Source organism: Podarcis melisellensis (assembly GCF_964234715.1).
Source record: "Podarcis melisellensis genome assembly, chromosome: 13".
In the NCBI taxonomy this organism is placed as follows: domain Eukaryota; kingdom Metazoa; phylum Chordata; class Lepidosauria; order Squamata; family Lacertidae; genus Podarcis; species Podarcis melisellensis.
The window spans coordinates 35879799-36004169 of record NC_138545.1 but is presented as its reverse complement, the minus strand read 5'-3'; the positions used below and the strand labels follow the sequence as shown (position 1 = coordinate 36004169).

General features: G+C 48.1%; 1 protein-coding gene across 3 annotated transcripts; it reads left to right on the top strand.

Moving 5' to 3' along the window:
- Positions 1–35335: 35335 nt before the first annotated feature.
- PPP1R9B (protein phosphatase 1 regulatory subunit 9B) lies at positions 35336–118027 on the top strand. 3 transcript variants are annotated; one of them, XM_081883947.1, is made up of 11 exons: positions 35336–35422; positions 35698–37655; positions 76447–76579; positions 80555–80675; positions 88695–88799; positions 93988–94123; positions 97268–97420; positions 103130–103183; positions 107160–107389; positions 108681–108777; positions 114977–118027. In XM_081883947.1, exons 2-11 carry the CDS (start codon positions 36207–36209, stop codon positions 115028–115030), a joined length of 2532 nt encoding a protein of 843 aa, XP_081740073.1. In that variant the 5' UTR covers positions 35336–35422; positions 35698–36206; the 3' UTR covers positions 115031–118027. The 3 variants fall into 3 exon arrangements, with proteins under 3 accessions (XP_081740073.1, XP_081740072.1, XP_081740071.1); XM_081883946.1 differs by lacking the exon at positions 35336–35422 and adding an exon at positions 35479–35577; XM_081883945.1 differs by lacking the exon at positions 35336–35422 and having other exon boundaries at positions 35643–37655.
- Positions 118028–124371: the final 6344 nt, after the last annotated feature.

Genomic DNA, 124371 nt, shown 5'->3' with positions numbered 1-124371 from the left:
CGGCATTTTCGTGCGCTGCTCTGGTTCACCAGAAGCAGCTTAGTCATGCTGGCCAGATGACCCAGAAGCTGTCTGCGGACAAACGCCAGCTCCCTCGGCCAGTAAAGCGAGATGAGCGCCGCAACCCCAGAGTCGGTCACGACTGGACCTAATGGTCAGGGGTCCCTTTACCTTTACCCTAAAACACCCGACAGCTGCTGCTGGCCCGTGTTGACAATACAGATGGACCAATTATCTGAATCGTTAAGAGCACACAGCTCTTTATTGTGGGGAAAGAGCAGGTCTAATTGCTCATGCAACCTTGGCAGCTGCAAAATTATTAGGGGTGGCAAGGAATCCCTATGCAATCAAAGGCCTGGCTCGAGAGTTGAAAGGCAGGATGGAATTGCAAAAATAAATCACGCAATTTTTCACAGTGTATTATTATTATTTTGAATACTGGAAAGAAACGAAAACAAATGACCCAGGGAGCACAATCGACATGTACCTATATGCAAGACAAAGCTCATCATATTAATCCACAATTTAACAATCCAGGTGTTTAAGCTAGAAATTCATCCCTAAACCTTCATAATGCATCCCCCAAATATTCATTCACGAAACTTCCTGTCAAAGCTGAACCCAAAACAGCACACAACATTTGGAACATTTAAAGAGATTAGGGGTGTCACCTGATGCAAGAAATCTTAGGTGCTTCATCTATGTCCAATTAAATCCCTATACACTTGCGTGTGGATAATACATGCTTTTTAAAAGTATTCTTCTTTTATATCATATATGCGGAACCTGTGGCCTTACTACAATGCCCAACGTCCCTGATCACTGACCAACCTGGCAGGACAGATGAGAGTTGCAGTCTAACACCTGAAGGAGCATGTAAAAGGTAAAAGTAAAGGGACCCCTGACCATTAGGTCCAGTCGTGACCGACTCTGGGGTTGCGGTGCTCATCTCGCTTTACTGGCCGAGGGAGTCGGCATACAGCTTCTGGGTCATGTGGCCAGCATGGCTAAGCCACTTCTGGCGAACCAGAGCAGAAATGCTGTGGACCTTCCCGCTGGAGCGGTACCTATTTATCTACTTGCACTTTGACGTGCTTTCAAACTGCTAGGTGGGCAGGAGCAGGGACTGAGCAATGGGAGCTCACCCGGTTGCGGGGAATCGAACCGCCGACCTTCTGATCGGCAAGTCCTAGGCTCTGTGGTTTAACCCACAGCAGCACCAGCGTCCCTTGAAGGTGCATGTATAAAGCTACTAACCTGTACACTTTAATCCAGCAGTAATTCCCATTGAACTCACTAGGACTTACTTCTGAGCAGAAATGTATAGGGTTGAAACAGACACCATTGTAGGAGAAGTGGTTTTTTTCCACCGTGTGAGAATGAAGAGTACAGACCTCTTCTGAAATGATGGCTGTCACTATGGATGAAGGAGAAATTGAATCGGTCCTCATTTAAACCCAAATCTATCAAATTTGCACTTTATACAACAATGTGGGAACCGAAACACAGCCACCCTTCAAAATTCACATTCCTCCGAATTTTGCGATGCAGCTTTCCAACCAAACAAGGGTTACAAAAATCCGTGTGTGAGTGAAAATAATGTTAAAAATGCATTGTCTGAAGGAGAACTGCTTGCCAAACTGTGTACATTGCTCACCCAAAACTGTATTTAAAAATGTGTTTCTTAGAAGAAGTATGCACTAACGTAACACTTTGAAATGAAATCCGTCTTCCTGGCAAAGCTCAGACCCGATAAAAAGGCTAGCAAACCTTGAAGTGTCCGGGATTTTGGGAGGTACCACAGCTGTTTGTGAGAGCAGACCAGCAGATGGCAGATTGGGAAAGGTTATGGAAAACAAATTTGAAATTCACGGCATGTTGTACGCTGAAAGAAAATCATATGGAAATGATGTACCAGTGGTATTTGACTCCTAGTCAGTTAACAAAAATGTATAGAATAAGTACAAATACCTGCTGGAAATGTAGAGAAAAAGAAGGTACCTTTTATCATATGTGGTGGTCGAATAAGGTAATAAAAGCTTTCTGGGAGATGATATATAATGAAATGAAAAAAAAATGTTTAAAATAGCCTTTGTTTAAAATCCAGAAGCTTTCGTATTAGGATTTATACATACCAACATCCTGAAGGAGCAGAAAATACTTTTTATGTGCGGGACAACAGCTGCTCAGATGCTATTAGCCCAGAGATGGAAAGAAGATAAAGTCCTGACCAGAGAGGAATGGCAAACTAAACTGATGGACTACACTGAAATGGCAAAGCTGACTGGGAAGTTCAGGAACCAAGACGACAAAAACTTTAAAAAAAGAATGGGATTTTTAAAAAACTTATCTAAGAGACCACTGTAAGCAGATGAAAATATTAGCAGGATTTGAACCCCACTTGTAAAGTAACAAATACTATGGATAATATGGGTTGACATAAAATATAGAATGTGGAATAATCGTTTAGTTGTTTAGTCATGTCCGACTCTTCGTGACCCCATCGACCAGAGCACGCCAGGCACTCCTGTCTTCCACTGCCCCCCGCAGTTTGGTCAAACTCATGTTAGCAGCTTTGAGAACACTGCCCAACCATCTCGTCCTCTGTTGTCCCCTTCTTCTTGGCCCTCCATCTTTCCCAACATCAGAGTCTTTTCCAGGGAGTCTTCTCTTCTCATGAGGTAGCCAAAGTATTGGAGCCTCAGCTTCAGGATCTGTCCTTCCAGTGAGCACTCAGGGCTGATTTCCTTAAGAATGGATACTATGGACAATATGGGTTGACATAAAATATAGAATGTGGAATAATATGCAGTTGTAAATATTGACAATAGGACCTGTGGAGGAGATGGGGGGGGGGAAATCTCGAGATTCATAGTAATCTCTGTATACAGTGGTACCTGGGAGTTGCAGACACTTCAGGTTACAGACTCTGCTAACCCAGAAATAGTACCTCGGGTTAAGAACTTTGCTTCAGGATGAGAACAGAAATCGTGCTCCGCCGGTGCAGCAGCAGCAGGAGACCCCATTAGCTAAAGTGGTACCTCAGGTTAAGAATAGTTTCAGGTTAAGAATGGACCTCCGGAACGAATTAAGTTCTTAATCTGAGGCACCACTGTATTTGGATATGCATTTGGAATGTTATAAATTCCTATTTGTAAAAGAGAGTGAGAGCAGACCAGCAAATTGAGCTGAAGAAGGAAAGATTTGGAAAGCCAGGGACATTGCAAGAGGAATGACGAAGAGAGGGAGGAGCTGGAAAGATCTGTTTCAAATCTAGGCCATCCCCGACAATCAAGGACACCTGACACTGAGGGACAACCAGCTAAAAATGCCTTTCGTGTAACTGTCTCCTGATGTCTTGAGTCTCCGTGTGACAGCTTGGTATAGGCTGCAGAGAGATGCACTTCCTGGTGCTTACATGCCGAAGCACCCTGGCTGATTTCTTTTTTTTAAAGATGGGTTTGAAACCCAGGATCTTTCCAGAGGTCACCCCTCTGGTCGGGTGGGGTTTGGGGCAGCTGCCAGCTCAGTGCGCATCCTCAGAAGCACTCTGCGCATGCTGTTCTTTTCTGATCAGTCGGCATGTTTCCGAGTGGGGTCACCATGGCAGCAAAGTGATGGTTTCGTGAGTCGGGTCCAGCGGCTCCTGTGCTCAGACCATGCCATGTCACACGGCAGGGGTGTCCCCATGTCCGACTTAACAGATTGCAGTCCTCTTATTTCAAGGGCTTTCAGACGGCACTCCTCTGTTTGAAGGGGTCTGCTCTTTGAAGGGCTTTCCATCCAAGTAGGGTTTAAAGATGCAGAGCGGAGAGCAGGAGGGGACCTTGAAGTTGCCCACCGGGATGGACAGGCACACAGGAAACCCAATCGACAGTCCTCCCCCGCTGTGGTGTGATGTACTGAACTTCTATTTAAATCATAGTAATAACGTCTAAATTTGGATCTGCGCATGTAAATTAGGCTTTGCAATCCTCTTGTGCAAATCTGTGTCTGCTTATGTGGGCTTTCTTTAGTGATAAGTAACTAGCTGCTCTATCCCACATTCAAAGGTCTTCCTTAGAATCACAGAATTGTAGAGTTGGAAGGGACCCTAGGGGTCATCTAGTCCAACCCCCTGCAATGCAGGAATATGCAGCTGCCCCATACAGGGATCAAACCTGCAACCTTGGCGTTATCAGCACCACGCTCTAACCAAGTGAGCTATCCAGGCTTTAAAGCACAAAATAGGAAACGGATGACACTTTACTGGAGGATTGGACCCCAAGACCCATATGATCATATAGCTGCAACGAACCTCTAGGATCTTTTAATCCAAGCTTCTGCAATGCAAGAATATTTCACCTCGTGGGGCTCAAACCCACGATCCTGAGATTAAGAGTCTCATGCTCTTCCAAGTGAGCTGTGTTTTGCTGCTGTGCCACTCACGCAGAGGTGAATCTACTATGAAACTAACAAAGCTTAAGCTTCAGGGTCCCTGATCCCAGATGAGCCCCAGAAGTGACTTTCATTGCTTAAAAGCTTTGGGTCTAGTAGACCCAATTTGAGTCGCACGACTCAATTTGGTTCATTTTTTGTTGTCTCTATTTCAACAATCCCGAAGTTTGAGAGTCAGTAGCACAGATGTTGTAAAGGTGTGGTGATTTGTTGTGGAACAACCCCATTGGAGAAGATAACAGTGGTTTTTTAAAAAAGGTAAAGGACCGCTGGACGGTTAAGTCCAGTCAAAGGCGACTATGGGGTTGCGGCGCTCATCTCGCTTTCAGGCCGAGGGAGCCGACGTTTGCCCACAGACAGCTTTCTGGGTCATGTGGCCAGCAGGAGTAAACTGCTTCTGGTGCAACGGAACACCGTGACGAAAACCAGAGTGCACGGAAATGCCATTTAGCTTCCCACTGCAGCGATACCTGCAGTATTTATCTACTTGCACTGGCATATTTATCTACTTGCACTGGCGTGCTTTCGAACTGCTAGGTTGGCAGGAGATAGGACTGAACAACAGGAGCTTACCCTGTCACAGGGATTTGAACTGCTGACCTTCTGATCAGCAAGCCCAAGAGACTCAGTGGTTTAGACCACAGCGCCACCTGCATCCCAGACCTCATTGCTGGTTGTGAAGGGGTCCCCAAAACAGTTCAAGCTCCAGGGCTCCCAAAATGTGGGTCCACCGCTGCACTCACCTACATCTGAGCATGCACAAAGTGCTTTTCCTTCGCCGTGGGGTAACCACAGTATTTGCCCTCCAGCATGTGGGAAGGAGGGGGGAGTCCCCCAAATGGGAGAAGTGGCTTGCTCCAGGAACAACTTGAGTTCCATTGCCCTTTCTTTCATTTCTTAAAAAATTAATTCAGTCTTAACTGCAGGCCTTGACGGAACTGATCTTGCTGGTGGGATCTGAGCAGGTGCTTGCTGCTTCGGGTTTCTTTCTAGGATAGTATCTGAAAGCAGGAAAAGACCAAGAATCCGTGTGCTCAAGACATCGATTCCATAAAACATATTTTGTTGCATTGTCCAAAATATGAGCAAGCCAGGGCTGAACTGATACTACCCTTGCTGGTACCTTTCCTGGGAAAATCAGAGGCTCGCGATGTTAGGTTCCTATTGGAAGACCGGACAAATGCTAGAACATTAGCAGTGGCAAAGTTTTTCTCGGTGGTTGCAAGAACAAATGATCCCTATATTCTGAACAAAATGCTTGTTTAACCTGGAGGTAGGCTGTATGAATTGTGTATTGCTTTGTAATGATTTGTTGGGTCTCTGGACCATAATAAAGATTGATAAAAAAGACAAAGAATCAGGAATTTTTTTTATTAAAAAAAGAGCTCGAGGAGGAGATGGATTTCCATATATCCACAGAGGAGGCAGTTGCACTGGAACCAATTAGAGCATACAGCGCATGTAAAACTCATCTTGATGCCCTACTGCTTCACACCTCTCCCACCGAAGACCACAGCTCTGACCCCCCCCCCCCCCAGTCCCCAAAGCACCTTCCATTACCCGCAAGCTGTCATATTTAGGTCAGCAAGTTTCCTCTTCTCCCTTAAGGAGGAATGTCAACATGTCCCAGTGCCGGCAGGCTGCGTTCAGAGATAACGGCCGACCTTTACAGGAAGAGAGCAGTACTGGTTTCGTCCTGCTGTGTGTGAGCAAGAGAACAGATCTGCTGGGGGGGGGGGTTCGTTTTTAAGGCGAATGACAGTGATCACCACTGGCTGATCTCGCCAGTGAGGCTGTGTGCAGTTCTAAAGGCATCTGCTCTCTCTTCCGCAGATTGAGAAATGGAATGACAACAAAAATCCAGTTAGGCATAAGCGTTTGAGACAGCAGGGCCAGGGATGATGGATGTAGTCCAGCAACATCTGCTTCAAAGGTTCCCCACACCTGAAATAAATAAAGGGCACTGATGGGGACGTTCTGATCTGTAGCTGCCATCTCTCGGCCATTATGATTTACACTGTTCTATAATATATTGAGTTTACCATTGTGGTGTGATTTTATTGTTGGAATCACATTGACATTGCAAACTGCCTCCAATTAAGTGCTCAAAGCAGAGGCATGAAAATATTAAGCCATGGGTAGGCAAACTAAGGCCCAGGAGCTGGATTAGGCCCAATCGCCTTCTAAATCCAGCCTGCGGACAGTCCGGGAATCAGTGTGTTTTTACATGAGTAGAATGTGTGCTTTTATTTAAAATGCATCTCTGCGTTATTTGTGGGGAACAGGAATTTGTTCATTATTTTTTTTCAAAATATAGTCTGCCCCCCCCCAAGGTCTGAGGGACAGTGGACCGGCCCCCTGCTGAAAAAGTTTGCTGACCCCTGTATTAAATGCAGGGAGGAAGATAGTGAGATTACCGTTGTGCAAAACACAACCCAAAGCACTCTGCAAATTAAAATTTGCCTTGTATTAAGTAAGGCTAACTAAGGGTGCTTCCTGATAGGGGATTAATATCGTAACCGGGTCACTCAGATACCACAGGCAGGAAACTGGCAATGGGTTTTTTGGGTGGAATCTACTGGGTTTGCTGTGGAAAGGGTAAATCCAGATTAAATGGGGCTGGGTGGGAAATGCAGGGAAGCCGTTTGGTTGCTAGTGATGCTGCTTGGACAATGTGGGGAATGTTGCAGGGATGATCTCCCCCTCCCCACACAAGAAACCCCACCTTCAGATTAACAGCTAACCGTTCAGCTATAGAGGTTGCTATCCCTCCTCAAAACTGAGCAGGTGAGTGCTATGCGCTAGCCTTAGTTTGACACCAGACAAACTATTCCAGACCCATTCCTTCCGGAAAGCTATTTTTCAACGGACCATCTGGCCCACTTGATGCGGCGGGGGGGGGGGGGGACCGAGCATCGTTAAAAAACAACATGTGTCTGTCTGCCTTTAAAACCAGGCCGGGTACTTCCATTCGTACAAAATGCAGCTGCCATGATGTTCTGGTGGGCCAAATTTTCGGATTGAATACCGTACCATTTGCTTGGGTTACCTATTTGTTTCAGGAATCGGTCGAAATCGCTGACTTTGAGCAAATGGTGCTGTCAGAGCCACCCGTCTGGTCCCAGCTCACAAGAGACCCAAATCCGATCCAGTTTATTTACAAAAAGTCTTTATTGAAGATCATTGCTCCATTTACATTCCATCTTTGTGACTCTACGTCTGTAACGTTAGACCGCTGAAGTACCCTCTGAATCCGTACCGCCTCTACACCAATTTAAGAGGCTTGTGCTGGACCACCTCTTCCTCTCCTTCCTTTTCCGCAGGGTCTTTCTGCCCCCCTGGGTTCCCCCTCGCCGGGACTCGCCCGAGGCTGAATCCTCTGACGCCTCTGCCCCCCTCCTTCTCGCTTTGGGGCCGGGCTCCTCCCCAGGGCTCTCCTCACTTCCGCGCGCCTCTACATTTGAACTTGGTGCGCGTACGTTGCTCCTGACCTTTCTCTCGACCGCTACACTGCTCCCGGTGCTACTCTCTGCCCCTTCCGGCTGAGCGTCCTGCTCCGATCTCCTTCCCCTGTCTCCTTCTTGCTCTGCTCCCTCTGACACACTGGTAACTCCACCCCCTTCACTCCGTTCCGGCTGAGAAGCCGGCTCCGGTGCCCAACTCCCACTGGGGCTTCTCCCTTCGCTCCCCTGCTCCTCACTGTTTCCCCCTTGGCCTCCCTTTGGTCTGACCAGGGGGGCCCCCTTCTGGGAGTCCTCTGACTCACTGGACAGACTCAGGGACGACCTTTGGTCATCGTCATCCTCCTCCTCATCTCTCTGGGATTCTTCCCCCTCGCTCTCTGTTTCCTCCCCCATCTGCTCTTCTCTCCCTGAAACCCTGACATCCATCCCCCCCCTCGAAGCCCCCCCTTCCCCCCTCCCGCTCGGCGGGTGCCGGTTGTGGAAACTGCGGCTCTTCGGGGGTAGGCTCAGGATACAGGTCGTCTACGTCAATGTTCTCTGCTGGCAGTTCTGTGTATGTGTGTTCGAACTCGGGTTCTTCACCCAAAGCCATCTCAGTCTCTTCTTCCATTGCTACTTCCTCTGGTGCTGCCCGCCAAGGCCCCATCATCCACCTCTTATGCCATTCCTCCTCTGGTTGCTCCTCCCACCAATCCGAAGGTAGTGTGTCCACTCCCGAACACGATCCCCTGGGCGGGCTCGATTCTGCTGTTCTTTCCTCGGAGGAAGAGAAACCCCTGAACGTGCTATCTGACAATGTGGGTGTGAAAAGCCAGTCATCAAAGTACTCAGCTGGCATGGGTCTATGTGGGAAAAGTGCATGGAACTCTTCTTTCAAAAGGGGTTCGTCTAACGCGTAGCCCGGCACCCAACTATTGGCAGTGGCTGGGGTGCCCTCTCTGGCGAGAAAGTATTCAACCCCCTCTGCCCCCCATCTCGAGTCCAGTATCTCTGTGACCTCGTTGAGGGGTTCGGCCCTAGGCGACCCCCCCCCTCTTGGGTGACTCTTTGCGTGGGTCTGGTACTGTTTCTGACTCTTGAAACCTATGCGGGGCCTTGTAGGGAGTGAGCACCGACCTATGAAAGACCGGGTGTACTCTGGAGCCTTCTGGAAGGGCCAGGCGAAATGCTACAGGATTGATCCTAGCCTCAACTTGGTATGGTCCTAGCTGCCTGTGTCCTAGCTTCTTCTTGGCTAACGATTTGGCTGGCATCGCTTGGGCCGCTAACCATACCCAGTCCCCCACCTGGATGTCTTCTCCCGCCCTTCTGTGTTTGTCCGCCTGCACCTTATAGGCTTGTTTGGCCAGCTCCAAATGTCTCCTCAGCTCCTCGTGCACCTCTTGCAACTCTGCTGCAAACTGGTCGGCCTCTTGCGGCACTCCCTCTCCTGGTGCTATAAGCCTCGGAAAGGTTCTGGGATGACGGCCATTGTTCGCGAAGAACGGCATCACCCCCGTCGATGCGTGCTTCGTGTTGTTGTAGGCAAACTCAGCCATCGGCAGGTAGTCCACCCACGCTGCGGGTCGCTGATTGGCGTAACACCTCAGGTACTGCTGCATGATCGCGTTGACCCTCTCTGCTTGGCCGTTGGTCTGTGGATGTCTCGCCGACGCTAGGTCGATCTTGACGTGCAGGATACCCAGGAGCTTCTGCCAGAAGTTGGAAACAAATTGGCGCCCCCTGTCGGACAGGACGGACTGCGGTAGTCCATGCACTCTGAACACGTGGTCGATGAAGAGTTTGGCGGTCTGTTCTGCCGTTGCCACCTTGGCACAAGGAATGAAGTGCGCCATCTTGGTGAACAAGTCCACAACCACCAGTACCGCCGTCTTGCCCCTGGAGCTGGGCAGATCAGTAACAAAATCCAGGGCTACCCTCTCCCACGGCTGCTGCGGCGTCTCCAGCGGTTCCAGCAATCCCGCTGGCTTCTGGTGTACTGGTTTGGACCTCTGACAGGTGTCACATCTGGCGACGTAATCCGCCACCTCTCCCCGCATCTGGGGCCACCAAAAGTCCCTGGCCACTAATTCTATTGTCTTCTCCTTGCCGAAGTGGCCCGCACTGGGGGCGTCGTGCAATTGCTGCAGAACCTTTGCGCGAAGCTCGTCGTTTGGCACGTAGAGGGCACCCTTGCGAGTCAAGAGCCCGTCTCGCAACTGGAACTCATCGTCTCTCTGCGACCCGCTGCGCAGCTCCTCCATCTTGGATTGTGTAAATTGATCCGCTTGCAACGCGCGTCGCACCGCGTCCAGATCGACTGCGATGGCTGCGCACGCCCACGCCTGCGGTGCGAAAATGTGCTTCGCTGCTATTGGTGCCGTCTCCTCAAGGTATTGCGGTTTCCTGGAGAGTGCGTCAGCTATAACATTGGAGTCCCCCGGGATGTATTCTATTTTGAAGTCGAAATCCGCAAAGAATTCTGCCCAGCGCATGTGTCTTTGGGTCTGCAGCTTCGCCGTTCGCCAATACTCTAAGTTCTTGTGATCCGTGCGCACCTGCACTGTGTGCTTGGCTCCTATGAGGAAGTGTCGCCACGCTTTGAAAGCTGCATGAATGGCCAACAGCTCCCTGTCCCATATGGTGTAGTTCTGCTCCGTCTTGCTGAGCTTCCGGGAGTAGAAGGCGCCCGGCCTCCAATTGCCTTGCGGATCCTCCTGCAGAAGGACGGCTCCAACCGCTCTGTCTGACGCGTCGGTTTCTACCCGCATGGGCCTGCCGGGATTCACGTGCAGTAGCTGTTCCTCGGAGGCGAAGAGGCTTTTAAGCTTCCGAAAAGAGCGCTCTGCCTGTTCCGTCCAAGCGGACTTCTTCTTCTTGGAACTGAGGGTGTCCGTGATTGCTGCCGTCTCCTTTGCAAAACCTTTGATGAATTTGCGATAAAAATTGGCAAATCCGATGAATCTCTGGACTTCCTTCCGATTGCGTGGGCTCTTCCAGTCCAACACCGCTTGGACCTTGACTCTGTCCATGGCCAGCCCCTCGTCGGACAGCTTGTAGCCAAGGAAATCCACCTCCGTCACATCAAACTGGCATTTCTCCAACTTGGCGTACAGCCTGTGCTCCTGCAACCTCTGTAGGACCTCCTTTACATCCTTCTCGTGAGCTTCCGGCGATTCCGAGAAAATCAGGATGTCGTCGAGAAAACATACACACTTCTTGTAGAGGAGTCCCGCCAGCACGTGATGCATAAATGCTTGGAAAACGTGGCTGCCATTTTGGAGACCAAACGGCATAACTCTGTATTCATACGTGCCCAGAGGCGTGAACATGGCAGTCTTCCACTCATCGCCCTTCCGAATGCGGATGAGGTTGTACGCTCCACGCAAATCCAACTTGGTGAAGATCTTACCCTTCCTAACGGTCGCTAGGAGGTCGTCAATCTTGGGCATAGGGAAGGCCTTGGGCTTAGTCAGTCTGTTTATGAACCGGTAGTCCACAATGAGTCTTTTTTGGGGCGTGTCTTTCTTCTTCACAAAGAAAACAGGACTGCCTCCCACTGCTTTGGATTCCCGGATGAACCCGCGCTTCAGATTATGCTCTATGAACTCTCTGAGCTCTTGCATCTCGTCCTCAGACATGGAATACAGCTTTGCAGTTGGCAGTTGCGCCCCCGGCACCAGGTCGATCGCACAGTCGTAAGGCCTGTGAGGTGGCAACTTGTCAGCTTCTTTCTCGCAGAAAACCTCCAAGAATCCTTCGTACTTGTGAGGCACTGCCTGCACCATGCCCAGTTGCAGCTGCTGCTCAGCCCCCTCCTCCTGATTGGTTTGGATGCAATGCTGAGCACAATACGACGAGCAGAAGGTGATTTGCCGCTGGTACCACGCTACAGCGGGACTATGCCTCTCCAGCCAACTCATGCCCAACACAATGGGCGTGTCTGACAGGTGGGTGACATTGAAGCTAATGACTTCTCGATGATTTCCAATCTGCATCACCATGGGAGGCGTCTGCTGCACAACTTGCCCTCCCAGCAATTTCCTGCCGTCCACCGTGACCACGTTCAGAGGCGTCGTTGCAGGCAGGAGCGCTATGCTATGCTGCTTGACAAATTGTATTCCCACAAAATCCGCATTGCTCCCTGAATCAATCGTGATGGGAACTTCCAGGGAGTGTCCATTCGGCAGCTGAAGGGTTGCAGTGAGTTGCACTGCTGGCTTGGGTGGTAAAGGGTCTGTGCGTTGCAAGGGTGCTGGGGACTGTTCTACAGATCCGCCTGGCTGAGCCCCAGTAGCTCCGCTTCCAGCCAGGCACTGTCGTTTCCCTGAGGCTGCTCTCTTTGCACCACTTCCGCTGCCACCGTTGCTAGAGCTGCAGTGTGTTTTTGGAGCCTCTGGGGGCACTCTTTCGCCATATGGTGTGCACTGTCACAGATGTAACATTTCCTGGTCCCTCTAGGAGGCTTCGCCTTCACTGCACCGGAAACAGGGGCTCTGGATGGTGTCTGAGCCCTAGCACCACCAATTTCCATCGGCTCTTCTCCCTGCCTCCCCAAGGGCGAGGGGTGCGTCTGGCTGAAGTCCCTGGGGACAAAAGGGGGGGTTCTCGCTGGTGCACGCGCCTGGGGTCCCTCCCCCTCGTGCCACGGGCGTCCCTCATGTCGTATTCCGATTGCCAAAGCCCTCTGCACTACGTCTTCTAGGGTCTGGGGTCTATCTCCTCTGGCGATCTCATCCTTGACAGGGGGGCTAAGACCTTCCCAGAACAGATCTCTTACTGGTTTACTATCCTTCTCCCAGCCCAACGCAGTTAGTAACGCAAAGAATCTGGAATGATATTGACGTACAGTGGCTTTGCCTTGCCGCAGTCCGTGCATCTGCCTACGAGCAATATCCACATCCACAGATGACTGGAAACAAGCATCCATCGCTTTAATAAATTCATCAGAATTGCGGCGGGCAGGGCCATCTTCGCGCCACAAATTGCGCAACCAAGCTCTGGCCTCCCCATGCAAATGCGAAATTATGAACCCCACTTTTTCCTCCTCATCCTTAAAATCATGACGAAGCAAATGCAGTGCATACACGACATCTGCTCTGAAGTTAGGGTAGTTTTGCAGGTTGCCATCAAAGTGCGTAACTAGGGCGCCCCCCCCCCCCGCCTTCCAAGTGCAACTCTCTCCGATCTGGAACCCGGGACCCCTGCCCCTCTTGCATGCTCCCACCTTGTTCGCAGGTCCTGGCAAGCCTTCTCCAGTTCGTCATTCTTCTTCTGAGATGCAATGACTGCAGCTGTGAGGTCGGTAACCTGCTTCCTCAGCGTAAGCAGCTGTTCCTCCGTGCTCATGGCTGCTCCCGTTGGTGAGCTTTGCAAAAAAAAAAATTTGCGTTCTTGTGAGGGTACTTACTGTCAGAGCCACCCGTCTGGTCCCAGCTCACAAGAGACCCAAATCCGATCCAGTTTATTTACAAAAAGTCTTTATTGAAGATCATTGCTCCATTTACATTCCATCTTTGTGACTCTACGTCTGTAACGCTGAAGTACCCTCTGAATCCGTACCGCCTCTACACCAATTTAAGAGGCTTGTGCTGGACCACCTCTTCCTCTCCTTCCTTTTCCGCAGGGTCTTTCTGCCCCCCTGGGTTCCCCCTCGCCGGGACTCGGCCGAGGCTGAATCCTCTGACGCCTCTGCCCCCCTCCTTCTCGCTTTGGGGCCGGGCTCCTCCCCAGGGCTCTCCTCACTTCCGCGCGCCTCTACATTTGAACTTGGCGCGCGTACGTTGCTCCTGACCTTTCTCTCGACCGCTACACTGCTCCCGGTGCTACTCTCTGCCCCTTCCGGCTGAGCGTCCTGCTCCGATCTCCTTCCCCTGTCTCCTTCTTGCTCTGCTCCCTCTGACACACTGGTAACTCCACCCCCTTCACTCCGTTCCGGCTGAGAAGCCGGCTCCGGTGCCCAACTCCCACTGGGGCTTCTCCCTTCGCTCCCCTGCTCCTCACTGTTTCCCCCTTGGCCTCCCTTTGGTCTGACCAGGGGGGGCCCCTTTTGGGAGTCCTCTGACTCACTGGACAGACTCAGGGACGACCTTTGGTCATCGTCATCCTCCTCCTCATCTCTCTGGGATTCTTCCCCCTCGCTCTCTGTTTCCTCCCCCATCTGCTCTTCTCTCCCTGAAACCCTGACAGGTGCTCTAAACCAGGGGCGTGGAAACTCTGGCCTGAATGTGGCCCTCCAAATCTCTTCAGCTGGCCCTTGGGACTTTCACCATGCCACAAATCCATCCTCTGCCACCTCCCTCAGCTACTTTGCTTTGCACCTGTCTCGAGTGCTCTTGTCTGCTACAGTTGCAAAAGGTTTACACTGGGACCTCAGGTTACAGACACTTCAGGTTACAGACGCTTCAGGTTACAGACTCCGCTAACCCGGAAATAGTACCTCAGGTTAAGAACTTTACCTCAGGATGAGAACAGAAATCGCGCGGCGGCAGTGGGAGGCCCCATTAGCTAAAGTGGTACCTCAGGTTAAGAACAGTTTCAGGTTAAGAACGGACCTCCGGAATGAATTAAGTACTTAACCCAAGGTACCACTGTATTATCGAAATTTACAGGCTTTCAGCTGTTTGCAATGAGCAAATCAAACAAATGCAATTGAAGTAGCTCAACACAACAGATGCTTCCAGCGGTTTCCCCCCAAATTCAGCTGAAAAATGCAACTGTATCTCTCTTGCTTATCATGGGATGTCTCCCTATCTTTCACCTCCACTTCCCTCTGTCATAGTGTTCCCAAACACCTGCCCCTGATATAACAGAACAACATCATCCCTCCCAACCCAGATTTTGGGGTAGAATAATAAATTCATGTGGCAGAAGGTTGCCTAGCATTGTCCAGAGAAAGACGAGGCTTGTTCTGGTTTGCACATGGACAAGGCTTGTTTTTGATCTTTGTTTTTAATTTAAGGTTACATCTTATGAAGTGAATGTGCTTGAGGGCTTTGTTTTGCCGTCCCTCTTCTCCCCATGCCCATTCTCTATTTCGGCCAAATCAGGAAATGAAGAATTCCAGAGGCTATTGCTTCTTCTGGAGGAATTCAAGAAACTACAGACTTGATCTTTTAGTCCTTGCAAACCACAATTGAGGATATATCTGGGCTGTACCATTTTGTTTTGTTTTTTCCGTTGCATTTTACCAAATTTTCAAAAAGAATCACATATACCGTACATTCCAACACATAATAAATTTTTCATTTGTTTTGTTGACCTCTGACCCTATTTTTCATGGCGTTTTTTTAAATTTCTCCTCCTTGCTGCACATCTCTCTCATATACCATAACAATAATACAATAATCCCTAATTCCTTCTGTTGCTCCTGGTTCGAGTCCTGCTCGCAAATTCATCATACTATAATATTTCTTTTGCTAGTCTGAAAAGGGCTTCAATTCCACTACAAAACAATCATTAGGTTCTCTTATTTTAGCTGTTAACTTTGCAAATTCCACATAGTCCATCTTATCCTTTGTTCTTTGGTGGGAACTTCTTCCTGGACCATGCCACTTTGAACTGCAGGTTAGATGGGTGGGGTATAAATAATAATAATAATAATAATAATAATAATAATAATAATAATAGTAATTGATATCCCTACTTTCATCAAAGAAAACTGAGGCAGATATCTCTGGACATGTGTCTGAAGATGCAACAAAATGTAGACACTCAGCATAAATAAGTGTTGCATTTATGTATGCAACAACTGAGCCCCGTGTTTCGTTAGCCTCAAAATGGAAACAAGCTAGGTCCCAACCAAAGAAGAATGGCAACTTAAGTTGACAGAATATGCACAACTTGCAGACTAAACATATAGAATAAGAGAACAAGAAGAACATACGTTTAAAGAAGATTGGAAAACGTTTATTGAATATATGGGAAATAATTGTGTACAGCTGAAAACGCCGGCAGCATGAAGATAAATTCAACAGTGTAAATAAGTTTTGATGGATGCAATAATGGAATACTGAATGGTTTAGTTTTTGTAAAATATGCAGGGATTTATGAAGGTCCTGTGTGAGTGCCTGGAGGTGGTTGAAGGATAGATGGCAGCTAACAGATTGAGGTTGAATCCTGACAAGACAGAAGTACTGTTTCTGGGGGACATGGGGTGGGCAGGTGTGGAGGACTCCCTGGTCCTGAATGGGGTAACTGTGCCCTTGAAGGACCAGGTGTGCAGCCTGGGAGTCATTTTGGGCTCACAGCTGTCCATGGAGGTGCAGGTCCATTCTGTGTCCAGGGCAGCTGTTTACCAGCTCCATCTGGGACGCAGTCTGAGACCCTATCTGCCCGCAAACTGTCTCGCCAGAGTGGTGCATGCTCTGGTTATCTCCCGCTTGGACTACTGCAAGGCACTCTACCTGCGGCTACCTTTGAAGGTGAGCCGGAAACTACAACTAACCCAGAATGCGGGAGCTAGACTGGTGACTGGGAGTGGCCACCAAGACCATTTAACACCGATCCTGAAAGACCTACATTAGCTCCCAGTATGCTTCCGAGCACAATTCAAAGTGTTGGTACTGACCTCTAAATCCCTAAATGGCCCAGTATACCAGAAAGAGCATCTCCACCTCCACACTGAGGTCCAGCTCCAAGGGCCTTCTGGTGGTTCACTCACCGTGAGAAGTGAGGTTACAGGGAACCAGGCAGAGGGCCTTCTTGGTAGTGGCGCCTGCCCTGTGGAATGCCCTCCCATCAGATGTCAAGGAAATAAACAACTATCTGACTTTTAGAAGACATCTGAAGGCAGCCCTGTTTAGGGTTTATTGTGTTTTTAATATTCTGTTGGGAGCTGCCCAGAGTGACTGGGAAAACCCAGTCAGATGGGCGAAGTATAAATAATAAGTTGTTGTTGTTGTTGTTGTTGTTGTTAATGATATGTAAAATGAAGCATGGAAAGGGAAGAAGGGAGGTCATTGATATTTTAAGGATGTAAAATTGAGTATTTTAAATTGCAAAACATATAAATAAATAAGTGTGTGTGTGGACACTTTGTGTTTTTATATGCATATGGGTACCCTTGCGCATCTGCGTAGCAGGAATTTTACAACCCCCATGTCTGAAAAGGGTTGGGTGTGCAGCAGCCTTCAGAGACAACACACCAATCTCTCTCTCTCTCTCTCTCTCTCTCTCTCTCTCTCTCTCTCTCTCTCTCTCTCTCTCTGCTTAGCACACTTGCTGTGTTGCCTAAAGGGGAAACCGCTTAGGTAGCATGCTTCAAAAATGGGTATTAGAATTACAGCAGAGGGAGGGGGGGTGACTCTGTGTGCGCGGCGAAGCAGAGATTTTCATTGATGAGTGGGCATGAAACGTTGGCAGCCGCAAGCGAAAAAGGCAAAGAAAGAGGATGGAAGGGGGGGGGCTGTTTCCTGTATTCTGCCACTGTGAGACACCATTACAAGCTCCCAGGCAGAGGAAGACTAAAAGGGAGCTTGAACTCCTTCTTTTTTGGGGGGGGGGGGCTGTCTCCTCACAGTCTCCCACCCCCTGGTAGCCATTGCAGTCCCTCTGTGCGCCCAACCCAAAATTTGATGAATGCGACTAAATTCAAGCCCCCTGAATGATTGCAAGCACTCAATAAGTGTTTTGTTCTCAGAGTTGCAAGAGTTTCTAAATCACGCTTTCTTTTGCCCTTTGAATTGTTGCAAGCAGCTCTGCGTGATCTCCGAGACAATGAGAATTCTGTGCCAGCGGAACACCAGATCCTGCAAGCTGGATACATTTTGTAAGTCAAGCCAGTTTCCATCAAAAGCTAGATAGGATTTCAGACAGGAGCAAGCTTGGAAAGGACCTTCACTTCCCACCATCAGAAGCCATGCCCAATCTTGGCTGCATCACTCAAAATTTGATGTTGGTACATAATCACGTGGTTGTTTTTTGTCCCTGTACCAAAATAGCACCTAAAAACCAGAGGTGTTGATTCAGTTCCAACACCACCCCAAACCATGGTTTGCACTAACTATACTTTACAAACCACATGATAACTTGAACTTCAGAACATACAGAACATACTGTTGTTTCAAGCTACAGGCATGCCCTGAATTGCACAGGGGTTACATTCCATGTCATCATGTGTGATGGTTATGCACACACACACACACACACACACACACACACGTTACTCTCCCTTTTCGGGCCACTCCCAGGTCGCTGTGATGTGTGCATACATGGTCATGTGCCAATTGGACATTCATCAATTGGTCGTTGTCTGTATCTAGGTAAAGGTAAAGGGACCCCTGAGCATTAGGTCCAGTTGTGACTGACTCTGGGGTTGCAGTGCTCATCTCGCTTTATTGGCCGAGGGAGCCGGCGTACAGCTTCCGGGTCATGTGGCCAGCATGACTATTCCGCTTCTGGTGAACCAGAGCAGCGCATGGAAACACTGTTTACCTTCCCGCCGGGGCGGTACCTATTTATCTACTTGCACTTTGATGTGCTTTCGAACTGCTAGGATGGCAGGAGCAGGGACCGAGCAATGGGAGCTCACTCCATTGCGGGGATTTGAACCGCCGACCTTCTGATCAGCAAGCCCTAGGCTCAGTGGTTTAAGCCACAGCGCCACTGCCTTCAAATCCTATCAGTCCAGCTCTCCAAACTTTTTTACTTCATTCCTGGAACCTTTAAAAGTTGTAGGTATGGCTTGTCCGTTCAAACATCTCACCAAACAATAGTTAGCAAAAACCATTTCAAACCAGAGTTTCTGATTGTTGCAGGAATTTATGTATAGGTTGGGGAGATGGTTACCCCTCCAGCAGATATCATGCACATGCAGCCCACTGCCAAAATCAGCACAATCACTTTTGTGACTTTTGTGATTTGTCCCCACGAAACACTTCATCACAGTTTCTTCCTATCTATTCAAAGGGCCTTTGCTGCACGATACCAAATGTAACAATTCACTGATAAATGTATCTATGTACTGGCTCACAGGGAAAACTTCAGAAATTCGTATAGACATGTGAGCTCAGCTACTCAGCAGCCCCTCTGCCTGAGTGATAATTCCTGGCATCCTGATACCTGAGTGCCAGACAGGTAGCCATTCCAGAAATAACAAACCCAGATGAAGACAAAATGGTGTGATTAACTTGGCTGGGAAACAGGAAAATGTAAATATATTTCGTTACACTTGATGGGTGTTTGGTTGAGGGCAAGGAGAACCATGGGGCTTCCGGGTCATGTGGCCAGCATGACTAAGCCGCTTCTGGCGAACCAGAGCAGTGCACGGAAACGGCGTTTACCTTCCCGCTGGAGCAGTACCTATTTATCTACTTGCACTTTGACGTGCTTTCGAACTGCTAGGTTGGCAGGAGCAGGGACCGAGCAATGGGAGCTCACCCCGTCGTGGGGATTCGAACCTCTGACCTTCTGATCAGCAAGTCCTAGGCTCTGTGGTTTAACCCACAGCTAATAAAAGTTGGGTGGCTCTTTTCTTCAGAGCTTCCATCTTGTTCCACCTTGTGGCAGGTGGGAGTCCTGTTGCGACAGTCTTCAATAAAGACCAAGCCTACTGGCTGCTGTTTTGTTCCAATTTTCCTGGTTGGTGTCCTTGCTTTTTGTCCAAGGGAGCCCTCGGATTTCTCCATTAACATGATTATGCCTTGATTACAAGCTATAGTCAGGTGTGATGTCAGAACTGAGCCACTGACCTCTGTAACTTCGATTCTGATGTCTAGCAACATGCCCTTTACTAAAAACAACCTCTGGAGATGTTGCAAGCTAGTGGCTCAGCTGCTTGGGTTTTTGTTTTTGTTCAGCATTCATTACAGTACGAGATGTAGTTTTGCCTCCCAGCATCCCATCACACCTCACTGGTCCAGCAGCCTCTAGCCAAGCAGCCCATACAGGAGATCTACAAAGTAGGAACCTGATTTCGTATGCATTTGCTAGATGTTGCAGAAAAAAGCCTTGGTTCGGGTCTCTCAGAGCCAAATCAATTCACAGCTTGGGATGTTCTAATCTCGGCGCTGTGGATGCAATTGTTCCCTGGTTACAATTAACAAAGCTCAAATAATCTACATGCGCTTTTCACACCTCAGAACGCTCACAAGTATCAGTATCACAGAGTTCCTTCTTCCACAGCCTTGCTGGGTTAGGAGCAGAATGAGTTTGATTTGGGGAGGGGTTCGGTTATTTGAACAGAAGCTTCTCTGTCTCCCTGGGGGTGGGATCGCCCTGGCAAAGGAACTATCACGGCTATTAATAACTTGATGAATAATTAATTGCGGGCCGCCGCCATTTATCTTGGCCCTTTCATCTCTACATCCTCCCCGCCCCGCCCCCGACTGTCTCAATACACTGAGGTTTTTTGTGGGGGTTTTTTTTTTGCATCTGATGGATGTGCAGTCTCGTTTTCTTGTTTGTTTTTCACTGATGCATGGCTTCCCCCAAATCTTGCAGGAGTCTTCCTGGCTAGTCTTGGTTTGCAGAAGAAGAGAAAGCAGTCTGGGAAGTGGGGAAGTGAGGTGACAGATTAACCAGAAATTTGTTTGGGATAGGCTGTCCTGGTTTGCCATTAGTTTGGGGGGTTTTTTTGCTTTGTTTTGTTTTTGCTTGCATTGGTATGTGAAAATAAGTTGGCGGGTTTCTCGCAAGAAAATCTGCACAAAGGGTTATTGTCTATCTGGAGAAAACACCCCTGCCTTAGCCTTACCCAAGTGTATTCCATGATTCCTGCGGAGGGATGCGGGTGGTGCTGTGGTCTAAACCACTGAGCCTCTTGGGCTTGCCAATCAGAAAGTTGGCAGTTTGAATCCGTGTGATGGGGTGAGCTCCCATTGCTCTGTCCCAAGTCCTGCCAACCTAGCAGTTCGGAAACAAACCAGTGCAAGTAGATAAATAGGTACCACTGCGGTGGGAAAGTAAACGGTGTTTCTGTGTGCTCTGGTTTCCGTCACGGTGTTCTGTTGCTCCAGAAGCAGTTTAGTCATGCAGGCCACATGATCCAGAAAGCTGTCTGTGGACAAACGCTGGCTCCCTCGGCCTGAAAGCAAGATGAGCGCAGCAACCCCATAGTCGCCTTTGACTGGACTTAACCGACCAGGGGTCCTTTACCTTTACCTTCTTGCAGAAGGGCCACAGGTGCTGTGGTGGTTAGAGTACGTACTGGACTAGGACCTGGGAAGCTAGGGTTCAGATCCCCAATTGGCCATGAAGCTCACCAGCTTTCACAGGCTCTGAAGTCCTCAAGTAAGTGCAGCCTTCTGCTAGCTGCGGGAAGGACTGGCGGGCCCCGGCGGGCTGAGGAATATTGAGGGGCCCCGACCGTCACATCATTTGCCATCAGACCACATAGCAAATATATTTTCACTTGCACAAGATAGTCCATTAAATGACTGTAGCATTTGGGTGCTGAATTTGGAAATGGGTGCCAGATTGGGTTTTGCTTGGTGCACACTGTTCCTTTTAGCACAAAGTATAGACCGGTCTGGTCTATTACACTGTGAGATTGCCACAGGATAATGTGTGTTCTGTTCCTAATGTACTCAGCTGGAGACAGTAGCCTTCAGAGAATTCAGAGACTCCCGGACCAAAAGTTTCATCTGCACGATAACGTCAGAGCATCTCTGCTTTGACCACTGTTTGAAACAAGTTCAGTGAATTAATACCGCAGACAGCGGGGACTTACACCGTTTCAATTTTTCTTTCTGTCTTTTGCATGCTTTTGGAATTTCCAATTGGCAGTGAGGATGGGGAATGGGGGCAAGTATCGCTCCATTGGTGCATGTCTACTTCTGATGTTGAACTTGTTAGTGGGGCTCTGATGTCCTTTAACACTATGAATTATTTCCTAGCATCTTAGCACCTTTGAACATTTAAAGCCAACCTTTCTAGCGAACAACGTTGAACAGCGTTGAACTCAGACACCAGGTGTGACATAGGTAAAGTTCTGAAAGATGACGCTTTGTTCTGGATCTTAGGCAAGCCAATAGAAAAACCATGGGAAAAGCTCAACAATTTTGAGCTCTCCTGGTTTTTACTTTTTGAAATATGGGAACCCTACCTTAAAAAGGTAAAGGGGCCCCTGACCATTAGGTCCAGTCATGGCCGACTCTGGGGTTGCGGTGCTCATCTCGCTTTACTGGCCGAGGGAGCCAGCGTACAGCTTCCGGATCATGTGGCCAGCATGACTAACCCGCTTCTGGCGAACCAGAGCAGCGCATGGAAACGCCGTTTACCTCCCCGCTGGAGCGGTACCTATTTATCTACTTGCACTTTGACATGATTTCAAACTGCTAGGTTGGCAGGAGCAGGGACTGAGCAATGAGAGCTCACCCCGTCGTGAGGATTCGAACCACCAACCTTCTGACCGGCAAGTCCTAGGATCTGGGGTTTACCCCACAGCACCACCCGCGTCCCTCAACCCTACCTTATGTTCCTTTTAAAGATGGTGCCAGGGTGGGTGGGGGCAAGCTTCACCCTCTTCAAACACATCGTTCTTAAATTCTGCCCCTCATTGATGGTCCCTTATAGCTGATGGTCATTGATGGACCTGAAAGATGTTTTTCACATTATAAGTCAATCATAATTTGGAGATTTAAATAGGCCTCCTATCCTCTGCCTGCTTATTTGAAAATGTGGGGTTAGATGACTTTGAAAGAGGATGTGAGACAATGTTGATGGAGAACAAGAGACTATTGGAAATGATGGCTGTCCTCTGCCTCCAGACTTAAAGGCCCTCACTGCTGTCCTGCTTGTAGGATTCCCAGAGGCAAAAAAGGCAAAGGTAAAAGACCCCTGGATGGTTAAGTCCATTCAAAGGCAACTCTGGGATTGCGGCGCTCATCTCGCTTTCAGGCCGAGGGAGCCGGCATTTATCCACAGACAGCTTTCCGGGTCATGTGGCCAGGATGACTAAACTGCTTCCGGTGCAGTGAGACACCATGGCGGAACCCAGAGTGCACAGAAATGCTGTTTACCTTCCTGCTGCAGTGGTACCTATTTATCTACTTGCACTGGCATGCTTTCAAACTCCTAGATTGGCAGGAGCTGGGACAGAGCAACGGGTGCTCAGTCCGCCACAGGGATTCAAACCGCCAACCTTCCAATCAGCAAGCCCAAGAATCTCAGTGGTTTAGACCACAGCGCCACCCATGGGAAACAGGATGTGGGACTGAATAGGTCTTCAGTCTGGTGCAGCAGCAGGGATCCACCCTCTTATGTAAGTTACCTCCAACAAAATTTAAAATGTGGGATATTCTGCTTCTTCTGTACTTCTCCACAATGTTTTCCGGGGGGGGGGGGGCGGCATTGTTTCAATGTTTAGAAATTCTTCTTTCTCTCCCCACACACATTGCTAGATCCTTACGACTTGCTTAACATATGCTGATGACAATTAATGTACAGATACGAATTCAGGACACATTTCACAGGATCCTCTTTGCAAATTTCCAGATCTTTCTCTCTAGCTATCGGTATAGATGTAGGCAGGGCTGGCCCAAGATATTTTGGCACCTGAAGCGAGCCACAAAATGGTTCTTCCCTCCCAACCAGGGGAGAAGAGGTAAGTGAAGATTTACATCAGGAACAAGGGCGAGGGGATAAAAATCTACATCGGGGTCTGCTGCCTTTGTGGATCCTGCTGTCCGAGGCGGCTGCCTCATCTTGCCTCATGGGTGGGCCGGCACTAAGTAGAGAAATATAAAGGGAGAACATTTTAAAAGAAATGTGGAAGGGCAGAAGGGGCAGGCAAAAACACCTGGTGCTTGGGCCGCTGTAGCCAGGGGATGTTTTGTTGTGCCCGGGTTCCTTCACAACAGGGAGATCTCAGTTGCCACAACGAACCTAGAAGCAACCCCGTGCCTCTTCCGCTTCTTAAAATAATTACACTACTTTACTTTGCCTGGCACAGCTTGTGCAGAAAACTCCATGGAGATTTTCTTTTTTTCATGCCTGTCCTCCGCGCAGATGGTTTGGGCGACGGATTGGGAACACTGTGTACTCTTCCTTGGAGAACCTAGATGGTGGGTGATGCTAGGAGGGCATGTTCCTCCTTTTTTTGTTGGCTGCAGATGCCAACAATGAGGACTGTGGAAGCTCCCTTCGAAGCTTGGGGTGTCGGTTTTACGTAGCAGCGTTGGGAGACCTGTTGCGCTCTGGGCGTTGCTGGACTCATCAGCCCCAACCAGCATAGCCAAGGGTCATGATTGATGGGAGCTGATGGGAGCTCTAGTCTAGCAGGGGATGCAGGTGGCGCTGTGGGTTAAACCACAGCGCCTAGGGCTTGCTGATCAGAAGGTCAGTGGTTCGAATCCCTGCAATGGGGTGAGCTCCCGTTGCTCGGTCCCTGCTTCTGCCAACCTAGCAATTCGAAAGCACATAGTGCAAGTAGATAAATAGGTACCACTCCGGCAGGAAGGTAAACGACGTTTCCATGCATTGCTCTGGTTCACCAGAAGCGGCTTAGTCATGCTGGCCACATGACCCGGAAGCTGTATGCCGGCTCCCTCGGCCAGTAAAGCGAGATGAGTGCTGCAACCCCAGATTCAGCCACGACTGGACCTAGTGGTCAGGGGTCCCTTTACCTTTACTATATTCATGCATCTTATTAAACTGGATAATTTGCTTGCACTACATTTGTTCCTATCCAAATGTATGTGGCATTTCGAATGCTTAAAAACCAACGGACCTGCCCTTAGTTTGTTAAGCCTTAGGCCTCAAGCAATTCTCTTGCAGTGTTCTGGCGTCTCGTTGACAATTATGCTACAGTTCTGTGTTTCTCAGTTTGCATTTTTTCATATTTTAAGACTGCAGTTGCTGCAAGTTGGGCTTTAGCTTCTGTAAGTCACTTTAAAGTCCTCTTTGTGGAAAAGCAGCTTATGAATGCAAATCTAACATATCAAAGAAAACATTACTGTATAGCATTTAATTTTGAAATCCAAATATCTACTATTAGTTTTTTTGTGCTCTCTCTCTGTGTGTGTGTGTGTGTATTCCCCCAAATTTCATCTGAACTCTATTTAAAAATATAAAGAAGAATTGCTAAAAAGTCAAGCAGAGACTTTAGGGGAGACTGCCTATGACAACACAGGATGAATACCCCTCCTCTTTATCAAATTGTATGGAAACCGATTGTTACGAGACAGTAATAGCCAAGAGTTTGGCATTAAACCTCACCCCCCTCCTCTTTTTCACAGCAACATATCATTGGTGGGTGGATAGATGAATCAGCACTGCTGACTCAGTGTTTTGATTCCAGCTTTTCTTCTTGCCCTGCGCTGAAGGGTATTTCCTCCTTTTTGAAAAATAATAACAATATGAATATTGCTTTTTTAATAGAGAATCTAACAAAAAGAAAGAAAAACAAGAGAGGGTTGGAGTAAGGGGGAAACAATACAGAAAGCAACACTGCTGTGGGGGTTAGCGTGTCAGACTAGGACCCGGGAGATCAGGGTTCGAATCCCCCGCTCGACCATGAAACTCACTGGGTGGTGACTGTTGAGTTGTGGGTGAACATATCAGACGACACAGCGATTCTTCAAACAGCTCTTGTTTATTCACAGGCCCAGAACAGAACTGGGCTGAAGGGTTTAGCCAAGCTGCTTATATAGAGCTCAACTACAAAGCAACATTAACAACTTTCTGTAACTATCTAATCACTGAACGTCACTTTCAATTCCTTATTTGCATATGTGGACCTGAGTGAAAACTATCTACAGTATCCCCCTGCTGGCCCAGGGTGAGAACTTCAGTACATAACAGTGACCTTGAGCCAGCCCCTCAGCCGAACCTACCCTACCTGGTTGTTGTGAGCAGTGCTTTTTTCTAGAGGGGGACGCAGGGGTACACATACCCCTAAACATTTTGTTAAACTTTGTACTTTTGTCCATTTACTGTATTTATTTTCCCCGATTTGAACTATAAAATGGCGATTTTCTTGAGACAAAATGAGAGTACAGTGGTACCTCGGGTTACAAACACTTTGGGTTACAGACTCCACTGACCCAGAAATAGTACCTCAGGTTAAGAACTTTACCACAGGATGAGAAGAGAAATCGCGCCGCGGCGGTGTGGTGGCAGTGGGAGGCCCCATTAGCTAAAATGGCACCTCAGGTTAAGAACGGTTTCAGGTTCAGAATGGATATTCGGAACGAATTAAGTTCTTAACCCAAGGTACCACTGTATGGGTCAATATTTCCTCCGTAAGGCCCTGCTACAAATAGCCAGCTATCTCTGCGGCAGAGGCAGGTGTATTACAGGTAACATCCACAGGTGGGCGGGTCCCCTTCCACGCAGCACCGTTCTATTCCAGGCCTGGATTAGCACACCTAAATCCGAACGTAAGGCTATTATAGGAGCCTTGTGCCCAGGTATTTACCCTCATGACCTACAAGCCTATGCAGAGGTTGAACACAGTCGGCTGCCATGGAATCGCCCACGTTTAGCAGCAGGACGCTGTCTGCACACTGCTGCACCGCCAGAGACGTCGTTGCGTGTGAGTGCGCAAGATGCAACAGGGGACTCCAGGAAGGGTACAAATCTTTAAGAGGTGGTTCCTATCCAGCAAGCCTTTGCATTCATGGCACAGTTTGGGTGGCCTACTTTGCAGAGGACAATCCAGAAGATAGCAGACAGCTCAGATGGTCGTAGCCTTCCCTGCTAGGGAGAGATGTACAGACCCTCCAAGTGCCCCTATTTTCCAGGGATGTCTCTGATTTAGAGAAGCCATCCCGGTTTCTGATTTGATCCCGGAATGTCCCACTTTTCCTTAAAGGTAAAGGGACCCCTGACCATTAGGTCCAGTCGCAGACGACTCTGGGGTTGCGGCGCTCATCTTGCTTTATTGGCCAAGGAAGCCGGCGTCCAGCTTCCGGGTCATGTGGCCAGCATGACTAAGCCACTTCTGGAGAACCAGAGAAGCGCACCTTCCCGCCAGAGCGGTACCTATTTATCTACTTGCACTTTGATGTGCTTTCGAACTGCTAGGCTGGCAGGAGCAGGGACCGAGCAACGGGAGCTCACCCCGTCGTGGGGATTCGAACCACTGACCTTCTGATCGGCAAGCCCTAGGCTCTGTGGTTTAATCCACAGTGCCACCTGCGTCCCACTTTTCCTTAGTATGTCCCTATTTTCATTGGAGAAATGTTGGAAGGCATGGAGTTATCTGACACTCCCCCTCAAGCCATCTGAAGACAATCCTGTATGGGGAAGGTTGTTTAATATCTTATTGTGTTTTTATATATGCAGTGGTACCTCAGGTTACATATGCTTCAGGTTACATGCACTTCAGGTTACAGACTCTGCTAACCCAGAAATATTACCTTGGGTTAAGAACTTTGCTTCAGGATGAGAACAGAAATCGTGCAGCGGCCCCATTAGCTAAAGTGGTACCTCAGGTTAAGAACAGTTTCAGGTTTCAGGCAGTTGGGGGGTATGCGTGGTATATTGTTTGCATATCTATTAAAATGGTTGTGATGGTTTCTAAATTTGCACATATATATTACTCAGATTTCATGCCCGCCTGTGTCCTCAGTCATGTCTGATCCACTAGGTTCTATTTATGCTCCTAGTCCTCAGTGAGGTGGAAATTGGGAAGGCACCAGCCGTAGCTTTGAGAAATGGCAGTTTCTCCCTCTGCCACATGGAGTCTTTCCCCGTCATGTGTGTCTGCTGTGGCTTTGGGTCTTCAAGAAGTGGCAGAGGGAGGAAGTGCCAGTGAAAGCATCTGTGGTTTGCATTTCCTCTTTCACATTTCCTGTGCAATGTGTGCAGCAGGGGCTTGCGATACATGAGTTCCACCCACCTGGGGATTTTTTTGCATGGCAATCACATTGTCACTCTCTTGGGGTTTTTTTGCAGAATTTTGAGCAGACCTTTATGTAAGAAGAGAAACATACAGTACAGTGGTACCTTGGGTTACATACGCTTCAGGTTACGGATTCCGCTAACCCAGAAATAATACCTCGGGTTAAGAACTTTGCTTCAGGATGACAACAGAAATCGCGCGGCAGTGGCATGGCAGCAGCAGGAGGCCCCATTAGCTAAAGTGGTGCTTCAGGTTAAGAACAGTTTCAGGTTAAGAACGGACCTCTGGAACTAATTAAGTATGTAACCTAAGGTACCACTGTAGTGGGAAATGGCAGAAAGAAGAGAGGGGCCAGCCAGTGGAAAGGGATGTGAGGCACACCAGGGGAATATACGGTGGTACCTCGGTTTAAGAACAGCCCTGTTTATGAACAAATCGGTTTACGAACTCCGCAAAACCGGAAGTAGTGTCCCGGTTTGCGAACTTTACCTCGGTCTAAGAACAGAATCCGAACGGTGGAAGGGCACCAGCGGCGGGAGGCCTCATTAGGGAAAGCGCGCCTCAGTTTAAGAACGGTTTCAGTTTAAGAACAGACTTCTGGAATGGATTAAGTTCGTAAACCAAGGTACTACTGTAATCAGAGGCCATATGGCAGAGAGGGAGAAATCACGCAAGTGGCCAAACCTACAGGTTCTGTGCCTTTCCCATTTCCACATCACTCTCGTCCCCAATCTCAAGGCACCCAGTACTTATGAAACAGTAATATAGAAGTGAGTGCCTCTGAGCATGTGCGGAGTGCCTTCCACTTCACCACAGAGAAACCCCACTTCCAAAAGCATCCTGGAAAAGGAGGGAGGTGAACATTCAGGCCCCTCTGAGCTTTGAGAGCTATAGAAGAAGGAGCCCTAACCACCTCCCCAATCAAGCAGAGCCTTTCCCTCAAAGAATTCTGGGAACTGTGGTTTACCCTTCACGGGGTTACTATTCCCAGCGACCCTTAGCAAACTACAGCGCCCAGAATTCTTTCGGGGTGGGGGGAGTTGGAGGAATGTGCTTTGTGCTTTAAAGGTGTAGGCAGCCAAAATAACTGGTTCCAGCTCGTGTGTATGGAGAAAATGGATGCGTCCTCCTCCACTCTCGTTGGAGAATCTGCAGCAGCTGATAAGACTGACGGCAAAAGAGGAAAAGAGGAAACGCACATGCCAAAAAACGGGGAAAAGATGCAGGAAACCGCGTAGCCTGGGAGGGAAGCTTTGCTAAGGAATTTCCCGCAGGGTCCTTGCGCCCTCACCATCTCTGCATAGCCTCGGGGGTGATGGGCGCTTCTGTGGCACCGGGGGCTCGCTCGCTTGCTTGCTTGTTTGCTTGCTTGCTTTGGCCACGTCGCACAATCCCCGTGCTATTGGGGATCGATATTTTCCCAACAAGAAGCAACGACCCAGATCCCCCAGAGCTTGCTGGACGAGCTGAAGGGAAGCTGCTGCATGCATCAGTTTTCTTCAGCTCGTGGGGAAACAGTGCAAACTTGGGTTGCGCTGTGATCCTTAGGAGCAAACCATTAATAACCCTTCCCCTCTCTTCATAAACAGGCTCTTGCACACTGGGGGTTGCGTACACACCATATATTTAAAGCCTCCTTCCAAAGAAGTATGGGAACTATAGTTTCAGGGTGTTGGGAATTGTAGTTCTGTGAGGATAAACTAAAGTTCCCAGGATTCTTCGCAGGGGGTTGTGTAGGTTGATTTAAATGTATGGAGTATACTTGCTCTGCTTGTGACGGCAGCCTGCTTCCACACATGGCTGGCTTTCACTTGAGGATCACAGCTTTTCCCAAACCTCCAGTTGTTTGGGACTACCCAGGTTGGGAAAAGACTGGGCAATGGGTATAAACTACAGAAAAGTCGACAGGTTCAACACTTGGGAGGTGGGGTCACTAAAATCAGTGCAGTCATAGGAGAAGCTGCCAAGAGAAGTTGCAGTGTTGTTGTTGTTGTTGTTGTTGTTGTTTAGTCGTGTCTGACTCTTCGTGACTCCCTGGACCAGAGCACGCCAGGCACTTCTGTCTTCCACTGCCTCCTGCAGTTTAGTCAAACTCATGCTGGTAGCTTTGAGAATACTGTCCAACCATCTCGTCTTCTATCGTCCCCTTCTCCTTGTGCCCTCAATCTTTCCCAACATCAGGGTCTTTTCCAGGAAGTCTTCTCTTCTCATGAGGTGGCCAAAGTATTGGAGCCTCAGCTTCAGGATCTGTCCTTCCAGTGAGCACTCAGGGCTGATTTCCTTCAGAATGGATAGGTTTGATCTGCTTGCAGTCCATGGGACTCTCCAGAGTCTCCTCCAGCACCAGAATTCAAAAGCATCAATTCTTCGGCGATCAGCCTTCTTTATGGTCCAGCTCTCACTTCCATACATCACTACTGGGAAAACCATAGCTTTAACTATACGGACTTTTGTTGGCAAGGTGATGTCTCTGCTTTTTAAGAAGTTGCAGTACAGAACAACAAACCCCTGTGTTGCAACAAACCCCTGTGAGCACTGGTTACATATCCACATGACCACTGCTCCCTGTGCATTTTTCTAATCTATGGGTTGTGCTGAAGAAGATTCCAGCGAAACAGTCAGATTATCCGGCATTACTGTCTGTTGTTATTCACCTACTACTTCGGCACCATGAACTCCTAAAAAAAGTTTTACCGCTTAGCCCACAGCATAGCATCTATTACTTTGTTTCAACCATAGACTTATTATACTTCTGCGGACTTTCAAAGATTGACAGACGTGTGTTCAATTGTTTTCAAATATATTAGAGAATTTACAAGTGCACACATTTTGTTTTTGTTACTAAATCATGTATATTAATCAATAAGAATTACAGTGCTATCTAGTATACTGGTCTGCATGTTGCTTGTATTGTTTGTTGTGTTAAGAGAAGTTGCAGAACAGCTGCCCTTGGAAGTTCCTAAAGGGGGAACTGGTTGCAACATACATTTACAAATTTACTTGTTGGTGAACCGCAGCCTAATGAATGTATCTACCTTCAGTGGGAAACTTGGCTCTGCTGCTCCTTAATATGTGAAAAGGCAGTGAAATGGAAAGGTTGCCCGATTGGTTGTATCCAATGATACTCAGAGGAGACCCATTGAAATGAATGGACCTAACAAATGTAGGTCCGTTAATTTAAATAGGTCTTCTCTAAGCAGAACATAGGTACAGCCTATGGCCGCTGGCGAGGATCCTCTAGCTGCATATTCTCCCAGACATTTGACAGATAATGCTGATTTTGCTATTGATGGATTGCATGTTTTTCTTGCTGTTTTCCTGGGTCATTGGATTTTTCAAAAATCATGACGTATTGCTCCTTTGTTATGCTTTATGCCAGGCATAGGCAAACTCCAGATTTTTGGGACTACAACACCCATCATCCCTAGCTAACAGTGGTCAGGGATGATGGGAGTTGTAGTCCCAAAACTTCTGGAGGGCCGAGTTTGCCTATGCCTGCTTTATGCTCTTAAATTTGTGTAAGTTGCTCAGAAGCGCCGTAAGTGGCAAGTGACTAATAAACTGAAAAATAAAATAAACAGAGCAGGCGCTCAATTTAAAAGTGCTGCCCTCCCCATTCTCTCCTGCATTGTGATCCATAAAGGACACACTTCAGATTAAAATAGAGGCTTTCAGCATCACATGTAGGGAAGCAAGGCCGTAGCTAGGAGGTGGCGAACTGGGGCCCCGCCAGGGGCATAGGCAAGGAAGGGGCACAAAATTGGCTTGAAATATGTTCAGAAATATGTCTATAAATAAAAAATGATATTTTAAAACAGAGGGTGAATTGAATGGGTGGAGGGTGGGGGTTGGAGGAGAGGCGGAAAGAAGAGCTGATTTGTCTGTGGCTAGGGGGCGCAATCCCCTTCATGGATCACTGCCTTGTTGTGGCGAAGGGGCTTGAATAACTCAGAGAAGCTATGAGCTATGCCGTGCAGGGCCACCCAAGATGGACAGGTCATAGTGGAGAGTTTTGACCAAACGTGATCCACCTGGAGCAGGAACTGGAAAGTCATTCCAGTATCCCTGCCAAGAAAACTCCATGGACAAAGACAACACAATGGCAAACCTAGACAGCATGTTAAAAAGCAGAGACATCACCTTGCCAACAAAGGTCCGTATAGTTAAAGCTATGGTTTTCCCAGTAGTGATGTATGGAAGTGAGAGCTGGACCATAAAGAAGGCTGATCGCCGAAGAATTGATGCTTTTGAATTCTGGTGCTGGAGGAGACTCTTGAGAGTCCCATGGACTGCAAGAAGATCAAACCTCTCCATTCTGAAGGAAATCAGCCCTGAGTGCTCACTGGAAGGACAGATCCTGAAGCTGAGACTCCAATACTTTGGCCACCTCATGAGAAGAGAAGACTCCCTGGAAAAGACCCTGATGTTGGGAAAAATGGAGGGCACAAAGAGAAGGGGATGATAGAGGACAAGATGGTTGGACAGTGTTCTCGAAGCTACCAGCATGAGTCTGACCAAACTGCAGAAAGCAGTGGAAGACAGGAGTGCCTGGCATGCTCTGGGCCATGGGGTCACAAAGAGTCGGACACGACTAAACAACTAAACAACAAAACGGGGTGCAATCTGGACGGTTCTGCCAGGGGTGCAAGATCACCCAGCTGTGGCTCTGTAGGGGTCATAGCTCAGCGGTTGAGCATCCGATTTGCACGCAGAAGATCTCAGGTTCAACTCCTGGCATCTCCAGGTAGCGCTACCTGAAACCCTGGAGAGCTCTACCAGCCACTACTCAGCTAGATGGACCAACATTCTGACTCAGAATAAGTCATCTTCAAATGCTGCCATCGGTTCGTTGGAGCTGTGTTTAGTGTGGAAGCATGTATGCCAGCACAGAAGATCAGACTTCAGCAGGGAAGACAGAGCATAGAAATCCAAACCTAGTTGCTGCTGGATCTGCCAGTGCTTCTGAGAAAGTCAGCCCAGGCTGGGACAATTCTCTAGGAGCTGAAGAGATGTCCCTGACCAAAATATTGAGGCAGCGATGCAATATGGGTTAAAGCACAGAGCCTAGGGCGGTCGGTGGTTCGAATCCCCACGACGGAGTGAGCTCACGTTGCTTGGTCCCTGCTCCTGCTAACCTAGCAGTTCGAAATCATGTCAAAGTGCAAGTAGATAAATAGGTACCGCTCCAGCGGGAAGGTAAGCGGCGTTTCAGTGCGGTGCTCTGGTTTGCCAGAAGCGGCTTAGTCATGCTGGCCACATGACCAGGAAGCTGTACTCCGGCTCCCTCAGCCAGTAAAGCGAGATGAGTGCCGCAACCCCCGAGTCGGCCACGACTGAACCTAATGCTCAGGGGTCCATTTACGTTTACCTTACGCACAGCTGCCCTTGTTGCAAAGCAGTCTGGGATAGCTGCCACAACACTTGCACACGGCGTGAGTGGTTTGCACCCAGGCAAGCGGGAATTGCTCAAGGTAACTGGAACACACTGTGTGAGCACTAGAGATCTTATATTACGTGACCACATGCAGTGCCAGATTTACGTATAAGCTAAACAAGCTGTAGCTTAGGGCCCTACTCTCTTGGCCCCCACCCACCCCCAAAAAAGAGAAAAAAAGCACTGGATGTACATTTCTAAAATATAAGATAAAAAACAAATCAAATAAAACCTACATACAGCGACAGTGTTTTGTGTTGTGTAGGCTCCTATGATGTAAGTCATGGGCCCCGCCTGCTAGCCTGCTCTCTAAAATATCACTGGTTTGCTCCTTTCTATATATAGGGTGCCTACATTCTGCATGGACTGGTTGCATGACAACATGTGCAAATGGCTTTAGATACCTATGAGGTCCGTATATTACCATAGAGCATATATCCAACACAAAAAACAGCAACAATTTGTTGTCAACAAAGGGCAGCTGGACATATAAAGGGCCCCATTACCTTCAGTAGCTTAGGACCTCATCAAACCTCAATCCAGCCCAGACCACATGCATACAATAATGGGGTTTGCTTTTTGTTTGTTTGTTTTTCTGAAAAAGGTAATTGTCTATGAGGTAACTAGAGGCTATTTCAAAAGAAACTCTCGCCATATAGAGGCCACTTGAAACTGCCTTCATGGCACCATGCTGTGAACAATTTCAGATTTATCAGTCAATGCTCAACGTATTTATTTATATTTTTAAAAAAATATTTCTTTGCTGCAATTGCATAAAAACATTTATTACCAAAGCATTGGACAAAAATTATATATATACACATTAAAAACTACACAAAAGCCAAAATCACAGTGGCAGAAACAATTTTCCATTGTGTGTGGGGTTTTTTTGGTGGTTTGTTTTTTGGTTTTTTGCCATTTTGCAGGGGATAGTAGTCCCTTAATAAAACCCACAAACTGTACTGCCAAGCCCCCTTGCTGCCCTAAGCTGCCCACAGCCTACCCCATAGGGGGGTTGTGAGAATGAACAAGCAAATGGCTGAGAAACAGTGAGCTGTCAATCAGCATTGCTATTCTAAGCTCTTGATAATGGATTGTCCATGATAAACATACAGCAGTTAAAAACTGGGATCAGCTCAGTTTGCCACTGTCCAAACAAGCTAGCTACATTGGCCTATTTTGGAGTAGGACAATACATTGCAAACTGTGTTAGAGGAGGTGGTGATTTCAGCAGTGTTAGAAACTGAGATATGAAAGCTAGGAGCTAAATGGCTCCTTAAGCCTAGGGTTATGGGCGCAACAATGGAATGTCTAGGCACACTTTTTTTTATACGTATATAAGAACACAAAGCTGGAAAATGAATGAACTGCAGCTAAAATGTTATGTTCATTTTTCATATGGTCTGGTCCTTCCCCTGCCCACCCCCCTAATATTCTTAAGAGGGTCTCTTCTCTAGTTTTCAGAGAGTAGCTGGAAGTGGGGAGGCAGAAAAAGCTCCTCTTTTCCTTCCACTCTGCAGTTTTCATCTGAAATCTTAGGCGTGGTACTAAGTCCAGTGCTCAGAAACTGCTCGCACTAATGAAATTCCCTGTCGCAAAATGCGCCTAGAAAAACGGGAGTTTCCAAAACTGGACTTCAGGTCCTTTCAAGACGTTGTATAGAATCTAAGTTTTCATTTAGAATAGCTGTCTTATGAATGGAGGTCCTCAGTACAAACAATATTTTCTCACTAGTTGAGGCACATTATATATTTATATTTTTGTTTGCTTTTTAAAGCACCTAGTTAAGCAGTTGCATCTTTGAAATCCTTTGCAATAATGGGGAGAAGAGTTGGCCCATGAGAATTAACCCCCCCCCCATGGTGAAGCACTACCGTTATATTAGGGCCAGCTAAAAATTCACCAAACAATAGCGAGCCAGCTTCCTCCTAATTTTGTGACATTTCCAGTTCGGCCTCGTAAAGGTCCCCTTTCAGTTCCTGCGGCTTTTGCAACACCGCCAAAGATCCCGGGGCGTTCTCCTCTCCGATGGATCTGCCCTCCCCCTCCCAAACAATCTGCAGCCGGATCCCGGGGTTACACGTCCCCAACTGCGCGCTAGGGATCAGGGTGGCAAATCTCCCCGGCCGCGCTTGATCCTATTTCGGAGCAAGTGCAGGGCGCGCGTTGCTTTACGCATTTTAGCGCAAAAACGCGCGGAAGAAGGGGTTGGATTGCATCGCTTGCTGTTATTTCTTTTAATAATCCGTCGGCCGGGGAGGGGGCGGGGAAGGGATAGGACGGCCGTGCCCGCCTCCCTCCCTGTTGCAACGGGGTGGATGAGTTCAGTGGGTTTTTCTCTCTTTCAATGGCGAGGGGGGCGGAGGGCGGCGCGGACGCGCAGTGGGAGGAGGAAGAGCGCGTCGCCGGCTGCCGTTTAGCTTCCTTTCCTGCCACAGCAGAAAAAAAGGGGGGTGGACAAGGCGCGCGAGAGAGGGGTGAGAAGCTGATCTCTTTAAGACCCAGCGGGAATTTTCTCTCGGGTTTGCCCCCCCCCTTCCTTCTCTCTCTTCCCCCCAACCTTATCATTATTATATTTTTAATTATTATTTTTTTAGGAGCGACAGGCTGCGCCGTTCGCAGAAGCGCCGGGTCTCCACCACCATCGGGCTGCAAAGACTGAGAGAGCGACCAGAAACAAGAGGAGGAGGAAGAAGACGAAGAAGAAGAAGAGAGGGAGGCAAAGGGATGAAGGGGAGGCGTAACGCATCCGAGCAGCCGGCGACAGTGGGCCTGAGCTGATCCGATCCTGAAGGGTCGCGCTTCCCTGTAACCATCGGTAAGGAAAAGAAGCCTCTCTTCTTTTTGGAAACGTTCTCTCCTCCGCCCCCGCTGACCACATTTCCCTGACACAATGAACGCCGTGTTGTAGGAGGAAGAAGGAGAAGCGTGCATTAGCTCCCCCCCCTTCCCCTCCATCCCTTGTTTCTCGCGATGTGAATCCGCTGCCGCAGCTCGTCTGGGAAGAGGCAGCTCGGAGGGGGAATCGAAGGAAGGGTGGGCGCGTGGAAAGAGGACCTAACGTGGGGCTATGTGGTGTCCAGGACACCCGAAGATTCGCTGAACCATGATGAAGACTGAGCCCCAGAATAGTCCTGGTGGCAGTAGCAGCAGCAGTGGCAGCGGTGGCGGCAGCGGCAACAACGGAGGAGGGAGCCTACGGAGTGCCTCGCCTCACCGGAACGCCTACGAAGCTGGCATCCAGGCCTTGAAAGCCACCAAGGATGCCCTTGGCAACGCCGAGAGCGAGGAGGCCAAGAAAGCCCGGAACAAGAAGTATGGCTCCAACGTCCACCGGATCAAGAACATGTTCCTGCAGATGGGGACAGCGGGCCCTGCCGGGGAGGGCGCCATGGACCTGGCCAAGATGAAGGAGAAGCCCGTGCGGCTGTCCTTGCCCCGGGCCAGCAGCCTGAATGAAAACGTGGACCACAGCGCCCTTCTCAAGCTGGGCACCAGCGTGTCCGAGAGGGTGAGCCGCTTCGACTCCAAGACGGACAAACCGCTCTCCAAGCTGCAGGAGACGAGGAAGATCTTTGAGAGGAGCCTGCAGGAGAAGGAGACCAGCAACAAGCTTCTGCTGAGGAAGGAGAGGCCCGGGTTCCAGGACAGGAAGCTGGACGTGGTGGTGAGGTTCAACGGCAGCACCGAGTCCTTGGACAAGTTGGACACTGAGGCTGTGTCGCCCACCGTAAGCCAGCTCAGCGCCGTCTTTGAGAAGGCCGACTTGAGGAACAACCTCCACAAGGCCCCTGGGAAAGTTGGGCCCCTCAACTCCAAGATCGTCCCCAAGAGGCCCAGGGTTTTCCTTCAGGCCCCAGACGGGGCCAAAGCAGAAGGGAGAAGTAGTAGTAGTAGTAGCGACGGACCTACTGCTCTCCAGGCGAGAGGCAGGCTGCCCGAGGCTGACAAGAGCCAGGCCAAACTTCCCGCTGGCGGAGGGGCAGCGGTGAAGCCGGGGGATGGCAATGCAGGAGGCCTGCGTCCCCAGAAGGTGCAGGAGGTGCGCAAGATCAAGCCCGTGGAAGTGGAGGAGAGTGGGGACTCGGAGCAGGAGTTTGAGGCGGCCGAGGTGGCAGTGGCGGCGGCAATTGCTGAAGAACGCAGCAAGGCCGCTTCCAAGGGGCTTGGTGAGGCGAACCGGGCAGAGGTGATCCAGGCCGAGGTCACGGTGCACGCCGCCTTGGAGAACGGCCGGCCGGGTGGCGAGAGGCACCTGGAGACGCCAGACCCTCTGGCGGACGCTTTCGGCGAGGAAGGGGCCAAGGCGGAAGGGCCGGAGGAGAATGACTTGTGCGACGAGTCGAAGAGAGAGGACTTCTCCGAGGCCGACCTGGTGGACATCAGTGCCTACAGCGGGCTGGGGGAGGATTCGGGAGGGAGCGGGCTGGACGAAGACGAAGACGCTGACGGACTGTACGCACCGGAATCCAGCTGCATGGAGATCGCTGGGCTGTCGGAAGAGGAGGAGGCCGCCCCCAACCGCAAGATCCATTTCAGCACTGCTCCCATCCAGGTAGGCCAAGGCATGAGATGTTCTGAGCAGGTAGGACGTACTACTGGGCTTGGCAAGGCTCAGGTGTTCCTGGGTCTGGGAAGTCCGTCAGCTGCTGGGGGTCACTGTCAGTGAGTTTTCTGAGCTAGAATCCTCAAATCATTTTAGAGTTGGAAGGAACCAAGGGAATGATCTCGTCCAATGCCCTGCAGTGCAGGAATATTTTGCCCAATGTGGGGCTCAAACCCACGACCCTGAGATTAAGGGTCTCACGCTCTACCAACTGAGCTACCCCTCAGTTTGGCCTATCCGGGTATGGCCTAGTTCTCACATGTAGCTTATGAGGTGGGGAAGGGCCACAGCTCAGGTATAGTGTATCTACTTTGCATGCAAGAGGTCTCAGGTACAGCCCGTGACTTTGACAGGTGGGAGAGACCCCTGCCTGAAATCCTGGGGGGCTGCTGCCAGTCAGTGTAGACAATACTGAGGAAGATGATCAGAGGTCTCACCCAGTGTAAGGTGGCTTTCTGAGTCCCTGTATCTCGATTGTACCTCCACAAAGGCTGCAAGCTGAGTTTGCTTGATCAGGTGGCTCCTCCATCCAAAAATTAACTTGTGTGCAATAAGTATGTTCCCTGTACATGCCATGCCAAGGAGAAGGCATGAAGCTCCACCTTCTTCCTGATCAGCTAGATTTCTACATGAAAGGAAAGGCGTGTAAATAGACATGCACTTGTTTGTGTGGAGCTGCATAAACCTGCCATCTGGATTGGCCTAGTTGTGGCACAGGCTCCCACAACCCACTGGCCTGTTGGGGAGGACCGTGCCTAAAAATAGGCTTTCTCCCCACACCTCAGGAAGATTTCCAATGAGAAGACCTCGATATCGAAAACCCTTAGCAAACGTTTACTTGAGGACTACAGACCGACAGGAAAGGGGTTGTGTGTGCCCCTTTTGCATATATGTATTTTTATTTTGAACTTTGGGAGCTCTGGAAACACCGGAGGGAAGGTTCTCTTCAAGAACAGCAAAGCAAAACTCTCATCCTAAGGGCTAGGGGCAGAAAAAAAGGGGCCTGGTTGCTGCTTTTAACAGGGCTGGCCTCTCTCTGAGGCAGATCTACAGGACTCGAGACTATCTGTGCAAAGGTGGTTTTAGGACCAATAGGCCAGACAGTATCATGGCAGAGAGTGACAGTGTTTAGGAGTGCCCCCGCCCCTACTCTCACTCAATCCCCCCCTTTTTTCCTTTCCATTGTAGAATCCCAGGGAGAGAGAGAGTATTTGTGTAGGGTGGAAAATCAGGGAATGGGTGGGGTTGAAGGAGACGGTTCCCTAGCCTGAGATTTCGGCAGACAGGGAGATGCTGCTGAGGTGACTTGATATTGCAAAGCAGTCTGGGGGTGGAAGAGGGAGAAACCATTCTCCATCCCTCCCCCTCTTTTTTTTTGCAAAACCACTGCTTTTATGAAACGCTCAGGGCGAGGGAGGGATTATTAATGAACCCGTTTCTGTCTGGCTGCTGGTAGTAAAGGGGATAACACATTGGATGTGAAATCTCCGTTTCTCACACTCCATCCCACCTCTGCTGGGGGCTGCATGTTTCTGGAAGAAGGAGGGAGAGGGGAGGGGTGGGCTGGGGAGAGAGATGTCACCGACACAAATTCAGGGAGATGGCTCATCGCCATCTGTTCCTTTCCAGCCCTCCTGCTGCCCCAATGCCCCTTATTCCCTCTCAGAGTTGCTATCGATTGGCTACCTTTCCGCTCTTCAACACCTTGCAAGGATCAAAGGCGTACTGACCATCATTCCCAAACAGTTAGCTCGGTTTTGTCCCCTGCAAAAGGCCAGCTTTGCCAGGGGTGACTTTGCCAGGCAGGAAGACTCTCTAGTCTTCCCCAGATGAGGGAAATGAATGGCAGCTCTCCTGTTCTGCTGGGGACTGGGGCCCACAGGGAGAGGGGCAATCAATAACCAGAGCCTGGTCCAGGGTTGTGGTAAGGCGAGGCAAATCAGGACCACGGACAGCTCCGACTAGGCCCTGCGTGCTGAGCTTGGGGAGATGTTGTCTCAGCAGAAGGCTTAGGGTCATCTGAAGCCTTTGAATGGCCAGCAGGGTTTGACTTTTCAGTAGTTCTGCCCTCCTGCCCCGACCCCAGAGAGCTACTGGCAATATTTAAAGGGCCTGTAGCCTGTTCTTCAGTCACAGGAGATTTTGCATGGGGATCATCCTCATATGCAAGAGCCACATCTTCAGGCCTGGTCAGTGTAGAAGGGGCTGTTGCTGAAGGGTCTCCCCTCCAGTGGGTTGACAGGTTTGTCATCCGAATCAGATCCATGTTCAGGCCAGCACTGGGAACCTGAGACAGGGGGACATGACAGCCCTCTGGCGGGTGCCCATGGGGTCACAGGCCTGGATAGAAGGAGATGGTCAATCAGGCCAACGTTTTCAGGTTGTGAGATAGGATTCAACATGGATCATTAACTCAGGTTGCAGATATCTCCACTTAATGGTTGGTGTGTTGTAGCGGTTAGTGGGTTGCAGCCGGGCCAGCAAGACCCTGGTTGAAATCCCTGTTCGGCTGCAAAGCTTCCTGGGTCTGTCCCCCATCTCTCTGCCTAACCCACCTCGCTAGGTTGTCATGAAGATAAAGGGGGAGAAACACAGGTCGTTTTGGGTTCTTTGGGTAGTTGGGACAAAAAGGGAATATGTCTGGAGAGAGATTAGAACGTGGGAACATGGGTGAACGTCCCACGAGCAGATGGCAGGGGCAAAGAAGCAGTGTTCAAAATTTACCAAATGCCAGGTGTGAGTCCGGTTGTGACTATGTGGAGTTTTCTGGGTGCCAGGCTAGCAACCACAGTTTAGGAAACCTCTGCCTTGGTCCACAGTTAATACCAATTCCGTTCCCCCTGTGTGTGATTCTCCTTCTTGCATTCTGGGACAAGTGAACCGTTGCCAGAGTAAGCTACAGCCCATTAATGTTGTCGAGATCATAGCATCGTGGAATTGTAGCATTGGAAGGGAACCCAAGGGCCATCTAGCCAAGCCCCAGACATTCCATTGTGGTGATCGTAATCTACGTAGGTTTAAGATGCCATGAGGTGCCTAGCTTATATATATCCTGAGTTTCTAACGCTGCGAAGAAGGTGCCCTGCTCCAATAAGTTAACAGGAACGGGAGAGCGATGTTGCAACTGTGCTCTTTCCATAGGAATCTAGTTGGTTGCCATGGGGTCAGGATGCTGGCCTAGATAGACCTTTGATGTGATGCAGCAAAGCTCTTAGCTTCTCACAGTGCATCGTTACTCTGTGGAACTCACTCCCTCAGGAGGGATTCAAATTCACCAATTTGTGTGAATTTAAAAGAATGGACAAATTCATGGAGGAGAGAGGGCTGTCAGTGGCTACTCGCCACAATGACTCTGCCCTGCCCTTGATGCTTGGAGGCAGTAATACTTCTGAATACTGTGGATGCTTGGGTTGCGAACATGATCCGTGCAGGCGGCACATTCGCAACCAGCAGCATTCGCAACCTGCAGCGCTGCATCTGTACACACTGCGTCTGTTGCAATTCAGTGCTTCTGCGCATGCGCGAAATGCAATTTAGTGCTTCTGCGCATGCGCAAGCGCTGAAACCTAGAAGTAACCTGTTCCAGTACTTCCAGGTTTTGGTGGGTCCATAACCCGAAAAAACGCAACCTTAAGCGTCTGTAACCTGAGGTATGACTGTACCAATTGCTGGAAACTACAGGAGGGGAGAGTGATCTTCTGCTCAGGCCTCGCGAGTTTCCCCATAGGCATCTGGGTGGCTACTGTGAGAACAGGATGCTGGCGTGGACCTGATCCATTAGGCTTTTCTTATGTTCTTTGGCCTTCTGGCATTGTTCTGTCTTAGCCAATATCCTGGCATCAGGTCATGGCATATGGGACTGCTCCCTGGCAGAAGAGGAAGCATTGCTCCAGTCAGGCTGGCATAAGAGAGCTCAGGTCTCTGGGAGCTGACAGAGTGCGTTAGCTTATAGGCTCAAGGGTCAAATTTTAAGACCCTGGGGTTTTAAGATCCGTGATCACCAACTCCAAACTAGGGGCCACCACAATTTACATGTGAACAGAGCCATATTGCTTTATGTGTTTTACCCATGGATGGGAGCTGAGTGTTAGTAAAGGTAAAGGGACCCCTGACCATTAGGTTCAGTCATGACCGACTTTGGGGTTGCGGCACTCATCTTGCTTTATTGGCCGAGGGAGCTGGCGTACAGCTTCTGGGTCATGTGGCCAGCATGACTAAGCCGCTTCTGGCGAACCAGAGCAGTGCACGGAAACGCCGTTTACCTTGGTTAGACCCCTGCAAATAACAATTAAATGGTTAGACCCCTGCAAATAACAATTAAATCTGCCAAATGCCAACACAACAAGAAAACAACAAAGTTCCTCAGGGAGATAAAGCAGGTAACCTAGATCTAGTCTAGGACATTGGCAAGGCCGGCTCTGTCATTGGGCAGCCTGAATCAGATGCCTCGGGCATGGTTACTTCTGTGGCATTTTTTGCTCCGTAGGAGAGGTGCTTGTGGGATGTTCTGTCTCAGATAGCAAAATATAAACCTGGCCAGCCTTTGGGGGACGGTGCACTTTGTCCTTCTCTGGAGTTGAGGGCAGCGATTGTTGTTGCTCCCTGGGCAGCGAGGCGTCTTAGGCAGCGAGGACTTCCATGGAAAGCGGCAGGATGCCTGGCAGGTCTTTTGTGCTCGTGAAATTCCTTTTAGGGAGACTCCATGGGCGAACCTTGTGCCGAACAGAAGGCACGACATTTGCCGCATGTGTGGCTGGGAAGGAAACCTCCCCCGTTGCCGGTGACCCTGAAGGGTGGGTCTTCTTTGGTCTTTTTCCTGTTTCTCCTGCTTGGTGGGCTTGGCCTGGATTCGCCTCTCGTCCCCTTTGGGTCTGTGCAGATAGGTTAGTGCAGGGGGGAAGGAACTATTCTTAGCTCAAGGGCCACATTTCCAGCTTTCCGGGGGCTGTGGGCCAGTGGCGGGTGGGAACAGAGGTGCAGTTCAATTCTGTATCCAGGGCAGCCGCCTACCAGCTCCATCTGGTACGCAGGCTGAGACCCTACCTGTCCGCAGACTGTCTTGCCAGAGTGGGGCATGCTCTGGTTATCTCCCACTTGGACTACTGCAGTGCACTCTGCGTGGGGCTACCTTTGAAGGTGACCCAGAAACTACAACTAATCCAGAATGCGGCAGCTAGACTGGTGACTGGGAGCGGCCGCCGAGACCACATAACACTGGTCCTGAAAGACTTACGTTGGCTCCCAGTATGTTTCCGAGCACAATTCAAAGTGTTGGTGCTGACCTTTAAAGCCCTAAACGGCCTCGGCCAGTATACCTGAAGGAGCGTCTCCACCTCCACTGAGGTCCAGCTTCAAGGGCCTTTTGGTGGTTCCCTCACTGCGAGAAGTGAAGTTACAGGGAACCAGGCAGAGGGCCTTCTCAGTAGTGGTGCCCTCCCTGTGGAACACCCTCCCATCAGATGTGAAGGAAATAAGCAACTATCTGAAGACCCCTGAAGGCAGCCCTGTTTAGGGAAGTTTTTAATGTTTGATGTTTTGTTGTGTTTTTAACATTCTGTTGGAAGCCATCTAGAGTGGTTGGGGAAGCCCGGCCAGATGGGCGGGGTATAAGTAATAAATCATCATCATCATCATTAAACTGGTGGGGCAATGAATGCAAATTTAACCTTTGTTCAGTAGCCTAGTTTCTGCACACACTCACATGCTCCTCTATAACCTCCGAGCAGACCAGCAAAAGGCACAATCAGCACTCAAGGACACATCCCAGCCAGGCAAAAACACTTGCACTATGAAGCAGGGCCAGCGAGGGGTGAGGCCTGGAGAGAGTTTTGAGAGTCAGAAAGAGATGGGAAGGATGCCTTTGGCCCTTGGGGCCGAGGTTCCCTATGCCTGTGTTAGTGGATGAAGAGATTTGGTTAACGGTGAATCCTACCTTGAAAGGAAATGCCGCTGGTCCCAGCCTTTATTTTGGTGAGAAATCTGTTCCTGTCTTCTTTTATTCAAGCTAGTTCTGCAGATCAACTGTGGTCTGTAGGAAGAGCAGCTTATCATATTCCTGCTCCAGTCTGTGCCCTCCCAGCAGTTGACTGTATATTAGTTTGGAGAGCTTCATTGCCAATGGTTGAGATGCAGGTTTATTACATCGCTCACTGGGGCAAGGTGGTTTGAGCATATTACACTGATCCTGGCCCAGTTGCACTGGCTGCCAATTAGTTTTTTGGGACCAGTTCAAAGTGCTGGTTTTGACCTATCAAGCTTTAAATGGCTCAGGACCACCATACCTCAAGGACCCCCTTTCTCCATATGAACCAACCCAGATCCTGCAATCATCATCTGAGGCCCCTCTTCACATGCCTCCTCTGCCCAGGTGGGAACACAAGAACTGGGCCTTTTCTGTGTTGGTTCCCCATTTGTGGCATGCCCAGGTGGGAACACAAGAACTGGGCCTTTTCTGTGTTGGCTCCCCATTTGTGGCATGCCCAGGTGGGAACACAAGAACTGGGCCTTTTCTGTGTTGGCTCCCCATTTGTGGCATGCTCTCTCCAGGGAGACTCGGCTGGTGCCGTCATTATACACAATTAGGCACCAGGAGAAAATGTTCCTCTTCAAGCAGGCCTTGGGCTGATTGCCATCCGATGCCCTTTTAAATGTGTTGTGGGATGGGGGTGGGTGGGTTATTGGTCTGTTTTTGTTTTCATTGTGTATGCTGTGTGTTTTCGTATTGTGATTTCATGTTGTGAACCGCCCTGAGAGCTATGGATGAAGGGCAAATTTAAATAATAACAACAATAATGTATTGCTTCCCGCTAAAAAATATTCTAAAGTCATTTATAGCCAAGTAAAAAACAATCACCAATGATAAAATCAGATAGGATATTAAAAACAGATCTAACACTACAGCAGCATTTGTGCTTCCCAAGTGCCTGGGAAAATAAAAATGTTATTTTCATGGCACTGAAACAATGACAAGGTTGGCAACAGGCAGGCATTCCGGGGGAGAGCATTCCAGAAACAGGGGGCCACTACAGAGAAGGCCCAGTCTCTCCTCACCACCTTCTCAAGTTCCCTGGGATGTGGTGTTCACAGAAGAGCCTCAGGTGATGTTCTCAGCATCTAGGCAGGTTCATAATGGGGAAAGGCAGCTCTTTAGGTGTAGCCCCAAACAACAGCAACAAAAACAATGGGGGGAGGGGAGATGGCATGGTGCATGTTGCCCGACATGGTCACACAATGCTTTGCTACCCTTGCCAGTCAAATGTGCCACCCAGGAGGAAGGAGACAGTCTTTCAGGGAGTGTATTCCCAGCAGTGGCACTACACCAAGGAAGGTCGCAATGGCAGGGAGCAAATCACACCTGTGAAAAACAGCTTAATTTAATAAACTAGATCCCGATCTTGTGGTTAGGAGGGAATGTTCCTGCTTTGTTTCATACTATCAGCCGCATACCCGGCTTTGCTCAGGAATACTAAGCAACAAAAACAGTGCAGTTTTGAAATCGGTGTTTCAAACCAGCTTTGGAAGGTTCCGTCCGCCATCTTGATTCAAAATGGCGCCCGTTTGTATCCAAACATTGCCAAAAAAACCAACAACCCTGCTCCTTGGTCCCTGGAACTTTCATGCAAAATTTGGTTGTGATATCATAAGAGGCACCCAAGCGGATGGCGAAACAACTTTCCGAAACATATAATCAATCATAGAATTGAAGAGTTTGAAGGCACCCCAAGGTTCATCTAGTCTAACCCCTGGCAATGAAGTAATCTTTTGCCTGATGTTAGGCTCGAACCCATGACCCTGAGATTAAGAGTCTCATCTTTAAGATTTTATTTTTCCTCACATGTGGGGACGCAGTGTTTTCTCATCTGGCATACAAGAGCCAAAGCAGGTTTCAAAGCTGAGACAAGTATACGAGATGAGTTAGCACCGAAGGCGGGGATTGTTTGCTAGTGGGAAACGCAGCACCATGAAAGGGAAGCTTCCTGCTTCTTTTAAGGTCCAAACTGAAAGGGAAAGCCATCTTTAAATATGTTTTGCGACTTCTGCAGAAGGGGGAAAGAGGAAGCTAGCCTGCCTGTGGGCATATGAGATCTACTCAGTGGTATGTCCTTTAGTCAACCCCGGTGTCAGGGGCGGGGTGGTGCGTTTTAGTCTCTGATGAAAGCTTCAGTGGAAAAAGGATGCAATTAAACATTACAGCCTCTCGTGCTAACATATCATCAGACCTTACCATGAAGTTTCTGACTGATGCTCCTGCTTGCTTCAGAAGGTTGGGGGGTTTTTTTGCAACTACAGTGGTACCTTGGGTTACAGACACCTCAGGTTACAGACACTTCAGGTTACAGACTCCGCTAACCCGGAAGTAGTACCTTGGGTTAAGAACTTTACCTCAGGATGAGACCAGAAATCGTGCCATGGCGGTAGCGGGAGGCCCCAGTAGCTAAAGTGGTACCTCAGGCTAAGAACGGTTTCAGGTTAAGAACGGACCTCCAGAACGAATTAAGTTCTTAACCAGAGGTACCACTGTAGTTGAGCTCTTGTCGCTGATTCAGATTCTGAAGCAGAGTCTTGGCTCAAATGAGGACCTGGTCAAAAATGAATCCATTACTCTTACTTGTTCACGAGCAGCTTCCATAGTCACCTTCCCCTTTCTCCTCACAACAACCCTGTGGGGCAGGCGAGGAGAAAGAGAGAGAGAATGGGCAAGGTCATAGCTGAGCAGGGATTTGATTCAAGCCTCCCTGTCCGGGTGTGATCACGACATCACACTTTGTCTCTCTTCAGGGACGGGCAGTTTGATTTTAAATTCTGCTTTCAGCAGTTGTGCCAAATTCTGCACCTTTTCCAGCTTCTCTTCCTTTGTCAACACCCTTTCTTCTCCCAACTGCTCGCAGCCCCAACAATTCCCAGATGCTGTGTAACATTTCCTCACTAGCCGGGCCTATCTTTTCATTTTCCTGACAGGAGCCTGCACTGATGGATAATATTCCATTGCTGTCAGCTTCCCCACGATCAGTTAGAACATTTGTGAACATGTCATAATTACACACTTGCTCAGCGACTGATGTGTGGGGAAGCAAAGACTTTCCAGTTTCAGAGAGTTTTCTGCACGTTATATTCCTATACAAAACTCCATATTTTATAGGGGGGAAACTGAGGTTGAAAAACTGCAGTAATTCCAAGGCCCCAAGGTAGATCTGGGGAATAAATACAGATTTCACAGTCCCTGTTTGGAATACATCAATGAACTCTACTTGGGGCTACCTTTGAAGGTGACTCAGAAACTACAACTAATCCAGAATGCGGCAGGTAGACTGGTGTCTGGGAGTGGCTGCCAGGACCATATAGCACAGGTCCTAAAGGATCTACATCGGCTCTCAGTACATTTCCAAACACAATTCAAAGTTTAAATGCTGAAATTAAAGCCCTAAATGGCTTCGGCTCTGTAAACCTGAAGGAGTGTCTCCACCCCCATCGTTCACTGAGGTCCAGCTCCAAGAGCCTTCTGGAGGCTCCCTCACTGCGAGGTTACAGGGAACTAGGCAGAAGACCTTCTTGATAGTGGTGCCCGCCCTGCGCAAGGCCCTCCCATCAGATGTCAAGGAAATAAACAACTATCCGACTTTTAGAAGACATCTGAAGGAAGCCCTGTTTAGGGAAGTTTTTAATGTGTGATGTTTTACTGTGGTTTTATAATTGGTTGGAAGCTACACAGAGTGGCTGAGGCCACTCAGTCAGATGGGCGGTGTATTATTATTATTATTATTATTATTATTATTATTATTATTATTATTATTACAGCGGTCCATCCCTCCCACTCCATGAAACCAGAAATCTCAGATTCCCTTCATGTTATGAGCATAAGAGCCTTGCTCAATCAGACCAAAGGTCTACCTAGTCCAATGCCCCAAAAGATGCTTATGGGCTGTCTACTAGCAGAACATGAGTCTCATAGTGGAGCAAATATTGTCGTCATAGCTAGTAGCCAATGATAGCGCTAGCCTGCGTGAATCTGTCCAACTTGTTTTCAAAGCCATCCAAGTTGGTTGTAGTGCCCAGAACCCTTTGATGTAAAGGATAAGGAGGCAGCCCATTTTGTGGAATATTTAAAATGGCACATCACCAATCCTAGATGTGTGTGGTTGGGTCATGTCACGCTTCCAGGGTCATGGCAGCTGCCCAAGGGTGCTGGGTGCTTATTCTGAGTCTGGTAACGGGGGCCAGGGTTCCTTGGAAGGTAAACCAAAGTAGAAAGCCTTTGCCGAAGACAGTTCAGCATCCGCCTTCATATACCAGCTATCAGCAGGGTGAGATGCTAAATACCGCTGCACGTCAACAACAGATCACTGTCAAATATCAACCTGCAAGATACCAAAACAATGAAATCAGATAGGGTGGGGTGTTGACGACAGCTGGCAAACATGCAGCCGTTTACAGGCTGGGCAGAATTAGCAAATGAGAATTGCGAGCGATAGCGGACAGCCAGGTGGGGAGAAGGCGCTTACCTGTTCTGGCAGGCAGATCGATACGATACGATATCTTTATTGTCATTGTCCCATGCAGAACAATGAAATTGAAAAATCTACCTAAAACCTCTGAAACCCCATTTTAAAATACAACATAGTTCTATAGAGATTCCTTATCCTGTGTTTAAAAACAGAATTGCATTTGGGTAGATCATGGCTGCTTATTGGGAGGGACATGGTGGCGGCAAGATGGGTGCAGTACAGACGCATCAGCAGAGCCAATCCAGAGTTCCTGCTGCCGGGACCGCACTGTGCCACCCTCCCTGCCGCCTCCTCGTTTCGGTAGGGCAGCCCCCACAAAGCCACCCACTACTGTTTTTTTTGAGGATAGTTTTCAGGAGCAAAATTGGTCCGGCCCTATCACGTTCGTGGAAGGAAATTGGAACTGAGCCGCATGTCCTGCAGCAGTGCTCTCTCACACGCTATGTTGGCCCACAAGTTTCCTTGGAGTGATGTTATTGTCTGCTGTCGTTAACCCCCTGCTGCTATAATCCTCCCACGCCCCCCACCCCAGGAGAGGATGCTGGGTTATCCTCTTCCTAGGTGGCCCCCATTTTGAGGCTGATGGGCCATCTGCTCATCCTTGCAACGTAGCATCAGGTGGACTCTTTGTGCACTGGGGATAAGCCAAACAGCGCAAATTATTAGACAATAGCCCCTTTTCCCGTTCCTGCTGGCCAGCTTTAGTTGCTCTCCACTTCCCCTCGATCTGGATGGTTAAGGGAAGGGTATATAAGTCTGGAAGGAGGAGAGACCCGTGTCCTGTGACAAACGGCCTAACAAGAATTCAAGATCAGAGGGGCTGTTGGGGAAGAGGGTGTGCTGTTCGCCTATAGAGCAGGGAACCCGACAGGTGTCCACAAGGCCTGACAGCAGGGGAATGGTACCCCTGCCCCCAAGAAGGATGGACTGTGAAGGTCCACAGTGCTTGCAAGGATGGGCTGCTAGGTCTTGGAGGACTGCTCTAGAGAAGATAGAAAACAAAGTAATCCAGGCAGAATACATAGATCGGGGGGGACAGGACGGATGGACCTTGCAGACATCCAAATGTTGTTCGACCACTGGCTGGGGCTGATGGGAGTTGGAGTTTGACAACGTCCCCAGGGCCTCAGCATCCCCACTTCCGTTTTGAAGCCATCCGAGATGTTGGCTGGCACCGTATTGTGCGGCAATGAATTCGACAAATTAATTGCATGCTGTGCAAAGAAGTGCTTCCTTTTCTCTGTCCTGAACTTCCCGTCAATCAATTTCATCGGGTAACCACAAGTCGTAGCATTATGAGAGCAGGTGGGGGGGGCTGAGGACTTCCATCTCTCTCTTTCTCTCTCTCTCCCTCTTTCTCCTTCCCTCCCTCCCTCCCCTCATTTGCTCAATACTGTGCATAATTTTTATGCACTATCTCTCCCGTTCCCCCCCTTTCACTGTCTTTCCCCTAAACTAAAAAGACCCAACCGTTATAACTTTTCCTTCTCAGGGAATTGCCCCAGCTCCCTCCCTGATCAAATTTGGTTGTCCTTTCCTTCACCTTTATCCAGCTCTTCTTCTTCTTCTTCTTCTTCTTCTTCTTCTTCTTCTTCTTCTTCTTCTTCTTCTTCTTCTTCATCATCTTCCTCGGGATGTTTCGACTTGGGACTTTGAGGTGATGTTAAGGGCAGAAGCATGAGTGAGGCAGGCTCAGTTTGACCCCATCTGCTCAGATGTCCCAAATTGTACAACCCATCAAAGATCAAGGAAGGGTCAGCTGGCAATGGGCTCCTGCTCATTTCAACCGAACTTTCACCAGAGCACTTCTCAGTGAGTTGTGCTCTGTGTAAATTAACACAGGCATACGTCGGCAGACGTGCAGCAGACAGCAGCGACCGGTGGGGTGTCAAGTGGGTGGGAGCCAGGAGCAGGCCAGTAAGAAGTCACACACAGCGTCAGTGAAGTTAAGTCTTTATTCAAAGACACAAACAGCTCTGGAGACCAGGCCTAGTCAGCACAGCAACTCACTTGTTGCTCTTGCCTCCCCAAAGCTCTTTGAGTCGCCTCCTCCCCCAGGTCCTTCCCAAGCAATCTGAGACTCCTTTGTCTTATCTCTATTTGCTCTGCCCTCTTCTTTCCTCTTCGGGTTCTGGGAAAACCAGGCGGAGGGGAGCTGGTCACAGCAGGAGGGGGAGACTCCCTGGCTTCTTCAGCAGCCGGCCAGATCTCTGCCTCTTGCCCCCCTCCTCTCCAGCCTCTGCTCCTGCCTCTGATTCTGAACTGCCCTCTGCCACAGCTCTTTCCTGCTCACAAAACCCTGTTACCTCTTCAACTTCTGACACCTCCTCCCATTCTGCTCCCTCTGAACATGGCCTTCTCGGTAGTGGCACCCTCCCTGTGGAACACCCTCTCTTCAGATGTCAAGGAAGTAAACAGCTTTCTGACTTTTAGAAGACGTCTGAAGGCAGCTCTGTAGAAGGAAGCTTTTTAATGTTTGATGTTTTAGCATGTTCTAACATGTGCTGCAAGCCACCCAGAGTGGCTGGGGAAGCCCAGCCAGATGGGCTGGGTATAAATATTGTTGTTGTTGTTGTTGTTGTCCCACCCCTACTCCTCGGGCTCTGAGCCTTCTTCCCTTGGGTGTTCCCCAGCTGGTTCCTCCCACCATTCCTTTGCACCCAGCCATGACACGGGGTGCCTTCATTCACCTGACCTCCCAGCAGCAGCCCTGCTGCAGTTTACCAAGAGGGAGAGGAACACGATAGCAGCGGGGCCAGTATGGTGCAAACACACTATACTGGAACTTTGGGTTGGCTCCACCAATGCATTTGCACCGTGCCAGCCTCACCACCGCCTTGCCCCCTCTCCCTCCCAGTAAGTCACAGTGACACCAGTGCTAGGAAGTCAGGTGAGCATTGCTATCCTACCAACAGCTACCAGCAGTAACCTTGGGTGGCATGCCGCTTGGAGTTTCTGCGTCAGGCTGCAAAATGTCACAGGGCAGCTCTGGAGATGAAAATTTCTGCAGAAGCCCTAGGCGGGGGCAACTGCTTCCTGTTTTCTGACTTGTATTTCAGTTTCAGTTCCTGTAACAAACGGCAAAGCGGCTCTCAGCACCATCAGACAAGTAGGAGCGTCAACACACACACAGCCTACCCATAGCTTTTTGAGGAGCGAATTTCATGGCGATATTTGGGATTTTTTTGTTTTGTTATTACACTGCTCAGGTGGTACAGCATGGACAGTCCATTGTCCCTCAGACCTTGTGGGGGGCCAGACTATATTTTGGAAAAAAAATATGAACAAATTCCTATGCCCCACAAATAACCCAGAGATGCATTTTAAATAAAAGGACACATTCTACTCATGTAAAAACACGCTGATTCCCGGACTGTCCGTGGGCCGGATTTAGAAGGCGATTGGGCCAGATCCGGCCCCCGAGCCTTGGTTTGCTTACCCTTCTGAAAGGCAGCGATCAGCCCAAGGTCACCCAGTGAGCTTCACAGCCAAGTGGGGATTCAAACCCTGTTCTCCCAGGTTTCCTGGTCCAACAGGCTCCCCAGTTCACCACTGCTTGCTCTCTGTCTGGACACAGTACCATGCCGGCCTTTTGTCTTCCTCAGTCGTGAAAGGAGTTAAAAAACACACACACAACACACCTTGGTTTCAGGAAGGTCAGCGGTCCAAAAGGGAGCTGGCAGCCCTCTATCCAACCCTGCGGAAAGGGACAGCGTGCCTTTGGTGATTGTGAACAGCACTGCGGTTAGGTAATTTTAGACTCTGCACTCGAATGCCCTCCCATCCCCTTTGAAGATGCCCTACCTTACAGAGGACAGTCCTCTGTTGGAAGAACTGCCCTGGAAGGACAATGAGAAGGGAGAACTGCCAGGGATCTTGGATTTTCCCATCAACAGTTAGGAGCGCAGAATGAGCAGGGATGCAGGCCATATTTGCCCTCTTCTCCACTACAGTCAGATGTATCGTATCTCAACTCTAGACACAGTCCCCATATTTGCTACTGTATATATAAATTGGTGCATTGAGTTCTTATGCAAAAAGGGGGTGATGTGTGAATGGACCCCATCTGTGCATTATTTCACTGACTTCAACATGTGCTGAGCCAGCCCTACTGTGTGGTTGTTGTTGTTTGGGTTGGGGCTCCTGCTCGTTTTGCTTCGTGGGGTTCCAGTCTTCCCCCCAAAAAATCCTGCCCTGATGCTGCCACAGACTGTGAAGGGGAGGGAAAATAGAATATGCTTTTTTTCTGAACACAGACAGCTTTGAAAGAGCTTTCAGAAAGACAAAGGGCAAGTTTTCTTTCTTTAAATAATCGTATTTCTGAGTTAGTGTTGTGGAGAAAAGATGCTGCTTTTTAGTTGCTATGCGGAGACTTAGGTCAGAATGACATTTTTGTTGCAGAGCCCCCCTTGGGAGGACATCTGAAGGCTTGGAACAGCAGATGTTTGTGGGGGTTAATCCTTTTGCTGTTTCTCCTAGGCACCTGCCAGCCACATTGCTTTTGACCACTTGATCAGTCGTCACCAAGGTGTGGAGGCACCACAGTTCAAGAGTAATAATAATAATAATATTTTTTTATTTTATACCCAGTAAACCTGGCTGGGTTTCCCCAGCCACTCTGAGCAGCTCCCAACAGAATATTAAAGACATGATAAAAGATCAAACATTAAAAACTTCCCTAAACAGGGCTGCCTTCAGATGACTTCTAAAAGTCAGAGAGTTGTTTATTTCCTTGACATCTGATGGGAGTGTTTTCCACAGAGCAGGCGCCACTACCGAGAAGGCCCTCTGTCTGGTTCCCTGCAACCTCACTTCTCACAGTGAGGGAACTGCCAGAAGGCCCTCGGAGCTGGACCTCAGTGTCTGGGTTGAATGATGGGAGTGGAGACGCTCCTTCAGGTATACTGGACCGAGGCCGTTTAGGGTTTTAAAGGTCAGCACCAACACTTTGAATTGTGCTCAGAAACATATTGAGAGCCAATGTAGGTCTTTCAGGACTGGTGTTCTATGGTCTTGGTAGCCGCTCCCACTCACCAGTCTAGCTGCCGCATTCTGGATTAGTTGTAGTTTCCAAGTCACCTTCAAAGGTAGCCCCACGTAGAGTGCATTGCAGTAGTCCAAGTAGGAGATAACCAGAGCATGCCCCACTCTGGCAAGACAGTCTTGGGGGCAGGTAGGGTCTCATCCTGTGTACCAGATGTCATGTGCCTTGTGCGCTCTGTGGTAATCTCTGGGTCACAGAAACCCAGGCAGTTGTGGCGGCAACTTGAATAGAATACTGGGTGGCTGTCCCCTGCTGCAAGTTCACCAGAAGGACGGAGGGAGCGAGGGAGGCTGGAGCCAAACGAGCACAGCCGAGTGTGAGGCTGTTCTGCCTTCCTCCCTCATCCGGGCTTCCAAGACCCAGGCAGTCAGGCTCTGGGCATGACAGTCATCGCTGTCTAGACTGGGTCTGGCGCTGAGAGGCTGAGCCAGGGGGCTTGCAAGGGGACAATGGCAGGAACAGCCCTCACACTGCACTCTCGTCTCTCTGCTTAGATGCCAGCAAGCGGCAGACAAGTCCCCTCTGTGGTGGGGGGATCACGGGGCATTAGGTCCATGCCAAGGCTGTCAGAGGATAGGAAGGAGTTCACCCCTGGAGAGAGGGAGGCGAGTGGGCAGTTGGGTGTCTTGCTTGCGCTATCACAAAGTAGTGGCAGCAGAGGAGCCTGGAATGGCTCAGCACCGTCAGTTGGGGGAGCAGATATTTTTCGGGGGGGATGCTGAAGGGGTCTGGGCCCCATAGAGTTGGCCCCTATGCCAGGAAGCTGACGATTTGGTCCATCTAACTCAGCATTGTTGATCCTGGCCGGCAGAAAGTTTCCAGGTTTCCATGCAGGAGAGTCTTTTGCAGCCAGGCTTGGAGATACTGGGGGTATAGCTGAGGACCTTTTACAAGCAAGGCATATGCTCTAGCATCTGGTCAGCTCCCTTCCCTAGTAGCTTGTGGTGTCCTTGAAATAATCTTGTTGACTGAGATCCAGGCAGCTACTTCAAGCAGAAGCCGGAGGGAGCCTTTCTTTTTAAAATAACAGACTCCCACCATATCCTAGATGCAGACTCACCTGAGTTTCAAAAGTAGTTTAGCTTGGGGAGGAAGGCACTGTTGTTTCACAAATCCAGAACCTGGCCGGAAGGATGAAACTGGTCATTCAGTCCTTTGGATGTGACCTTTCTTTATAAATCTGCGGTCTGCTCAGTTATTTGCCCAGTTCGGATTATTATATCTCGGCTTAATAAGCCAAGATGTAAACATGCCACCCCTTCCCTCCTCTCTTCTTGGTGTGCCTTGGAGCAGCCTTCAATTAACCATAGTTTCCTGTCTCGTCTGAACTGGGAAACTGTGGTTATCAGCCTCAAAACAAGCCATGATAATAACACACACACACACACACACACACACACACACACACACAGTTTGAAGATCCTTTGAGATTCTGGCTTCTTCCAAGGCTTATAACCATAAAGTCCTGGACTGGATGTAAAATGAAACTATGGTTACTTAAAGAGTTCCGGGTTTATTTCTGGTGTATTGAGAAAAGGGAGGAAGGAGTGGGTGCTACACAAAGCTAATGTAAGCCAAGATAGGATCATGTGGACTGGGTCATGATCTGTCTAGCAGCAAACACCTTGTGACCCCGTAATATGGATTTTGTTCAGGTCACTGAAATTTTGATCGGCTCCGCACATAGCAAACCAAAACTCTTCTTACAAATGTAAACCTGGAGACTGTCTTCAGCTGCCACCCTTATAAAGCAGAGAGATTCCCAGGTATGTTTGGCCTGCCAAATGGCATCTTGTTGCAAATAATTACCCATTAATCAGCTTCATTGTCCCATCCATGATGCTTAGGAAAAGAGATTTCTCCGCTGTGCTTGACTAAAGCATAGACTGATCAGCAGAATAGTGAAGGCCAAATGCAGCATTTGAAGAGCAGGGGATACAGTTTGAAAACATTTTGTGCAGTGCCAAGACCCCTTTTCTACGTCATTCACCCTTGCAGTAAAACAATGCACTGTACGTTTATAAGGGGAGGAACAGACCGCCATCAAAGCTACTTATTGGCCAGCATCTGTGACGTCACCAACTCCCTGGAGCAGTTTTACAGAGGTTGTTAACATGCTCATAATACTGTGTGTGTGAAAAGGTGAAGAATGAGTTTATACAGATACCTATGCTACTTTACACTTTTTTATTTTGTTTTAAGCAGACTTGAAGCATAGGGACAAGACCAATAGCTGAACCATTCAGGTTGCTGGTATAATTGTGACCTTGAACTTGACCCTCTCTCCGCCTTCGCCACCTTGCTCACTGCTCCCATGTCTGTGGCATTTGTTGTAGCTCAAGATGGATGAGGTGGGGGGGTGCTCAGATAGAGGGGCCCATGGAGATCAGGTGGGGAATGGGGACGTGGTACAATGGGGAGAGGGGGCTGTTGAGAGATGGACGAAGCCGTTTCTCTTTCGCCTACCAAAGCAGAGGGGGCAGGTGCTGTACGTGAAGAAGTGCCATGAAGTTCATTTTGTGCAGAGGGAAATGGCAACAATAGGAATTCTCAAGAGCAGGGAAGGCAGATAAGAAGGGGTAATGGGGTGGAGGAGGAGTGGGAGATCGCTGTGAAAGGAGAACCTTGTTTTCTGTTTCCAAACTATGCATGCTATCTGTAACGATGTGCCATGGTTTTGCTGGATGTACAAAGAGAAGGTGGTGGTGTTGGGACACACAAACACCACGAAACGTGGTACTAGTCCTTTTGACTCTCTCCCTACTTTGTGCATGGGGGTCCATTGTGATTCATACTTGCCTTATATTGAGCCACACCATAGCTTAGAATTGTCTACTGCAATGCGCTCTACGTGGGGCTACCTTTGAAGGTGACCTGGAAGCTACAAGTAATCCAGAATGCGGCAGCGAGACTGGGGACTGGGAGTGGCTGCCAAGACCATAGAACACAGGTCCTGAAAGACCTACATTGGCTCCCAGTATGTTTCCGAGCACAATTCAAAGTGTTGGTGCTGGCCTTTAAAGCCCTAAGCAGCCTCAGCCCAGTATACCTGAAGGAGCATCTCCACCCCCATCGTTCAGCCCAGAAACTGAGGTCCAGCTCTGAGGGCCTTCTGGTGGTTCCCTCACTGCGAAAAGTGTGGTTACAGGGAACCAGGCAGAGGGCCTTCTCAGTAACGGCACCCGCCCTGTGGAACACCCTCCCACCAGATGTTAAGGAAATGAACAACTACCTGACTTTTAGAAGACATCTGAAGGCAGCCTTGTTTAGGGAAGTTTTTAATGTTTGATGTTTTATCGTGTTTTTAACATTCTGCTGGAAGCCACCCAGAGTGGCTGGGGAAACCCAGCCAGGTGGGCAGGGTATAAATAATAAATTATTATTATTATTATTACTCAGATTAGCAATGGCTCTCCAGGGTTTCAGACCAAGCTCTCTCCCTGCCATACCTGGAGATGCCAGGGCTTGAACCCGCAACCTTCTGTATGCAAGGCAGTTGCTCTGCCACTGAGCTATGGTGCTGCAGGGTGGGGGCTCAGGCATCTAAAGAAAGAAGGCACATCCTCTGCACACAGTTCACTTACTCCCAGGGTGCAGAGGTGGTCTCGTGTGTGTGTGTGTGTGTGTGTGTTTGTTGAAAACAAACTCTGTCTACGCCCAGAGGCAGTCTGTTGATTGTGGCCTCCCATTTCAAAGTTCAGCCTTGGCATTTAACAACAAGTTCTCCGTTTGGGTCAAGCGACTGATTTGTCGGAAACGGGAGGTGCCCGGATCAGACTTGCCTGCAAATCACAAACCCTCACCCCCCAAGTCCATGGCACGGCAGGGGCAGACTTTGGTCTCTCAAATTTCAATGGTGCCCTGTGCAAGGGCAAAATTTGCCACCCGCCTCCTCTTGCCTTCTCTTCTGCGCATGTCATGGTTGTGACGCCCTGTGGTGCCCGCTTTGGCTTGGCACCCAGTGCGAGGGAACCGGTCATGCTGCCCTAAATCCATCTCTGTCCATGCTGTTACAGCTTGTCTGTGGATATCTACGGGGCACTCCTCTCATGCTCAGAAGCACTCTCTCCTTGATAGTTACCTCAGTTGTCCCTGGGACAACCCTAGCATTCAAAGCAGACTTAATAGTCCATAATAAGGCTAGGTGCAGCTTGATGAGCTGTGATAGTTAAGTGGATTCCTGATCAGAGCCACCAGATACAATTATAATTTTGTTATTCATATGCTGCCTATCTGACTGGGTTGCCGAGCCACTCTGGGCAGCTCCCAACAAAATATTAAAAACACAGTAAAACATCAACTGTTAAAAACTTCCCTGAACAGGGCTGCCTTCAGATGTCTTCTGAAAGTTTGATAGTTGTTTATTTGTTTGGTATCTGGTAGGAGGGCGTTCCACAGGGCGGGTGCCACTACTGAAAAGGCCTTCTGCCTGGTTCCCTGTAGCTTCATGTCTCAAAGTAAGGGAATCGCTAGAACATGGGTAGGCAAACTAAGGCCCAGGGGCCAGATCTGGCCCAATCGCCTTCTAAATCCGGCCCGCGGACGGTCCAGGAATCAGCATGTTTTTACATGAGTAGAATGTGTCCTTTTATTTAAAATACATCTCTCGGTTATTTGTGGGGCCTGTCTGGTGTTTTTACATGTGTAGAATGTGTGTTTTTATTTAAAATGCATCTCTGGGTTATTTGTGGGGCATAGGAATTCATTCTCCTCCCCCATATAATCTGCTCCCCCCCCCAAGGTCTGAGGGACAGTGAACTGGCCCCCTGCTGAAAAAGTTTGCTGACCCCTGCTCTAGAAGGTCCTCAGAGCTGGACCTCAGTATTTGGGCTGGATGGTATATTTGGTTCTCCCCATATCCAATGCAAATGGGACATTCGGGGCAATGCAACAGGGCCGCTTTTCCTGTGTAGGAGATTATGTCTGCTGTCTTTGCAAACCGCGACCATGGGAAACGGCGAAAGGATGCCTCTCTGGTGATTCGAATTGAAACTGACCGTGGCTTGTTTACAAGAGATGGTGTGCAGGGCAGCAAGTGGGGGGCAGGGTCAGGGGAATTAGCAGTATTATTGGAGCATCTACGCATGGACAGCTGGCTGAGATCGATACTCCCTCCTCCATCCTTTTGTCTAGGTTATGCACAAGTAAAATCCTGCCTCACTTTGCCCGCCCCCTCCTGTGCTGCTTCATCATTCGAGTGCACATGTCCGGTCCAGGCTCAGCTGCTTCATTTAGGGATATTGTCTCTTCCCAAAGCAAAGCTGGTGTGCAAAAGGAAACCAGGAATGGGGGTTCTGCTACTGCTGCTGGAGGATGAAGGTCCTGAAAGGTCACCCACATGGGATATAAAATAACTTTTCAACTGTCATAGTGCAAGGCCAGCAGTATTGCTGGCGTGACCTGTGAATGTTGCACCTCCCTTTTCTATTTTGTTTTCAGTATCTCACTAACCCTTGATAAGACACGCTACATCTTGCAAGGCGAAGCAATTTCCTCTGGTTCCTTGGCAGGTGCCATTCAAGGTGTTCTGCCTCTTAAAGGTAAAGGGACCCCTGACCATTAGGTCCAGTTGTGGACGATTCTGGGGTTGTGGCGCTCATCTCGCTTTATTGGCTGAGGGAGCCGTCGTACAGCTTCCGGGTCATGTGGCCAGCATGACTAAGCCGCTTCTGGTGAACCAGAGCAGCGCACGGAAACGCCGTTTACCTTCCCGCCGAAGCGGTACCTATTTATCTACTTGCACTTTGACGTGCTTTCGAACTGCTAGGTGGGCAGGAGCAGGGACAGAACAACGGGAGCTCACCCCGTCGTGGGGATTCGAACAGCTGACCTTCTGATCGGCAAGTCCTAGGTTCTGTGGTTTAACCCACAGCACCACCAGTGTCCCTTGAAGGTGCATGTATAAAGCTACTAACCTGTACACTTTAATCCAGCAGTAATTCCCATTGAACTCACTAGGACTTACTTCTGAGCAGAAATGTATAGAGTTGAAACAGACACCATTGTAGGAGAAGTGTTTTTCTTCCACCATGTGAGAATGAAGAGTACAGACCTCTTCTGAAATGATGGCTGTCACTATGGATGAAGAAGAAATTGAATTCAGTCCTCATTTAAAGCCAAATCGATCAAATTTGCACTTTATGCAACAATGTGGGAACTGAAACACAGCCACCTTTCAAAATTCACACTCATCTGAATTTTGCAATGTTTAACCCACAGCGCCACCCGCGTCCCATTCTGCCTCTTACATTGCAGGATAAGGGATGCTACAGTCACATGCAAAGTGCATGCTTGGGGATGAGGTTTGGGACGGGTGTGGGGATCTGAGTTTGCACAGGTGCGGGGACTCTGGTGGAGAAGGTGAAGAGAGAAATGTTGTTTTCTCCCTCATAACACGTGGACATCCAGTGAAGCACCAAACATTTGATGGCTGGATCATCAAAGTGTTGTTGTTGTTTGCAGTGCAGGCGGGTCATTGTGTTGACCGAGAAGCAAATGTTGAAAAAGCAGAGTAAGTTTCTAAGTAAGTAAGTAAGCAAGCAAGGAACTTCCGCCCTCACACCTGCCACTGCTTCCCGTTTTGTCTGAGTGCTGCGTTGCAAAAATGCTTATCAGCCATGAAAATGCAATGACTAAGGCTGTGCCAGGGCTTCCTGTAGCGTCTGATTATACCAAAGTTGAACAAATGGTTGCTTCAGCATCTGCGTATATGTGTGCTTTATATATATATATTCCTCTGCATGCAAAGACAGGCTCAGGCAGATTGAGCGGACGAGACCAATAGTGGGTCCAGCAGTCAAGAAGGCATCTTCTTCACAAGTTGTATGTAGGAGGAAGTGAGGGGCAGATAGAGTTTAGGAGAAGGAAAATTCTGATCCTAAACCTCTGCTGTCTAGCTGAATATCTTCCGGAGAAGAAAAGGCTAAGGCGTAAACCTAAATAATGCATACAGAAATGCATCTACTAAGTAAAAGCGTGCATAGAAATGAATCTTCTAGTAAAAATAACAAAGACGCATTGCATAGTAGGGTAAACTGCTTGCAGAAATGCATATATTAGGCAAATTTGTCTCTTAGGAGAAATTTGCAATAAAATACTGACATGTCTTCATGAGTGCAGTATTTTAGTGCAGATTTCTGTTGTTTAACAGTTGCAAACTGGTGTCAGAATGTGGAGAAGTAAAGGCAGGAAAAAGGAGAAAGTGAGATGGAAGGGTCCACCTGTTCCTCGCAGAAGGTAGATCTCCAGGTAGTTTGCAGTACGCTGGACCTCAGTGTCTGGGTAGAACGATGGGGGTGGAGGCGCTCCTTCAGGTATATTGCGTTTAGGGCATGGGTTTCTCCAGCTGTTTAACAATAGCAACAACAAGCCAACTTCCCCACTTAAATTAGGCTACTTGAAATGAAGAAAGCTTACTAAGAACAGACTTTCATGTAAAAGGGCGGAGAACTCTTTTTCAGATCTGCAAATGGATTACTCGGCTCAACAGGTGCTCAGAGGTGCCCTGTTCTTTAATTCCATGCATTTTGCACCCAGTTGCAGAGGCATCACTAATGAATGGCATTCAGGGATGCTGACTTGAGCCTCAGGTTATGGGTGTCCAATGGTGCCCATGATGTAACGTGATGTCATGACATCGCGTTATGTCGATGGCACAGCTGCGCTTCTGAGGCCTCTTAGGGTCTACCTGGACACTGGGGTCTAGCGCCGAGGGCCTTCTGGTGGTTCCCTCGCTGTGAGAAGCCAAGTTACAGGGAAACAGGCAGAGGGCCTTCTTGGTAGTGGCACCCGCCCTGTGGAACGTCCTCCCACCAGATGTCAAAGAGAACAACAACTACCAGACTTTTGGAAGACATCTGAAGGCAGCCCTGTTTAGGGAAGCTTTTAATCTTTGATGCATTACAGTATTTTAATATTTTGTTGGAAGCCGCCTAGAGTGCCTGGGGAACCCCAGCCAGATGGGCAGGGTATAAATAAATTATTATTATTATTATTATTATTATTATTATTATTATTATTATTATTATTACAGTGGTACCTCTGGATGCGAATGGGATCTGTTCCGGAGCCCCATTCGCATCCAGAAGTGAACGCTCTACGCCTCAGCACGTGCGCGGGTCGTGATTCGCAGCTTCCATGCATGCGCGTGACGTCATTTTGACCGTCTGCACATGCGTGAGCGGCGAAACCCAGAAGTAACGCGCTCCGTTACTTCCAGGTCGCCGCAGCATGCAACCCGAAAATACTTATCCCGAAGCTACTTCAACCCAAGGTATAGCTGTATTATTAAGTCTGAGGCCTTATGAGACCTCCTGAGCAACTTCCTGTTTCTACCGGAAATCGTGTTTGGAGGCCTGGCAGGACCTCTGACGTCATCTGGGAGGTCAGAGCCCTGACCCAACCTCCAGTAGAAATCGGAAGTCACATCAGAACCCCGCATTGTGGGTGCTAAGCACCCACAATTTGTGTGTATGTATGTGGGTGCCCCGGTTCTTGTTTTGCCACCTCAGTTCTGTTGGGTAGGAATCCTGGTCTGGATTCCTGAAGATGTCCTGGCCTCCGTTAGCTCGCAGGCGTGACTTCCACCATATGTGTGCCTGCTGAGTCATGGCACTGCTTGGCAGGTTGGCACACTCCTCCCCAGGGCTTGGCAGCTTGTGAGTGGGCAGAGTTTTTTGGTACAGCTCGGCTCAGTTCTTCGCTGTTCCAGGGAAAGGCGAGAGGAGTCATCTGTCAAGATGGGGGTGGAGGACAAGAGATGGAGCACGAGGCCATTCCAGACTGACCGGATGCAGCAAAGACCAGGCCTCTTCCACCCCAAGGGGGTTTGGAGAGACATCTGGCTACTTTCGCTTCCACCTTTGAGATGTCGAGATTTTCCCTGAGGCCTGTCTATTATTATTATTATTATTATTATTATTATTATTATTATTATTATTATTAGTCTTCCTTTAATACTCACAAGTATATCTTTACATCATAACTTTACATCTTGCAATTATACATATTCTTCTTTTCAAAGTAGGTTCATGATTGTTATTATCATAGATTGGCAAACATTGCTGTACACAAGGAAGAAGAAGAAAGGGGGGGAGGCAAAAAAGAAGGATTTTTAGTAGTTTCTGCGGATAACAATTCTAAAAGGAAAATTGATATATAAGAAAACATTATAAATAAAAAGACGATGAATATAGGCAGTAAGTTTATTGGTACAAAATGGAAGAGACGGGAAGTCACTTGTTTATGAAGAATATTATCAGTTTAAAATTACATCTCTCTCCCCCCCCCCCTCTTTTCCCTGAGGCCTGTCATGAGCCATGGCCACCACTTCGGATGGCTTTAAAAGAGGATCAGACAGATTCACGGAGAATTAGGCAGAAACAACAATAACAACAACAGCAACAATAATTTTATTATTTATATCCCGCCCATCTAGCTGGGTTTCCCCAGCCACTAAGGCTACTAAGGATCTCAAAGGATCTACGTTGGGTCCCAGTGCTTTTCCAAGCACAATTCAAAGTGTTGGTGCTGACCTAATTTGAAGCCCTAAGCAGCTTTGACCCTGCATACCTGAAGGAGCATCTCTAACCCCATCATTCATCCCAGACGCTGAGATCCAGACACATTCAGCCTGGACACTTCTGGTGGTTCTCTCATTGCAAGAAGCAAAGTTACAGGGAACCAGGCAGAGGGCCTTCTCGGTAGTGGCGCCCATCCAGATGTCAAGGAAATAAACAACTACAGTGGTGCCCCGCAAGACGAATGCCTCGCAAGACGAAAAACCCGCAAGACGAAAGGGTTTTTCGGGTTTTGCGACGCTTCGCTAGACGATTTTCCCTATGGGCTTGCATCGCAAGACGAAAGCCCATAGGGAAATCTCGGGGACCTTTTTTTAAATGCTGGCGGTGGGGAGCAAAGCCTTTTTCCCCCCTCCGGACTTCAGAAGAGGTCCAGGAAGGCCGGCGGGGGCGAAAGGCTTTGCTCCCCACCGCCAGCATTTTAAAAGCGGTCCGGGATAGCAGGGAAGCGCTTCCCGCTATCCCGGACGGCTTTTGAAGGCAGGCAGGGGGGGCAAAGACTTTTGCCCCCCCGCCCGCCTTGGGAAGAGGTCCTGGACCACTTCCCAAGGCGGGCGGGGGGCAAAAGTCTTTGCCCCCCCTGCCTGCCTAACCGGGGGCTTTTAAATCGCCCCGGGACTGTCCGGGGCGATTTAAAAGCCCCCGGACGGCTTTTGAAGCCTCCCCCCGCCGCCCGGCATCGGAACCATGTCCCGATGCCGGGCGACGGGGCGAGAAAGCCTCCCCCCGCCGCCCGGCTTCGGGGCATCGTCCCGATGCAGGGCGGCCGGGCAGGAACGCCTCCCCCCGCCGCCCGGCTTCGGGGCATCGTCCCGATGCCGGGCGACGGGGCGAGAAAGCCTCCCCCCGCCGCCCGGCATCGGAACCATGTCCCGATGCCGGGCGACGGGGCGGGAAAGCCTCCCCCCGCCGCCCGGCATCGGAACCATGTCCCGATGCCGGGCGACGGGGCGGGAAAGCCTCCCCCCCCCGCCCGGCATCGGAACCATGTCCCGATGCCGGGCGACGGGGCGGGAAAGCCTCCCCCCGCCGCCCGGCATCGGAACCATGTCCCGATGCCGGGCGACGGGGCGGGAAAGCCTCCCCCCGCCGCCCGGCATCGGAACCATGTCCCGATGCCGGGCGACGGGGCGGGAAAGCCTCCCCCCGCCGCCCGGCATCGGAACCATGTCCCGAAGCCGGGCGGCCGGGCGGGAAAGCCTCCCCCCGCCGCCCGGCTTCGGGGCATCGTCCCGATGCCGGGAAGTGGGGCAGGAACGCCTCCCCCAGCCGCCCGGCATCGGGACGATGCCCCGATGCCGGGTGGTGGGGCAGGAACGCCTCCCCCCGCCGCCCGGCATCGGGGCATCGTCCCGATGCCGGGCGGTGGGGCAGGAACGCCTCCCCCAGCCGCCCGGCATCGGAACGATGTCCCGAAGCCGGGCGGCCGGGCGGGAAAGCCTCCCCCCGCCGCCCGGCTTCGGGGCATCGTCCCGATGCCGGGCGGTGGGGCAGGAACGCCTCCCCCAGCCGCCCGGCTTCGGGGCATCGTCCCGATGCTGGGCGGTGGGGCAGGAACGCCTCCCCCAGCCGCCCGGCTTCGGGGCATCGTTCCGATGCCGGGCGGTGGGGCAGGAACGCCTCCCCCCACCGCCCGGCATCGGAACGATGTCCCGAAGCCGGGCGGCCGGGCGAGAAAGCCTCCCCCCGCCGCCCGGCATCGGAACGATGTCCCGAAGCCGAGCGGCGGGGCGAGAAAGCCTTTGTCCCCCCCTGCCTGCCTTCCCAGGGGCTTTTAAATCGCCCCGGACAGCGGAGAAGTCCTCCGCTGTCCCGGGCGATTTTAAAATGCCGCCCGCCAGAAGAGGTCGGGGGAAGGCGTTTTCCATAGGAACGCATTAATTGATTTTCAATGCATTCCTATGGAAAACCGTGCATCGCAAGACGAAAAACTCGCAAGACGAAGAGACTTGCGGAACGAATTAATTTCGTCTTGCGAGGCACCACTGTATCTGACTTTCAGAAGACATCTGAAGGCAGCCCTGTATAGGGACGTTTTTCATGTTTGATGTCTTATTGTGTTTTAATTTGGTGGGAGCTGTCCAGAGTGGCTAGGGTAATCCAGTTAGATGAATGGCATATAAATTATTATTATTACCAGAGTGGCTATATTCTGCCTCCACAGTTTGAGGCAGTATGCCTCTGAATGACAGTTGCTGGGAATCCCCTGCAGGGACTGTGCTGTTGCATTCAGATTCTGCTTGCAGGCTCCCCATAGGCCACCAGGAGAACAGATTGTTGGACTAGATGGGCCTTGGCCTGATCCAGCACTCTCTTCTTACGTTCATGTCTTTAGATAGCCAGAGTTGAATTGTCAGCCCATTTGTTTTTATACTTTTTGCCATTGGCTCTGCAAGCTCCTGGCCCAATTCTCTCTGTTCATAGTACAGTCGTACCTCGGAAGTCGAACGGAATCCATTCCAGAAGTCCGTTCGACTTCCAAAACGTTCGGAAACCAAGACGCAGCTTGTGGTTGGCTGCAGGAAACTCCTGCAGACAATCGGAAGCCGCAACAGACATTTGGGTTCCAAAGAACGTTCACAAACCAGAACAGTCACTTCCAGATTTGCAGCGTTCGGGAACCAAAACGTTCATCTCACAAGGCATTTGACTTCCAAGGTACGACTGCACACCATTATGGGGAATTTTGAAGGATAAAATGCAGAAGGGAGGGGCTGGTCTGTGACGGGTAAGATTTTTTCTTTCATTTATTTTTATTTAACAAGATTTGTATCCAAAACCTCTCGAGCAGGGCACGTGACATTTTAAACATCCATTAAAACGTACCAATAAAATCGAAAGTTGCACAAGATTTGAAATGTGAAACCAGGAGTTTTAAATAAAATAGACACAATAAAACGACATGTTAAAATTATGTATTAATATTATACAGTGGTACCTCGGGTTACAGACGCTTCAGGTTACAGACACTTCAGGTTACAGACTCGGCTAACCCAGAAATAGTCTCTCGGGTTAAGAACTTTGCTTCAGGATGAGAACAGAAATCGTGCGCTGGGAGCAGGAGGCCCCATTAGCTAAAGTGGCACCTCGTGTTAAGAACCATTTCAGGTTAAGAACGGACCTCCGGAACGAATTAAGTTCTTAACCCGAGGTACCACTGTATTTCTGGGTAGCCTTGCCTAAACAAATAAGTTTTTTTAGCAGGTACTGAAAACAACACAACAAAGGACACTGCCTAGTGTTAATTTGCAGGAAGTGTGCCAGAGAGGGAATGGGTGGGCGCAGCTTCTGAATCTTTGAGTCTACAATCCCAACCAGTCTGTTTCTGCAAGATTCTTGGGCTTTGGGATACCTCCTTGGCAAGGGAAGGTCCGTCATTATGGAGCAAGCCGTCTTTTTGCAGCGAGTGTGAAAATCCACCCATATCATGACTGCACAGAGCGCATAAAAGCCGAAAGTAGCTTTCTGCAGTGATGTCCAATTGCTTGGTCTGGTCTGGGTTCCTGCTATGCCAGACACTTACTTCCCCGCTATGTCTAGGGGGCTGAGCTATGCAATAAATGTTAAGAACTCAGTAATTGCCTTGTTGGATTACCACCAGATCCATCTCGCTCAGCATTCGGTTTCCAATAGCAACCAGCCTCTGGGAAGCTTCCAAGCAAGAAGCAAAGAAGGTCGCCACCTTTGAGTTGCTGCTTCTGCCCGGCACCTGGTCCTCGGAGGTAGATTACCTCTGAATACAGAGTCTCCATTTGTCCATCGGGGGCAATAGCCATTAGTGGACCTGTGCTCCCTGAATTGAACTGGTGCTGTGTGCGTTTAAGAGCTGCTTGTGTGAGCAGTCAAATCCCCGCGACGGGGTGAGCTCCCGTTGCTCTGCCCCAGCTCCTGCCAACCACCAGTTTGAAAGCACACCAGTGCAAGTAGATACAGTGGTACCTCGGGTTACAAACACTTTGGGTTACAAACACTTTGGGTTACAGACTCCACTAACCCGGACGTAGTACCTCAGGTTAAGAACATTACCTCAGGATGAGAACAGAAATTGCGCGGCAGCGGAAGGCCCCATTAGCTAAAGTGGTACCTCAGGTTAAGAATGGTTTCAGGTTAAGAACAGACCTCCGAAACGAATTAAGTTCGCAACCACTGTAAATAGGTACCGCTGTGGCGGGAAGGTAAACGGCATTTCCTTGCGCTCTGGTTTACATCACAGTGTTGCATTGCGCCAGAAGCAGTTTAGTCATGCTGGCCACATGACCCAGAAAGCTGTCTGTGGACAAACGCCGGCTCCCTCGGCCTGAAAGATAGATGAGCATCGCAACCCCATAGTCGCCTTTCACTGGACTTAACTATCCTGGGGTCCTTGACCTTTTTACCTTTACAAGGAAGGACCAGACTCAGTAAAGCAGATCACATTATGCGGCAACAGAGCAGGGGTGAGTGTTTTAGCCGGGCTGGAATGTGTCCCTGAACTCTGAGAATGCTTCTTGCTTGCTTGAATGAAGGATTGTGTTATGTTCTCACCCTGGGCCAGCAGGGGGATACTGTAGATAGTTTTCACTCAGGTCCACTTATGCAAATAAGGAATTGAAAGTGACGTTCAGTGATTGGATAGTTACAGAAAATGGTTACTGTTGCGTTGTAGTGGAGCTCTATATAAGCAGGCTGGCTGAAGCCTTCAGTTCAGTTCTGTTCTGGCCTGTGAATAAACAAGAGCTGTTTGAAGAATCGCTGTGTCGTCTGATATGTTCACCCACAACTTAACAGATTATGTGTTTGTTTGTGTGTGAAGAAATCAGCCTAACCTACAAAAGCAAAATTCACATGGCATGTGGCTCCTGGGAGGCTGCCCAGAGGGGAATGTGGCCCTTGGGCTCCTCCCATCCTGACACAGAACAAGGAAACAAGACACAGACGTGCCCTGTTCACAGAAGTGTTGGTACTGCATCATTTCTCTTTTCATCCGTTGCACAACTTCATACGAGCAGGCAGCATATATATGAGCTGACAAACGTGAATTTCAAGTGAGTGCAGAGAATGCGCAGGTAAGCCCTAAACGTAGCCATGAGCCATGGTGTTTTCCCACGATGCCCTGCACAGTGCACAAGGGCATTGTGGGCAATATATATATATACATACCAATTCCTTTCTATTGGTTTTACAAATACAAAGTACAAATAAACACCAACTAGTAAAAACATATCTGTATAAAGAGATTCTTTGACTCTCGAGACTTTCCCCCACCCCTTCCTTGGAGTCTTATTTTAAGCATCTGCAACTACATATTCATCCATACTCCAATTCTTATATCAAACCATATTACCCATAGTATTTTTTTCACCACAAGTGAGTCAAGATCCTTCTCTCCTGCTCTTGTTTCCATCTGCTTACAATGGTCTCCTAGGTAACTTATAATCCCCCCCCCATTCTTTTATAAAGTTTTTCTCCTCTTGGTTTCTGAGTTTTCCAGTCAGCTTTGCTATCTCAGCGTAGTCCATCAGCTTGGTTTGCCATTCCCCTCCGATAGGGACTTTGTCTTCTCTCCAACTCGGGCTAGTAGCATCTGGGTGGCTGTTGTTCCATACATGAAAAGTCTTTTCTGTTCCTTTGGAATGTTGGTACAGTGGTGCCTCGCAAGACGAAATTAATCCGTTCCGTGAGGCTCTTCGTATAGTGGTTTTTTCGTCTTGCGAAGCAAGCCCATTGACAGCTTAGCGGATTAGCGCTACAGCTGTCAAGCGGCTTCCAGCGATCAGCTGTTAAGCGGCTTATCAGCGGAACAGCTGATAAGCGGCTTAGCGGCTTAAGAAAAGGGCGAAAAAAGCGGAAAAAACCCGCGGGGGAATGCAAGATTTTTTTCGTCTTGCGAAGCAACCCCATAGGGGAATTCATTTTGCGAAGCGCCTCCAAAACAGAAAACCCTTTCGTCTAGCGGGTTTTTCGTCTTGCGAGGCGTTCGTCTTGCGGGGCACCACTGTACTTGTAATTCCTAATAGAAAAGCTTCTGGTTTCTTCACAAACGTTATTCTAAGCATTTTCCCATTTCATTATACAGTGGTACCTCGGGTTACATACGCTTCAGGTTACAGACTCCGCTAACTCAGAAATAGTGCTTCAGGTTAAGAACTTTGCTTCAGGATGAGAACAGAAATCGTGCTCCGGCGGCGCGGTGGCAGTGGGAGGCCCCATTAGCTAAAGTGGTGCTTCAGGTTAAGAACAGTTTCAGGTTAAGTACGGACCTCTGGAACGAATTAAGTACTTAACTCGAGGTACCACAGTATATCATCTCCCAGAAAGCTTTTTTTTACCTTACAAGTCCACCACATATGAAAAAAGGCACCTTCTTTTTCTTTACATTTCCAGCAGGTATATACATTTTTGATAACTTAGTAGGAGTCAAATACCATTGGTACATCATTTTCATAAAGTTTTCTTTCAATGCACAACAAGGCATTGTGGGAAATTTAAAGGATTGCTCCCAGTTTCCCAGTGTCGACTGCATATGCTAGGTTCAGGGCTAGGCCTGGCATTGGCACGAAACACCCTGAGGCAGTTCCTGGGGTACCTTGGCAAGGCCTGCTGTTGATGCCAGCTCCACTGGGCAGGGGAAGGGGGTGTTCTCTGCGAATTCCCCGAAACTATTCTATGTTGTGAGGAAAATTTAAATGGTTCTCGCTGGCCACCCAGTGTACACTGCCCACCACATGCCACCTTTGAGGCTTTGCAAGGTAGAAGGGTGGCCATCGCACTGTGTCCCTCAGATCTGGGGCTGAGCCTGAGATGGTTCCTTTGCTGGACCCATCCACCTTCATCTGAGTCTATAAAGTGGAGAATCAACAAATGCCCTTACATATGGCAGCTGCCAGCAAAGCCTCAACGGGGTTCTCCCTGACCCCCCTCAGCCCACAGTGACAAACCAGTGTTGTGCATCTGCCAGCAATGTTCTGTAGGTGAGGGCAGCCCTTTGCTGCCTGAGGCAACAGGCAAGGCAAGAAGCTGAGATGAGGGACTCCAATATCTTTGGGTCAGGATGCACATTTGGAATTTTTAAGAAAGTGCCCTGGGCGCCAGTCACGAAAATAGTGGTTATGGGGATATGGCGTAACAGAAAATGGCTGCCGTGAGGGCATGGAATAATGCAAGATGCCACCTCTGAAAGAGCAGAAAAGAGACCTACATGCACACAGGGCCAGATTTAGGTTTGATGAGGCCCTAAGCTACTGAAGGTAACGGGGCCTTTATATGTCCTGCTGTCCTTTGTCAACAACAAATTGTCGCTGTTTTTTGTTGTTGAATATATGCTATATGGCAATGTATGGACCTAATAGGTATCTGAAGCCATTTGCACATAACAAAATATGTATTTTTTCAAAGTAATTGTTGAACTGAAATACAATTAAGAAGAAGTACAGTATATTAATAGTGAAATTGGTTTTGGAATAGACTTCCGGAATGGATTAAGTTTGAGAAACAAAGTACCACCATACAGTATATAGAAATGAGCAAACCAGTGATATTTTAGGGAGCAGGCTAGCAGGCGGGGCCCATGACTTACATCATAGGAGCCTACAAAACACAAAACACTGTTGCTGTATGTAGGTTTTATTTGATTTGATTTTTATCTTATATTTTGGAAATGTACATCCAGTTTTGTTTCTCCTTTAAAAAATTTGGGGCCCCCAAAGAGAGTGGGGCCCAGAGCTATAGCTTGTGCCCCTTCTCATACATTAGCGGCACATGTTGTGTTTGGAACAGATGAGAGGGTGGGCAGCAAATCCTGGCATCTGGGAAGGTTGGTCATGTTTAAGAGGATGTGTTCAGTGTAGGAGAGAACACGAACTGAACAGCAAGAGCCAACAATCTCTCATGCATTGTGGATTTTTGAGGGGATATTTACTGAAACCTGTTGTGGGCACAGCAGAATGTGCTGGTGGGTGCTGTATTGTTGACCACTTGAGCAGAGAAGGTATTGCGTGGCAAGTTCCCGCCTCCCCCCAGTAGGAATAAAGACACATGACACTGTTATTTTAGGTTAATGGGCTATAATTGGCCACAACTTTATTGGTTACAGGTGATGAGTGGTATTGGCTTAGGCATTGGTCCTAACCGACTATCCAGCTTCAGCCTGTTTGCTTGAAGACTGGGAAGGGTTAACATCAGCAGGGGGATCCCTGCTGATGCACATCAACTAGGAACTCCCCCAGGGTCACCGCTCAGGGGCGTGCCTTAGGCCCACACCTCCATAGGCTTCGGACAGGGTCACGCCCCCGGAATCCTTTATCGGACTACCCTTCAATATCCGGGGGAGGTGATTGCGCTTCCTCCCCCACAGCCATCTACATAACAATTCCTACACCAATGCCTTATCGCCACCTACCGAGGAAGTTGTGACGATTTGCTACGAGGTAGGCGAAAAACCAAGTGACTGGTGCCAATTTGCCAAGTGGAAAAAATTCCTACCAGGCCCCTTAACGGCGACCAACCGATGTCCATAGCAAGGTCAAAAGAGGAACCTTGAAGGGCGGGTGGGTGGGAAACAGAAGCAGCTGAGGGGCCAAAGAGGGAGATCCCCGGCCGTGCCTGCCTTAAATGGCACAGGCAACACCCCCTGGGCCAGCCGATTGGTTGGCCAGGGGATGATGCGGCCGAGGATTCCCCGCGTGCGTGTTGGGGGTGTGAAGCCCACAACACCACCACCTCCCTAGGTCGGAAGTGGCTTTGTTGCATCAGGAAGCCCCTCAGACTGTGTAAAGAAATGGCTCACATAAGTGAGCCCAGCTATGTATTATTAGAGAATGAAATGATGAAATAAAGGTGACTATTACCCATTCTGACAAGAGAGGGAATTCCTTTCAGACCACATATGTATAGGCAAGAGTGCCCTTGACATGTGAGTGGAGAGGAAAAATGACAGTCTAGAAGGATGAAAAAGGAAAATCCGTCGTTTCCTAAGGAAAAATAGGATTTTTCTTCTTATTATTGATATTTCATTAGAAGAATTTCATTTATAAAAAGGTAGAGTGAGATAAAAAGAAAGGAAAGAGGGAGAGTGGGAAAAAAAGAAAAATACTGTTGTGCAATAATATACAGATGTGAATATTCTTATTAGCCAAATACACACGTAATTGTCAACAAACTAATATATTCTGTGTAACTTCATATCTATCATTGTATTTATCCAAGCTGTCCGTTCATATGCTGCCAAAGTTGTCGTATTGTCAAACCATTGATTAAGGGGAACTGTATCTTTATTCTTCCAGTTCATCAGTATTGGTCCCTTGGCCACCATTAGGGCGCGTAGAATCCATTTTCGCTCTCCTGTTGTCAATTTCTGTACAATGGGTACAGTTCAAAAACAGGCGATCTATGGGGGAATTCCATGAATGCGCCTAAACCACTTGCACTCCCTCTCCCAGCTGTGTTTTAATCTCCTGACAGGTCTATTTTGAGTAATAATTTTCTGAGCTCAAAGGATCTGCTGAGGGTTTTACTAAACCCTGAGAGGAAGGGGGGACGGGGCTAATCAGGACTCATATTTATTCCAAACTTCCATTCTCTTCCCACACACGAGCTCAGAAAGCGTGTGTTTTCCTCCTATTTTATTTTCCGTGTTCCTTTGCATCCATAGATGGGACTGAGTGTGGTGGGGACTAGGCATCGCAGGTGGTGGGTGCAAAGGCAAGGCAGGGGCAGGCCGAACGGCTACCCTGGCAGCTTAATTGATGCCGCCGTGGGTTTGGGGAGTGGGGTGTTTTCGTGCTTTCTGTCTCTGGCTGTGACAGCCTTTGCGGCTTTGATTACAGGATAGAACGAGCCTGAGAGGATTGGAGGCGGAAGAGGATGGAAGTTGCAGAGGGGCGGGGATGAATCTCCTAAGCGGGGAAGCGTACGTACAGGGATGGCAGCTAAATCGGGATCTGCGGAGGGCTCAAAGCGTGTGTTTGGTGGGGTGGGGCGGAGATGTGACCTTTCCGAAGTCAAGGGGAAAGAGCGAGAAAGCTAAAGGGAAAGAATTCGTCCTTTGATCTATGAAAGGAAGGCAGGAAAGGGTGAACAAATGTAGGAGAGGTTTTGGGCCGGCCCTGCCATTAGGCAGAGTGAAGCTGCCGCCTCAGGTGGTGCAATATTGGGGGTTGGGGAGTGGCAATAAGGCGTTGGAGGAAAGCGCTATGTTGTGCCAGTTGGCTTGCCCTTCATCTCCTAAGCTAGTGGAGGGTGCTTTCTTGTCACCTGTGTCGAAGTAACGTTCAAGTAAATTAAGGTTGCCCTATGAATCAACTCAGGTTCTGTATGTGGATCAGGGAGAACTTGGTCTTGTGCTTTGCCTTAGATGGCGAAATGCCTTGGAATGGCCCCAAGAGAGAGCATTTAAGGAAGGAAGGGGAATGAGGACTATTCAAGGAACAACAAAAGATTGAGGTCCTGGTTCCCACTGCCATTCCTCCACATGTTCATTTAACTCCTTCTTGCAGTGCCTGGAGACGTCAGAAGGTTTGCTTGTTTGTTTGGCCAGTTGTGTACAGTGGTACCTCAGGTTAAGTACTTAATTCGTTCCAGAGGTCCGTTCTTAACCTGAAACTGTTCTTAACCTGAAGCACCACTTTAGCTAATGGGGCCTCCTGCTGCCACCGCGCCTCCGGAGCACGATTTCTGTTCTCACCCTGAAGCAAAGTTCTTAACCCGAGGTACTATTTCTGGGTTAGCGGAATTTGTAACCTGAAGTGTGTGTAACCTGAAGCGTATGTAACCCGAGGTACCACTGTACATTTGAAATTTTGAGGCAGTTCCGTGGGCACCATTCACAAAATGGCTGACGTAGGGGGTGCGGCATAACATAAAATGGCTGCCTCATGTAAAAGAGCAGAAAAAGAGACAGGAAGACAAAATGTTGTTGTAATTTATTAAGTCTGTATACTGCCCTATACCCGCAGGTCTCAGGGCGGTTCACAGGATACAATTACGATCTAAAAACACAAAATACATAATCAAAATAGAAATAACCCAATAACGCTCCCTCCCACACAGACACTTTAAAAGGGCAGCTCTCAATAGAAAACAGGCACCCACATGCTCTTTGCGTCTCTCTGTTCAGAACAGAAGGTCAAGTGGACATGTTGAGCAAGGCATGTTAAATATAGGAGATGCCAACCGGAAAGAGCAAGCTGTCTCATGCATGGGGGGTGAAGTGTGAAGTGTAGGTGGGTTCCCTCGAGTCAAGACACAGTGATAACATCAAGAACCTCTATTGAACTAACAAAACTTAATGACAGGGGCAAAGCAATAGCTTATATACATTTCTGAAGGCCTGGGCCACTCCCACTCCCAACGTGATTGGCTGTCTAAACTTCCAAGCTGCGAATCATGACTCAGAGTTTAAGGGCCAATGGCAGAGGCCCAAATCCTGAAATGTTCTGTGATTGGATGTCATGTATCGAATCAGAACACAGGGGCTCAGAATCCTTAGTCCAGACTTAAGCTCAGGCAAACACAGACCCCACTGAATACATAACAGGGGATTTCCGAGAAGATATTTTCGGAGAACTTTCATGAGCTGCAGTAGAGATACTGAAAGGCACATTGGTGCCCACAGGCACTGGGTTGACAACCTGGTCTAAATACCGTACCAGGCGGGGTACTCATTCACTCTGTGTTTCTAAATTGTGCAGTGAAACAGCAAACCTTGGCCATGGAGACAAATCTCGGTTGTAATCATCCAGAGGGGTTGATTGGGGTGACCTCCCTGCATCTGTGCTCAGGTGTCAACTGTTTGCGATGTTGGCAACTCACATCAAGGCGAGCACAGAGCTGCTGGGGAAGTGATGCCATCAGTTAATTTCGTGTTGCAATTACAGATGGATGTGAGGGGGCAAAACAAGAGAAGAGATATCACTTATTCATGATTACATGAGGCTTTTTGGTAACTAAAGTTTTGCCTGTTCAGAGGGCAAAGGAGCCCTGCAACAAACAAACAAACTCATGAGTGATACCATGGGTCTATAATCCCTAGATTCGCTGTTTGCAAGCCTCTTGCCTTCTACAACAAGAGAGATTAGGCAAAATGGGGTAAATGCGAATTCTGCTCATTCATTCGGCAAGAAACTAGCCTGCCCCAGCCTTTCAATGTTTTAAACCAATGAATGAAGTAATTTAGGGAAGTGGATCTAGCCAATAAAACAAAGAGAAGGCAACTAGAATGATACTCCTGTCATCTGGAGAAGAAACTTCTTGGGTCGTTTTTAAGCCTTTAATTTTGGTCCTTGGTTAGAGAAGCGATTGCTGCACCATATAAAACAATTCAGATGTCCAAAGTTTCAGTAAGGTTGTGTGTCTACCTAAAAACAAATGTATCAGCAAAGAGAGGAGTTCACCATTTTTCTACCTCAGCTCAAATTCCAACACTTTGAATTGTGCTTGGAAATGTACTGGGAACCAACGTAGGTCTTTCAGGACCAGTGTTATGTGGTCCCAGCGGCCGCACTCAGTCACCAGTCTGGCAGCTACATTCTGGATTAGTTGTAGTTTCCGAGTCACCTTCAAAGGTAGCCCCACGTAGAGTGCATTGCAGCAGTCAAAGCATTGCAAATTGAATTCACCTTGCGTTCACACAACTAGTCACTTTACCAAATCAATGTACCACCTCAAACCGAATTAACACCACTTATCCTGTATTGCTCAAATTACGGACAAGTTACAAATTTTATTTAAGCATATACCAGCACTTTTGGTATGGCAGACCCAGAAATCAGTTTGCAATAAAAGCAAATATCAACTCTAGAACGATGGGAGTGGGGAGTTTGAAAGGTTGAATACTGAACAGATTCATTACAAATTCATCCCAGGGATAAGAACTGTTTCGTGTGAATATGAGAGGATATATAAATGTGGATTCTGACTTAGGAGGTAAGAAGTAACAGCCAGTTTGGCCATATGAGATGGCAGAATGAGGGATCAAGCCCTGGTTGTCGAAAGCCACTGAAAGGCCACAACAATGAGGCCTTGCTCCCTGAGAATGATATCCGGGTAACCCATCTACTCTGGGAAAGACTTGGTGTAGGATTTTGAGCGCTCCTTGCTTTAGCTGTCACTAAGGTCTCCATCCAAAGTACACCAAAATCACCTCCCTTTTCCATTGTTAAGTGTCTCGAATTTCCCTTCCTGTGATCTCTTCCTGACTTCCTAAGTTGTGTTTTCCGCGCTGTACATGGAGAAAGAGACTTCCCTGTCGCAGCACAGAACTTGACAAAGGGAAGTGCTTTTCTTAACGCACAATGTGTGTGTGTGTGTACATAAGAAGAGAGAATTGAATATAAGAAGAGTGTTGCTGGATCAGGCCAGTGTCCCATCTAGTCCAGGGACACGGCTGGCGCTGTGGTCTTAACCCCTGAGCCTCTTGAGCCTGCTGCTTGGAAGGTCAGCGGTTCGAATCCCGGTGACAGAGTGAGCTCCCGTTTCTCTGTCCCAGCTCCTGCCAACCTAGCAGTTTGAAAGCACGCTAGTGCAAGTAGATAAATAGGTACCACTGCGGCGGGAAGGTAAACAGCATTTCCATGTGCTCTGGCTTCCATTACGGTGCTCCATTGTGCCATTGTGTTCATATCTTTTCTTTCTCTGTCCAGGTTTTTAGCACCTATTCCAACGAGGAATATGACCGGCGGAACGAAGATGTCGATCCCATGGCTGCCTCGGCAGAGTATGAACTCGAGAAGCGGGTGGAGAGGCTAGATCTCTTTCCTGTGGAACTAGATAAAGGTAATGGAGAAATCTGGCACAGATGTAAGGTAAAAATGCTTTTTCTGGAGTGGAGAAGGTGGGAGCCTATTTGTTGATTCAGCCACCTGGGGAATGTAAAGTGTTTCTTTACATTCACACACACATCACCCAGGAAGGTCTTTGTCAGAGATTTTCAGCTGAGGGATGGCCTGGCCACTGAATTGCAATGCACCCAATAGTTCATTTCTTTCCATTTGGGCCTGGATAGCAACAATGGTTTCGTAGCCTCACTGCAAGTGCTAATGTTCAGATGATTTTGTTGTCACCCACCGCTGCCACTGTGAAGTGTCACGGCCGTGTTCATTCCACATACATTTAAGCTCTGATTTACTCAGGGATGCTGAGATTACTGTGTTATCACCAGCTACTGCTGCTGAGAAGGGTAATTTTGCATACATTTACATTCTAATTAAATTGTCCCAGACGGTATTTTGCATTCCGTTGTCATTAACATCAGCCTTTACATTCCCTCCCCTTATTTATTTATTTATTTATTTATTTATTTAAGGATTTACAAACCGTCTCCCCCAAAAAGTGATTTTGAAGCAGTGTGTGCGAAGGAAATATTTAAAAAGCAACAAAATAGGTAGCAAAAATGTGCATAACCATCTGAAAAGCAGATCTTAAAAACCCAGGTGTTTTGTGGTATACAATGTAAAATGGCTGAGTCACTCTTCAGGGAAAGCCATTGTTGAAGAAGAAGAAGAAGAAGAAGAAGAGGAGGAGGAGGAGTTTGGACTTGATATCCCGCCTTTCACTCCCCTTAAGGAGTCTCAAAGCGGCTAACATTCTCCTTTCCCTTCCTCCCCCACAACAAACACTCTGTGAGGTGAGTGGGGCTGAGAGACTTCAAAGAAGCGTGACTGGCCCAAGGTCACCCAGCAGCTGCATGTGGAGGAGCGGAGACGCGAACCCGGTTCCCCAGATTACGAATCTACTGCTCTTAACCACTATACCATGCTGGAGAGAGAGAGAGAGAGAGAGAGAGAGAGAGAGAGAGAGAGAGAGAGAGAGCGCTTATTTGATAGCTGCCTAAGAGTAAAAATGAAAGGAGATCAAGAGCTGATTCCACAGAGCTGGAGCCGCAAAACTAAAATCCTAGTATCTAGTTGATGTCAAGCATATCTAAGCGTATGGGACTCTAAACCATGTCCCATTGGAGGAACACAATTGGCTCCAAGTTGTATAGCTCTCAGAATGCTAAAAGAAAAACCTTGAACTGAGCCCAGTGGCATAAAGGGCAGCCTAGTGGCAGCTTGTGAACTACAGTGGTACCTTGGTTCTTAAACTTAATCCGTTCCGGAAGTCTGTTCCAAAACCAAAGCATTCCAAAACCAAGGCACGCTTTCCCATAGAAAGCAATGCAGAATGGATTAATCCGTTCCAGACTTTTAAAAACAACCCCTAGAACAGCAATATAACATAAATTTTACTATCTAACGAGACCATGGATCCATAAAATGAAAGCAATAAGCAATGTACTACAGTCACACAGTCAATCAATCAGTAGCTGAACTGGGTTCCACACAAAACAAAAAGAGAGAGCAACAAAAACGCAAAATAAATAGCAAAAGCAGACAGACCTCAGCGTCACACTCAAAACGGAAATGTGGCACTCAAAATGGAAGCATAACACTCAAAACAGAGCACGTTCAGCATCCAAAAAAGTTCGCAAACCGGAACACTTACTTCTGGGTTTGTAGTGTTTGGGTTCCAAGTTGTTTGAGTACCAAGGCGTTTGAGAACCAAGGTACCACTGTAATAGAGTTGTGAAGTTATCTGTTCTTGAGGTAACAAAACACCTTGACCATATTGCCCAAGCTGTTCCTCTGCAGGTATGATCACGGCTGTGTTAGCAGCAAAGCTTTTCCACCTGTATGGGGGTGTGTTTGTGTTTGTACATAAAACCTGACAACTGAGGCTCACACTCCATGCATCTGACGAAGTCTAGGGCTGGGCGAGATCTGGTTTTCAACTTTGTGACATATCACCAGCTAAACATCACAACATACCTGTATATCACAATGTCTGAGATAAGGATGGAGCTGTATAGAGACACGGGTTTTCCTGCATCATGATTTTAGCATGGCAAACACACATATCATGATTCGCAATATATTGCCAGGTCTAAAATTATGAAACTGATACCACAATATGGACTTCAAACCGATTCCAAGTGATATATTGATATATCACCCAGCCCTACGAAACCTTATGCCAGGGGTCAGCAACGTTTTTTGAGACTGGTCCGGTCCACTCCTTGGCGGACCTCTCAGTGGGCCGGAACATGCGCGGCTGTGCGGGCGCTCAAGCTATTTCTGGCGCTCTTACGGGTCGGAAGTGCACCGGAAATAGCGTACACGCACGCGTACGGGCGCTCCTCTGGGTAAGGAGTGCCCATGCACATGCACACACAATATTTCCAGTATTCTTCCGAGCCGGAAGTCGGTCCCCATGGTGAGAAAAAAAATGGCATTGTGGGGGGGGGAGCACGGAATTCCCACGCCGATCCACGGAACGGCCATGGGCCATTTCCAGGAAGCTCATGGGCCCGAACCGGCCCATGGGCCTTAGGTTGCTGATCTCTGCCTTATGCCATGATAAAATTGATTAATCTTTGAGGTGCCTCTTTGCTTTTTTCGCTGCAGCAGGCTCACATGAGTACTTTCTTGTAGTTTGGATCCATTGCTCTGTGAAGCGGACACAGAGCAATGGATCCAAACTACAAGAAAGAAGATTCCACCTAAACATTAGGAAGAACTTCCTGACAGTAAGAGCTGTTTGACAGTGGAATTTGCTGCCAAGGAGTGTGGTGGAGTCTCCTTCTTTGGAGGTCTTTAAGCAGAGGCTTGACAACCATATGTCAGTTGTGCTCTGATGGTGTTTCCTGCTTGGCAGGGGGTTGGACTCGATGGCCCTTGTGGTCTCTTCCAACTCTATGATTCTATGATTCCACTCCTCTGGAAATTGTAGGAATTGAATATCTATTAGGCCTCAAGCAAATAGCAGCTGCATCCCCATGAGTAAAGGCAAACTGCATTAGTTATTTGGGTAGGTTTTATTCAAGAAGGTGTCCTCATACCCCTGGGATGCTCCCTTAAGTTCCCCCCCCCCGGTGGGTCATATTTAGAACCTGGCTACCTGTTACACACACCTTGCCCTATCCTTTTGGGGTTTTTTTTCTTACCTTAACAGGTAATTTTTCATAGAAACTGGGATGTGGTCGAAGCATGGAAAGTAAACAACCCGGGAAATAAACTACAAATAAGGAAAAGGCCTTTAATGCGATGTTTCCTCCATCCTACCACAAAGAACGTTAATCCTTAGGACCTGAAGCACTGATACATCAACCATCTCTAATTTGCATGTCCTGGTTTTCTTGGTGTGGTGTAGTGGTTAAGAGCAGTGGACTCGTAATCTGGTGAACTGGGTTCGCTTCCCTGCTCCTCCACATGCAGCTGCTGGGTGACCTTGGGCTAGTCACACTTCTCTGAAATCTCTCAGCCTCACTCACCTCACAGAATGTTTGTTGTGGGGGAGGAAGGGAAAGGAGAATGTTAGCCGCTTTGAGACTCCTTCGGGTAGTGATAAAGCAGGATATCAAATCCAAACTCCTCCTCCTTCTCCTCTTCTTCTTCTTTGCTTCTAATTTCATGGGCGATGCTTGGATCTTCTTGCCTGTGGTCCAGTCCATGTTCAGGGTGCACCACAATGTGAGCAGAGAAATTTCCACCCGTTTCCCCTGCTATTAGTTTACATCTACAGTGTGAAAAGCACTGTGATTGTCTGACTTATTAGTTCAAAGGAGTTTTTATTGACTTATCCTTGTGCTTATCTGTTGTATTTGTTGCAATATGCTGTCCAGGGCTGTAACTTGCCCTGTGACCTAATTCTGGTAACTCCTCTGGGACCGCGTGTTCTTAAGAAAATCACCCTTTGCTTTCCCTCGTTCAGATTCCGAGGGGCTCGGAATCAGCATCATCGGGATGGGAGCTGGTGCTGATATGGGCCTAGAAAAACTTGGCATCTTTGTCAAGACGGTGACAGAAGGAGGAGCAGCTCACCGAGATGGCAGGTCAGTCTCTGGTTGGCATTGAACCCACCGCAAACGCCCTAACTTTGACTCACAGAAGGGGGTACTGGGAGCAGGGGAAAGAAAAACCCTGCAAGCTGTGATGTGACATGTTTCTCCTGCTCTTATCAAACATTCCATGCCTCTGAGTCAGCTATTCCCAAACTTGGGTCTCCAGCTGTTGCTGGACTACAACTCCCATCATCCCTAGCTAGCAGGACCAATTGGATGGTGTCAGGGAACTGACATCGGAGCCAGAAGTGGAGGCAGGGCTCCCAAGCGATGCCGGAGAAGGGCCAAGCAGAGAGAGAGGAGACTCATCGGCTGGGGAAGGAAATCAGCGTAACACCAGGGATAAAGGGGGGAGGGTGGGGGAATCGGAGAGGGTGCTCCAGGACTCTTCGCTGGAGACCAGTGGGGAGAGCACAGGTCCTCCGCTACCCACACCCACCCTGCGCAGTAGACTTCCGCGCAGGGAAAGTAGGCGTAGACTTGGCGTCAAAGAACTTCTTTGCTGGAAGAAGTTCAAGAAACGCCCACTGACGGATTCTGCTAGTGACTGAACAGCCACGAAGTGAAGGGCTGTCCAGCCAGGAAAGGTTTAACCAGGCTACCTAGCCAGGAGTGGCAGCAACTTACGCAAGAGCAATCCCCATATAACCATTACAGATGGGAATTGCAGTCAGGGCCGGATTTAGGTTTGATGAGGCCCTAAGCTACTGAAGGTAATGGGGCCCTTTATATGTCCAGCTGTCCTTTGTTAACAACAGATTCTCACTGTTTTTTGTGTTGAATATACCATATTTTTCGCTCCATAAAACGCACCTGACCATAATATGCGCCTAGTTTTTAGAGGAGTAAAACAAGAAAAAAATATTCTGAACGAAACAGTGGACGTATGATTTTTGTGGGTCATGCTGTGGCCACAATGATATGTGATTTGACAGTGAGTTTGGGGTAGCCCAATGCAAAAATCCTGAGGATACATGTGGATCCGTGCCTTGTAGCTATGTTTTTGTGCCATTGCGGCCCCACAAAACCATGTGCAGGCTGTAGCCATGGACATGCTATGTGATCTGATGGTGAATTTGGGGTGACCCAATGCAAAAATCCTGAGGATACCTCCCCACTTACTCCGAGGCAGCCTCCTTTATCACTAGCATCCCTTATCTCCCTCCCAGTCGCTTGCCAATCAGCTGCTCAGTGGCTTTGTTTCAACACCCCCTTCCCTCTTAAAAAAAAAAAAGCACAATCTGCTTTTTGCCCCTGGGCAATTCGGCTCCAGGGACCACGCATTCGCTCCATAAGATGCACAGACATTTCCCCTTACTTTTTAGGAGGAAAAAAAGTGCGTCTTATGGAGCGAAAAATACGGTTAGCTATATGGTAATTTATGGACCTAATAGGTATCTAAAGCCATTTGCACATAACAGAATATGTATTTTATCAAAGTAATTGTTGAACTGAAATACAATTAAGAAGTATATTAATAGTGAAATACATTTTTTTCTTCCTTTCGATTTTTTTTGGGCCCCCAAGAAAGTGGGGCCCTAAGCTATAGCTTGTTTCACTTATATGTAAAACCAGCACTGATTGCAGTCCCAAAACAGCTGGAGACCCAAGTTTGGGAAAACCAGCTCTGGGTGAAGGGATACTTGCAAACAATCATACATATCCCGCCTTTTCCCAGACAGGGACTCAAGGCGGCTGACAGATAAGAACAACTAAAAACAGAGAAAACAAAGACATTGGGAAAGAAATGGAGAACGCAGGTGCATGATGAGTGCTTATCTGTTTTTGGAAGTGAAACACAGGAGGAGAGGGAGCATTCAGATGATACTCGATGTTCAAACATGTTACGCTCACCGCACGAGAGAGGACAATTCTACTGAAAATTATGAAGTACTTTCCGCCTTCCTCTTCAACAGGCAGAGAAAGCTGGAGGGGATAAACGTCACACATACACAGAGTGAAGAAGGAGCTTCTTTCTGTCTTTCTGCATCCGTTCTTTACCCCTCTGCTCAGAAAATTCCTAACTTTCCTTAGGAACTGGGAACGGACGCAGCAGGGACAACAATCTGCAAAGGAGAGCTAAAGAACGGAGAGGAAAGGCCTCCAGAGGCCACACACACATTGTACATACGAAGCACCTTTAAAGCACATTGTCGTCATCCCCCAAGAATCCTGGGCCCTTCGCTGAGCTACAATTCCCAGCTCTCCCATTCTATGGGGAAAGCAACATGCTTTAAATGTGCGGTGTTTTGATGTGACGTGAGTCTCTTCCTTCACCATCTTGTGTGCGTGTGTATATATATGCCTGTGGTTTTTCGGTTCCCTCCAACTTTCTTGGCTTGTTCATGGGACAGCAAACAGAATTCTCAGCAGGCAAAAACTTTCACATGGCGGGGATGCTCTCATGCAGGGAGTGTTAGTTTGCGGCCAGGCTCTCAGAGTCTTTCAGCGTGATCCTAAACACCAAGTTGAAGGGCAGTTTACTGAGTTACTGACTTGATTCCCTTATAAATGCGTTGAGGGCTGCATGTTTGTTTCCAGAAGAAATAAATAAAGAGATGGAATGTTTTTGTGGAAGGCAGGGTCATTTAACCAAATGCTTTCCCGGTTTCATAACAGACCCGAACATATCATAAAACAATGATATGTCGAAGCAACAATTCTCGTACTGTTCTGCAATGAAGAGCCAACCTTTTTTCCCCGAGCAAATTTTTAAGATGGCAGAAAGCATGCTCTGTTGCAGCAGCACCTTATCCATTGTTGACAGTTTTCTGGAAGGTGTGATGTGCATCAGAACCGAGGAAAGAGGGTGCAAGGAATGGGCAATCCATAACCCTTCACCTGCCAATTGCTTTTCTCTTAAACTGCACCTCCTGCCTCCATTTTTAATTTCCCCCTTCCAAAAGTGCTTTGGAAAGAAGAATGGATTTGGGTGGCTTTGTTATACGTGACCCCAATGTAGCAGAGATTCTTGATCTCAATATGGTATGTCACAACTAGGGGAACACTTATTGAAATAACAGTTGGATCATGTCCTATGATTTATAATTTTGTTTACCCAGTGAAAATTAAAAAGGCATGTTTCTGATTAATTGGTAGCATCTCCTGAGCAGTATAACCTGCTTCTGTTTAGCTTTGAACCCTGAAAACATTTTCGTATTAAAGGAAGTCAAACTGTACACACCTTACTGTGCTATTTTTAATTGCTGGGATTACACCTGCCATTGCAGGATTCACTCTCTGCCCAAAATAGTTTGAGGTGAAATCACCGCTGGAAGATCTGTAGTATGAAGAGAGCAATTAAAACCTTAAAGACTATGGCCTTGTACAGGGAATAAAGAATCCCACGGGTTGACAGCAATGAGATAATGAGTTATGGCATTTGTGATGCGTTTTGTGTTTGAGTAATCACAAGGTGTGGGATTTGATATTATAAAAAGGTAGTTACATGGATATTTATTTATTTTCATTTTATTCATTCATTTCATACAATTTATGCACTGCTTGATGGTAAAGAACCTCAGAGCAGTTAACAATAAAATCAAGAAAAAAATCACGACCATATTTTTAAAACATATAAAAGTTATAATATTAAAACAAATTAAAACAAATGTGAAATAAACAAGGAGCGTTATTAAAACAAATGTGAAATAAACAAGGAGCGTTGTAAATTATTGCTCCCTTTCTGAATCAGCCCCAAACTTCCAAAGGGAGCCTGTTAGATGCTCCAAGTCTCTGTCAAGCAGTGTCATCCAGTTTCCACTGTTTATACCCATCAGCTGTTAATCAGAGGCATAACACCATTACTGAATGCAAGGGGTCCGTTTTCCTGTCATATCTTTTGATTTCGCCACTGGAACGCGTCCAGTCGTTCGTCATTGCGCACCTTGTAGCAGAGAGGTCCGCAGGCTTAGCTGTGTGAAGAACTTCTTCCTGTTCTGAACTCGGGACCCGCTGCCAAGGGATGGGATTGGGTGGCCCTGAGTTCTAGAACTGCGCAAGAATCATTTTGGAAACTTCCTCCATGCCTTTCACCCTCCCCTGCTCCCCCTCAACTTGGCTTGTTTTCATAGAAAAGCTAAAAAAAAAAAAAATACCCTCAGGGATCACGAGAACGAGGAACTGTGATGAAGGGGCAAAGGGCAATCAGAGGTACAAAAGAGGCAGAGATGAGCAGGGCCTTCCATCAGTGGCACACTGCATTTCTGTGCCAGGCTCAGAGGAAGGACTTCTCTCCTCTGACAGCCTGATAGGGATAGCTGTCAACTGTCCCTTATTTGGCGGGAAACTCCCTTATCCCAGCCCTGTGTCCCGCTGCTGTCCCGGATTGATGATGTCCCTTAAATTTCCCGGGTTTCATGCTCACCCGGCTCCGGAGGGAAGCAGCAGCTCAGGGTCTTCCACCTCAAGAGAGCGCACGCACAAGCTGCCAGGTCGCCGTCTCTCCCTTTTCCCCCTCAGGGGCGCATCGTGAGGAAACGGGTGGCGGCGGGCAGGCAAGCAGCCCCTCTCTTGCGAGACTTCCGCCGCGCTGCCAGGGGAAGCCGGAGGCGGCTGAGGAGGCGGCCTGAGGGAGGAGGAAGAGAAGGGGATGGGGAGGGACGCAGAAGGGTGGCGCTTCAGCGGCCACCGCGGCGCCGCAACGGCCTCATGCCGGGCTCACGGGTGAGAGTCTCTCTTCCTCCCTCCCTCTCTCTCGGGCGGGGAAGGGCCGGTGGAATAATAATAATAATAATAATAATAATAATAATAATAATAATAATAATAATAATTTATTATTTGTACGATGGAACTCCTCGTGCCAGGATGACGGCAGCCCCGACGTGCATAAGCTAAGCAAAATCCCTTATTTTGGCTGCCGATACCTTATTTTCAAGGCTGCTGGTCCCTTATTTTCAAATCTGTAAGCTGACAGCTATGGACAGGGCACTTCATCTATTCTCCTCCACCAGCCTCCTCACTTGCCTGCATGTGATTTCTTGTCACCTGCGGCTATTGGCTTAAACGCAAGGCTGAATAAGCAGAATTCAAAACAAAGCAGACCCTGTCAGGTCCCAGTACAGTCGAAAAGCAGATGGAGCACTCTGGCGTGTCTTTCTGCGGTGCTCCAGTATATGATAAATAAATGATTCCCTCCTCCTGCAAAACGTTTCAATCGTTTGCTCTCAGATTCTTTTAAGCGGTAGTTAGGCCTTTCCATTGGCGAATCGATCCTCTGGATCTCTCTCAATTCAATCCTGCTGTTGCACCCATGTCCCGGCTCGCAGGCTTCCCCACAGACATCTGGTTGGCCACTCTGAGAACAGGATGCTGGACTTTGGTCTGGCCCAGGGGGGCTCTTCTTCTTGTGTCCTTGGCCCGGCAGGTGCAATCAGCGTGGGGAACTTGAACTCGCAGCCGAGCCGGCAGGCTTGAAATACCATCCCCACTGGCAGCGATTTCAAACCTGCTTCCTGCAGGGATTCGCTGCACGATCAAGTTTGCAACGGAGAACTTGGTTGCGCAGTCAATCCTGACATCACATATGACACAAGGCTCTAAATCTCAGGGTAATGAGTTCGAGCCCCACGTTGGGCAAAAGATTCCCGTGTTGAAAGGGGTTGGACTAGATGACCGTTGTGGTCCCAGCTCTGCAGTGCTATGTTTACAGTGGTACCTCAGGTTACAGACGTTTCAGGTTACAGACGCTTCAGGTTACAGACTCTGCTAACCCAGAAATAGTACCTCACGTTAAGAACTTTGCTTCAGGATGAGAACAGAAATCGTGCGGCGGCAGCGGGAGGCCCCATTAGCTAAAGTGGTACCTTAGGTTAAGAACCGTTTCAGGTTAAGAACAGACCTCCGGAACGAATTAAGTTCTTAACCCGAGGTACCACTGTATATGGGTCAGGCAGGCATGCTTTGGGGAAAACAGCTTTGCAGGCCAAATTTGGGCTGGACATTCTCCAATCCTGCTATATGCTGTTAACCTAATTGGAACGGGCTTTTAGGGGCTAAGGTCGAAATGCTTCAGGGCTGGCATGCTTTTCATTGATTGCTCGCTCCAAGTTTTTAAGCAGCATTTTAGCCTTTTAAATGTGCCGTTCCCCATCATGAAGTTTTGTGAAGGAGCAGAAGCTGAAATAAATATATACGACACAGAATGTTACAATAATAGATCCTTAATCAGCCCTTACCCATCCCAGGCCACCAATTTAAATCATGAAGCAACCACTGTCTCTTTGCTGGAACTGAACGCCTTAATGCTCCCTGTGTGTTTTCTCACAGAATTGAAATGTGGGGTGGGGGGGAGAGAAATGAAGGGGTGGCGGTGGGGGAGAGGAGAAGCAACTCTGGTGCGAAATGCCAGCAGGGCTGCCGCTCGCTGTCATAGCAACAAACATGGCTGCCTGCCCAGTTCCAGGGGCACCAGTGAAATATAAACAGGGGGTATTCATGGGAGAACGCTTGGTAAGATTACAGAAACCGCTCACCAAGTTACATCTGGCAAAGGATCTTTCGCATGCTCAAGATGTTCTTGTTTTTGCTTTTTTTTACCTCTGGTCAAACAATGTGTGGATGCCACCTGCTCTCTTTTAAAACTGACCTGCCTGGGTTTTCTTTTTCACCTGCTCATCTGCTTTTTTTGTTTTCGTTTTTTGTGCTTCTCTGTTTAATCTTGGAAAAAAGTAGTGTTTCTGTTTTCCCATGGAAATTACCTATTTTTTGCTCTATAAGACTCACTTTTTCCCTCCTAAAAAGTAAGGAGAAATGTGTGTGCGTCTTATGGAGCGATTGCAGGCTGCGCAGCTATCCCAGAAGCCAGAACAGCAAGAGGGATCGCTGCTTTCGCTGCACAGCAATCCCTCTTGCTGTTCTGGCTTCTGAGATTCAAAATATTTTTTTTCTTGTTTTCCTTCTCCAAAAACTAGGCGTGTCTTATGGTCTGGTGCATCTTATAGAGCGAAAAATACGGTGCTTGTTGAGGCCTATGCAAGTTCATCCAGACCCCGACCCCCACCCCAGCAAGAATGGCCTGGTGGTGGCAATTCTGCCTTCGCATTGTGAACTGTAGTGGCATGAATACAAAGAGCGACAGAAATGTCCTTCTCAGTGCCTTAAAGTCACATAGAGAGAGAGCTGTGTATGGGGATTGGGTGTGTGTGTGTGTGTGTGTGTTAAAGTGGTACTTCGGGTTACATACGCTTCAGGTTACAGACTCCGCTAACCCAGAAATAATACCTCGGGTTAAGAACTTTGCTTCAGGTTGAGAACAGAAATCGTGCAGCGGCGGCATGGCAGCAGCAGAAGGCCCCATTAGCTAAAGTGGTGCTTCAGATTAAGAACAGTTTCAGGTTAAGAACGGACCTCTGGAACGAATTAAGTACGTAACCAGAGGTACCACTGTATAGTGAACAAAGGAGAACAAATATTACCTTGGGCAAGTTATGTCGCTATGTTGCATTCTAACTTACTGGCAACTAAGTAAGAGAGTATGAAATCCTTCATATACAAGAAAGTGTTAAAGAACTGATTGATAAAAAACAACCACAGTATTGCAGATTGATTTAAAAAAGCCCCACGTCTTCCATTTTCTCCACAAATGAGAACGTGGCCAACTTCCATGATGCTTGCTGGGTTTTAAAAATACAGTGCTACCTCGGTTTTCGAACCATCTCCGTTGACGAACGTTTCAGTTTTTGAATGCCGAAAACCCGGAAGTAAATGCTTCCATTTTCAAATATGCCTCAGGAGTCGAACGGCTTCTGCTGTGTGTTTTTCAGTTTTCCCAATTGAATTTGCAGACAGCCAACTATGTGCCTCGGTTTCTGAACGTTTCGGAACCCAAACGGTCTTCCAGAACGGATTACGTTCAAGAACTGAGGTGCCGCTGTATATGCAAGTTTGGGACAGGTGTGCTTTCCGATAGTTAAAGAATGCAGAATGCCTTTCCTTTGGCTTTGCACACATATATATTGCAACTGAATGGTCAGTCCCCGTCTAACTTTCTCTATTCCTTTTTCCCCTCAGGATCCAGGTAAACGACCTTATCGTCGAGGTGGATGGCACCAGTCTGGTGGGTGTGACCCAAAGCTTTGCTGCCTCCGTGCTGAGGAATACCAAGGGTAGAGTCCGGTAGGGGAACGGTGTGCACCCCAGTTTTGTGATGGGACCAGAATTTGTTTTGTTTGTCTGTCTGGGGAAGAAAAACACATATAGAGAAGAGCAGAAGTATTGCCTCAGAGAGAGCTCTCTGATGCATCGTGGGAAATTGTTCTCGGAGCAGTCATTTTGTTTGCCGTGAAATGGTTGTGGGTGTAAGATGGCAGCTGAAAGGTTTTCCTAGCAGCCGTGGTACTGCTTCTTCTCTTATTTATGTAGAGTTGGGCAGATATAGGACTGTATTGCCTTGGTGAGTTCATTACATCAAGGGGCTACCTTCTTAGTGGAGATATTTCTTGCTCCCAAATGAAGTTGATAGAATGCTCTGTGTGTCAAGCAGCAGCAAAAGAAATGCATAGGAATGGATTTTTTAAAACCAAATAAAGCAGACAGGGTTAGAAGCTCCATTTCATTGCAGTGCTTTCAGCTAATCATGCCAAAGCGTATAAAAGAACCTAGACGATGATGACATTTTTTTTCCCCTGGCAGAGTTCACATCTTTTCTTTTTCTTCTTTCCTCTGGAGGGGCTACTGAGTTTCTAAATGCCTTCTGCCAGACACAAGGGCAACAGATGGAGGCTTTTCCTGTTAAATTGCTACCTGTCACTTAGCTGCTGTTCTCGTTGTTGTTTTCAAGGCGCTAAAATGTAGCTTGAAGGCTCCTTTTTTGTTGTGGCGTTTTGAAAGCAGAGAACAAGCTGCACAGGGTTAAAAACAGAGGAAGAGGCAGGGGCAGCCGTGTCTTTAAGTTTGTGATACACAGAAGTTGAACTGGTTTGGCTTTTCCCCATCACGGCTGTATAATGGGAGACAGCCAGCACCTTTGGAATTTCTGCTTATTATGCTGTCTTTTAAAGGTATATTTCTTTTAAATGAATATTTCAAAGCATATTCTCAGCGGGTACTTGTACCTGCATGCAAAAGCCTACTTCAGTTCTGCCAGGTTTCAAATCTGCATCTCAGCCTCTTAAAGTCCTGGTTCAACACTCCTCATTTCATTTCCTGGTCAAGTGGGCTCTTCTCACTTTTGCTGTTCCTTCCAGGTCTGAGTGCCCAATTTGTATCTCCTTTTTCCTGCCTCTCTGGCAAATCTCCCACAACCTCTACAGAAAGTTAAATGTTGCCTGACGTTCTGCCAATTTGATAGCATTACTTGAAGAGCCAGGGGGCACCGAGACTCTGAAACACTTGTTCTTTATAAACTCTTGTATGTTAAGAGGACACATACTGGCTAGATTCGCACATTACAGTGAGTGAGGATTTCAGACCCGCCAAGTGTCCCTATTTTCCAGGGACAGTCTCAGATTTACAGAAGCCACCACAGTTTCTGATCTGATCCCAGAATGTCCCGCTTTTCCTTAGGACGTCCCTATTTTCATCAGAGAAATATTGAAGGGGACATCTCTGTTTTCATTAGAGAAATGTTGGAGGGTATGGGATTTCTGACCTCACTGAAAAAGCACACAGGCCATTGGCTTCAACTTCACATCTCCCTTCACGCAAACAGTGCTAGTGCGAACCCACAATCCTAGTTTGTTACCCTCCAAACAAGCCAATATTGTAAAACAGGGTTTTAAAATTAGCCTGCAAAGTCTGGCTGGTTTGGGACCAACAGATAGGGACCTTGCATTCATACATCACACAAAGCTGGCCCCTTTGGGTTCATCACATGAAATAACACGCTGCTCTTTTGCAGTAAACCACGACATGCAAACCCATGATGTGAAAATGGCAGGTTTTTTTACTTCTCTACTGCCCCTTAGAATTGATGCTTTTGAATTATGGTGTTGGAGGAGACTCTTGAGAGTCCCATGGACTGCAAGAAGCTCAAACTTATCCATTCTTAAGGAAATAAGCCCTGAGTGCTCACTGGAAGGACAGATCGTGAAGCTGAGGCTCCAATACTTTGGCCACCTCATGAGAAGAGAAGACTCCCTGGAAAAGACCCTGATGCTGGGAAAGATTGAGGGCACAAGGAGAAGGGAATGACAGAGGATGAGATGGTTGGACAGTGTTCTCGAAGCTACCAGCATGAGTTTGACCAAACTGCGGGAGGCACTGGAAGACAGGAGTGCCTGGAGTGTTCTGTTCCATGGGGTCACGAAGAGTCGGACACGACTAAACGACTAAACAACAACAACAACTGCCCCTCACGCTCACCACCAACTCTGCGTTCCTTTTTGCCTTCAAAATCTCCAAAGAAAAGGGGAGGTAGAGAAAAGAAAGCGGAAGTGCAAGCGGAAGGGAGTCTGCGAACAAGCCTTTGGCTTCCTAGGAAATGGGCAGTGGCTGGCAGCATTGCCCAGTCAGCATCTGGTTCCATTTTAAACTGGGGAGCAGTGCCCATTGCTCCCCAGAATGTGCCCTGATGCACCATGGGAAAGTGTCCAATGTCATGCCCGTTTTATTATTTCCTACGAAACGAAACAAGGGTTCGGCTCAATGGAAATGTGTATATGTGCGCGTGAGGGAGACCATAGGGCTGTGGGCTGTTGAATTATCCTGTCAGCTGTGGTTCTTCTGTTTTTGTCCTTTTATCTATACTGTGGGCCCCCTCCCTTTTTCTCTCTCTTTTAAATCTCACCAGAGGCATTTGGCCTGACTTTTCCTGGCAGCATTAAGAATGAGAGGTTTGGCCCCATCCCAGGATCCTTGCATCGGTGGTTTTTGAAAGAATGGAAATCGAGCCAGAAAACCTCTCTCGCACTCGCTCTGTCACACACACACACACACACACAGAGGGAGGGGCACGTGTGGGCCCTCTCTGGTTCCTTCAACAAAAAGGGCAGTGCAGTTTTTTTGGGGGGGGTTACACCTAGAACCTAACCCATTCCTCCGAGATTTGAGTGCTGATCGGTTCCCAAGCGACGGGAACCTCAACTACGAGAATGTGTTGCTAGGCAACTAGTTTCCTCCATACTCCACAGGCACCATTCTGCTTTCCCAGATAGAAAGGCCCTGTTAACCAGTTAAAGGATTTGGTAATCCATTTAACTGGTGGTCCGGCCCATATATTTTTTTATCACTGCTTAAAAAACCACCACACACCACACACACCCCTTGACACTGTGCTGCGTGTGTAACTCAGGTTACACAAACACAAGACCCATACCTAAATGTCACTTTCAGGAATCGAGAGTTAGGAAACCTTCAGAAAATAAGACCGTGTCATGGATGTTGAATAAAATCTCCTCCCCCCCGCCCCCGGGGATGCGAGTTGTGTCAGAAAGTCACTTCCTCTCATCTAGAAGCCCTAGTCCTGATCCCATTTGGGAGCAGGCAACTGGATGTAGTGAAGGGACGTGGGTGGCGCTGTTGGTTTAAACCACAGATACTAGGACTTGCCGATCAGAAGGCCGGCGGTTCGAATCCCCGCGACAGGGTGAGCTCCCGTTGCTCGGTCCCTGCTCCTGCCAACTTAGCAGTTCAAAAGCACATCAAAGTGCAAGTAGATAAATAGGTACCACTCCAGTGGGAGGGTAAACGGCATTTCTGTGCATTGCTCTGGTTCGCCAGAAGCGGCTTAGTCATGCTGACCACAAGACCCGGAGGCTGTACGCCGGCTTCCTCGGCCAATAAAGCGAGATGAGCGCCGCAACCCCAGAGTCATCCGCGACTGGACCTAATGGTCAGGGGTCCCTTTACCTTTACCTTTAACTGGATGTAGTAGCTGTCCACTTGGGAAAGAAATGCACTCTGTGCATGCTCAGGGGCACTCGTCATTATACTTTCCCCATCACAACCAGTTTCTGAGCCTTGTCGTTGAGCATCGCTTGCAGACATGGGCTGTGGCGGGCCTCAGGCTAAGACTGAAATCTGTATGGCTTTCTGGTTCTGTATCCATGGGACATATACCCACGCCCTCCTTGGTTAGTTGATTGCAACAACTCTCTCCTCCCCCAAGCCAAAAAAGCAATGGGTAGCAACTTGTCAAATATTGGGGACCCAATAGATAAAATAAGAAAGATTCGTTTATTTATATACTGATCTTAATTTTAAAAAAAACCCCAAACAGAAGATCTGTCTAGAGCAGCCTTTCTCAGCCTGTGGGTCCCCAGATGTTGTTGAACTACAACTCCCATCTCCCCTAGTTAGCAAGGCCAGAGCTCAGGGATGATGGGAGTTGTAGTCCAACAACATCTGGGGACCCACAGGTTGAGAACCGCTGGTCTAGAGCATGGGTAGGCAAACTAAGGCCTGGGGGCCAGATCTGGCCCAACCGCCTTCTAAATCCGGCCCACAGACGGTCCAGGAATCAGTGTGTTTTTACATGAGTAGAATGTGCCCTCTGGGTTATTTGTGGGGCATAGGAATTTGTTCATTTCTTTTCTTCCAAATATAGTCCAGCCCCCCACAAGATGTGAGGGACAGTGGACCGGCCCCCTGCTGGAAAAGTTTGCTGACCCCTGGTCTAGAGGACTGTGGCAGTGGGACTCCCAATTGTTAGTGAATCAGTGGCTCTGGTTGGAGGGGTTTTTAACCCTCTGGCATAATTTCCTCAACCAAAATCCCACACACCCAAAGGTGCCATAAGTCCTGCTGTGGGAGAAAAACAGACACAATACAATATCTATATCCCCCCCCCCCCCCCGTTGGAACTTAGGTGGTGAGAGAGTTAGATGAGGGGAAATGAGGAAGAGTTTAACCTCCCTTCCCTCAACAGCAACACTCTCCCGATCAAAATCAGGGAGCTCTGGCAACTGTTTTTAAGTTTAAAAACGCCAAAATATCTCATCACAGATTCCCCCACAGCGCAGCTATTATAGCATAGCTGTCAACTTTTCCCTTTTCTTGCGAGGAATCCTATTCAGAATTAGGAATTTCCCTTAAAAAAAAGGGAAACGTTGACAGCTATGTATTATAGCCCTCAAAAATGGTGGCAGGGTAGGGCTTCCACTTAATGGGATGAGAGGACTTCAGTCCTCGGCGTACTTCCTTGTCCTCATTGCATGACCGTAGAAGAATTGATTGCACAAAATAAGCAAATCCGTTCCAATTGTATCACGGCTCAGAAACTGATTGTACTGGGATCTTTCTGAGCCCAGTGCCTATATGTGTATATATATATATAGCCTGGCCGCATAACTCCTGGTGTGTTGACCCACTTCTTTGAGATCCATACTCTTATCCCCCTCTCTCCCACCTCTTTCGTTTTCCTTAGGTTCCTGATTGGGAGAGAGAAGCCGGGTGAGCAGAGCGAGGTGGCTCAACTCATTCAACAGACGCTGGAGCAGGAACGATGGCAGCGGGAAATGATGGAGCAGAGGTATACCCAGTACACGGAGGAGGATGAAGAAGTAAGTGGGACAGGTTTCTCTCAGCCTGTTGGGGAGAGGAGGAAAAGGACACAGCGCCCCGATTCCCCTCCTCGTTCCTCTTGTCAACACTCTGAACATAAAGGAGAGCCAGAGGAAGTTGTGGTTCCCTTGCTGACTCTTTGTGATGGCTACGTTTTTGGCTGAAACCGAGGCCTACTCTGGACAAATTCTTTTCATTGTGCATTCACAGCAATTTGTTGTGCTGTTATTGGGGCGGCCCTGCACAGTCCCGCTTTCAATACCGCTCTGTGTCTGGCAAAGGTTTTGGCACAGTCATGAAGCTTCCTTTCCGATCGCTGCATTTCCTGTCACTTTTCATACCACAGGTGTTCTGAGGGGGCTTTTTGGTCTGGTCCCGGCTTCTGTCGCTCTGTAGCCTCTTCAGACAGCAGCAATGTGGCTGCACTGGGGGAGCAGCTAAAAAAGCAGGGTGGTGCGTGAATGGTCCAGCATAAACCCGCCATTAACGCACTATTATTGCGTCAAGGACATGTTCTGAAATGAGAAATAAAAACCCACAAAATGCCAGTCAGGAGGGGCCCCGAATAAAGAAACAGAACAAATCGATAGCATCAAGCCTTGCCTATCTTTTCGCACACAATTGGAGCCTTAAGTTCCTAGTCCTTCTTTAAAGTTGTCTGCTGTCTCCTCCTTCATCTCCCCTTCCATGCCTCCTCCATGTCTCTCCCTTCCCATCCCTCTGCCCTGTTGCTCTTTGTGCCCGGAAGAACAGCCTTCCATCCCTGTCCTATTCTTCCAGCCACTTCCCTCTTTCCCACCCTCTCTCTGTCTCTCCCGCTCCCCAATTTTTTTGTAAGCTGACTGCCCAAAGTTCCCTTTGTCCCTTCTTCCACTCATATTCGCAGGCCTCTTGTCATGCTTGCTACCCATGTCCGAAACCAGTCTTTGGAAGAAAAAAATAATAATTCAGATTCCCGTGTGCCATCCTTAAATGGATAAGCTTTGGTTTCTTTTAAAGTGATAGCAGAAAATTACGCTTGTCTCCAGCGGAGGCCAATGTACTAGCTGAATGGGTGCTACAGGCTTCGCAACCATCTCTGCCAGTCAGGGCTGTCTTAAGCATACGTGGCGCTGGGGTGCAAAGAACCACCTAATACACACCCCCAGTTTGCCCAGTCCCAGGTGCACAGGAGGGCTGGCCAACTGCCTCAACATCTCGCTGGCTTGGTTGCCCCCGAATTCGCGGCGCAGAGCCGCCCACCGCAGAAGAGCCCGCCGCGGCACTCCAACCGACAGGTGAGCTCTTCCCCGGATTCAACTCTCAGGCCCCAGACTCTCGGCCTGGCATCCCTGAGAGCCCGGCGTCCGGGTGCCCCTCACCCCTAGTGCCTATGGGTAAGACAGCCCTGCTGCCAGTCATCGCAAAATTCTGTAGCACATTACAGTTCAGATTGTTTGCTGTAAGGCCTAGGTCAGCATGAGGTTAACTGTCTCAGGGTAAGCAAACCAAAGTGCATTCTGCTTTTGACAATACAGTGGTACCTCAGGTTACAGAAGCTTCAGGTTACAGACTCTGCTAACCCAGAAATAGTACCTCGGGTTAAGAACAGAAATCGCGTGGTGGCAGCAGGAGGCCCCGTTAGCTAAAGTGGTACCTCAGGTTAAGAACAGTTTCAGGTTAAGAACGGACCTTCAGAATGAATTAGGTTCTTAACCCCAGGTACCACTGTACCTGCTAACAGAAGGCAGGTCTGTCATTGGCTATTGACCATGAGAGCTAAGAATGGAACCTCCATTCCCAACAGCAGGATACCTGCTAGGTACAAACAATATAGAGAATGGCTTTCTCCACTGAACCAGCCTGTTGGAAGTTTCATGGAGGTCCCTGGCTGGCCACGGTTGGAGGCAGGGGAACAATCAGCCTTCTTTCTTGTATCAAGACATTGAATACCAAAGGAATATTTGTGCTGGAGATCATAGAAGGGCCCTTGGTGTCTCCTCCTCTGGCTACTCCTAATGTTTTAAGCCTGCTGCGTTTATGTGTATGGTTTCAGACATTCTCTCGATGCTGGGAGAGAGGAAGTACAAGCAAGCTCCACTTGCTGTTTTTACATGGTAACATTTGAAAAGAGAGTGGCTTTGGGAACATGTGCAAGTCCCCTGGTGTGGAATTAGCTCGTACATTTCCTCCACGCATCCCTTTCGGTATTACTCGAGCCATGTGAAAACTGAAAGCATGACTCACTTTTACATATCTCTCTCTCTTTGTTAAGTTTCCAGGCGCGTAGCTGTGTAAAGTCTGTTTTGCAGCAAAAACAGCAAAGAGTATTTGTGGTGCCTTAAAGACTCAACTATTGCATTGTGGCACAAGTTTTCATAGACTGTACAGTCATACCTCGGGTTGAATATGCTTCATGTTGAGCGTGTTCGAGTTGCGCTCCGTGGCAACCCGGAAGTAACGGGTGTGTTACTTCCGGGTTTCGCCGCTCGCACATGCGCAGACGCTCAAAATGACGTCACGCGCATGCGCAGAAGTGGCAAAAAGCGACACGCACGTTCACAGACGTGGCGTCACTAATTATGTTTGCTTCTGGATGCAAACGGGGCTCCGGAACGGATCCCGTTCGTATCCAGAGGTACCACTGTAATCCAATCAAAGAAGAATACAGTGGTACCTCAGGTTAAATACTTAATTCGTTCCGGAGGTCCATTCTTAACCTGAAACTGTTCTTAACCTGAAGCAACACTTTAGCTAATGGGGACTCCTGCTGCCACCGTGCTGCCGGAGCCCGATTTCTGTTCTCATCCTGAAGCAAAGTTCCTATCCTGAGGTACTGTTTCTGGGTTAGCGGAGTCTGTAACCTGAAGCGTATGTAACCTGAAGCGTATGTAACCCGAGGTACCACTGTAATCACAAATCTGGCATCAGAAGTGGCAAGGCTTGACGGCATTGCTGATGTGGGATTTATAACCAACTAGAAAGCGAATACAAAAGCTTATGCCATAATGATTACCTTGGTTTTAAGGTTCCACAAGACCTTTTGCTGTTTTCCCCTCTTGCTGGGTCTCAGGGCGCTATCTGAACACACACGTGGTTCTGTCCAGCATTGATGTTAACTTTAAAAGCCAAACCATAAAGCTTGCCTGTTTTGCAATTTGCAGACGGGTGAATACGCCACAGACGAAGATGAGGAGATGAGTCCCATGTTCCCCAGCAGCGAGATGGCCATTGAGGTCTTTGAGCTGGCTGAAAATGAAGACATGCTGTCTCCAGTTGAGATGGACCCTGAAAAGCTGGTGCATAAATTTAAGGAGGTAAGGAAAGGCCTAAAAGGCAAGGATAAGGAACCCGTAAGCTTTTCAGTGTTGTTGGGCTCCCAGCCAGCAGGACTGTGATGATGGGGAGTGAAGTCCAACAAACTCTAGAAGGCCACATGTTTCTCACTGGGGACCTAAAAGGGATACAGTGACTTCCGTGGCTGATGGAAGTGTCACATGACTAATGAACACATCCGTGGAACCTTTCCTTCTTTCTAAACACACCACAGAAATGGCCCCAGCTACCTGCAGCTTAAGGGACACGGGTGGTGCTGTGGGTTAAACCACAGAGCCTAGGACTTGCTGATCAGAAGGTCGACGGTTCGAACCCCCACGACGGGGTGAGCTCCCGTTGCTCGGTCCCAGCTCCTGCCCACGTAGCAGTTCGAAAGCATGTCAAGGTGCAAGTAGATAAATAGGTACCACTCCGGCGGGAAGGTAAATGGCGTTTCCGTGCGCTGCTCTGGTTTGCCAGAAGCGGCTGAGTCATGCTGGCCACATGACCCAGAAGCTGTACGCCGGCTCCCTCAGCCAATAAAGCGAGATGAGCGCCGCAACCCCAGAGTCGGCCACGACTGGACCTAATGGTCAGGGGTCCCTTTACCTTTACCTGCAGCTTAGGGAACTGAAAACCTTTGCTCTTTGACTCAAACAAATAGGGAAGGGTGATGTTTGCTGAGTTGCGGAGGTGGCTACAGAAGCACTTGAGCACATGGGTTGTGCATATGCGCACTTCGCTTCTCAGAAGGGAGTGGTGTTGGGGAAAGGCAGTTGAATCTGCTAATATATTTTAAACGCATGCAAATTTAACATTGCCCGCAGCTGCACGAATGCCGAGTCTGGGTTTAAAAATAAACATTCTCCAGAAGCAAGAGGGGTGGGAGACCAGAAAAAATCAGACTTCGTAAGGAATGAGACACAATTGGCAAAAACTAGGTAAGACAATGGCAGGCCACAACTGCCAGCTGATCCCACTTCCTAGCTCAGGTTAGAGAACAAAGAGGATCCAGGAAGCAGATATAAGGAGTAGGGTACAGTCTTCAGCCAGTTAACTGGCTAGATTAAACAGTTAAAACCTGATTAAACAATTAAAAACTGACTAGATTAAACAATTAAAAACCGACTTTAAAAATGCAGTTTGCTTTAGTGACCACATAGCAGTCACAGTGGCTTGAGAGATAAGAGTTTGTCGCATGAATTCAGTTTATTTTCATAGGTTGCAGGAAGTGGGAGCAAAGCAGCACTGGAGATTTTTGTGATGGGGCAAAGAGATTTGGCCAAAGATATTAACCTTTGGAGTGGGTGGGATTTTCTCCATGGGAATGGTCTAATCTGGGAGCAAGGTTATGCCATGACATGGCCATAGTATCTTCCCAGTCTTGGTAAACATATCTCTCTTTTATGGTGGTTTTTTTAAGGGATGCGCCTGCAAATGACATACACCTCACACATGTAAAGCGCATGACTTCTCCGCAAAGAATTCTGGGAACCACAGTTTGTTAAGGGTGCTGGGAATTGTAGCACTATGAAGGAGTAAACTACAGATCTTTGAGAGAAGTCATGCTTGGAATGTGTGTCTGAAGGAGGAACACCGTTGGGCTTCTACTTATGGCAGTTCTGGCACCCCTTGAAATCACAGAACCATAGAAATGTTGCATTGAAAAACAGGGAAAGAAGAGAATGGGTTTTGTCGAGCTGCACAGCCCAGCAAGGGGGAATCAGTTAAACCTTCAGGTGGTGAGGTGGGAAGGAAACAAGGCCGGTGAGCGTGGAAAGGAAGGAAGTGGCGACGGCCAAGCTGCCACGAGGCTCCTTGTGTTTTATGTGCGGTTTGTGAGAAATCGGTGCCTCTATGCTTTTCATATCCCTGGCCCATGGCTGCACATCTCGGCTGACCTCTAGTGGCTGACGCAGCCCTCTGTTCTTGTCTCTAAGTATAGAGCATCACGCTTGATGGGAGCTGCTCCCCTCCGCTTTTAGCTCAGCTGCACAGAAACCGCGATGCCACACGGCTGCTGCATGTGTGATACAAGTCTCCTAAAACGGCAGCCCCCTCCACATCTTTGCCAGGGGGAGGAATCCCTTTCAGGCGCCTCGCTGGGGGCTGCCTTATGCGGCACACAAACAAATAAACAAACAAACACACAAACAAATAAACAAACACACATAAATCATAACCTTATTAAAACTAATCCAATTAACATTGTTAAGTGACTTCCTCGTATCCCCCTGGTTGGATTTCAGCGTACAATGGTACCTCGGGTTACATATGCTTCAGGTTACAGACTCCGCTAACCCAGAAATAGTGCTTCAGGTTAAGAACTTTGCTTCAGGATGAGAACAGAAATTGTGCTCCGGCAGCACAGCAGCAGCAGGAGGCCCCATTAGCTAAAGTGGTGCTTCAGGTTAAGAACAGTTTCAGGTTAAGTACAGACCTCTGGAACTAATTAAGTACTTAACCCGAGGTACCACTGTATATCATTTTAACGGTTTTCCAAATCAACATTCTGATAAAATTAACCTGGTCACTTAACATCTTTCTTTCTTCCCAATTCAGTATTAAACATATTAGCTCATCACATTATATATTTGAAGCCTAAGCCTATCCGGTATTTGCAAGCTTTTTCCAATTAATTTAACTTAACATAGTTAACTAAATAGTCGTTTAATTTCATCCATTCTTCCTGGTACTCCTCCTCCTCCTGGTCATGGACTCTTCCAGTCAGGTTGGCTAGCTCCGAAAAATCCATCATCTTCATCTGCCATTCTTCCAGTGTTGGTACCTTCTTGTGTTTTCCGTACGTCTGCTTCTGCCCAGCGCCATGTGAGGAAGTTACCCCTTTCCTCCCTCAACCCACCCCCCATAAATATATGGGGCCAAGTGTAATGAACAGCCGCGGGCAGCTCTAACTCTTCCTTGCCGTCTTTTGCAGTGTGTAAGTGGCAATTAAAGACAAGAGAAAGGCAGCCTGGGAGGCGCTAAATTTTAATGTCTCTGCTTCTTCCCATAATGTGGGTAGTGGCCTCTAGTTGACCCTGGAATGTGTGCCAGCAAGCTTCCATTTAGGCACCTAGAATCAAGCCAGCCCCAGTGGTGGCTTGCTGACACGCTGTGCTGGATTTCAAGAGACAGACAGACAGACAGACAGACAGACAGACAGACAGACAGACAGACATAGAAGGGCCATAGCTCACTAGCAGACTATCTGCCTTGCAAGCAAAAGGACCTGGGTTTCAGTTCCCAGCATCTCCCGGTAAGCTTGAAATCCTGGAGTGCCGCTGCCAGTTTTTGGCTCGTTAACACTCTTTTTCCCTTGCCCCATTCTAGGTGTGGGTCCAAGAGGCTTTTCTTTCGCCCTGATTCCCCCCCCCCCGGGAAAAGCCGCTGAATCATGACAAAGTCAGCAGGGGGTTGTGCGGACGTTCGTTCCGATTCAGCGGTAAAGAGTGGGTTTTCCCAGGGGAAGTGGAGGGACAAAAGAAATAAAGAAAATTCTTGGAGCTGTAACTAGAGAGCACAGGACAAGAAGATGGAGAAAGTTGGTGGAGCCAAATCAAAGGGTTTAGGGGTGTAGGGAAATAATAGCAGATAATAAAGATGGCAAAGGTCCGGGTATGGCTCTTTAGCCACCCCCCAAAAAAAACCTGGTAATGTGCACATACCTACTCACAACCCCCCAGCTCAGGTCTTAACATGTCCTTTTTCACTCACTTACCCACCCATTATTTATTTATTTATTTATTTATTTTTATATTTATTGAGTTTATGTACCGCCCTAGACAGCATCTTAAAAAGCAGAGACATCACCTTGCCAACAAAGATCCGTATAGTTAAAGCTATGGTTTTCCCAGTAGTGATGTATGGAAGTGAGAGCTGGACCATAAAGAAGGCTGATCGCCGAAGAATTGATGCTTTTGAATTATGGTGCTGGAGGAGACTCTTGAGAGTCCCATGGACTGCAAGAAGATCAAACCTCTCCATTCTGAAGGAAATCAGCCCTGAGTGCTCACTGGAAGGACAGATCGTGAAGCTGAGGCTCCAATACTTTGGCCACCTCATGAGAAGAGAAGGCTCCCTGGAAAAGACCCTGATGTTGGGAAAGATTGAGGGCACAAGGAGAAGGGGACGACAGAGGACGAGATGGTTGGATTGTGTTCTCGAAGCTACCAGCATGAGTTTGAACAAACAGTGGGAGGCAGTGGAAGACAGGAGTGCCTGGCGTGCTCTGGTCCATGGGGTCACAAAGAGTCGGACATGACTAAACAACAACAACAACCCTATACCCGGAGGTCTCATGCACCCCAAAAGAGCTGTATTTTTAAAAGATATAGGATATTGATCAGGTCAACCAAAGGCCTGGTTAAAAAGGAACGTTTTTGCCTGGCGCCTAAAGGTGTATAATGAAGGTGCCAGGCGAACTTCCCTGGGGAGAGCATTCCATAGGTGGGGAGCCACTGCAGAGAAGGCCCCATTCTTGTGTTGCCACCCTCCGGACCTCTCAAGGAAGGAGGCACATGAAGGAGGGCCTCAGAAGATGATCTCAACTAATGAATGAGGAAAGAGGATACAGACAGCTGCATATGCAAGGAGAAAAGAAGGGAAAAATAAGAGAGAAATAATAATAAATGATCTGAAATAGATAGGCAGGGGAGTTTGTAATTTCTTTTGGTTTTTGTATTGATAAAGCGATAGTTGTTGGGAAATAGGAATTGGACAAAACCAAAGTAAGGGTAGAAAATAGGGATCTCTCTAGGATGGAGAGTAGGATTTTTATTATTATTATTATTTGCAAAGTTACACGTGCAGCCCAGAAATGGAAAGAAGAAAGAATCCTTGCCAGAGAGGAAGTCTTGAGATTCACAGAAATCTCATTAGATGGATGTGCATTTGGTATGGTTATAAATTCATGTTTGTAAAATCAAATAAAAAATATTGGGGGGGGGGGGAGAAAAGTTACACGTGCAAGATGATAAGAAAGGGAAATTAATATAAAAATACTAAGTAATGATTTAAAATAGACAGGCAGTGGGGGTGGGTGTAACCTCTTTTGTTCTTTAAAAGGTAAAGGTAAAGGTACCCCTGCCCGTGCGGGCCAGTCTTGACAGACTCTGGGATTGTGTGCCCATCTCACTCAAGAGGCCAGGGGCCAGCGCTGTCTGGAGACACTTCCGGGTCACGTGGCCAGCGTGACAAAGCTGCATCTGGCGAGCCAGCACCAGCGCAGCACACGGAAACGCCGTTTACCTTCCCGCTATAAAGCGGTACCTATTTATCTACTTGCACTTAAGGATGCTTTCGAACTGCTAGGTGGGCAGGAGCTGGGACCGAAAGACGGGAGCTCACCCCGCCGCGGGGATTCGAACCGCCGACCTTTCGATCGGCAAGCCCTAGGCACTGAGGCTTTTACCCACAGCGCCACCCGCGTCCCGTGCCTTTTTTTCTTTAGAGTCATACAATAAATGTTCTTTTGTTCTTTAGAGGTATACAATAAATGTATGGGCGGGAATTGATAAAGCGGCAGCTATTGGATAAAGGGAATGGGATATAAGGAACAGAGGCTGGATTTACATTTGCTTCCGTGTTCTGCTTTCACCTCTGGCCTCGCCCACCACAGTGGCCCCCGGAAGGCTGCGCAGCTGGGACTGCGGCCCTCAGCCTGGAAAAGGTTTCCCCGCCCTGAACTCTCTGTTCTTCTCTTTTGGCAGCTCCAGATCAAGCATGCCGTGACCGAGGCTGAAATACAGCAGCTGAAAAGAAAGGTAAGCGATGAGATCCCTTTCCCTCCCCTTGGAGACTTGCCCGAATCTGTAAGAGCTTCTTCTTTTAATAGCGGGGCTATTTTTAATCTGTTTTCGTAGGGTTTGGAGCGGGGAGGCCCTGCCCCACCCTCATGGTCACAATCCCGAGATTCTTCTCTTGCAAAGATAAAATAGAAACAGCTCCATAAAAGCCACCCTGAGGATCTTGGAGGAGGGATGAGACCAAAGTGATGTGTCTGAAATAAAATGCTTGAATGGATCTAATATTTAGGCAGTTGGTTTGTCTGTCCTTGCTAGGGATGGTGGAGGAATCCTTATCTAATGGAGTTGCCGTACTTTTCCATGTCCAGTCATACCTCATGTTACATTTGCTTCATTATACGTTTCTTCAGGCTGCGTCCCGCAGCAACCTGGAGGTACCGGAAAGGGTTACTTCCGGGTATCGCCGCTTGCGCATGTGCAGACGCGCAAAATGACATCGCACGCATGTGCAGAGGTGGCGAATCACGACCCACGCATTTGCGCCACTGCGGGTCGCATTCTATTCATGTTGCGAATGGGCCTCCGGAACGGATCCCGTTTGCAACCAAAGATACCACTGTATTGGACGAGGGGTTTTTTTTAATTTAAAAAGTACAGTGGTACCTCGGGTTACAGACGCTTCAGGTTACAAACGCTTCAGGTTACAGACTCCGCTAACCAAGAAATAGTACCTCGGGTTAAGAACTTTGCTTCAGGATGAGAACAGAAATTGTGAGGTGGCAGCAGGAAGCCCCATTAGCTAAAGTGGTGCTTCAGGTTAAGAACAGTTTCAGCTTAAGAACGGACCTCTGGAACGAATTAAGTACGTAACCACAGGTACCACTGTATGATAAAAATTGGGGGTCATCTTATACGTGGATAATAGTGTGGGGGGGCGTGTGATTGGTTGCTGCCACGAGCTGAAGATTGTCAGCCTCAGGTTATTGGTGGCTTCGGCAAGGGCTGGTGTTGATTGGCTGTCGCTGCGGAAATAGGGCGGTTGATTGGTGGCTTCTGCCGGCACGGGGACAGACGATAGCTGGAGGGTAAGCAACTTTTGGCAATCCACCCTGAACAATTCTGGGCCACCCCCACCCCCAAAAAACATCTCCACAACTATGGGCAATCCTCCCCCCCCCAAAAAAAAAAATCTCAGTAATTCTGGGCAATCTCCCCCCATTTTCTTAATTTGGAGTCCCCAAAAATAGGGGCATCTTATACACAGGGGCGTGGTATACACGAAAAATACGGTAATGCAGAGATTTTGGCAGCTCTGACCACATCAGACCATCAAGTACCTGCTTATTTTCCAACCACTTGTGCATTGTTGTGCGTGCGCTTAAACAGCTAATTAGATGGAAAATGATACACACACAAAATAAGAATATTATAGGTATAATAGGTATGGGAAACTCCAGGCGGCCCTACATTTCCATAGCATAATTTTCTAAGCATGAATACTTAAGTGTGTTTTTATAAAGTCACCTTCCCATTTTTATGTGCCGTTTAACTTTGGGAAACCTGGAATGCGTCTACTTTTAATAAGGGTATATTATGCCTACAGTAAAGGCATATATAGGGACGCGGGTGGCACTGTGGGTTAAACCACAGAGCCTAGGACTTGCTGATCAAAAGGTCGGCGGTTCGAATCCCTGCGATGGGGTGAGCTCCCGTTGTTCGGTCCCTGCTTCTGCCAACCTAGCAATTCGAAAGCACATAGTGCAAGTAGATAAATAGTTACCACTCCGGCAGGAAGGTAAACGACGTTTCCATGCATTGCTCTGGTTCACCAGAAGCGGCTTAGTCATGCTGGCCATATGACCCAGAAGCTGTACGCCGGCTCCCTCGGCCAATAAAGCAAGATGAGCGCCGCAACCCCAGAGTTGGCCTCGACTGGACCTAATGGTCAGGGGTCCCTTTACCTTCACTAAAGGCTTATATAATGTGCGAGAATTGTTTGTGTTTCTCGTGGGGGGGCCAGTAGCTCGCTTCTTGACAAGCTCAAGGAGCAAGAAGGCAAACAGCCATGCATTTAAAGCAAACGAGGAATATTGGGAACTGTAGGGTGCTAAGGGTGCTGGGAACTGTAGCAGTCAACTACAGTTCCCATGATTCTTTGGGGAAAGCTATGTGCTTTAACTGCATGGTGTGTAAATGTTCTTAGGGAGAAATGTGTGCAGAAGCAAAGGTTTTTGAAAAATCCCATCCCTTACCCTGAGCTGTTTAGGTCTGGAGACTTAAATATGCCAGGGGCCACCCACTAAGTAGCTTCCTGGCATCTACCTTTCCGGGAATGCTGCCCAGCCTAGCAAAACTGCCTGTCTTATCTCACCTCACCTCCCATCCTTGCTTGCCAGAAGCACTGTTAGATATACCTGTTTCTGCCAAGAAAAGGAGACCGCAAGGAGCATCGGAGGCAGGGTGGATAAAAATCAATTTTTAAAAAAATAAATAAATTTAAATTTAAATTGGCTTTTTTAAAATTTAAATTGGCTTTTTTATTATTTAAATTGGATTTTCAAATGAAATGCTTTTGGAGGAAAAATGTTTCTAAAGATAGTTTTCTATTTAGGTTACATCATAGTCCAAAGGCTATCAGGAAATAAGGATTTGTTTTAAGTTTTTCATGTAGGCTAAAACTCAGTCTAAGGTTTTTTTGTTTTGTTTTTTGTTTATGTTTAAGCACATCAGTTAACAAACACGGGTACATATGTTATAATGTTATTGTTTTACTTAAATAAATTGTTTAAATTCTTATTAAGGAAATAATTGTTTTCTCCTTCCAATAAAGTACAGCAGAAAATTTCCCCAAATATAAACAGTTAACTTATTAAAGCTCACAATCATTTCATAATTATCTGTCTATGTATTTCTAAAAGTATAACCAAATCAGTAATTTTTGATATAACTGTAAAAACTACTCTGAAAATGTATTATTCCAAAAATGAAACCTTCGTCTGGTTGTATTAAGATTATACTAGAAAGAATGTTTTTCTGTGAAAAAAACCACACGATTTAAATCAAGTCTTACTGAGTACTGATTTAAATCGTGATTTAGATTGATTTGATTTAAATCAAATCCAGCCTGATTGGAGGGAGGCTTGACTGACCTCTGCAGGGAACAGGGCCTCCTCGGTTGCTACCCCACTTGCTCGGCTGAGCACCTTCCTGCAATTTCTACTCCTTATATGTTTGCTGCTGCTTTTTGTGTTGATTTCTGCCTTTCGCCGAGATGGCTCTCAGTTACGTCGCTGCCGTCCGTTTTGTTTTATTTTTTTAAAAAAAATATTGAATTTTACAAAAAAAAAGAAAAAGAAAGATAAACAAAGAACAACACATAACACTATAAACACATTTATATACATATTTTCCAAAATACAAACTAAAAGAAAAAGAAAAAAATACTTTTCATAACCAATAATATTGCCAAATTCGTGCTTCAAACATTACAATGTATAAATCTTAGTTAAAATATTATAAAAGGCTTTCACTGCATTCACCGCACATCTCTTAGTTACTGTATTTTTCTCTCTATAAGACGCACCAGACCACAAGACGCACCTAGTTTTTGGAGGAGGAAAACAAGGAAAAAAATATTCTGAATCTCAGAAGCCAGAACAGCAAGAGGGATCGCTGCGCAGTGAAAGCAGCGGTTCCTCTTGCTGTTCTGGCTTCTGGGATAGCTGTGCAGCCTGCATTCGCTCCATAAGACACACACACATTTCCCCTTACTTTTTAGGAGGGAAAAAGTGAGTCTTATAGAGCAAAAAATACGGTATCTTGCTCGCCTTTACATCTGTTCTTTAATCATTTCCCTCCCTTAGATTCTTTCATAGTCAGTCAAATCTTTATGTTCACCGTCCGTTTTGTTTTAATTACGGCTCAAAGCAGTGTGCCGGTTTAGTTAGCTTCTGAGAAAACGAGTAAGCCTCTCCCTCGCGCTGTCTTCCCTCAGCTGCAGTCCATCGAACAAGAGAAATCCCGCTGGCGCCTCGAGAAAGCCCAGCTAGAACAGAGCGTGGAGGAGAACAAGGAGCGGATGGAGAAACTGGAGGGGTACTGGATGGAAGCCCAGAACTTGTGCCAGGCTGTGGATGAGCACTTGAAAGAGACCCAAGCCCAGTACCAGACTCTGGAGAGGAAGTACAGCAAAGCCAAGAGGCTCATCAAAGAGTATCAGCAGAAGTAAGCACTCCCTTTCCACAGCCCTGTCCTGTAAAGCACAATGATATGCATGTCTGCTAAGAATCATGGAACCATAGTGTGCTGGGCCCGGGGGTAACCCGTGAAACGTGGTCCAGGACCAGTTCAGAATCCACAGGTTCCGCTGGGAGTCAGTCCGACAGGGCCAAGGCAGGACACAAGGCAAGGACAGGTACAAGATCTCAGGCAGGATCTAGCATACAGCAATGTTGCTCCCGCAACCTGGGGCGGGGTCCAACAGCCTTTTATCTTTGTCGGGGTAGCGGCCGGTCCTGATCCCCCGGTGACTCACCTCCCTGTTTCGCCCGAAGGTGAGTACTCCTCCTGCGAGTACTCAGGTCTCTCCTTCTCTCAGACCTCAGTCTCTGCAGCTCGGGAAAGTGGCCAACTGCTAAGGACAAACACAAAATGGGTGGACAATGCTATCACACCTTGCTAGATAGCATCATGGGAGCAGCAGGTGTGCCACTCTTGAGGGCTTTTGATCTGACCCACCAAACCAGGGCAGATCCTAACTCCCTAACCAGGGCAGATCCTAACTCTGAGTGTCAAGGCTTCAGGGAATCTGATCCCCCTCCCCCACGGCTGGCAGCCAGAAATGGGTGTGCTGGTCCCGGGGGGTAACCTGTGAAACACAGTCCAGGTCCGGTCCAGAATCCATAGGTTCTGCTGGGAGTCAGTCCGACAGGGCCAAGGCAGGACACGAGGCAGGAAACCAGGCATGGGGGATGTCTTATAAGGATCTACAGGACCGTCTCTCCTGGTATGCCCCACGGAGGACCTTAAGGTCCACAAATAACAACACTTTGGAGGTCCGGAGCCTCAAGGAGTTTAGATTGGTTTCAACTGAGGGCCAGGGCCTTTTCAGCACTGGCCCCGACGTGGTGGAATGCTGTCACAAGAGACTAGGGCCCTGTGGGACTTGACATCTTTGCACAGGGCCTGCAAGACAGAGCTGTTCCGTCTGGCCTTTGGTTTAGACTCGGTCTGACCCTTATGTTTCCCTTCCCTTATGGTCTTGATTTATCAGCTACTTTAAAATGAGGCTGCATTTTAAATTGCATTTTGACCTGTATTTTAAATTGGTTTCCCCCCTCTCTTTTCTCCCTATTATGTTTTTACTGTGATTTTATTGGTGTTAGCTGTGCTGAGCCCGGCTCTGGCTGGGGAGGTCGGGGGTATAAATAAAATTTATTATTATTATTATTATTATTATTATTATTATTATTATTATTAAGGAGTGCTTCTGACTCTGGCTCTTCCCCTCTTACAGAGAGATTGAGTTCCTGAAGAAGGAGACAGCTCAGCGCCGCATCCAGGAGGAGTCTGAGCTGGCCCACAAGGAGGAAGTGGACAAGTTGCAGGAGAAGGTGGGCATCAAGGACAGCACTGGGGGTTTGCCTTGAGCCCCCGAGGAAAAGAAAGAAAGAAAGAAAGAAAGAAAGAAAGAAAGAAAGAAAGAAAGAAAGAAAGAAAGAAAGAAAGAAAGAAAGAAAGAAAGAAAGAAAGAAAGAAAGGGCTTTGCTGTGACTGGAGAGGCCTTGGTTCAGTTCAGCTCAGGGATACATGTGAGATGTGTGCACTTGGAAGGGGCCTGGTTATTGACGTGGGTAGAGGAAAGGTTGGGGGCAGAGGGACACTCCCATCTTTCTGAACTCCTTTAGAGTTGGGCATCAATGCTTGAGTCTTGTAGGACCTTGTGTCAAGTGCTGGATCACTCTTTAAGCTGATCCTGCTGCTCAAAGGCAGGGGGTGGGAAGACTCATCTTTTTGAATTCCACGTTGAGAATTCCACACCTATATTTTGGGGGGCACTGGTGGCCGGGGTGTCCTTTCTACAGAGTCTCGTTGAAACTTCCACCAGGACAAAGTGGATCTTTACAAGCCCACACTCGCCCACCTTCCCCAGATCCTGTGATGTGAAAAACACACCGGGATTCCGCATCCCAGATCTACAGGGATCTCTTAAGGTTGTGCAGTGTTCTGTTTAGTTTGCAGACACTTGATCCTAGATCGAACACTGTCTCTCCACCACGTATGCATGGGCGGTGGGCCTTCACTTGATCCTGCAACAGGTCTCGTGTCAAATCTATATCTCTCCTCGCTTGGCCAGTTGCAGATCCCTTCCACACCCTGGTTCCTACATCAGGCAGTGGATCATGTCAGACTCATCAGGTTTTTCCCATGCCTCTGTGTGTTAAATGTGTGCATTCTGTGTGTGTGTGTGTGTGTGTGTGTGAATGCACCTGGGTTTCTGTACTGCGGCTACACTGATCGGAGAGCAAGGTAGAATCACTCTCTTTCAACATCCAGGAGGCTCCCCATGCTCCCTCTGGAGGACATCACTTGTACTGCAGCTCCTAGAAGCCCCCTCTAAAACCCAAATCGCAGGGGCAGGTCTCAGTGTGCTCCTCTTCTTTGCACAGAACACTGAACGCAACACACACACACCCCTGTGCCATTCATCTCTATTGGGGTAGACCAAGCTAGCACATGCATTTGAGCCCTGCCATCACTGCTGCTCTTCAGCATTTACAAGTGCCAGGCTCTTAAGGAAAGGGTGAGGATCACCTGCACAGGGCCCAGAATAAGCAGAGGTGCACATTTTGCCAGGACCTACATGGCTGCGGCATGCCACTCGACGGAGAACAGGCAGCACAAACCACATTCTACATGGATAGAGCACTAGGCAGCAATTGCCGCGACTGCGGTGGATGGAAAAAGCAAGGCCATGAGACAGTTCGGGCAGAGGGGTAACCACCAACCTCTCACTGCAAACAGAAAACTAGCACAACAAGGAGAGACAGCTCTGTCTTGCAGGCCCTGCGGAAAGATGTCAAGTCCCTCAGGGCCCTAGTCTCTTGTGACAGAGTGTTCCACCAAGTTGGGGCCAGTGCTGAAAAGGCCCTGGCCCTAGTTGAAACCAATCTAACCTCCTTGAGGCTCGGGACCACCAAAGTGTTGTTATTTGTGAGTTTTTAGCATAAGGGAACATTCAGCATTGGCAGCCTCCCGCACTGTCTGATGTGGTACAATCCACTTGATGATGATGATAATAATAATAATAATAATAATAATAATAATAATAATAATAATAAACATTTTATTTATACCCTGGCCTCCCCGGCCAGAGCCAGGCTCAGGGCAGCTAACACCAATAAAATAAAATCACAGTAAAAACATAATAGGGGGGAAAGAGAGGGAGAAAAAACAACAACAATTTAAAATACAGGTTAAAATGCAATTTAAAATGCAGCCTCATTTTAAAATAGCTGATAAATCAAGACCATAAGGGGAGGGAAATATAAGGGTCAGACTGAGTCCAAACCAAAGGCCAGGCGGAACAGGCCCTGTGGGAAGATGTCAGGTCCCGCAGGGCCCTAGTCTCTTGTGACAGAGCGTTCCACTATGTCGGGGCCAGTGCTGAAAAGGCCCTGGCCCTAGTTGAAACCAATCTAACCTCCTTGAGGCTCGGGACCACCAAAGTGTTGTTATTTGTGGACCTTAAGGTCCTCCGCCAAAGGCCAGGCGGAACAGCTCTGTCTTGCAGGCCCTGCGGGAAGATGTCAGGTCCCGCAGGGCCCTAGTCTCTTGTGACAGAGCGTTCCACTATGTCGGGGCCAGTGCTGAAAAGGCTCTGGCCCTAGTTGAAACCAATCTAACCTCCTTGAGGCTCGGGACCACCAAAGTGTTGTTATTTGTGGACCTTAAGGTCCTCCGTGGGGCATACCAGGAAAGTACATGGGTCCTAGGCTGCCTAGGGTTTTAAAGGTCAAATCCAGACCTGAAACCTGACCCTGTACTCCACTGGGAGCCAGTGCAGTTTACCACCTCACCTCCCTCGTACCTTAATTGGTGGCACCCTGGGTTAATCAGCACGTAAAGTCCCAGGTGGAGAGGACGCTGCGGAAAGGTGCTGGCGACAGGCTGATGTGGCTGAACACAGGCAAGACAAGGCACACACACACACAGCCAGGAAAGTTGTGCAAATCCTGAGCCGCTGTCCTTTATCTTGAGAAGGCTGTCTGTCTCAGGCCTTCCCTGCTTTACAAAATACAGCTGCGAATAGAGACTATCAAGCCATCACTTCCCCTTTTGCCTTAATTGTGATCTCCCTATTATCTTAGGATGCCTTCTGCTGACTGTGTCTAAATTTGTCCTGGGCTGACCTCTCTCTAATGAATGGCGAACTAGTCTGCTGAACAGCAGCCTGACCACATCAGGGCGCTGTCCCCATCAGCAAATGTGTTATACCTTTGATTTGACCCAAGCATCAGGCCGAAGGCTTCTGCCATGTTTATTTTCTCAGCCATGTCCATCAGCTCTCATTCCCCAACCATTACTTCACCCCATCACCCCACTGATTTCTCCTAGAACTGCTCCCGGCCAACTTTCCCCTTCTTTCCGATCTGCCGCCTTTTCACAATTAGGCACAGTGGTTCTTGAAAGGTTGCCTTGAGAGGGAGACGGTGGTAGGAATCTTTGGGAAGGAAGAAATGCGTGCATTTGCATAATGAAAGAGCTGTTTCCAAGGCAGCTTGCTCTCTGACTCTCACTTCTGCACAAACCAAGCTCTAATGCGATAGCTTAGTTAATCAGTTAGTTAAATGCAAAGCCAAAGGCTTGTATTCCAAAAGCTTGAGCCAGGTATCAGCTGATATATCTTACCTCTCTACCTAACTGACCCTGGCTCCTCCAAAAAGCCAACTCAAATAGGAAGGGTTTCTAGAAGTTCTGTTCCTCTCCAAGGGAAACAGTACTAAAGTGGAGAGGAGCCATCAATAAATGCCTTGACGTGACACATGGCTAGTAATACCAAGAGAGCACCTACAGCAAATCTTAGTTACTGTGAGGAAAAGAGAGATAGTCTTCAGGTTTGGCCAAGCCAGTTAGAACTTGGTAGGTTGAAAATGGCACATTGAAAGATGCCTCATAGAAAACGACTAATTGCAGTAACCATTAAGAAGTTTGGTTTCTGCAGGGTGCAATTGAGCACAACATTATGGGAGGTAAAGGTAAAGGTACCCCTGACCATTAGGTCCAGTCATGACCAACTCTGGGGTTGCGGTGCCCATCTCGCTTTACTGGCCGAGGGAGTCGGCGTACAGCTTCCGGCTCATGTGGCCAGCGTGACTAAGCCGCTTCTGGTGAACCATAGCAGCACACGGAAACATCGTTTACCTTCCCACCGGAGCGGTACCTATTTATCTACTTGCACTTTGATGTGCTTTCGAACTGCTAGGTTGGCAGGAGCAGGGACCGAGCAACGGGAGCTCACCCCGTTGCAGGGATTCGAACCGCCGACCTTCTGATCGGCAAGTCCTAGGCTCTGTGGTTTAACCCACAGCGCCACCCGCTTCCCATTATGGGAGATGGAGGCACTTAATTCCTCGTTGGGGAATGAATATCATTTTAGTCTTGGAACCTCAAGCCTGTGTCAGCTTTGAAAGGTTAGATATGTATCTGTTTTATGGTTCACTCTAGAGACATATCTAACATGATCAGGCTAAGCAAGGTTGTTCGAGAGGTGATTCATTGAAATTAGCAACTCTGTCCTAAAATTGCCCTATTCCAGTTTGGGTGCAGAAACTGATTTGTGTGTGCTAGTCTGTTTTGTTAGACATAAGAAAGGGGCGCGGGTAGCACTTTGGTCTAAACCACTGAGCCTCTTGGGCTTGCCAATCAGGAGGTTGGCCATTTGAATCCCTGCAACAGGGTGAGCTCCTGTTGCTCTGTTCCAGCTCCTGCCAATCTAGCAGTTCGAAAGCACGCTAGTGCAAGTACAGTAGATAGATAAGTATCACTATGGTGGGAAGGTAAACGGCATTTCCGTGCACTCTGGTTTCCGTCACGGTGTCCTGTTGCTCCAGAAGTGGTTTAGTCCTGCTGGCTACATCACCTGGAAAGCTGTCTGCAGACAAACGCCGGCTCCCTTAGCCTGAAAGCAAGATGAGCACCACAACCCCATAGTTGCCTTTGACTGGGCTTAACCGTCCAGGAGTCCTTTACCTTTACCTTTTCCTAGGCATACAAAAGACAGGTGTGCGGGGTTTGTGGATGCACATGTTTTTTTTTACCAGCTGCACATGTAAAAAAAAAAACCATCATGGATTTGCATCATGGATGTGGATTAAGCACTGTTTTATCAATAGAACACAGTACTGTGTGCATGGCCTTCTGCTGGTTCCACAGTGGTGCAATTAGGTGATTTTCAACTGAACAATCAGGGGCTGAGGGCTCTTTAGAAAGTAACATGGAATTGTAGAGTTGGAAGAGACCCTGAGGACCATCTAGTCCAGCCCCTCGCAATTCCGGAATATGAAGCTGTCTCTTATGGGGATCAAACCTGCAACCTTGGCATTATCAGCACCACGCTCTAACCAACTGAGCTATCTTTGTATTACTTCAAAATGTGAAAATCCTGTAGTGTTGCATTTTGGGGGCCTTAATTCTTATTCCGCTGAGTGGACTCCTAGACATTTGATCCCAGAGTCCCACTCTGACACAGTCTCACTGTCCACGGTTCTGAGGACTGAGGCCACATTTAACCAGTTTTCAAGGAATGTCAGATACACACACACACACACAGAGATTTAACATCTATGGTATTATAAAGGAGCACAGTTCTGGCAAGTAAGAAACCCAAATTTCAGCACAGATTTCCTTCCTCTCTTTCCACCTCTGATTCGCCCTTTGAGCCTTCGGTCGTTTCATTTCCTTATTTAGTTTTAACTATTCATTATTCATGTGTTTCATTAAATATACTTTTAAAGCCCCAATGGCCTCGGCCCAGTATACCTGAAGGGGCGTCTCCACCCCCATCGTTCAGCCCAGACACTGAGATCCAGCGCTGAGGGCCTTCTGGCGGTTCCCTCATTGCGAGAAGTGAGGATACAGGGAACCAGACAGAGGGCCTTCTTGGTAGTGGCGCCCGCCCTGTGGAACGCCCTCCCATCAGATGTCAAGGAAATAAGCAGCTATCTTATCTTTAAAAGACATCTGAAGGAAGCCCTGTTTAAGGAAGTTTTTAATATTTAATGCTGTATTGTTTTTAACACTCAATTGGAAGCCACCCAGAGTGGCTGGGGAAGCTCAGCCTGATGGGTGAGGTATAAATTATTATTATTATTATTATTATTATTATTATTATTATTATTATTATTCCCATGCAGCTTGCAATACAGAAAGTGCAGCAACGTTCGGTTCCCAGAAGCAGAGCTGATTATACAAAGCTTATCTGGCATATGCAACTTTTAACTAGATCTGCACAGTTTACGGACGTGGAGCAGACTGCAAGCCTAAACGTTCAGAAGCCGTGTTAATGAGCTCCCCCCCCCCCGCCACCATTTGTATCCATATAATTCTCCTTTGGCGTGCCCCTTCATTCCCCTTTTTCACAGCCCTCTTCTCCACCAGCCTTTTCCCATTGCTGTTAATGGGCGCTGAGCCAGCCAGCCAATTTCTACCATGTCTCCTTCCCTAGTGTCTTCCCATCTCTCTCTCCCCCCCCCCACTATTTCTCTACCTGGAAATCTCCTCTTCACCCCCTTTCTGTTGTGTGTTTTTCAGATCTCTGAACTGGAGGCGAAGCTGCAGACTTTGAAAAATTCCAACCCGACTTAAAAAAGAGAGAGCAGAAAAAACACACACATATAAACCAACCAGAGCAATTAATTCTTCTCATTACTATTACTACTACTACTACTACTATCATTTGCAAGGGACCTGTTTAGAAATGCCTCCTGCCCGTTCTCCACTCTTTTATTCTTCCCTCATCCCCTGCCCGGTTTTCCCAGCAGGGAAGTGTTAAGACCCCAACACAGTCAGAAGAACTACGGCAAGCGAGAGTAGCCAACGGCCTTGCCTTCTCTTGAGGGTGAGACAAAGGCCGGGCGGGTCAGGCGGGATGGCGAAGGTCAAAGTGGGCCGCAGAGGCAAAACCCAGACACCTTGACAAGGGTGGTGAATCACTTGTCAGTTTTCCATGTCCGGTGTGCGTCTTGTGTCAACTGGATCGACAAACCGTGGAGGGTGGGGAGGCGGTGGTCCCGTGTGTCCGGCCATTTGTGTCCCCTGTCCTCTCTGCCTGATGAGAACCTTGCGCCAGCCATTGCAGATCAGGATCGAGACTGTCTTCACGTGGACGCAGGGGACAAAACTGGAACGCAGCAGGACTCTGCTGGCAAGAAGCGAGACCAGCTCTCTCTATCTCTTTTTGTTTTCTTTCCTGAATCTTAAACTTTTGAGCGAGGGGTTATGGGGTTGGGAGTGGGGGGGGGGTCTTATTGTTGGGATTTGGTGAGGGTGGGGAGGGTTGGATGATCTTGCCTTTAATTTTCCATCCTTTTGGACAATATGGAATCCATTATTCTCTATGTTTCGTGCGATGGTGGGAAATATGTCTGTGTTTTTTAAGGAGGGTTTCCGCGGGCGATTTTGCCAGTCGCCGCCTTTGCGACTGAGGAGAGGCTCCGGCCTCTGAAACCCCTGTCGGCATCTGAATAGACGCTACTGCTGACTTTTTACAACCAGGAAAAGAGCATTCGCCTTGTTTCTTTCCCCTCCTCACTGCATTTTTATTCACGTTTGTCTTGGAGAATTTCTGGGAATCAACGCCCAGGAGGTTTATGAACTGGACCCTCCCAAGGGAGCTGAGTATTAAAACCTAAGAGCCAGGAGCAAACGCATCAAAGGTATCGAGCCAGGAGCTGAAGCTTGAGACTTTGGAGAGAAAAAACATGGAACTGTGCAGGGAAGAAATAATTGAGCAAGCCTTCAGATTCATGGTTCTGTACCAGCCATTCTGCATTTGACTGGAAGAAAGCTGTGAAGGGCAGCACCTTTTCGGAAGCCCAACACCTTGACAGGGTTCTGCTTTGCTGTTGTCAATACCAGGGTTTGTTGTGGAAGTGGGTGTGCTTACAGCCGGGGGGGGGGGCAGCAAAAGATAAAAAAAGAGGCACGAGTGCCTTAGACGCACAGGTAATGAGGACCCAGTTTCTAAGATCATTAGATTGTAAGAGGTATTGCCTGGTTCCTTCTTTGTTCCTTAATTTATGAGGTCAACCTTTGTCCCAGGACAAAACACTGGACCATCGTAGATGTCCCTTTGTTTCACATCACCCCCATTTCCAGTGATTGAGCTGCATGGGTGCATTTAGTTTGGGGGTTTTTACATGGCATCTCTAGCTCGCAGGGAATTCCTCTCTGAAGCAACACAACGGCGTCATAACTGTTGCTGCAGTGGCCAGCCAGTCAGCGCCTTGCCTTCCGCATTTTACGCCCTTTCTAGAGAAATAGTTGAGATTGTTATTAGTAGCCAGAAAGCGCTGGGTCACCTTAGTGGTAAACTGGACAGGTGAGGGATGTCTTACAGTGCAAGCCTTCATAACAGGTGCCGGCAGCGAGTCACAAAAGCTGTTCATCTCTAAGGTGCCAGAGGGTTTTGCAGCTTCTTTCTTCCTCGTCTATTTAATCTGACAAGAGCAGAAGTCACTGACTGCAGCTCCTGCGCTGCCCATGCTTTTACACCCTAACCCAGGCATCAGGCGCCAAGCCAAAACATTACGCTGACATACACAGAGGCACCAAAACAACACTTCAGTGGAGCTGCACTTTGCCCAGAGGGCCAAGATGTTGGAACGGTGCTCTCTGTATGGCACCAAACATATAGGGAGTTTCTTTCTGTATCAGCATCCATGGCACCAGAAGGATGCAGTTTGGCCTGACGGCAACATCTCTGTGTTGTGTGTAGGGTTGGAATCAGCTTCTTAAGGGAAAAAGTCAGAAAACATCTTACCTTAAATATGGCAAGGTGAAGCTTTGTGTAAACACTTTGGAGGCTTCCTTTGCCTGCATTTTGGCTTCTCTGACCTGTCCCTATCCCCATCCTTGGGAATGGTTTTTGGCCACCATGATTCATTCATGCCCTGGAGCTTGGCCAAGAGTGCCACATCGCTCAACCCAACTTGGAAGTAACACAATCGGGTCCCACTGGGGGCCTCTCCCAACCTGGTTGCCTTCCTGATGTTTGAACTATAGCTTCCATCATCCCCAGCCAACATGGCCAATGGTCAGGGATGCTGAGCACTGTCCAAAATACCTGGATTGCACCTCCTTGGGGGAGGCTGTTATAAACTGAGATGGTTGGAGATGCGTCACATAGACATTCACTGGTCCTCTTTCAGCTGTTTGAGAGATATATTTATTAATCTAGATTCAGTTTTATATTTTAAAAAACGATGCAAATCGGGTGATGTTTCCTCTACCCACTCAAGCAGGACTCCACCTACTGCATCGTCTACAAACTTTTTGACAGTATTATTTTTCCGGCGTGGCCATTAGCTAAGGCTGCTGTGGAACGTCTATGTAAAGTGGAACTGGACGTATGTTTTGTAAAGCGGTTGCTGGGAAAAGTTGCTTCCCCCTGCCCCCTCAAAAAGAGCCAAAATAATGCCGATACAAAAGCCTGTATGTTTTGTTTGGTTTAAAGCAGTATTCTGCTGGGAAAGGCTATGCCTTTGGGTTTTCACCTCTAAACTGGAATTTGTGAAGGGAGTAGAAAATACTGTTGTCTTGTCCCCTCCACAAGGTTTCCACTTTGAAGGAAAGGGGGTGGGGTGTTTTCCTCCTGTTGCCTCAAGAGGTACCCACCCCTTTTATTGTTTACTTCTTGTGGGCTTTATTGTTTACTTTATTGTTTACTTCTTGCTTTGGAAGAAAGACATCCTTTGCTCATCCCAGTGTCTCTTGCTGCGATTCAGACAGAAACTCAGTATGAATTTCAGCAGTCTGCATGACAGCTTTGGATGTGGGAAGGAGCACCGAAGGAGTTCATTTTGAACTTCAAACTAGTCTTTCCTCCAATTTCGATGGACCTAGCCCAGAAATGTCTGAATCCCATCATGAGGATAACTTCAGGATAGACGTCTCCCATGTTTCCTTCATAACTTTGAATTCACAGTTCCCTGTTTTGTCTTATCACGGGACGAAAACAGTTCATGGCAATGATGTGCAGAATGTGTCCCACTCAAGACAACGTAATGTGGGTAGATTTGCCTTCATGCGCTTTCACAATCCATTTGTACTCCCCCAGAGTATTAAATACTGTGATAAAATGGTGGGTCGGTTTTCCAGGGTATGTTTCTGTGGACTGGAGTGGGGATTCTAATCCACATATCATGATCTGGGAGTAGACAACCTGGGCATGGCAAATATCCTGGATCCAACAATCCAACATTAAAAGGTGACATGTTGTGTCCTTTATCCCAGAGCTGGGCAATGTGTTTCAGGGGATTTGACTGCTTCCCCATATCCTTTAAACCTCAGTGGTCAAATTGTGTGTGTACGCCCTGAAACGCAGCCCTACTTCTGGAGGTAAGCAGCTCTCTCATTCACACATGCACATGCACACCCTTTACGGAATGTGAATTCTTGTGTTCCACGTTGGCAGAGTCCACAAAAGGCTTGGCCATTTCGTGACGCAGTGATGTCATCTGAAACGGGCAGATGTTGCTCGCTGCAACACGCTGCCATTACACCTGCCAAACACAGAGCTTCCAGACTGTTAGTGGTGGTGACCACAGAGGCAGGCAAAACTGGCCAGCTGCCAGTGAATTCTACCCCCCCCATCCCTTTACCCTGCGAGGGCTGCAAGCACTGATTCTCTAGGTGACAAGGTGTCTCCACGCCACCGCCATCCTGGGTTACATAGAGGATGGAACAGATTTTGCACCCCCCCCAAAAGAAAAGTCGGTTCAAGAGGTGTACAGTGTACTGTAAACAGTAAATGGGTGCAGGATCAGAGCATGGGGGGTGGAGAATGACGTGCAGGGGAATGAGATGTAATGTTCTGAAAAACAAATGAGTTTTTTAAAAGATCATCTTAAATTTTAATTTAATCTCCTTTACACAGGTATAAATGTGTATGTATATATATAATATATATATGTATGTATGTATGTACGTATTGTTCCTGGTTTTGTATTCCAATTGTCCTATCATCCGGTCATATCAGATAAACTGCAGGTCTTTGTTTCCACCCTGTTCGGTTTTTCAAATGCCACTATGTGCTCTTGGGGGAGTCGGGGGGGCAGAGCTCTGGGTGTCCACTGCTGGAATTTCTAGAGATCTTCAAGGCAGCTCTTCCATATATATAGGTATGTATGTATGTAAATGGGATGCGGGTGGCGCTGTGGGTTAAACCACAGAGCCTAGGACTTGCCAATCAGAAGGTCGGCAGTTCGAATCCCCGCGATGGGGTGAGCTCCCGTTGCTTGGTCCCTGCTCCTGCCAACTTAGCAGTTCAAAAGCACGTCAAAGTGCAAGTAGATAAATAGGTACCGCTCCGGCAGGAAGGTAAACGGCATTTCCGTGCGCTGCTCTGGTTCGCCAGAAGCGGCTTAGTCATGCTGGCCACATGACCCGGAAGCTGTACACCAGCTCCCTCGGCCAATAAAGCGAGATGAGCTCTACAACCCCAGAGTCGGCCATGACTGGACCTAATGGTCAGGGGTCCCTTTACCTTTACTATGTATGTAAATGCTTTTGAGGTGAACAGTAGGGCTGGGCAATATCTGGTGTTCAACATTGTGATATATCACCAGCTAAACACGTTGTGGTTTTCTTGCATAGCACACACACACACATCATGATTCATAATATATTGCCAGGTCGGAAATTATGAAACCAATATTACGATATGGACTTCAAAGCAGTTTTGGACCATATAGCGATATATCTCCCAGCCACTACACCAGGTACGTCCAATTTCTTTAGGAATAAGTGCAACCAAACCATCATGGAGAGCTCCTGCTGCACAGGTGGCTCTTGATCTTGAGAAATGTCTTCTAGTATAACACATTGCCCCATTGGCTATGGAAGGGAATGTTCTCAAAATACAGGGCATGGCACAGCTAGCCACTATTTCCCCATAACCAAAAACCCAGTTGCAGGATAACCATGTTAAACTGGTTGCCTTTTAAAAAAGAGAGAGGGTGGGGTGTTATACAGAAGGGTTATACAGAATCAGAAACTTTATGAATAGAGGGAGACCCATAAAGCCAATGCCTTATGTGACAAGCTCCACTTTTTCCTGGTTTCAGCTGCTACAGATTACGACATTCCTTAAAAGCTTATTCATGGAAGGGACTAGTCTGTGCCGCACGATGGTTTTTGAACATCGTTCGATCCAATATGCTTCATAATTGAAGAGTTATTCTTTTATTTATAAATTGCTGGTTGACTGTAGGATGGGAAATGCAAATAGAGAGAGCCAGGCATAGGAGTACAACCTAGGCATAACAGCAGACCAAAATGCTTGGGCTAAAATAGGGACAGAGCCTCCTATGAAGACCATTTTGGCCATAGTCCAGGAGGCAGTGCTGAGGGTAGTTTTCTCTGGCACTGGACTCTGGTCAAGTTCCCTCACATCACCTCTGTGACTTCATTCCAACACTAGCAGGGCTGTCAGACGAGAAGAACCCTCATGGGGGAAGTGCATCAAGATTACTGGGTTCCTGAAGTTGTTTCTAATATTATTTGTCAATCATTTAACCCAGGGGTCAGCAACCTTTTTCATCCATGGGCTGGTCCACCGTCCCTCAGACCATGTGGTGGGGCAGACTATATTTTGGAGGAAAAAAAGAACGAATTCCTCTACCCCACAAATAACCCAGAAGTGCATTTTAAAATAAAGCACACATTCTACTCATGTAAAAACACACTGATTCCCGGACCACCCGCAGGCCGGATTGAGAAGGCAATTGGGCCGCAGGTTGCCTACCCCTGATTTAACCCAAACACTATTGCATTGTGCTGGAAAGAACATTACCAGCATCTCCTTAACTGCAACTCCCCCGTAGCTGATGATGTCCTCTCACAAATACTGCAAAAACAAATTAGAGATGAGCTTGCAGTATCTCCAAATCTGGGAGAGTTGTGTACAGCTATTAACCAAATGAAAAACACCGACAACTGGGAGACACTGGTCTGTGAGCACTCCAGTTGGAGAACAGCCTTTACCAAAGGTGTCATGGGCTTTCAAGATGCTCAAACTCAGGACAAAAGGGAGAAACGTGCTAAGACAGGCATGTCCAAAGTCCGTTTTGGGGGCCTAACTTCAATCCTACAAAAGGTCATCAACTTTGGTCGGCCCCCACGGCCCTTCACTTCATCAAATCTGGCCCTCTTGGAAAAAAGTTTGGACACCACTGTGCTGAGAGGATGGCACGTTTGGGAAACCCTCACCTTGGGACGCGGGTGGCGCTGTGGGTTAAACCACAAAGCCTAGGACGTGCTGTTCAGAAGGTAGGCGGTTCGAATCCCCGTGACAGGGTGAGCTCCCATCACTCAGTCCCTGCTCCTGCCAACCTAGCAGTTCAAAAGCATGTCAAAGTGCAAGTAGATAAATAGGTACCGCTCCAGTGGGAAGGTAAACGGCATTTCTGTGTGCTTGTCTGGTTCACCAGAAGCGGCTTAGTCCTGCTGGCCACATGACCCGGAAGCTGTACGCCGGCTCCCTCGGCCAATAAAGCGAGATGAACGCCACAACCCCAGAGTTGGTCACGACTGGACCTAATTGTCAGGGGTCCCTTTACTTTACCTTTTACCACCTTGATCCAACTCCTGCCTGGAAACCTATGTCCCCACTATGGAAGGATGTGAGGATCCAGAATTGGCCTCCACAGTCACTTTCAGACTCACTGTTAAGAATGTGTTCATGGAAGATACTCTTACTCAGCTATGAGTGTTCGCTGAAGAAGAAGAGACTTTGACTGGCAGGAGGTCTCCTGAAGCCTTTCTCATTCATGAGATATTGGAGATTGGAGATTTGAACCTGGAACCTCCACATGTGAATCATGTATTGTATAAGATAGATGCAGTGGTCATGTAAGCAGCTTGCATGAACAAAGTTCCATGTTTAATAATAATAATAATAATAATAATACCCCACTCATCTGGCTGGGTTCCCCCAGCCACTCTGCATGGCTCTCCAGTCCCTGGCATCCCCTCTTCAGAAAGGATTGAGTGGTAATGGGAAAGACCTTTTGCTGCCAGCGACCCTGGAAAGCTTCTGTCAGAGCAGACCATGCTGGGCTAAATCGAAATCTTCCTAATTTACCTGTAATCGCAACAGCAATCCTATTAATATACTGACTAGAACTGTTTACCCAGGTCCGAATGTGAAACAGATGGCGGGTCTCCCTAGAACAATAGTCATTTGACACATTATAAACAATGCAGGTCTTATGTAGGTCAAACTTAAGGAGGCAGACTCCTCTCCATCTCCTCTTAGCATCCTCCTTGCGCACACAGAGGGGGGCAGGGTCTGAAATCTGATGGGCTGCTTCCTCATCCCCCTTGCAACCCCTCGGAAGAATCTCGCTTCTGGAAATGACCTTGGCAAGGGCTTAGAGCAGACCTGTGAGGCTGATAAAAAAAGGTTTGAGGAGACCATTCCTAATAATAGCAGGGTAAAGGCTGAAGGAGGGACACGGGTGGAGCTGCGGGTTAAACCACAGAGCCTAGGACTTGCCGATCAGAAGGTCGGTGGTTCGAATCACCGCGACAGGGTGAGCTCCTGTTGCTCAGTCCCTGCTCCTGCCAACCTAGCAGTTTGAAAGCACGTCAAAGTGCAAGTAGATAAATAGGTACCGCTCTGGCAGGAAGGTAAACGGCGTTTCCATGCGCTGCTCTGGTTCGCCAGAAGTGGCTTTGTCATGCTGGCCACATGACCCGGAAGCTGTACGCCGGCTCCCTCGGCCAATAAAGCGAGATGAGTGCCGCAACCCCAGAGTCGGCCACGACTGGACCTAATGGTCAGGGGTCCCTTTACCCTTTACCTTATACCATACAGCATGCAGTGGGATCTATTCAGCACTGTCAGATCAATGGAGGGTTTCCGGCTAATGCCTCTGTGAAATTGTTTCTTATATACACTTCTATTTTTCTAGAAAAAGAGGTGGCGGAACTCGCCATAATCTCCTCCCTTGTTCTCTTAGAATGGCAATGGCACCACCTGAGAGGTGCCAGAACTGAGTTCCTGTGAGTTCCAGCTGACAAAAAGCCCTGCCCATATCTTTTGTTGTTGTTTAGTCATTTAGTCATGTCCGACTCTTCGTGACCCCACGGACCAGAGCACTCCAGGCACTCCTGTCTTCCACTGCCTCCCGCAGTTTGGTCAAACTCATGCTGGTAGCTTTGAGAACACTATCCAACCATCTCGTCCTCTGTCGTCCCCTTCTCCTTGTGCCCTCCATCTTTCCCAACATCAGGGTCTTTTCCAGGGAGTCTTCTCTTCTCATGAGGCGGCCAAAGTATTGGAGCCTCAACTTCACGATCTGTCCTTCCAGTGAACACTCAGGGCTGATTTCCTTAAGAATGGTTAGGATTGATCTTCTTGCAGTCCATGGGACTCTCAAGAGTCTCCTCCAGCACCATAATTCAAAAGCATCAATTCTTTGGCCATCAGCCTTCTTTATGGTCCAGCTCTCACTTCCATACATCACTACTGGGAAAACCATAGCTTTAATTATACAAACCTTTGTCAGAATGCTTTTTAAGATGCTGTCTAGGTTTGTCATCGCTTTTCTCCCAAGAAACAGGCGTCTTTTAATTTTGTGACCGCTGTCACCATCTGCAGTGATCATGGAGCCCAAGAAAGTAAAATCTCTCGCTGCCTCCATTTCTCCCCCTTCTATTTGCCAGGAGGTAATGGGACCAGTGGCCATGATCTTAGTTTTTTTGAGGTTGAGCTTCAGACCATATTTTCCGCTCTCCTCTTTCACCCTCATTAAGAGGTTGTTTAATTCCTCCTCACTTTCTGCCATCAAAGTTGTGTCATCTGCATATGGGAATTGTCTTATATTCATATCAGCTCCTCTGTTGCAGCAGAAATTATAATAAAACAAAACAAGAGCATGGCAGCACCTTAAGGACTAATAAAGCAGAGCCAATTGAATGTG

Coding starts and splice junctions, on each gene's coding strand:
- PPP1R9B (XM_081883947.1), top strand. CDS start 36,207: ATGATGAAGACTGAGCCCCAGAATAGTCCTGGTGGCAGTAGCAGCAGC. Junction 80,676..88,694: donor GCAGCTCACCGAGATGGCAG/GTCAGTCTCTGG, acceptor TTTTCCCCTCAG/GATCCAGGTAAACGACCTTA. Junction 94,124..97,267: donor ACACGGAGGAGGATGAAGAA/GTAAGTGGGACA, acceptor TGCAATTTGCAG/ACGGGTGAATACGCCACAGA.